We start from the raw sequence: 140,620 nt of genomic DNA on the forward strand, positions 1-140,620 counted from the left end.
CATACCACGTTCTAGCACCATCTGCTGGTGGAAATTATCTTTGTTAATGTATTAATTTAATTCTTTGTTGAGGATTTTTTATTTGTCAACAGATGTAGCGCAAATTGCTGCCTGCTCATATCTGTGTTCTTATTTAAGATCCACAACAAAATCGTTAGCGATCCATGGCAGAATTGCAATTCACTTTTGGCCACCGCTGCAACATGGCAATGGATTCTTGATTCTGCACGTGGAACACTGTCACCCTCCTTGTAGGCGTTGGTGTTCTCCGGATCCTCTAGTTTTTCTCCAACACAAGCCAAACAACCATTTAAGGAATTAGCCAAACTTCCCGTTTATAGGACCTTTTAGAAAAATAAGTCAGATTTGAATCTTTATCCTGGAGAAATCCGATTCGCGATAAAAGCTCTTTTTGACAGATGTCCAGTAGGTAGATGATAGGAGTGCTAAGAATAGGAAAGGTAAACAAATCACTAAAAGTAAATAATAGAAAAAAGATATACAAGTTGTATGTTGAACTTCATTTGCACCGTACGTAGCCAATCGTGCTAATCGGAGGTGTGCCATAATGACATGTTAACATTGCATAAGTACATCAATTAATAAATAAATTCCTAAACTTGGGAAAGGCAGCACAGTCCCAGACCACACCAAGACAACAACATAGTCCCCTCAATAATCGCGAAGGTCGATTTCACGCGTGTGCCTGACGCCAGAGCACGTCACCATCGAATGGGCGACGTGAAGTGGGTGTAGATGGCGGTGGCGAGACCGTAGTGGTGGGTGTCGGGCTCCATGCCGGAGCAGAAGTAGATGGCCTGCATCATGCAGCGCGTGGCCAGGATGCGCAGCAGAGTGTTGAGGTATGGTGGCGCTCCCGGCACCGCCGCCCGGTCCAGGGACTCGGCCAACGCCTTAGCCGAGTCCACCTGGATCTCGATGTTCTGCGCAAAAAAATCGGGCACACCGGTGTTTGTGAGGTGACTATCCCGCACGTGGCTTGTAGTTCAGTGCTGGGGAAGCAGCAAGGGTTGTGGTGTATTGGAAAGAAAACGTTATTCAGCGCACTTCCTGTAGGCATTCAGGTTTCCATAACCTGGCTTGCCAGGAGAAGGCAGTACAGCAAGTGGATTAATCTACATCTGGCACAGTGCCTGGCTGCCTTCCAGCGTTGTCTGTGGTTCGTCACACCTTTTGAGTTGTTCTGCCTCTAAGGGCGAGTGGAAACTATACGGCTACATCTCAAGATAAAGGTAAAAGGTGCAGCCCTGCAATTGCTCGCTCAGGCCAATACTGACATCGTTTCAAGACACCTCTGCTTCACAGTAGGGGGTAGCACATTCCCACCCATTTTGAGCATAATGTTCATCACAATAAGTCGACCTGATATTTCAACATTTCAGTGCTGGAATTTATCTAAAATTAAATACAGTACTACATTTATCGTGATGGTTTTTTGTTGCTTATTTCTGTGGAGTAGCTGGGAAACGAGCCGAGTCCTTCAACTCCCTACACTTGATAACACAGTGTGTTCAATGCAGCTGCTGGATTTTGAAGCCAGGGTCCAGCTGTAATCTCTGGGTCATAGGGTGACCCAGGTGACCCTTGCAAATGAGACTATTATGGTCTCTTGAGTTCTCACCCGGTTAAACCAAAAGACCTCAAACTAAAATTTGAGCCACCCGGCGACCTCTGAATTCCTTGTGAGGAGGATGATATTGAAGGAAGGTTAACAGCAATCTAGAGACAGTAGAACCCCTCTTAAAGACGGTAATTGGTTCCATGAACACGAGCATTAAAGGATTTGGTCATTAAGCGAGTATAGGAAATACGTGTTAAAAGCTTAATTCGTTCCGATAGCATCGAAAGTTTCCCTTGTTCACCCAAAAAACGTACTTTATAATATTTAAACAATGGATATTAATACATAAAGATACTAACATTATAAACACATCATATTAAAATAAACACTGTTAATAAATGCATTAATTCATTTTGATTTAAAGCTTTCGTGACTGCAGGGATTCATATTCTTGGTTCTTTCGGTAGATTCACGTAGAAGGGAAACAACAAAATAATAAAAATATAAAACAATAAAATTCTCACGACGTTTCGACTGCAACATAAGCAATCATCATCAGGTGTGAAAACCACAACAAGAAAATGTGAAAAAAGTGGCGGTTATTTTAACGTTAGCACCACGGAGAGAGATTTGACAAACCATTTCGGGTCTTAATTGATTGATCATGCTTAAGGTGGCTTTCAGAACGCATCCATTATGTTTCGTCTCCCCCCTCCTCTTTTCCGAACATAGATGGACTCGAACATCTGAACAAACTGTCAAATCTCTCTCCGTGGTGCTAACGTTAAAAATAACTGCTACTTACTTTCAAATTTTCTTGTTGTGGTTTTCACACCTGATGATGATTGCTTGTGTTGCAGTCGAAACGTCGTGAGAATTTTCTCGTTTTATATTTTTATTATTTCATTGTTTCCCTTCTACGTGGCATTAATTCATATTTACTGTACCTACAACAGCCCGTCGTTAACAGAGAAATGGTCGGTTAAGCCTACACATTGAGCTCTATGGAGGCCCGTTGTTAAGCGATTAGTTAACAAGGGTGGTCGTTAAAAGATGTTCTAACTCTACCTTTGATTTCGCCGCCTTCACCAAGATGTCGTAGTTGGAAGGCGGAGGCGCCGGGTGGCGTCGGAGCAGCGCACACTCGGGGAATTCGTCTACGATGCGCTCCGCCACGGAGATGTTGGCGAGCAACATGAACTCCTCCACCATCGAGTTGGTCTCCCTGTGTACACACACCAGTTTCTGCCACCACAACACATCAATCACAAGGATCAAGAATCTTTATCTGAGATTATTTTGCTGATAATACATTTCCCACGTGATAAGCCACTTTGTTCAGCTATCATTTGTGGTCAGGGTTTTACTTGGTAAGATAAAAAATAGTTTAGTTTTATTTGTATATTTGTTTAAGTTATTTGTTTACCTTTCCAATACTTTGCAATCCTAACGTGTGCTTGTATTGTTTGTTGTTGTAACGTTGTGACCTGCCCCAACTGGACATCTGTGAAAAAAAGAGCTTTATAGCTCATTGGATTCTTCCAGTAGAAATATATATTTTGATTCTGATAGAGAGATCTGCACAACAGTCGTATTGCAGTCATGGGAGGTGTCTTGTTGACGAGACTCACTTGAGTTCCTTGGTCTGCAGGTCGATCGGGTCGTAGGTTTCGCTGTCCATGTGGAATCGGACCTCAGGGGATGCCAGAGTCAATGCGCTACGGGTGGAGAAGGGACATGAGCGATTATCATGTCCAGCCAAAACAACACAGAATCTTAATATAAGACACTTCACAAACTCAGATATTTGAGTTGAACATGCACAGCTCGTTAAGTCAATCCACTGCTGGATGAGGGCCGCCCCATGTCATGCGGGTCGTGGGGTGGTTTTACCGTACTTAACCGTGGTGGTCAGTACGCGTTGGCAAAGGTGGGGGAGCACAGACATGGGAGCATTAAGTAGAGTAAAACATTTTATGTCACTGCATTGTCCTCTATTGCCCACAATGTAGCCCCGCAGCAGCCTGTAACACTCCAATCTAGAAGGATGTTATTAACCAGGTAAAACCTTAACTTCTTTATTGTTGCCTTCATTTCCCTATCTCCAGCTTCTTCAGCCTCCCACTCCCAGCCCCACTCACTTCCCCCCCCCCCCGGCATTTTGCCGTGCTCGCTCCTTTAATCCCTCTAGAAGCACCCCACTTCCCCTACCCCACACCCCCCCCCTCTCTATCTCTCCCCCCTTGCTCCCCCCCACTCTCTTACCTATATAGCCTCTTGTTACAACAGCCCTTTTTTGCCCACTTCAGCAATTGTTTCTGGCTGTGGTTGTCCCACCTGAAGGACGCTTTTGTTGCACCCGAAACGTCGTGATTTAATTTAGTTGTGATTGTATAGTTTTACCTACGTGACTTTACCGAAAAAAAACCAGAGTATGAATCCTGTGACACTTGTTTGTGCATGATATTCACCCAAGCCTCATGCATCATGGGGTCAAAAAAGCAACAGGTGCAGCCTTGCAATTGCTTGCTCAAGCCACTGCTGGAAGAAGGGGGCTCCCATAAGAGGGGGCCCCTCTAGAGATACACCTTTTTACAGTCCCTCTCAATGTATTTTAGCCTACTCTTCCACGCTGGCCGGATGTTTTAGAAGACACGGGAGTAACCACACTTTACCGCGCCACAGGCGACCTGCCGATCGACTAAATGTGGTGCACCCATTAATACTGCTCAGCGCTCCAGAGGCGGTGGAGGGGATGATGATCTTGACAATGAGTTACCCAACACACCTGAAGACGACCGTTTGAGTTATGGTCGAAACGTCGTGAGAATATTTTATTGTTTTATATATATTTTGTTATTTTGTTGTTTCTCTTCAACGTGACTTTACCGAAAAAACTAAGAATATCAATTACTGCAGTCACGAAAGCTTTAAATCAAAATGAGTTACCCGTTTTGAATGCGCCTCTGCTTGAGGATCTTGGCCAGGGAGTTGAGGCCACGCAAGCTGCTGGTGACCGGGTCCTTCCGCCCGGCGTCGTCCATCATTAGCTGAGCCTCTGCGTATGTCAGAGACGCCTGCGGGGATACGATGAACACACCACGGGTGAACCATGGGGTCCTCGCAATTACACAATGCCCACGCCTGATCCAAGCCCAAGCCAGAACTCAACAGATGTCTACGTGGCTCCCGATGACCACTGAGGGTTACGCTCACCCAAAGACAGTAAAATTTATATTTTTTGAATTCTAAAAGCTGGAATTTAACCAAATTTAGTGCAATGTAATTTGGTGGTCTTTCGTGCAGTGAGTTTAACACGTAGGCTTTCGTGACCAATATCATCCATAATACAGGTTTTTTGGGTTAGATTGTGTAAATACATAAATGTGTCGTTAAACCCGCCACCACCCGACACAGCCGACTAGTAAGGGTTGTCACATAAACAGAACGTGGCCAATTCGTCACTGGTACAACACACCGGTGTGCTGTACTCGTGACGAATTGGCATGTTCTGTTTACGTGACAACCCTTATTAGTTGGTTGTGTCGGGTGGGGGTGGGTTTAATGACACATTTACATATTTACACGATCTAACCTAAAAAAAAACCTGTGTTTTGTGCAGTGATTGTTGACTGGACAGAGACCATCAACTCACTACTTTCATGTCCTACCTCGCACCTCCGTTTAGCACAGTTGGCTACGTACGGTGCAAAAGAAGTTCAATATACATACTACCACTTGTGAACCCGGTTCATCTCGCTACACTTGTGAACCCAGAGGTGCAAGCTCAACGCTCTGACCTCTCAGCCATCCGGAAACCTCAACTGCACTAACATAGCAAGGCACCGATACAATACACGTGAAAGCAAACGAGAGTTTTACAAAAACTGAACGTCTGTGGGGGGGGGGGGGAATCACCTTGGAATTGATGATGCTCTTGGTAAAACGTGTGCTCACGATCTCAGCCTTTGGAGTCATCTCCCATATGCACGAGAACGCCAGCCTGCACGCGCACAGCACATGCACCGTCGCCATTCACCGTCGAGTGGCGGAGTCGTCGTCATTGGAGTGGTGCAGGGTGTTCACTCAGGAAAGCCTCGCAAAGTCTCGAGACTCTTTTTCAGGAGGGTCTTGCCAAGTTTTTGGTAGTCGAGTCATTCTTTCAGCAGCGGGATGTTTGGCCAAATACCGGTTTGGGTTGTTACAAATTACTCAACTGGAATATATATGTAGCAACCATTGTTCGACTGCAAAAGCTTTGCAGTACCCTCCCGAAGTTATGAGATTCAGTGAGGCTTTTCTTGGTTAAGGATCATAGTAGTAATAACACGTTTATGTTAGCGATGAGAGGAAACCTGATAACCTGGAGTCAACCCATGCTAAATAGGGGGAGAACATACAAAATCTACATGGAAAGGCAACCAAGTCGGGCATCAATCCTAGGCCATTCTTGCTGTGAGACACGTGTTACCATTGTGCCATCCTGGTTTGGCTGCTTATGTATGTACACATGCTTGTGTGGATCTGTACAATGACACTTTAACAGTTCCACGCATCATGGGATTACATGTGCACCTGGCAACAACGCACGTTAGCTGCTGAGTATGGGTTGCAATGTGCGCACTCGCGAGTTAACAGTTGTTGGTGCATCTCACCGGTCGACGTTGGATCTCAAGGAACACAGCTTTGAGCTCAATAACTCTGGCACCATATCAATCCTCTGCAGGCGCACAAACACATACACGCAACCACTTCTCTGTCAATAAACACAATCTGGCAAATACATATGCACCAACTCAACGAGTGTTTTGCAAGCAAACCCACACATGATTAAGTCACCTGCAGCTAACTGTTCAGCAAGGGGATGTTTTCACGAATGCCAGTTAAGATTGTATGGGTTTTATTTAGAGGAAATCTGATGAATCCAGGGGAAACCCATTCACTAACAGGGGGGAGAACAAACAAAACTTCAAGCAAAAAGGCACAAGAGTTGAGTAATCAAACCCAGCGTCTCTTTGCTGCAAGGCACGAGTGTTACCACTGCGCCGATAGCCTGCCGCTCATGATGTCACGGTACATCATATGATAAGAAATCCGCAAAAATCACCTCGTTTAAAACATCATGAGAGATATTTAGCATTGTTGTTGCACATTTTTTTATTCTAATTCATTTTTAAGTTATCGTTATTCATACGGGAAGTACTGAAAAGCACACAAAAAATGTGGTGAAAATGTCAAATACAATTACAAAGTTGTGGGGAAACTGGTACCGCGATGATCGTTACATCATAATATTTTACATCATGTCGTAAAGTTAAGAATGAAAGGATGAAATTGGCGGGTCGTAAAACACTTGATATTGTGGCAAGAAGAAATCCACATCGCACCTTCTCACACAGGTAAACTGTGGTACCACGCAGAGATGCCTCCTCATCCAAGGCATTCCCCGGCCGGATAAAGTAGCTCACATCGGCGATGTGTACCCCAACCTAGAACACACATTAATACACCGTCACCACCCTCACATGCATGGATGTGTAATGACAGGGTGATACCTGCCGGCCTGTAAGGGTAATTAAGGTTATAGCTGCATTACATAATGCCTTATTATGAAGGGGCGTATCTGGGGTAAAGGTCACGGGGGAGTCAGTCGAGAAGCTCCGGGAACCATCCCGAAGGGCCTAGAAGGTTCTAGAAAGGGGGCGTGGCCAGAGGTGGAGCTTGGCCACTCCAGGCAGATATAAAGAGCACCGAATCAGAACTTCGGGGCTGTTAGCGTGGGGTCTGGGTCCTGGTTGCGTCGCTACGGTCGTCATCTCTTCGTCTCCGACCACGTGGCTGGTTCTTCTGCAAGAGCAGCTCTGTCTCCGCCGCTACGCTCGTCAACCAGCCAGCGTAGCTACGCAGGACGCAGATGGGCTGCGTGTTTGTACAGCCTAGGTGTAGCCGCGTTACGAAGTGTATCGCCCTGTGTGCTTTTAATAAATAAGACGCTTGAAGATGGATTCTGGCTTAGTAACCATTGGAAAGATGTTTTAAACCATTACCGTTCTTAATTAATTGTATTTTACGATGACCTTCAGACCGCAGCTCTTTCGCTGGCATTGACTCTTAATACCTCTCACACCACGGTTAATGGTATGGTTTACAACATGGAGTATAACAGCGCCTCGCAGCTGTCTCTCTCCCCCTCCTCTGTTCCGACCATGGATGAACTCGTCCGTCTGAACGGGACCCGTAGATATCCGTGTTGCTAAAGTTGAAGGTAAGAATCCACCCATTTTTCGCCATATAGCATTGTGATATATAACGACTTATTGTTGGTAGCTTAGCTGATTGGAGAATATAGAGTTTATTGATAACATTGAGGTAATTTATATTTTAGTATTTTTTATTGGTTCACTATATAGTATTCATTATATATTGTATTGTATACCCAGTTACTGTGAATAGCTCAAATGTGTAGGCCTTAACTTCAACATAGCCATTTCTGTGACCAGTCACAAGCTAATCACTCAGTTACTTCAATGCTAAATTCGCCTAGTTATTTCAATGCTAAATTCTCCTGTTTGATTTGTACTAGGTGCCTCGGTGAATGTATATGCTCTGACTTTAACATAGCTATTTCTGTGACCAGTTACAAGCTAATCACTCAGCTATTTCAATGCTAAATTCTATGCTAATTCCTTTGTGAAGGGGTGCCTTTGCGGATGTGTATGCTTTAACTTTAACATAGCCTTTTCTGTGACTAGTCACAAGCTAATCACTCAGCCATTTCAATGCTAAATTATATGCTAATTCCTTTGTCAAGGCGCTTTGTTTCTTCTCACACAGCTTAAAGGTCGTGATCTCAGCGTGGCTTTCTCACTCCAGCGCTGTCCTCCAGACAGTCTCGTCCCCTTCACCTGATGAAGGCCGCTTGTGTTGTGGCCGAAACGTCGTGAGAATATTATTGTGTTATTTTATTTTATCAATTTATTATTTTATTCTCATTCTACGTGACTTTACCGAAAGAACCAAAGAAGATGAATCCTTGCAGTCACGAAAGCTTTAAATCGAAATAAGTCTTCTACTAGACGTCTGTCGGAAGTCGCTCACTCCACATGCATGCATAACCTCCACCATAGCCACTCCAACCAAAGCACAATAATGTGAAATGAAATGCACACCCATTACTACCTGGTGCATTCATTGTGAACCAGGCATTCGGCCAGTGACGTGGACACTTAGGCAAGTGGGGTCTTAGCCATGGCTTGGCTCAGGCTTGGCTCTCGCGCAACATGCATTGAGAGTATTTCTATTATTTTGGCTGCTATAAATGTCCAAATGATGGGCCACTTTGTTGAGCTATTCAGTTGTGGCCAGGTCACTAATCAAAAATAAATCAATACCTCAGTGGGCTTTGCCTGGTAAGATGGGGATGGTTTAGTTGTATTTGTTTGTGTTTGGGTTATTTATTTATCTTTCTTGTACTTTGCACTACTATTATGTTTTGTACTGTTTGTTGTTGTAAGGTTCTTACCCACCTCTACTGGACATGTGAAAACTAGCTTTATAGCTCATTGGATTCCTCCAGCATAAATATTCTGATTCTAATTCTCAATAAGCCACATCAAAGCAATGCTTAAAACCCGAGCTGCCTCTAAGCATGTTTCCAGCCCTGAGCCTCTGTGTCCCTTGTGCCTCCTCGTATATCTCTGCATGCTCCCATCCACGTTCAGAATATCCGTGAGCTGAGCCTGAGCCAAGGCACAGCTAAGCCACTCATACGTCTTTGGAGGCAACGGAGCAGATCAAGCCAGAACTGAGCCGTGTTGAAGTCAGTCCTGAGCCGAGCAGAGACCAAGAATACGGGCACTAAGGCAACAATGTTTGGAAACTTAATAACAGGAATATTGTCCACCCCTTTGTCAATCCACTGCAGGATGAGGGCTTCTCCATGCCGTAATGGGTCGCGATTGTCATTTGACCTTGCTTTATTACGATGGTCAATGCAGGTGGTGAAGGGGAGAACTTGGGCAGTTTTTTTAGATATCACTCTGTACCGGTGTTAGCCATGACTGGGAATCTAAACCAGCTTGACAGGATGAATGTGCAGTGCACTTATCATTGTGCCACTAAACTCCCCTTGTCACCTCCGCTAGCATTGACAAAACCATGAAAGGAATAGGCACGAATTACCGCGACCGTGACCACGATTACCACCACCAAATGAATACCTCGGTGTTCCCATTGTCGAGCGGTTTGCAGTGTAGGGCATCGTCGATGTCTGTGCAGCCTGGAGGATCCACACTGCAGATGGACAACGCACGGAGGTCCTCCCTGCCAGCCTGGTCCTTGTACGGGACACACACAGCACCAGGTTCAACAAAACGCTGCCTTACAACAAACAAAACACAGGGTGAGCCATACATGGGTAAACCAACTTCATTCTAATGGCGTTCCATCTTCTCAATAGGCGACTGAATATTTTCAAAGTACAGTCCGTTCTCCTATAACTCTGCGTGTTTTCATATCGTGAATTAGATATAATGCGATGAATGCATTAGGGAACACATTTTTTTCATAACATGGATGTGAATTGGATAAAAGGCGATCGAGTGAACAGAATTGCGTTGTGCGAGGCAGAATAAGCGGTTGTACGGTTGTCTCGGTGTAGCATCACACAAGGCGGGATGCTGCTGGATGCTTCTAGATGTTACTCACGTACCCGAAGTCTTTGTTAAGCCTGCATACGCATCTCACGTGTTATCGCGGACTGTGCTTTACCCTATATTATTAATTATGCGATTTTTCCACAATTCGGTGTTCTTCAGGAACGCAAGTACAGCGTTATAGGAAAAAAGTCTGTAGTCCCCTTGCTCCATTCATTTCTGTACTGGAACATCTCCACGGCCACTGCAGAGTCCTCCACATCCTGGCTCACCACTTTGATCCGCATCTCTCGAGGCCTGCCTCTTGGGTCTCCGCCCTGGTGCTTCCATAAGTCAGTCGCCTTCCTTCCTCCGATGTGAATTTCCTCTCTTCTTACGATGATGTGTCCGAGCCATCGACTTTCTTTCAGGTCGACGGCTTTTCTATATACGGTCTGCGGTAAAGGTGTAGAGCCCCGTGGCTTCTCGTTCATGACAGTGCAGCGGAAGGACCTCGACTGGAGGGAGAGCTCCAGAGAGGACCTCTAGAAGGTATTCTATGCAGGCCAAACATCTTGAAACTATTGAGGTTTGACAGCACGATGATGATGATGATGGGGGATGTTTTCGCATTTGTCTATTGTCAGGGGCCTATACATCGGGGGCCACACGTCATGGGCCACACCAAAGGCCACCCAGGAGCCACCAGTGGCCCGTGGGCCTTGCAATAAAGAACATTGAAGTAAAGAATTCTCACATGCACGACCAAACACACCAACACACCGCAGGCGTAAGAATTGAACTCAATCGATGAATTGACATATCGTCACACGTCTCATGCGTACCTCTGCTGTGATGCTGAACGTGGGAGGGGACAGGCATGCAAGTACGGCCTGGCTGAAGGGCTGGTGTGGCACGTCGTGCTCCAGCAGCAGCACCTCTGTCTCCGTCTCCTTATCCCCACATTCGCCCAGAGAGCGCGCAAAATGGCCCTGCACAAGCACACCGACGATTAGCACGGTTGTCTACGTATGGTACGGAAGAAGTTCAACATGCATATGCACATACGTGGCCAATCGTCACCGGTATCCCTTTTCCAATGATACATTGGAACCCAGACGGCGCAGATCTCTCGAGGTGTCTGTGGTCACCCACTGGCTTTTTGCCGTGTCGAACCGGAACCAAACCGTGATATGCTGGCCCCACAAGGCATCCAAATCTATCCGGGGGCCGAGCAGGGCCAGGGGCGGGGCTAGCGACACGTTAATTGTGTGACGGCAGTCAGTACACCACGGGGACGTGGCACCACAGCGTCATCTGCACGTGCCTAGACTTGTTCAAAGCATTGACCGTTCATGGCATGGATCCGCTTTTGCAGTGAATAAACAACCTGCAGCCTACTAAACCGTGCCAGCCATGGTGCCGCTCGGTTGTGCAGTGGCAAATAGGTATGAAAAGCACAACCACAATGCCAACCTTGTACCTAACGTTCATGATGTAGAATATTAACCGGCATCTGTTTAAACAAAGATACAACCCAAATAATCCATCTTAACAATATATTTAGCTTTTCCCCAATTTTTTTTCTCATTGTGTTAATGGTATCACACAAGACAAGCAATCTATACCACCCTTCGTGGTCAAGGACGACCCACAGGAGCACACATAACAGAGCTACTTCTAAGATCCAATGAAGTGAAATGCGGTCCAAATTGTAGGGGGGCAGTGCTTTTCCAACCACTCTGCCAATCAAAGTAATGTTCATCACATGGCAGTCAAAAGCAGTAGTTTTCTCAGAGATGGAAATTAAACAATCGAAGTGCACGACCAAATTTAATATCGTTTTTGGTGCAGTTATTGGTGACTGGGCTGAGACTATCAACTTACAACACCTTAATAACCTAGGTTGAATCACAGGTGAGTTTGCCATGCTTTCAAAAAAAAAATATCACAGTGGTGCCACTTCATCCACCCTGACTTCCAATTCACCGTGTCACCGTTCGTGTTTTGGGTTCGACGGCTGTATTGCATACAGAGCCGCGTGGCCGCGCGTCAAGTGACAGAAGGATGAGCCCGACGATGCCGACCACGGGACAGACGGGTGAGGTGTCACGGCGTCCGGGGCGTCACGGTGCAGTCGTACGTTCGGGTAGCGGGAGTGTCGCAGCCAGCCACCGATGGCCACCACGATGCGGTGGGCCTGCAGGGACGCTGCTTGTCTTGTCTCCACCCGCACTCGTGGCATGCGGCGGTCCGTGGGCGTGAACAGGTGGCGGGTGGCCTGCAACACGCCCAAAGAGCCCCCAGTAAGGCATTCAACAAACTGTTTGGGCAAGTGCCGTCAGCACACACCTATTCAAGCTGGTACGGCAAACGACGGGGTGGGTACGGCCAGCACCATGTCCGACCGCCTTTGTCTCCACAGCGCTGATGTTTACATGCCACATCAGAGACTCATTTATGGCCGAGTCGACCTAGGGAAGGGCCCAAGACAGGTTCAGACATTTGGCGCTGTTTATTGGTTATGAGCGATAAATATAATCCAACTCGGGTCCCAGGATTCGTAGCGCAGCGCGCTAACCGCTACATTACCGCTCCCCACACGTACACACACACATGCAGATCAGCCCACCTCCTTGATTGGGCTGGGCATGAGCATGCCGCACAGCGGCCTCGAGTTCCGCTTGATGATGCCGACCACTTTGCCAGTGGGCCGACGCATCTTCCCACTTTCGGCTTTCAGCTGGAGACCAAAACAAAGGACAAACATCGTGTTGCGTAATCTAAGCAAGAGCGACGACAGCAGCAGCAGCTGGGATAGCACCGGGAGATGACAACGCAAACTCAAATGAGCACTCACCATAGTAGCATCTCTCTCACACACTGAAATAATGAAATAACTATTTTTTTAACCAACTCACTGCATAACACAATACAATTTGGCTTGAAGGGGAAGGAGCAATCCAAAACAATAGCGCTTAACCTGCGGATGTGGTTTCATGCTGTGTCTCATCAATGTCAATAATGAGACTGACGCTTTGTTAAAATGACAAAAGATCACAGTGAGGAGTCCTCCGTAAATATTTATAAGTTAAAACAGTTCTGGCGATTGATAGAATCAACCGGAACACGCCCATCAGATACCACACGTTTAAAAAAAAACGCGTAAGCTTTTGTGACCAATATTATCTACAACAAAGGTTACCCTCCCATCTAATTCACAATTTGATGCTTAATCTCTCGATTCTTTATGATTTCACTGATTGACATTTTCTCTTACCTGCTTAGCACATCAGTCACCCTATATGTGTTTAATGTTTACGTAACGTTTTAATAAGTATAACTGTGCAATGATCAGCCTATAAATAATCTGCCCAAGACAACTTGCACTACATGCGATTTAATATCTAACACTTGTTTATGTTTGTGCAATATTGTCGACTTTTCATAAACCACAGTTGTTTTCGTGCCAATTTCAATTAACTTCATTGCTGTACTTTATTATGTTTTGCATTTTGTCACTGTGGTATGTATGCATGTAGAACTTATTTCGCACCGTACACAGCCAACCATGCTAATCGGAGGTGCGCGGAAAGGACAACAATCTAAATACAAAAAGCAGTTCTAAAGAAATTAGTTTTCAATATAGAGGCCACCCTGTGACCCAGGTCACTCTCGCAAATGATACGTGTCCTGATCTCTTGAGTTCTAATTAAGTTAATTAAAATAAACATTAAAAAGGAGCTCAGACCGTGGAAGCGCCACCGTGTTGAGCCTGGATATGCATAACAGGTGGTATAGGCTCTGCGCCAAAATGGCAGGCAGCAGAGCGCAGTACAGCAAAATGAACTGTTGTCCTGTCCTTCTATGCTCCTGATCTATGCCCCCCCCCGTTCACCAACCCGCATCGAAGTATGGTCAAATAACCCCTACGTACATACAAAAATAGTATGAAATGATTAGCACTCCTGACTTGATTTTGAAGTAATGTAATGTAAAGTCATTTAATAAATGCAAAATCAAGCTAACAGCATCTCTAATGTGGATTGTTGTCTGGTCACACGGTGTTCATTATGTTTAAGGTCTCTCTTGAAGTGGTTGAGTTTTTGTTGTTATTCTTTGTTTAAACTATATTAAAACTATAATCTTAGTTTTTTTTTTCGGTAAAGTCACGTTGAAGGGAAACAACAAAATTGTAAAATATATATAAAACAATAAAAAATTCTCACGACGTTTCGAACATAACTCAAACGGTCGTCTTCAGGTGTGTTGGTTTGCATAAATTTATTTTTAAACGGTGCATTTATAGTTAGACGTTAACAAAGTCGTAATTAATCGCAGTAACAGTTCTATTTCCGATAGTCTGAAATCCGTTTTAGCTAAAGGTCTAAACTTTGCAGTCACACCTAAACACATACCAGTTAATTATATAATTGCCCAAGTAGAAGTTGCTCTCAGGGGCCTGGGTCACATCGCTGCAGACGTAGCAAGATCTGAAATCGCTGCAACCCTCAAAAACGCTAAGATGCCAGCTAGCAACCTCAGCAAAGATGAGCGTTTTGAATTATATAAATTAAAAAAGAGGAATGATATTGTAGTCCTCTCAGCTGACAAAGGCAATGCTACTGTCATCATGGATAAAATAGAATACAACAACAAAATTAAAGAATTACTCGACGATGGTAGTTATACAAAAATAAAAAGAGATCCCACCAACAGCCTCGTCACACAAACCAACAAAATAATTTCTGATTCAACCGCATTAATTGATCAATCTAAACAGTTTTCGTTGAAACCTTCTGCTGCCAGGCCACCAAGATTATACGGCTTACCAAAAATACATAAAGTAGATACACCCCTTCGTCCCATAGTCTCTACTATCGGCTCCCCCACCTACAAAACTAGCTCGTTTTTTGTCTGAAATCCTGCGTCCTTTCACTGGAAAGACCACCTCTGTGGTACAAAATTCGACTCACCTGGTATCGACAATCAAGGGTATTTCCCTGTCCCCAGACGACCTGCTTATCAGTTTTGATGTAGTTTCCTTATTCACCAAGGTTCCTGTACCTGACACCATTGCAATCATTGAAGACTTGGTTCATCAAGGACTAAACACTGAGGTACCCCCCCTGGTGAGACACTGTTTAACCAATACATACTTCACTTGGAATGGAACTTTCTACAAACAAACTGAGGGCACCCCAATGGGCTCCCCCCTTTCTCCAGTTATAGCTAACATTTTCATGGAGAAATTTGAGACTGACGCCATCCAGACCGCCACTCTGCGCCCAACCTTATGGAAGAGGTACGTGGATGACACTTTTGTCATCTGGCCACATGGCCGGCTTGCTCTAGACCAATTCTTCGACCACATCAATTCCATACACCCAGCCATCAGATTTACCATGGAAGTCGAAATAGATGGCAAGATACCTTTTTTGGATGTCCTAATTAAAAAGAGACCTGATGGTTCAATGAGCCACTCTGTCTACAGGAAAGCTACCCATACGGATGCTTATCTGAAACCGGATTCCCACCACCATCCATCACAGAAGAATTCTCTCATCAAGACTCTGTATCATAGAGCCCAATGCATATCCGACCAGGAACACATAAGCAGTGAACTCAAGCACGTACACCAAGCTCTTAGGGCTAATGGTTACTCCGACTATACAATCCGCAAAGCTATCACTCAAACCATGAAGAAGAACCCTCTTGAGGAGCCTTTCAAAACCATCACTTTACCCTACATTGCGGGGGTCACAAAAAAGATCTCCAAAATCCTGAATAAACGCAAGATCCAGGTCCGTTTCAACACATTACATAAAATCCGTGATCTGGTTCCGTCTGTAAAAGATGTGATTCCGGACATACAATACCCTGGTGTCTACAAACTAAGTTGCCTCTGTGGTAGTAGTTACATTGGAGAAACCAAACGCCATGTCTCGGACCGCATTCGTGAACACAAAGCAGACCTTAAACACGGTAGGACCAACACCTCGGCCGTGGCAGATCATTGTTCTAATTCAGTAGGCTCACATGCCATTGACTTTTCCAAGACAGAGGTTCTTTGTAAGCCATCTGGCTTCCATGAGAGATTCGTTCATGAGGCTATCCACATATACAAGCACAGAGACAATTTCAACGGAGAAGATGGATTCTATCTTAGCAATCATTGGAAAGATTTGATAAACCATTTCAGGTCTTAATTGATTGTTCACGCTTACAGTGGCTTTCAGACAGCATACATTATAAAAAAATTCGTCTCCCCCCTCCTCTTTTCAGAATATAGATGGGCTAGTCCTAAATAAACTGCCAAATCGTTGCGCGTGGCGCTAACGTTTTTATAAATAAATAAATGCGCCGTTTAAAAATAAATTTATGCAAACCAACACACCTGAAGACGACCGTTTGAGTTATGGTCGAAACGTCGTGAGAATGTTTTTATTGTTTTATATATTTTATTATTTTGTTGTTTCCCTTCAACGTGACTTTACCGAAAAAAAACTAAGAATATGAATTACTGCAGTCACGAAAGCTTTAAATCAAAATTTATATTAAAACTATTTAAAAACTATAAACTAAATAACTTTACCAGGTAAGGACCCTGAGAGCTCTATAGCTCTTTTTAAGTGACCTGGCCACAAATGATCGTTCAGTGAAGTATCTTATCACATTTGAAATTGATAGCAGCCACATACTCTAAGTGCATGTCAGATTGTAACTGTGGAGGGAAAAGCCGGAGGACCTGGAGAAAAATCCATGCGACCACGGGGAGAGAGACACGCACACTGCAGGTGTCTGGGTTTGATTTTGGTTCAGCAGTGTTGACGCTCCACTCACCACATCCTCTTCATTCTCTTCTGCAACGTCCCCTGCGACGCCCTCATCGTGCAGGACCAGCGAGGAGGGGGCAACCCAGCGCTCCTCGGGGAACATCTCCACGCACACGATGTCGTCGTGCATCGCGCGGTTTAAATGCTGCAGCCCCTGGATCAACACCTGCACGCAGACAAAAAAGATCCCCCGTATAGTCTTAACAGACCGCTGGGCCAAGTGCTGTTAGAGAGCAGCATATACAGTAAAACCTTGGATTGCGAGTAACTTGGTCTGCGAGTGTTTTACAAGACAAGCAAAATTTTTAATAAATATTAATTTGATAAACGAGCGAGGGTCTTGCAATACGAGCAGCTTTGTACTGCCGAGCGTCACGTGATCACAACTGATATACGAGTGCTTTGATATACGAGTGCTTTGGATTACAAATACGTTTCCGGAACGAATTATGCTCGCAATCCAAGGTTTTACTGTACAAGAGTTTTAATACCACGAATAAACAATTTAAAATGTAGGACTATGAGCCCATGAATCTTCTGAAACCAATGTTTTTCAGTAACATATGTTCAAGTAGGGCAATTTCTAGACTGGGTTTTTTTTTCCAACAAAGGGCCAATGTACCTAATTGTTATTTAACGTTACATTTTGGAGGTGGAAATAGACCATTCATTTTGTTAACAAAGTAGTCACAACCATCATTAGACCTCCTTTGCCAGTACCAAAATATAATAGGGTTTTTCCCCTTTTTTCTGGCAACAAAACTGAAACCTCTTACAAGGAATCAGGTGTGCATTAACCACAATACTTGTGGTCAAAATGCAAACAAAAACACACTGATAATATTTGCAATATATGCGTACGCCTTTTGGCGTCCTCTGGTCTCGCACCAATTGGGTCGAGGCTCAAAAGAAAGCCGTCCCTGGTGTGAACCAATCAGTCTCAAGGACAATGCATATATTATCATAGTGTGTTTTTTGTTTGCATTTTGACCACAAGTATTGTGGTGCGCACACCTTGCTGCAGCTGGGACAGCGGGAGATGTTCGGGGAAGATTACCCGGGACTCCACCACATCCTGCACACGTACACAGCACACGCACGGCACATGCACGCGTCAACAACAATTTTGCAACCGCCATCACGTAACGAGACGAAGGATCCAGTCTGATTTATCTCAGTACGGCCATCCGTGTTAGAGAACGTTCCACAAAAGCGGATATCATAGAGCTACCTCTAGAGTTTCACCCTTCCGTCTCTGCTTTTTGGTAAATATACCACGTTATAAATCTAGGATTTATTTGATTGATTGACCATTGATGGTGAGGATGAGACGTTCTAAACGGGAGCTGTTTAACACGTGTTCTTTTGCGACCAATATTATCCATAATAAAGGTTTTTTGGGTAAGAGCGCGTAAATGTGCGTAGTTAACCCGGCACAGACAATTAGTAAGGTTTGTTACGTAAAACAAAACGTGTCAATTAGTTACTACTGCAGCACGCCAGTGTATTGGAGAGTAAACCCACAACACTTACAAATCGAGTATATCGTTTCCCTGGCGATTACAACCAGCGAAACGTCGTACTCAGCGCAAGGCAAGTGTCCCTTTCTTCAGTGAGGCAGCTGGATGCAACGCGGAAGTGAGGGGTCGGACAAGGGTACAGGCCCACACCATAAATATGAGGGGGGGGCAGAGCTGATGCACGCATACGGAGTCTCACCTGCTCCGAGGCCAGTGCCAGACGGTCAATCAACTCAGGGTTGTCCAGCAAGCTGCGCACGTATTCCTCCACTGGGGGTACACAGACACGCGCAGATAAACGCAGAAATTATAATTGGCGACACGATTTACCGGACGATTTAGAGTGCCACCCAAAATGTAAATGTGTTACTTTTCAAGTCATGCCTGCTGGATTTATTAATTTTCCTGTTTAACTGAAGCACTGTTTAACAAGAGGCACTACAGACTTGATTCAAAGCTTTCGTGACTGCAGGAATTACTCTTTGTTTTTTTTCGGTAAAGTCACGTATAAATAAGAAATAATAAAATAACATAATAGCGTACGACGTTTCGGTTGCAACACAAGCAGCCATCATCAGGTACAGAAGAGCTAAATTTACGAGAGAGAGGAAACACATAACCCCATATGTATATACAGACACACAAGTAGGGAGAAACTAACACAGATACAACAGGGGACACAGAGAGAGAAGCATACCAAACAAACAGTATTTAGCAAAATTTGGAAACCATATAAAGCAACACAGACGGTCGGTCAAAACACAATTAACGCATAGTCTGGTTGATTACGCTATTACAAAGATTGATGAACTGCAAGTTAAGTATGAAATTTTGTGGTGGGTCCACACACTAATCATAATAATAGGTAACAGTAGAAATGAGTAACACTGGTCAGGTATAGTGGCTGCTGTTATAGATGTGACCTTGGTAAATAAATAAAAAATACATTTTGATTTAAAGCTTTCGTGACTGCAGGCATTTATATTCTTGGTTCTTTCGGTAAAGTCACGTAGAAGGAATGATGATTGCTTGTGTTGCAGTCGAAACGTCGTGAGAATTGTATTGTTTTATATTTTTATTATTTATCTTCTACGAGACTTTACCGAAAGAACCAAGAAAATAAAAAATAGTTTAGTATTTTTTTATCATTGGTGTGGTCCCCTTATGCACCACGGGTCACACCTGATTGGGCTCTCACCTAGTTCAGGAGCAATGATTTTCCTACCTTACCAGTTGAGGTGAGGAAGGTGAAGTGAGAAGTAAAATTGCCTGACCTCACCTGGTAGAGGAGGACAAATCTGTCTCTCACCTGATTCAGGAACCCCTCATCCATATGATGAAGTGGTGCTGGACACCTGTGAAAAAGAGCTTTATAGCTCATCGGATTGATCCAGGAAAAATATTCAGATTATGATGCTGCCATAATGTGACGGTTATCACACTGGGCTTGGCAACCCAAATGCCGCCGGTTCATCCTCCAAGCGCGGCAGGTGATTGAACCGTTTCTTAAATCCCCCCTCACTGGCCCTGCCGTTGTCCACTCAGCACTGTCAATGGGTAGTCCATCGGCAGGTCGTGTGTGGTGGGGTAAAATGTGGGTTACTCCCACCTCTTCCAAACGTCTGGCTCAACAACATATCCTCCAGAAGGGAGCTTGCAGTGGCACGAGCCAATATATTTTCAGGGCTGCCTGCACCTTAACCTTCAACCTTTTAGAGTGAGATGGTGGTTTGAGTGAGATGGTGGTTTGAGTGAGATGGTGGTTTGAGTGAGTTGGTGGTTTGTGTGAGATGGTGGTGGTTTGAGTGAGATGGTGGTTTGAGTGAGATGGTGGTGGTTTGAGTGAGTTGGTGGTTTGAGTGAGTTGGTGGTTTCAGTGAGATGGTGGTTTGAGTGAGATGGTGGTTTGAGTGAGTTTGGTGGTTTGAGTGAGTTGGTGGTTTGAGTGAGTTTGGTGGTTTGAGTGAGTTGGTGGTTTGAGTGAGTTTGGTGGTTTGAGTGAGTTGGTGGTTTGAGTGAGATGGTGGTTTGAATGAGATGGTGGTTTGAGTGAGATGGTGGTGGTTTGAGTGAGTTGGTGGTTTGAGTGAGTTGGTGGTTTGAGTGAGTTTGTGGTTTGAGTGAAATGGTGGTTTGAGTGAGTTGGTGGTTTGAGTGAGATGGTGGTTTGAGTGAGTTAATGGTTCGAGTGAGATGGTGGTTTGAGTGAGATGGTGGTTTGAGTGAGATGGTGGTTGAGTGAGTTGGTGGTTTGAGTGAGTTGGTGGTTTGAGTGAGATGGTGGTTTGAGTGAGATGGTGGTTTGAGTGAGTTGGTGGTTGAGTGAGATGGTGGTTTGAGTGAGATGCTGGTTTGAGTGAGATGGTGGTTTGAGTGAGTTGGTGGTTGAGTGAGTTAGTGGTTTGAGTGAGATGGTGGTTTGAGTGAGTTGGTGGTTTGAGTGAGTTGATGGTTTGAGTGAGTTGGTGGTTTGAGTGAGATGGTGGTTTGAGTGAGATGGTGGTTTGAGTGAGTTGGTGGTTTGAGTGAGATAGTGGTTGAGTGAGTTGATGGTTTGAGTGAGTTGGTGGTTTGAGTGAGATGGTGGTTTGAGTGAGTTGGTGGTTTGAGTGAGATGGTGGTTTGAGTGAGATGGTGGTTTGAGTGAGATGGTGGTTTGAGTGAGTTGGTGGTTTGAGATGGTGGTTTGAGATAGTGGTTTGAGTGAGTTGGTGGTTTGAGTGAGATGCTGGTGGTTTGAGTGAGTTGGTGGTTTGAGTGAGATGGTGGGTTGAGTGAGTTGATGGTTGAGTGAGTTGGTGGTTTGAGTGAGATGGTGGGTTGAGTGAGTTGATGGTTGAGTGAGTTGGTGGTTTGAGTGAGAGTGAGTTGGTGATTTGAGTGAGATTGAGTTGGTGGTTGAGTGCGTGAACGGGTGAGTTTGTGAGCATAAGATGTCCTAAACTATTCATATATAGTGACGCTTATACACCTCACCTGGCTGTTTGTACTGGTTGGCAAGGTAAAAATTGTAAATTTAAGAAAATTGCGCCACTGTTTCAAACGCTGCGATGGGAAAACGAACCAGTAACTTCTGGATTGCAAGTTCAGAGTGCAAACCGCCCGTTACTTCAGGGTAGCGTTTCTCATAACCGCCACTGATTTTTTTTTTATTGTTCACCTCTGCTTGCGAGCACACTGTACACTTAACTAACTCTGCAGATGTAAAACCCAGAGTGTGTGCCCACTCATGCACCTCTTACCTCTTGCTGACACCGCATGCATGATGCACGAGTACTGTCTGGGTTTTTTGGGCCGGGGAGAAGGGGAGCCCCATGGGGTGGACTCCGGAGGGTTGTAGCCTGGAATCTGTGACAGCGGACACACAAGATGGCACAAGCGTACAACAAAGATGAAGATCACCCAAATAAGCCTTAACAGACTGTGCTGCTGTTAGGCGGCGTGGCCCACGAGGAGGTGGGTGGCCAGCACTACGCGCATGCAGCCACCTCTGTCTCCCCAGTGCTCATGTCTACACACTGCACCAGGTACTCATTTAAGACAGAGTTTACCTAGGATAGGGACAACACCGGTTGAGATAAGGCAGACTGTCTGCCTCAGCAGCTGTCCCCCTCTCTTTTTTTCTTCCTGATGACAAAAGCTTGTGTTGTGATCGAAACGTCGTAGTTTTTTGTTATTTTTGGTTATTTCATTTGAACCTATTTACGTGACGTTGCCGAAAGACCCAAAGAATGTCTTCCTGCAGTTACAAAAGCTTTAAGTCAAGATTTATTATTACATTTGTTTACTGTGCAAAAACTCAAGACTTCTTCATGAGGGTCCTGCGAAGTTTTTGCTGTCACTGTGTAGTCCCAATTGAGTAATTTGCAGGTGATTTTTCAGTATTGGGATGTTTTGCCCAATGCCAGACTCGTTGTATTGGGTATTTTTTTTACTATGGGAGGAAACTCGAGAACACGGAGGAGACCCAGAAGAGGGGGAGAACATACAATCTTCACACACTCACACATTCACGCTAACTCACTCGCTCACACACTCACTCAAACACTTCATTGCACTTACACACTCTGACGAACAGGGGGAAAGAAGATGACAACTCCACGCCAAAACGCGCCCGAGTCGGGAATCAAACCCAGCTTTCTTGCTGCAAGGCGCAAGGGTTACTTACCAATGTGCCACCATGCCGCCCATGGCGATTCGTAAACTACATCAGTACCAGTTTCCATGGACTGGGGGCAGCTGCCCCTGTGCAGCCACAGCCTTGCAAGCGGGCTTTACCCTGCCAAGTGGGTTTGTGATGTTATTAGGCAGCTTCCCCGATGGTATAATTTGCGAGTAAATTTCTCAAATTTGGGTAATTACACCACACAACACTTGGCCGACTCTCTTTTTCTAATCATGTACGTGTTCGCTCTAACTGTGTCTACTGCGAAGTAGACCGCGTTATTAACCAGAGCGGCCACCGACTTCATTTCAGTGTTAAATATTACGGACGGTACATTATACACTAAATACAACTTAAAAAAATGACAATACTGCACGTATATACATCACTCCATTCAGAGTCTTCGAGATTGGATTGGTAAGTACGGTACAGTAAATAGGTTACATTTTACAGTAGGATATTTATTTCTGTGTATTTGTATGTTTATTCACACCAATTTCATATAGTAAACTAATTTAAAAGACAACAAAACATTCACAACATTTAAAAACAATGCTATGCAAGAATGTGCAAAAAATTAGCTTTTTAAAATTATTATGTAGTGAATATCCGGCGTTGTTAAAAAATTTGGCGTCCCCTTCCCCCCCGTAGCCGCCGAATAATCGATGATCTACTATAGATACTCTATAGTTAGGGCATTTCTGAATCGTCCGGGCTTCCTTGTGCGCCGCAGGCTGGGACGCGTCGTCGTCGGAGAGAGAAGCGATCGTGAGCGACTCTACTCCATCCGGGGTGGACAACCTCCCGAGCTTCTCGGAGCAGGTCGCGAGCGATATGGCCTTCCTCGCTCACAAGAACGTGAGTCGCGAGATGAGTGAATCAGCAGTGAGCCTCTCTCCTCGGTTGAAAGAGTGGTGGAACATAATGATGAAAATACGTGATGATTTTAACCTGTCTCTGTGTCTCTCTGTATGTGTCTCCGTGCCTGTTTGTCTCTATCCCTACAGGGCCATGACCATCTGTGTGACTGCGCGTGTTTAACTGTCTTGATTTGAAGCCCTCGTCGAGGAGGCTGCTCTCCGATCTTACATTTACATGCTAATTTCTCACATTAACATCACTAGCCCCGCCCACTTCTTTATGACCCTTGGGCTACACCTATTTCAAACCTTTTAAAACAGTCTGCCTCAGCAGCAGATCATGCTTTCCCACCTGATGAGGGACACTTGTGTTGCGCTCGAAACGTCGTGATTTGTTTTATTTTATACCTATGTTACTTTACCGAAAGAACCAAAGAGTATGTTTAACTGTATCTCTGTGACTGTGCGTGTTTAACTGTGTCTTTGTATGTGACTGTGTCTGTGGTGCACGTCTTTGTTGCCCTTAATATGTCTGTCTGGGTGGCGAGTGGTCGCTCAGTGGTTAGTTCACTGTGCTACGAACCCAATGGCCAGAGTTCGATTCACGCTCACGGCCAACACCAGTGACAATTATCTGAACCGGTCTTGGGCCTCCCCAGATGGACTCAGTCTCAAATGAGTACCTGGTGCGGTGTGTAAACATCTACACTGGGGAGACAAAGGCGGCCGGGCGTGGTGCTGGGCACCCACCCCGTCGTGTACCGTGGCCGACCTTCACAGAAGTTGCCCCAAGTTTGTTGAAGGCCACACAGGGATTTTTTTTCTTTTTTTTAGTGCATCCACCGCGACCTGGCTGCGAGGAATTTGCTGGTACCGCATGGACACATCGCCAAGATTTGCGACTTTGGGCTGGCACGGAACGTCCAGACTGACCCCAACTACGTGGTGAAGGGCAAAGTGAGTCCTTCACCTTACTTAGCATCATCAGCATCATTATCAGTATCGCCAATGTCATCACCATCATCGGAATGGAAGGCCCATCACTTTAATTGTACTCAATGTTTTTATTTTATTTTGCACAGCCCCTAAGAAAAAGCGAGTGGGGGGTGCTGCCACACACGGTGGTGCAATGGCTCTCCCACCCTGGACTTGCAATCCAGAGGTCGGCAATTGGATTCAATCTCCCTGCTCTGCCGACAGTTCAAAATATGGGGCAATTTCACAAATCCCCTTCCTCCTCCCCCCCCCCCCATGTGGTACACGGGGTAACTGGCCCAGAATAACAACCTGTGGTGGTGACCACCAGGCTAACTACACTAATTACAACATGACTAGCTACGACAGAACGGGACCACAGCTCGGGTCCCAGTCCATGTGTTGGAGACTCGGTAGAACGTAGACGTAGACAAAGGTTCTTCAGGATGAACAACGCCGGTCCCTGTGGGGGACCCGGCTTATATTCTCTGTGGCGTGGCTGGCTCCGCCCTTGGCCACGACCACCTTCTAGAATCATCGAGCAGCAGGATCTGGACCCTGACCACGTGACCACCCCTAGCCCCCACTTGGGGCCCCTTTGTAGACTTAACCGGTCACGTGTCCTCTCGGGTCAACCAGAGTGCCATGGCATTTAGTAACCCGTTTCCTACGGCCGGCACTCCCACACCCTATCCTGTCGGGCTGGCACTGCACGCCAAGCGTGATGCCATCCAGCGGGATCAATCAGCGCTGACCGAGCCCCTCTAGGGCCGGTACTACACCCACACCAGAGTGGTATCCGCGATGTCAATACACCGCACGCCGTGCCTCTCTAGGCCCGGCACTACACAGTGCCATCCCGTGATGTCACTACACATTTAACCCTTCAGGGTAGTGGAGGGCTAGATGACGCTAATTTGGCCAGATGAATATGGCCTGACGCAAAAAACGTATGACGAATCGCGATGCATCGGCCTGAACTGAATTTACTGAACGTATTGTTGTTGTGCTTGTGGCCATGCGGTCATGTCCATTAGGTGCCTCTGCCTGTAAAGTGGATGTCTTCAGAAAGCATGTTCCATGGGCTCTACAAGGTGCAGAGCGACGTGTGGTCATACGGTATGCTACTGTGAGAAATCTTATATTTTGCTGAGACAAACTTTCACTTGCCACAAACATTCGGGGCCCTGAGTACAGAAGATCTTCACAGCAGACAACGATTGTAGTCTTATCTTACACTATGATTTTTAATTGCGTAAAGTTCAGATTTAAAGCTTTCGTGACTGCAGGGATTCATCTTCTTGGTTCTTTCGGTAAAGTAACGTAGAATGGAAAAAAAAAAACGTAATAAAAAATAAAATTTTCACGACGTTTCGGCCACAACATAAGTAGCCTTCTTCAGGTGAAGGAACAGAACTGTCGGGACGACAGCACTTCAATGACTGCTGCTAAGATTCGCAGTGTCGTTTAAACTAGGTGGGAGAGGTAAAGTGCCTTGACAAAGGAGTTTACATATCAAACAGGATAATTTAGCATTTAAATAGCTGCGTTAAAGTGTTGGATCAGCAGGGTGTTAAAGTCAGAAATTAGCATGTAACTGGGAGATTAGCATGATGTTAATGTGAGGGATTAGCATGTGACTGGTCACGGAAATAGCTATGTTAAAGTCAAAGTTTCCATCTCAACAGAGGCATTTAGTATATGGACGCTAAAGGACTGCAACTACCCAACTATCATACAATAAACCGATGTGAAAAAAAACTAAGTAGAAACTTCATCAATATAATAAATGTACTCAATATATTCTTCAATAAATTGAGCTATAAACATAAAGTAACTGGGAATACACTACACTATCTAATGAATACCATATAGTAAACTACTAAAAACTAAAATACAAACTACATCAATGTTATCAATAAACTCTATATACTCTCCATCAGCTGAGCTATTAACAATAAGTCGTTATACATTACAATGCCATATGGCGAAAAAAATGGGTGGCGGTTTTTTCCTTCTTTCCAACGTTAGCACCACGGAGAGCGACGAGCCTCGTTCAGACGGACGAGTCCATCCATGCTCGGAACGGAGGAGGGGGGAGAAACAGCCACGATGTGCTGCTCTGTCCTGTGTTGCATTACAACCATGCCATAAACTAGACTACTATACATTGTAATGTTATACCTTCCAATCTAAACTACATTGTATAATACCGTATACACAGCCCAATGTAAGCTCTAACATTATGCATTATATTGATATGTCTCCAAATAAACTTTTTCCTACATTACACAACTATACACCGTAATATACACTACCATAGACAAACCCACCCTTGAATTACACAATGCGTTACTTTAGACTACCCTATACTTTAGACTGTAAAATATTAGACTTGTAATATTACACTATGTATTATTCTACCAACCCTACTGTATACCACACAGCTGTATATTCACTATAAAATTACAATACTATATATTGCCTTATGAATTATGTTAAACATTACAATGTTATACTATTTATTATTATATAACATGCTATAAACCAGGGGTGTCCAAACTACGGCCCGCGGGCCAACTGCGGCCCGCCATCCATTTTTAATGGGCCCGTATCAAAGTTTAAAAATATAATGGACTATGGCCCACTGTATTGCATTTCTTAATTTAAACACTAGATGGCGCTATTGTCTTGAACAAGGCAGCGTCTCCACAAAGCAAGCAATCGAAGAAAACATTTGCTCAGGGTCACCAGAAATGCCGGAACCGAAGAGACGCAAGATTGCAAGCGAGTGCAGAAAATTTCAGACTCGGTGGAAAAATGAATGTTTTTTCATAGAAACCAAGGGGAAGTGTGTTTGTTTGATTTGTAATGAGAGTGTTGCCGTGATGAAAGAGTACAATGTACGACGGCATTATGAAACGAAACATCAGACCTTCACGTCCTACACTGGCGCCGAGCGGAGAGAGAAGGTAAAGCAAATGGCAAGCTAGCCTGCTAACGCAGCAGCAGGGTTTTTTTTTTCCGTGCTAACAAAGCTCAAGAAAATGCAACAATAGCCAGCAATGAAGTAGCTCAACTCATTGCCCTACACGGGAAACCTTTCTCAGACGGTGACTTCATCAAACAGTGCCTCACTAAAGTCGTGGGAATGTGCCTGGAGAAAATGCAGGATTTTAACGATGTTAGTATGTCCAGAAATAAGGTTGTGCGGCGAATTGAAGACTTGTCGGCTAACTTAAAACAGCAAGTGTCAGATAAAGCTTGTGCTTTCGATTTTTACTCGATTGCATGTGATGAGAGCACAGATGCCACGGACACTGCACGGCTGTTAATTTTTTTGCGGGGAGTTGATGAGAATTTTTGCATTACGGAGGAACTGCTTGATCTTCGGAGTCTAAAGGGGACAACAACTGGGAAGGATATGTTTTGAAGCTGTGTCAGATTCAATTAACCAGGCTGGACTTAAATGGGACAAGCTGTGTGGAATTACAATGGATGGGGCTCCAGCAATGACAGGCGAGCGCAAAGGAATGGCTTCTATGGTGAGTGCCAAGGTGCAGGAGAGCGAAGGTGAGACTGTTAAAATGCACTGTATCATCTACCAAGAAGCCCTCTGTGCCAAGATAATCCAGCTTGGCGATGTGATGAACACAGTTGTGAAAAATGTCAAAAAATTATGGCCCGAGGGCTTTACCACAGAGAATTGCAAGCGTTCCTCTCTGATGTCGATGCTGAATACGGGGACCTACTCTACCATTCCCAAGTGCGCTGGCTCAGTCGCGGCTCCGTGCTGCAGTGGTTTTATTCCCTGAGATCAAATATCGACAAGTTTTTGAAAGAAAAGGGCAGACCTCTCCATGAGATCAGTGACCCTTTATGGTTGGCAGGCCTGGCTTTTTTAGTTGATCTCACGAGACTACAAGGCAAAGAGCAGCTGGTACCACAGCTGTATGTGCACATGAAAGCATTCCGTGCGAAGCTCCGTCTCTTCGAGTCACAACTGCGCAACTTCAATGTAGCGCACTTCCCCACGCTGACCGAAATCAATGCGCATTTCCAAATGCCAAGCTCTCTGCAAAAATGGGAGAATATGTGTCTGTGATCACATCTCTCATGACAGAATTCAGTCAGCGCTTCCAAGATTTTTCTGTCATTGAGAAGGAAATCACACTGTTTGCGGCTCCGTTTTCAATGGATGCAAAAGAAGTGGAGGAGAGTCTGCAATTAGAACTGATCGAAATTCAGTGTGATGATTCTCTGAAGAATCAGCATCAGCTTCTCTCCCTACCTGACTTCTACCGGAGTTTGGAAAAGGCCAAGTTTCCTCCGACGAGACGCCATGCAAAACGAATGATGAGTCTGTTCGGCTCAACATACATAAGTGAGCAGACATTCTCTCTGTTAACGCTGAACAAAAGCAGGCTGAGAACCAGAACGACCGACAGCCATCTCCGTGACGTCCTTCGCATCTCAACCACCAAACTTACTCCTGACCTGCCAGCTATCTTTCAGACCAAAGTGCAGCATCACTGCTCCCACTGAGCGTAACATTATTCCCATTACAGGTGAGTTAAAAATATACACACCGTTTTCATTTGTTAATAAGCCCAATTACTTAATAAATTCAGTCAATTAAAGTTGATGACAATTGTTTTAACAAACGTTAGTTGATGTGTTAACAAGCCCAATAATTTATTTGTGTAATAAGGTTGAAATATCCACATCCCCTATTTGTCTTCTTGTCTCTCCCTTCATATGGACAATGAAGGGGGATCAGCACCCTAAGAACCAATCTGAGGCTGTCACTGAGAGAATTACCTGCCAACCTTTTTGTAAAAAATAAAATTAATATCTACTAATGAAGAGCTATGATGGAGGCTTTTTTTCTTCAAACATGTTCAATAATTAAACGTAATTTACCTGCATTTGATTGATTTTGACAATATTAGTGCATGAGAAGTGAGGCAGTATACCTCACGTCTAGTGAGTGGCCCAATCCTTCGTATATTTTTCTGTATGTGGCCCTCGGGAAAAAAAGTTTGGACACCCCTGCTATAAACCATACCATTGACCGTCGTGTGAAAGGTATTAAGAGGCAGTGGCAGCGAATGGACTGCGATCTGAAAGTCACCATAAAATACAATCAATTAAGTACCAAAATGGTTTATAACGTCTTTCCAATGGTTACTAAGCCAGAATCCATCTTCTCGGTTGAAATTGTTTCTGTGTTTGTATATGTGGATGGCCTCATGAACGAATCTCTCATGGTAGCCGGATGGCTTGCAGAGAACGTCCGTCTTGGAGAAGTCAATGTCATGTGAGCCCACTGAATTATAAGTGATCTGCCACGGCTGAGGTGCTCGTCCTACCGTGTTTCAAGTCTGCTTTATGTTCACGGATGCGGTCCCAGATATGTCGTTTGGTTTCTCCAATGTAACTGCTACCACAGAGGCAACTTAGTTTGTAGACGCCCGGGTACTGTATGTCTGGAACCACATCTTTTACAGACGGAACCAGATCACGGATTTTATGTACTGTGTTGAATCGGACCTGGATCTTGTGTTTATTCAGAATTTTGGAGATCTTTTTTGTGACCCCCGCAATGTAGGGTAAGGTGATGGTTTTGAATGGCTCCTCAAGAGGATCCTTCTTCATGGCTGGAGTGATGCCTTTGCGGATTGTGTAGTCGGAGTAACCATTAGCCTTGAGAGCTTGGTGTACGTGCTTAAGTTCACTGGCAATGTGTTCCTGGTCGGAAATGCATTGGGCTCTATGGTATAGAGTCTTGATGAGGGAGTTCTTCTGGCATGAATGGTGGTGGGAATCCGGTTTTAAGTAAGCATTCGTATGCGTAGCTTTCCTGTCAACAGAGTGGCTCATTGAACCATCAGGTCTCCTTTTAATTAGGACATCCAAAAAGGGTAGCTTGCCATCTTTTTCGACCTCCATGGTGAATCTGATGGCTGGGTGTATGGAATTGATGTGGTCGAGGAATTGGTTTGTGTTATGGTCGAAACGTCGTGAGAATTTTTATTGTTTTATATATTTTATTATTTTGTTGTTTCCCTTCAACGTGACTTTACCGAAAGAACTAAGCATATGAATTACTGCAGTCACGAAAGCTTTAAATCAAAATTTCATTGGAAAGACGTTATAAACAATTTCAGTTTTTAATTGATTGTATTTTATGGTGACATTCAGACTGCAGTCCATTCGCTGGCACTGCCTCTTCACACGACGGTCAATGGTATGGTTTATAGCATGTTATATAATAAATAGTATAACATTGTAATGTTTAACATAATTCATAAGGCAATATATAGTATCGTAATTGTATTGTGAATATACAGCAGTGTGGTATACAGTAGGGTTGGTAGAATAATACATAGTGTAATATTACAAGTCTAACATTTTACAGTCTAAAGTATAGGGTAGTGTAAAGTAACGCATTGTGTAATTCAAGGGTGGGTTTGTCTATGGTAGTGTATATTACGGTGTATAGTAATGTAATGTAGGAAAAAGTTTAGTTGAAGACATATCAATATAATGCATAATGTTAGAGCTTACATTGGGCTGCGTATACGATATTATACAATGTAGTTTATATTGGAAGGTATAACGGTACAATGTATAGTAGTCTAGTTTATGGCATGGTTGTAACGCAACACAGGACAGAGCAGCACATCGTGGCTGTTTCTCCCCCCTCCTCCGTTCCGAGCATGGATGGACTCGTCCGTCTGAACGAGGCTCGTCGCTCTCCGTGGTGCTAACGTTGGAAAGGAAAAAACCGCCACCCATTTTTTCGCCATAGGGCATTGTAATGTATAATGACTTATTGTTAGTAGCTCAGCTGATTGGAGAGTATATAGAGTTTATTGATAACATTGATGTAGTTTATATTTTAGTTTTATTAATTCGTTTACTATATGGTATTCATTATATAGTGTAGTGTATACTCAGTTACTTTATGTTTATAGCTCAACGTATTGAAGAACATATTGAGTACATTTATTATATTGATGTTGTTTATACTTAGTTTTTTTCACATCGGTTAATTGTATAATAGTTGGGTAGTTGCAGTCCTTTAGCATCCATATACTAAATGCCTCTGTTGAGATGGCTATTTCCGTGACCAGTCGCATGCTAATCGCTCACATTAACATCATGCTAATCTCCCAGTTACATGCTAATTTCTGACTTTAACACCCTGCTGATCCAACACTTTAACACAGCTATTTCAATGCTAAATTATCCTGTTTGATATGTAAACTCCTTTGTCAAGGCGCTTTACCTCTCCCACCTAGCTTAAAAGACGCTGCGAATCTTAGCAGCAGTTATTGAAGCGCTGTCATCCTAGAGTTCTGTTCCTTCACCTGAAGAAGGCTACTTGTGTTGTGGCCGAAACGTCGTGAGAATTTAATTTTTTATTATGTTTTATTTTTATTATTTTATTTCCATTCTACGTGACTTTACCAAAAGAACCAAGAAGTTGCATAGAGTTGTTGCATGCTTGGGCTCCAGATGCCGAAATTACCTTTTACAAAACGGCTACCAGTCTCATCAGATCTCAGAAGCTAAGCTTGCAGCGCCCAGCCCTGATGGTAACCCGGGGATACAAATTAATGTGGAGAAACAAATGTTCGCTTGTGACGACCAAGACTACGCCTGTCCTCCCAAGGACAGGCCTCACTGATTCCGAAGACTTTTATTTTCAGGAGGGTCCTGCCGAGTATTTTTGCAGTAGGGAGGCGATGTTGTGCTGTGCAGTGCCGGAGAGTAAGCTCATGCAGCCGGTCCACCCTGTCCTCTCTCCTCCCGTCGGGACAGGACGGTCGCAATAGCGATCAGAAACACCTTGTACGTCACAACACCGCCAGTCAATTTCTCAATCCGGAGGTCAGCTCAAATCTGTATTGTGGGCGTTCCCTTGTACTCTACTGTGTACGTGGGGCTCTGGATCCAATCCCCTGATCACCATTGCATTCACTTAAATAATAATAAATTATCCTGGCCACCCATAGAAAATAAGAGTGCACAATTATACGTGTGATTCATCACAGGCGAGCTCACACCGGCTACACTTACAGCTTAGGGCCTCGCATTAAGAGAGGGGGGGGTCTCTAAATACGAAACAAGAAATGGACACGATGTTTCGAGTTTTAACATAATTGTTTAAAAAAATTAAGATCGGTGAGAAAAAAAGACTCTCCAAAGCAGTTATTTTCATTCTGCTGACAAAAATATACAGGCATTCATAGAAGGGGCCTCTTAAGCTTAACAATGGCATAGGGCCCCAGCAATGCCATCATCCGGCTCTGCTGCCGAGTGTCATCCCAATGAAGTAATTTCCAGGTAACTTTAGCATTGGGATGCTTGGCCAATACCCAGTTACATTGTGATTGTGTGTTTTCTAGCTATGTGAGCAAACTGGATAACCCATAGAGAACAAAGGGGAGAACATAGAAAACTCCGCAAAGTGCCAGTCGGATAATTAACCAAGGCCCTTCTTGTTGCCAGGGTCAAAGATCACCGCTGCACCACCCTGCCACCTGAAACGATAATAGTTCGCTTAGAATTTTTTCGTTATTTTAGTGTGCACATTTACACGCGATAATCACATCTCAAGCATTTGAAAAGGGCACCCTCAGTGGCAACTGTTCTCTGTGTGACACACGGTTATTCAGCACCTAACCTGTAAGCAGGTCAAGTGCTGTTTGCTGCGAGCAATCCCAATTGAGTGAGTCGCAGTGAAGTTTATTTTTACATGCCAATTTTCGCCTGTGATGCTGACACACGATGGCCATACTTTATTTTAAATGTCTTGGGATCGTTTTTATTTTTTTACGTTGAATTTTAGTGAGTAAATCACGAGCCCGTTACAGTGCGCCACGGGACTGCACGTCATTCGAGTGGTGCATTCACAATGCAACCGGACCATTTATTAGTAGGGGCTGACGCGAAGGGGGGAGTGAGGCCCGCGCCCCCCCATAAACTGGGGGGGGGGGGGGGGAGAGGGGGGCATTGTGACAGGCGTAGAGTTGTAGTTGTAATCTGCTCCACGTTTGTCTTGATAAAGGAGCCCTGTGCAACCTGCTCGGTGTGTGATGTGCGTGCTCCTTGGTGTGACGTGTGTGCCGCTCGGTGTGTGATGTGTGTGGGTGTAGGAGAGGCCCCTTACCCTGGCGCATGGCAGTCGATGACAAGTTCTACCGCTTGATCTGCGATGGCTACTGCATGCAGCCACCCCCCTGCTGTCCACCGCAAGTGTAAGCCGCCCCCCCCATACCTCCCACACCAGGTTTTATCCACTGCTGGACTGATGCGTTTCTATTGTGGATGCAGGTGGCTGACGGAGGAGAGTGCGAAGTGTTTGTTCTGGGATATTCTTTGATTTTAATTGTAGTGATTCAATTAATTGATTGAACAATTGCTTAAGGGTGAATTACGTGATGTGTTATTGGCAGTGAGTTGTGCTGGCTGGTTCAGTCTCGTTGACAAGGCCATTATGAACCCTCTTAGTCTGGAATGTCCTACTTCCAGCCGTACGTGCTGTTGCGACCCACAGACTCCTCACATACAATGAGGGAAAAAAGAATTCGATCCCCTGCTGATTTTGTACGTTTGCCCACTGACAAAGAAATGATCAGTCTATAATTTTAATGGTAGGTTTATTTAAACAGTGAGAGACAGAATAACAACAAAAAAATCCAGAAAAACGCATGTCAAAAATGTTATTAAATTGATTTGCATTTTAATGAGGGAAATAAGTATTTGACCCCCTCTCAATCAGAAAGATTTCTGGCTCCCAGATGTCTTTGATACAGGTAACGAGCTGAGATTACAACAGGGGAAGAACATGCAAAGTCCACAAACTCTCACATACACGCCAAGACTAAGATCCCCCCATGTAACAGACTGTTGGGTAAGTGCCGTTATGAGCACTTATGCAGGCCAGCACAGCATATGGGGTTTGTCTCTGCCAGTGCTGATGTTTTCACAATGCACCAAGTACTCATTTGAGGCCGAGGGTAGGTCCAGGAATGGTTCAGATAATTGCCACTGGTGTTGGCCATGAGCAGGAATTATGCCAGGATTTATGGCTTCATAGTACACCTCGCTAACCCGCTGCACTAACGCTCCCCGTAAACATCGGTAACATAAACAAACAACAGCTCGTACAAATACAAGAACAAATACAAGAACCCCCCCCCCCCCATAAGGTACATCGTGTTGTTTTGATTTCACGACTCGGCGCAACTCGCGAATACTCAAAGCGAGATGCTCGTGTTTAGTAAACAGGTGTCCAGTAGTCAATCCGTGTTTACTAAAATCTCGTGGTTGGTAAATTCGCGGTTGGAAATGGATTCCTGTACATGTATGCCTCTATTTACGAAAGGGATGCGTTCTTCTGAAAACGCACGCAAAACAAAATATCGTAAATCGGAATGGCCTTTCCCATTAATTGAATACGAAAAACTTGCGATGTGTTTCAGACAGTCATTTCTGCTATGCTCCTACACCCAAAATATACACCAATATTTCACAATACAAAAAATAATTAAGAACAAATATTATAACGGTTGAATAACAATCAATTTAAGACAAAAATAATTAACATCTTCAAGGAACTCACCAAAAGATCTGCATGTTGGAGTGACTGGAGAGGTGACGAGGCATTACTTTTGCACTATGGGGATACCGTGACACTGTCGTGGATGGATGACAGCTTCTTGCTTGATGATCTCATGGCACGTGCCATGTGATATATTGTTTCCGCTGAAATTCTATTTCGTAAGTCGAAAAGTATCCTTAATTTGTCAATTTCGTTTTCACTAAATTTCGTGAATGGAACATTCGCAAATCAAAACACAAAGATTTGCTGTACAACCAATATAGAATGTTGGGCCAAGTGCTGTCGTCAAGCACCTAATACAGAAAATAAAAATACACGTGCATTCATGCACAACCACGTACAAATACATGTGACCATTATAAGCACATGCTTTCAACAGAAATTACAAATGTTATATATTGTGCTTTAATGATTACATTTTAGATTAGTGTGTCTTAATATTACACAGTAAATATCTTCAAGGACCACTCTTACAGTCCCATCATCACCACCATCATCACCAAATGTATCATTATCATCATCCCAACCATCTGTATAATCAATCACCATCTGTATCATCACCACCAAAGCAAAGACCCCCTTATAGCCCGAACAGACTGTTGGGGCAAGTGCTGTTAGCGAGTACCTGTGAAGGCCAGCATGGCACAAGAGGGGTGGGTGGCCAACGCCACGCCCGGCCGCCTTTGTCTCCCCAGTAGTGATGTTTACACCACACCAGGTACTCATTTGAGGCTGAGTCGACCTAGGGGAGGCCCATGACCGGTTCAGAGAGTCGTTACCTGCATTGGGCATGAGCGAGAATTTAACTCGGGTCGCCGGGTTCATAGCGCAGCGTGCTAAACGCTACACTACCGCTACCCACCACCTGTATCACCATCATCTTCCAGAGTTAATACATTTCATGTCAATAGCTGGAAATGCTTGTATTTGTAATAAAAAAAAATGCATAAGTAGTTGTCACTCACTCACCCACACTCAAACGGTCAGAAAGGACTGAAAGATGAAATATCTTCAGAACCCTACATCCTGAAACTAAATTAATTATTTCAATTTTACCAAGTAAGGCCCACTAAGCTATATCGCACACTCAGGAGTCCTGATTCCACTTCTGGGAGTCTCAAGTCCAACGCCATGGAATTGTATATGTTTAAACATGTGCGTGCATGTGTGTTTGTGTGCACGTATGTGTGCATGCATGCCTTCATATGCGCATGCGTGTATGCACGTGCGCGTGTATGCACGTGCGTATGTAAAATAACTTTAGCCATGACATTTGGGATATATTAGTTTTAGGGTTAAGAGCTTTGCGCACGCAAACAGGTGGGTGTGTTAACTCACCAGTGTGTAGCTCACCTCACTGGTGAGCTGGTGTGTAAGCTATCTAATCTGTAAGCTTACGACTGTGTGTGTGCACACTAGTGTGTAAGCTCACTGATGTGTAAACCTGCTGGTGTGTGCTCTTTGGTGTGTGGCCTCACTAATGTGCAGAACATTTTGTGGAAGCTCACTAGTGTGCTTGCACACGAGTGTGCCGGTGAGTGTGACGGTGTGCGGTGTGTGTAAGTGAGTGTGTGTGAGTGTGCGGTGAGTGTGTGTAAATGTGTGTGAGTGTGTGTGAGTGAGTGTGTGTGAGTGAATGAGTGCGGTGTGTGTGTGAGTGTGTGTGAATGCGGTGTGAGTGCGGTGTGTGTGAAAGTGCAGTCAGTGTGCCGGTAAGTGAGTGCGTGGTGAGTGTGCAGTGAGGGTGTGTGAATGTGCAGTCAGAGTGCCGGTAAGTGAGTGCGTGGTGAGTGTGCGGTGAGTGTGCGGTGAGTGTGGGTGGAGGTACAGTCAGAGTGCCGGTAAGTGAGTGCGTGGTGAGTGTTCGGTGTGTGTGAAAGTGCAGTCAGTGTGCCGGTAAGTGAGTGCGTGGTGAGTGTGCGGTGAATGTGCGGTGAGTGTGTGTCAATGTGCAGTCAGTGTGCCGGTAAGTGAGTGCGTGGTGAGAGCAGTGTGTGAGTGTGCAGCCAGTGTGCCGGTAAGTGAGTGCGTGGTGAGTGTGCGGTGTGTGAGTGTGCAGTGAGTGCCAGTGTGCGAGTGTGCCGGTAAGTGAGTGTGCGGTGAATGTGGTGTGTGTGAGTGTGCCGGTGAGTGTGTGGTGAGTGTGTGGCTTGACGTGTCTCCGTATCAGTCTTACTCAGCCACCCCCTTACTTGCCCACGCGTAGATCCGTCCTGCCCACCAGACAGCTACATGCGATTCAAATGTCCACGTACACATGACATCACATTGCGATGTGCATGTGTGACATACATGTGCCACGTGTTGCACACACTACGCACGTCCCATGCACAAAGGGCATGCCTTACAAGTGATGACCACGCGATGCAGGTGCTTGCCTTGTAGATGTCACGTACCCGTGACGCACGTGGCCCGTGCGCGTGACGCGCGTGCTCCGCGCTGCCGTGTGCTTTGACCAGGGCCGTCCATAGGGGGTGCGTGGGTCCCCCCCCGATGCCTTCAAACTAAACCGGAAGCATTACATGTGACACTGATGTCTACACGTGGGGCCTCCCCCGAAGCGCGGGACCCGGGATAGTCGGTCCAATTTGTCGGACACTCGGGGACAACTCTTGATTTGGCATACGCGACGCGCACGTTGTGTGCGCTGTGCGTGGGGTGACTGGCCCGATGTGCGTGCCAGGCAGGGCAAGGGGGACTGCCATTGATTGTGTCGAGACCTTTTGTATGGGTGACGAGATGAACGCCCAATTCAATGCAGGCCGCCACACAAGGGCTGCACATTTCAATGTTGAGCAGGCCCCTGTGTGTCCGTGCGTGTGGGTCCCTGTGTGTTGTTTCTGTGTGCGTTATGTGAGGGTAGCAGTGACGCAGTGATAGTACGCTACGCTCCGAACCCCGCAAACATGCGAGTTGGAGTCCCGCTCATGGCCAACACCAATAACGATTATTTATCTGAACTGGTCCTGGGTCGATTCAATCTCAAATGAATACCTGGAGCGGTGTGTGTATACGTCACCACTTGGGAGACAAAGGCGGCCGGGTGTGGTGTTGGCCACCTACCCCCTGGTATACCATGCCGACCTTCATTGGTGCTTGCGAACAGCACTTGCCACAACAGTCTGTTAAGGCTATATGGGGGATCTTCGTCTCTGTAGTGGGAAACTCGTAGGTGTGTGCATGTGTGGAGGGAAACCTGTACTGCTGTCGTACGTTGTGACCGGGCGAGGCCAATTTCCGTCCTCATGGTCGGCCACGGCGTCCTGGTCTTCGTACTGCTGCTTGTTTTTGCCTGTAATGACACCCAACATGGACAACCCCATCACCTGCGTTCAAACAAGTGTTACACACTATGAACAACATGCGCAATAAAGCAACCACAAAGCACATACACTTTTAAATATAAAAGCACTGGGGGTCTAGTACTGTAGTCACCAATCCGTGTGTATTATTTATTTATTTGTTGGTCATTCTGATGGCAGGACAAACAGAAGCTGCATCCATAACTTCTCAATCCGCACAGTCCCAGGCCAAGGTCCATTCGTGGAATTAATACAAATATTTACTTATTAGAGGGTGTTTTTGTTTGTTTGGGTTAGATCGCGTAAATCTTAGTCAAGTTTGTCACGTAAACAAAACATGCCAATTAGTGACTGTTTCAGCACATCGGTGTGTTGGAGAGTAAACCCACAACATTTACAATTCAAGTACCGTGACGTTTCGCCTGTAACTACAACAACAACCCGCCTCGTCAGGTGACAGCCAGAGTTGTGGTGAAATCCTTCCCCTGTTTCGGTCTTTAATAGACGTAGACGGGGGATAAATGTGACGTCGTCGCTTGTAAGCAGATCCGATACGAAGACGGGGGGGGGGGGGTAATGTATTGATGTAAATTACAATGGATATCTGTTATTGATTGGGTTATTCGCAGTTAATCAACATACATAATTGTTACTCCTGCTATTATGGATTGACTCAAGCAGCTAGCGAAGGATGCTAGGTTTAGTAATATATGTTATATATGTCGCTATTGTTAACTTTCAATCACATGTCTTATGATCACTGTTGCATTGTTTTTATAGCATTATTTTAGTAACTTCTAGAAAGGTTTAGTTTAGCCTGATTTTTACATAGTGGACACTGTGTGTGTGTGTGCTGCGAGCTGAGTGGTGGAGGTACCTGGCAACAGTTGAACCGAGCCCGCTCGGCCTCTTCATCCGTGGCGACCAGGGTACAATCCTTACTATATTCTTGGTTCTTTCAGGTAAAGTCACGTAGATAGAAAATAACAACAATAAAATAAAAATAAATTAAAATAAAAGCAAAAAACCCACGACGTTTCGATCGCAACACGTGATGAAGACCGCTTGTGTTGCCACCGAAACCTCGTGGGTTTTTTGCCTTAACTTAAAATGTTATTTTCTATCTACGTGACTTTACCGAAAGAACCAAAAATTATGAATTCCTGCAAGTTACGAAAGTTTAAAGTAAAAATTTGACAGTCGTGTAACGAATCAGGCCTGGAGGATACAGTGGACCACGTGGTTTCCGGGGTTCGTTACCTTAACAAGTGACGTCACTTCCTTAGCAACGGTCGATCGTTACAGACGGAGGTGGACGCGCGCTCTGTGTGCTTAAAGATCGCATTCGGGAGCACACTTCAACAACGTTGTCAGTGAACATCGATAACGCGGTTAAATTACTTGGTAAACCTCATTGACAAACATCCGTGAGGTTGAACACTTCATTAACACAGTTAACGAAATCTATTGACAAAACGTGACCATCCGTGACTTCTCGTTCTGCCTTCAAGGCGATGTCTTCCGTGAGTACATCCACACGCGCGCTGTATCAGGATAACATTAATCTGAGAGAACATCTATATGTGAATGTGTGTCTGTTCGAAATGTTTAATGATGAGGACGGTAATGATGATGGTGGTGGTGGTTGTAAGCTGTGATATGATTAGAGTCTCACGTGCGCTGCTGTGATTTTGTTGCAGGGTGGAGAGATGAGTAAGCCGACGGGAAGTGAGTACTGTAATTCCACACACAGACATACACACAGACACATGCACCTGTATACAAAGACAGATCCCCGTATAGCCTTAACAGACTATTGAGTCAAGTGCTGTTAGCGAGTTAGCACCTATGATGGGGTGGGTGGTCAGCACCGCATCCGGATGCCTTTGTCTCCCCAGTGTTGATGTTTATACGTTGCACGAGGTACTATTTTAAGTTTGAGTAGATGTAGGGGAGGCACACGACCGGTTTTATTTATTAGTCACTGATGGTTGTGAATGGGAATCGAACTCAGGTCGATCCCCACAGACACAACTGCTCCCAACCACTCATACAGACACTGCACATAGACACAAACAAAGACAGAAATCTTGTGTATAGCCTTGAAACACTGTAGGAGCAAGTGCTGTTAGTGAGCACCTATGACGGCCGGCACCGCACACGAGGGGTGGGTTGCCAGCACCACACTTGTCCGTATTTGTCTCCCAAGTGGCGATGTTTACACACCGTATCAGATACTTATTTGAGGCTGAGTGGACCTAGGGGAGGCCCCTAACCGACTCAGATAACAACAACAGCCCTCATTCGCCACTAAGTGACGGAGACGTCACCATGGCGCTTGTGCCAGGCCTGGTGCACTCCGAGGCCACTTGAAGTGTCGAAGGCTTGCCGACAGGAGATCAGGGGACAGACCCCAGTGCGATGGGTTGACTGACTGAGATGACTGGCAGACGCACCTGCCTTTGCATCCTACTGTGCCAACTTGCTGCGTTTTAGTCATCCAGTGCACCGTCTGTTGTTGTGAGCGTCACTCCTCTCACCCTCCTTTTTTGCTTGAGGGCAACTGCCACCAACTTCCCATAAGCATCCTTCACGAGCTTCCTCCATAGAGGCAGATATTGACACCAGTGGTACCAGTCTTTGGCAAGTCCACTTAGTTCCGTATCCTCCTGTACTGCATCAGTCCATCTCTTCTCCAGGCCATGCCACGCCCATTTAGCCCCCTCTATCTGGAAAAACAGAGGCTGCTTGGGCATGCGGTGGCTGAGCAAGCAGGCTACATGACCCAGGCAATGCAGCCCTGCCCACCAGTGGAGCTCACTGTGAGCTCTTCACACATTCCAGCCTAGTTAAACCCAGGATGGATCGTAGGCAGGCCAGTCTGAAAGTGTAAAGCTGGTTCAGATTTTTTATTTATTCTATCATTGGCCAAGAAGACCCAGCGTTTTGTGTCGAGTGACAGACCAGGTAGATACCCCAAAGTGTTACGAAGCTGATGAAAATATGCCACTTGACCGATTCGGAGTGAGACCTCTGCTGCCAAACCAGAATTTTTGCATAAGCACACTATCCAGGTATGTAAACTTCTCTCTACAATTACCCCATCACTCAAGAGTAGTTGAGGGGGCGGAGTATAAATTACACAAAATACTCAGGCGGGTGCTTAGTTTTGGTGGGGCTGATGGTAAGGCACCACCTCTTTGTCACACGCTCCAGGCTTAGCAGCAGAACCTCCAACTATTTTTCAGTGTGAGCATCAACTTCCAAATGATCAGTGTACATAACATGGTTGACCAGTAGGGAGCCATCCCTTGACCTCACCCAGGCATCAATCAGCCTCCCATTGTATCTGTAGCAAATATTAAAAAATCCACCGGTACAGCCATAAAAAAACTTCTCGAACTATGTGGTCGAAGATGATGCTAAATAATGTGTCAGCCAGAGTAGATCCCTGTCGCACCCCACTGTAAACAGGAAATTGCTCTGACTCCCGGGCACGCAACTTTATCCGGGCCTGCCCACCATCGTGAAGGTCCTTAATGATTGTGAGCAGAGGGTTAGGGACTCCGGAAATACGAGTAACAATCCAGAGCCCTGGCTTACTGATTGTATCATAGGCCTTGACCAGGTCGGCGCTGCAACACTACACATGTAACGCATGGATTTGTTACACCGTTCAACCACACACACAGACACATTTTAATTAAAACAAGTCCCTGATTTGTAAAAAAAAGAATCAGAGTACCAGTCATCAAATAGGCAATTGACACTTGGTCCAAAGAATATGTGATACTGTAATAGAAATACATGAATAGCTAAATTCAGAATTTAGGTTAATAAGGCATAACCCAGTGCACAATATGACATTCATGAAAAGACAAACAGTGCAACAAAGGAAATAAGCTTTCAGTCTGTATCAGACGGTCTCAGACGCTAGTGTTGAGAAGGTGACATGGCAGGCGTTTAGAAACCCGCAGTGCCGGCGGATGTAAAGTCGTTACACACAGTGTCTTTCGAACAATACAACAGTCAGGTGCTTGATGCAGCTGGTGACTCTCCAGATGTGGTGGGGTATTGACGATGTGTAGAACGATGCAATTGTACTTCTTTCTCGAATGTCAGGTGTTGTCGGGCTTTGACGATGTGTAGCACGATGGATTTCCTTCAGTATCCAACGTATAGAGGTGTCTTCACCATGATAATTATTCACAGGCTTGTTGGTTTACAGTCACGTTTTTTCTAAACTCATGTGATTCATGGCACGTGACCTTGCAGCACAGTTTTGAGCAATGCCTTTCCTTCTCCAAGAGACACACATGTATCCTCTCTTTCTGCAAAACTCACTTTAAGTCTTCTTAATTTCACTTGCCATATGTATCGGCTCAATATAAATTGACAAATGCAAATCTTAAACTTTGCTTTTAAAATCTCCACTGTTTTACCACTATACCGTCTCCACTGCTTAACCACTATACCTCTGAGTGGTTACTCAGCGTTTCAGCCATTCTCGTGCAAGGAATGACTTCTGTTGAGAGCAACCTCACATGCACGGGAGCACATGCTATCCAGCCAACAGAAACATCAGGGTTGCCCCTGGCTCTCTGGCCCCTCTGGGCACTCTCTGGGCTCCGGGCACCCCGGCCCTCCTCTTCTCCTCTCCTCCCTTTATCTTCTCTAACGTAGCCCACTAATATACTAATTGTATGAATGGACCAGTGTATAAGAATTAATAGTGTATTTCTTATCCAATTCATGTTCTCTCTTGTGAAACAATGGACATCTTATAAATTTAGCCAGACCTCCACAGCTTGCCCATGAATCCATCTTACTTTTTCTGAGATAACGGAAGTTTATCTATGTTTGCCGTGGAGTTTCCAGACCTCGCAAACTTAATATGGCCTCCCCAACCAGCCCATAATCCTAATGAAGTTATTTGGAGGAGGAGGTGTCTCCGGCACATGAGTCAACCTCCAGACCTCCCTACAGTGTTATCATTGTTACATCGGTCTCAAGTTAAGTTAGATTCCTGTCAATGGTGCCAAGTTTCTTTACCAAAATAACATACAGGAAATACGCCTTTTGGCGTCCTCTGGTCTAACACCGTTTGAGACGAGGCTCAAAAGAAAGCTGTCCCTGGTGTGGACCAATCAGTTTCAAGGACAATGCATATATTATCAGAGTATGTTTTTTGTTTGCATTCTGACCACAAGCATCATGGTTAATGCAGACATGATTCCTTGTAAAAGGTTTCAGTTTGGTGTTTTAACATCTTAACACCTGTTTTGTTGCCAGTAAAAACGGGAAAAACCTATTATCATACAGGAAATACTCAAATACCCATTAACGAATCAATTGTGGTGCTGCTCTCTCCTCCCCATGTGACTCTCCAGACCGTCGCTCGAAGGGGCAGCGAAAGAGGTTCCTCGTTGACACAAGACTAGAAGCTAAGCGCCAGATTCTGGAGCTTGAGATGATCCTGCTGGATCATTGTGCACAGCAGCAGGCCAAATATCAGCGGGAGCTGCTGCAATTCCAGAACAGCACCGAGCTGAAGAGCTTCATCATCCACCACCACCAGCAGCAGCAGCAGCAGCAAAAGGCAGAAGAGCAGCAGCAGGCAGGAGTCAGCACCAATAATGAGGATGTGAAGCAGACATGTCAGAATAGCAACAAGGTTGAGAACGAGATTGAAGAGATGGAGAAAGTGGGGGAGAGAAATGGTATGAAGAGAAAACGTGGGAATAGGAAGAAACATAAGAACAAGAAGAAAGTTCTGGAGGAGACAGTGAAAGAAGAGGTGGCTGAGAGAGAGGGGAGTGAGGGAAAGCCCATGCAGGAAGTGGTGGAGGTTGGGACGATTGAGGTAGAGATGATTGAGGCAGTGGCTTTGGAGGATGTGATGAATGAGGTAGAGTTGAATAAGGTAGAGGTGTTAGAAGGAGATGGCAAGCGGGAATTAGCGAATGAGGCAGAAGTAGCGGTGATTGAGGTAGAAGCAGTGGACAAGCAGGAAGTGGTGAAAGATATAGTGGCCAATGTCATAGAGGGGATTGAGAGAGATGCAAAACAGGTATTAGCAGAAGAGGTAGAGCCAAATGAGGTCGATGGGAATGAGGGAATGGTCAAACAGGAAGTGGCGGAGAAAGTTGAGAATGTTGTGGAGACAAAGAAAGAGGGACAGGATTGTGTTAAGAGGAAACATAGGAATGGGAAGCTACGAAGGACTGAGATGAAAGTTCGGGACGTAGAAGAGATGAAGGTAAACGAGATTGAGGGAGAGGGGAATGATGGAGAGCCCAAGAAGGAAGTGGCGAGTGAGGTAGAGGTAGCGGTGATTGAGGTAGATGCAGTGGCCACACAGGAATTTGTGAAAGAGGTAGTGGCCAATGTCGTAGAAGGGATTGAGAGAGATGCCAAGGAGAACTTAGGGAAAGAGGTAGAGGCAAGTGAGGTAAATGGGAATGAGGGAATAGCCAAACAGGAAGTGGCTAAGAAAGTTGATACTGTTGTGGAGACAAATAAAGAGGGAGAGGATGGTGTTCAGAGGAAACGTAGGAATAGGAAGAAACACAAGAACAAGAAGAAAGTTCTGGAGACAGTGAAAGAAGAGGTGGCTGAGAGAGAGGGGAGTGAGGGAGAGCCCATGCAGGAAGTGGTGGAGGTTGAGACGATTGAGGTAGAGATGATTGAGGCAGTGGCTTTGGAGGATGTGATGAATGAGGTAGAGTTGAATAAGGTAGAGGTATTAGAAGGAGATGGCAAGCGGGAATTAGCGAATGAGGCAGAGGTAGCGGGGATTGAGGTAGAAGCAGTGGCCAAGCAGGAAGTGGTAAAAGATATAGCAGACAATGTCATAGAGGGAATTGAGAGAGATGCAAAACAGGTATTAGCAGAAGAGGTAGAGCCAAATGAGGTCGATCGGAATGAGGGAATGGCCAAACAGGAAGTGGCGGAGAAAGTTGAGAATATTGTGGAGACAAAGAAAGAGGGAGAGGATTGTGTTCAGAGGAAACGTAGGAATAGGAAGCTACGAAGGATTGAGATGAAAGTTCGGGAAGTAGAAGAGATGAAGGAAAACGAGATTGAGAGAGAGGGGAATGATGGAGAACCCAAGAAGGAAGTGGCGAGTGAGGTAGAGGCAAATGAGGTAGAGGTAGCGGTGATTGAGGTAGATGCAGTGGCCACACAGGAATTTGTGAAAGAGGTAGTGGCCAATGTCATAGAAGGGATTGAGAGAGATGCCAAGGAGGACTTAGGGAAAGAGGTAGAGGCAAGTGAGGTAGATGGGAATGAGGGAATAGCCAAACAGGAAGTGGCTAAGAAAGTTGATAATGTTGTGGAGACAAAGAAAGAGGGAGAGGATGGTGTTCAGAGGAAACGTAGGAATAGGAATAAACACAAGAACAAGGAGAAAGTTCTGGAGACAGTGAAAGAAGAGGTGGCTGAGAGAGAGGGGATTGAGGGAGAGCCCATGCAGGAAGTGGTGGAGGTTGGGACGATTGAGGTAGAGATGATTGAGGCAGTGGCTTTGGAGGATGTGATGAATGAGGTAGAGTTGAATAAGGTAGAGGTATTAGAAGGAGATGACAAGCGGGAATTAGCGAATGAGGCAGAGGTAGTGATGATTGAGGTAGAAGCAGTGGCCAAGCAGGAAGTGGTGAAAGATATAGCAGCCAATGTCATAGAGGGGATTGAGAGAGATGCAAAACAGGTATTAGCAGAAGAGGGAGAGCCAAATGAGGTCGATCAGAATGAGGGAATGGCCAAACAGGAAGTGGCGGAGAAAGTTGAGAATATTGTGGAGACAAAGAAAGAGGGAGAGGATTGTGTTCAGAGGAAACGTAGGAATAGGAAGCTACGAAGGATTGAGATGAAAGTTCGGGAAGTAGAAGAGATGAAGGAAAACGAGATTGAGAGAGAGGGGAATGATGGAGAACCCAAGAAGGAAGTGGCGAGTGAGGTAGAGGAAAATGAGGTAGAGGTAGCGGTGATTGAGGTAGATGCAGTGGCCACACAGGAATTTGTGAAAGAGGTAGTGGCCAATGTCATAGAAGGGATTGAGAGAGATGCCAAGGAGGACTTAGGGAAAGAGGTAGAGGCAAGTGAGGTAGATGGGAATGAGGGAATAGCCAAACAGGAAGTGGCTAAGAAAGTTGATAATGTTGTGGAGACAAAGAAAGAGGGAGAGGATGGTGTTCAGAGGAAACGTAGGAATAGGAATAAACACAAGAACAAGGAGAAAGTTCTGGAGACAGTGAAAGAAGAGGTGGCTGAGAGAGAGGGGATTGAGGGAGAGCCCATGCAGGAAGTGGTGGAGGTTGAGACGATTGAGGTAGAGATGATTGAGGCAGTGGCTTTGGAGGATGTGATGAATGAGGTAGAGTTGAATAAGGTAGAGGTATTAGAAGGAGATGACAAGCGGGAATTAGCGAATGAGGCAGAGGTAGCGGTGATTGAGGTAGAAGCAGTGGCCAAGCAGGAAGTGGTGAAAGATATAGTGGCCAATGTCATAGAGGGGATTGAGAGAGATGCAAAACAGGTATTAGCAGAAGAGGTAGAGCCAAATGAGGTCGATCGGAATGAGGGAATGGCCAAACAGGAAGTGGCGGAGAAAGTTGAGAATATTGTGGAGACAAAGAAAGAGGGAGAGGATTGTGTTCAGAGGAAACATAGGAATAGGAAGCTACGAAGGATTGAGATGAAAGTTCGGGAAGTAGAAGAGATGAAGGAAAACGAGATTGAGAGAGAGGGGAATGATGGAGAACCCAAGAGGGAAGTGGCGAGTGAGGTAGAGGCAAATGAGGTAGAGGTAGCGGTGATTGAGGTAGATGCAGTGGCCACACAGGAATTTGTGAAAGAGGTAGTGGCCATTGTCGTAGAAGGGATTGAGAGAGATGCCAAGGAGGACTTAGGGAAAGAGGTAGAGGCAAGTGAGGTAGATGGGAATGAGGGAATAGCCAAACAGGAAGTGGCTAAGAAAGTTGATAATGTTGTGGAGACAAAGAAAGAAGGAGAGGATGGTGTTCAGAGGAAACGTAGGAATAGGAAGCTACGAAGGACTGAGATGAAATTTCGGGAAGTAGAAGAGATGAAGGAAAACGAGATTGAGGGAGAGGGGAATGATGTAGAGCCCCAGAAGGAAGTGGCGAGTGAGGTAGAGGTAGCGGTGATTGAGGTAGATGCAGTGACCAAGCAGGAAGTGGTGAAAGAGGTTGTTGCCAATGTCGTAGAAGGGATTGAGAGAGATACAAAGCGGGAATTGGTGAAACAGGTCGAGGCAATTCAGGTCGACACGATCGAAGAAAAGGCCATGCAGGTCTTGATCAATGAGGTAGACACGAATGAGCTAAAGGCCAAACAGGAAATGGCAAAAAAAGTTGAGAACGTGGTGGAGGAAATAAAGCAGGAAGGGGCAAATGAGGTCGAGGCATATGAAGTAGATGCCATCCTGGAAGTGGCAAAAGAGGTAGAGGAGATTGAGGGAGAGGCCAAGCAGGAGGTGGTTATGGAGGTAGAGCCGAATGAGTTAGAGGCGAATGACATAGAGGTGATTGAGGTAGAAGTGGAGGTAGGGGATTTTGAGGTGGAGGAGAGTGAGGCGATTTTGGTAGAGGCGAATGATGTAGAGGCAATAGAGGTAGACGCAAAAGAAGTAGGAGCTATTGAGTTAGAGGCAAATGAGGTAGAGCTGAAGGAGGTCGACACGATTGAAGACGATACAAAGCAGGAAGTGGTGAATGAGGAAGGAAGATGTGAGCAATCTTGGAGGGCAGAGAGTGTTCAGGAAGAGAAGAAAGAGATTAAGCACATCCCATCTACTAAGGGAGAGAGAAAGAACAGTTTCTGGCGTTGGGCAATTTGGAGCTTCATGTGCTGCACACGGCAGCTGGAGAAAGATGAAGAGGAGAATGAACGAGGAGGAGACAGAGGGAAGGAGCACCAAGACGAGGAGCTGGGAAACAAGAAGAAAGAGAAGTGGTGGAGACTCCACAGAGGGAGAAACTAGCATGTTCTCCCAGACATAGACATTGAGACGTGGTTGTATGGACATGTATATTTATATATGTATATATACATTTCAGTTGAAATAAAAACGTACTTATGTTTCTTGAACTCGACTTCTGGTATAAAATATGTATTACCTAAGCTATCAACAGAAGGTTTGTACAGGATTAACTGCACTTGTGGCAAATGTTATGTTGGGCAAACAGGACGAATGATCAGCACGAGACTAAAAGAACATCAGAGAAATATTAAATACACACGTTTCAACAAGAACACTCAATCCACTGCTGGATGAAGCCCTCTCCATGCTGTGATTCCTCACATCCCTGTGATGTGGCAATCCATTCAACTCCTGTAAGCAACCTATTTTTATTTGACCAGGTAAGGCCCACTGAGATATATAGCTCTTTTCCAGAAGCAGCCTGGCCACATATGATTGCTCAACGAGGTGGCTTATGTGAAAATTCATAGTCATTATCTCAACGTGACCATGGGGAGAACATGCAAATTCCAAATACGGGAGACCCTTGAATATCACGAGTTCATAGTTCGTGGTTTAGACCTATCGCCGGCAAGCTCTATGTATATCAATTTACCTATCATGGGGATTAGATTTGGTCTTTATTGGGTATACTGTACAAGGAAGTACTATATCATTGTGTGATATCGTGGTGGGGAGTGGGCGAGGGGATTATTTGTTTACTAGCCTTTTGCCCGTCCAAGCATAGGTGTATTGCAGTAAATCTGAAACTTGCAAGCGCAAAGCAGACCGCAAAGTGATATTAATTGCATCCATTTGTGTGCAATTTGTAAGGCCGCGGTGACAGACCTATTTCCTTTAAAGGTTATAATCCCTTGTTCATCATGACGTTCTTTTTACTTAGATGTCTCAATAGCGTTATGGAGATCGCGTTACGTGAGGGTTCTGCCTTTGTAGTGAGTTGATAAGTTGACGCTTAGGAGGGGAGAGGAGGCACCTCGCCCCCCCCCCCCCCCCCCCATGTGGAGTGATGTCACCCGCTAATTATTATCAATGGAGGGGGGTGTCCATTTGGAGGACGTCACCTGCTCATGATTAATAATGAGGGGGGGGGGGTCCATGTAGAGGACGTAACCTGTTTATGATTATATTCTATGGGTCCTTTGGTAAAGCCACGTAGATAAAAAATAATAAAAATATCACGACGTTTCGATCGCAACACAAGCAATCGTCTTCAGGTCAGGTGAGAGAGAAAGTTGCTGAGACAAGGTCTTATATAGGCCTGAGATAGGTGCATCAAGGTAGGTGGGTGGAACTAGAGATGGTCCAACCACAGAGGCTGGGACAGTGGCCTTTGTATTGTGAGTTTAGCAAACTCCTCCGCCATCTCAGTTGAGTACTCTCTATTAACTTATTAAATATTTAAACTTGTTATATACAATAGAACCCCTCTTAACGACCACCCCATGTTCACGGGTAATCCCTTAACGATAGGCCTCCATAGAGCCCAATGTTTACTGTATAGTAGTGGTGTATAATAGTGGAGTGCCTCTGTAGAGACCAATGTGTTCCCTTACCGATCATTCCCATTGCTAACGACGGGCTGCTGGTTTATTCTCCTTGACACGAGATCAGCAAGGTATCATGGTTCATGTGTGGCAGTTTCACCACCTGTACGCGATCACGACAGTCGACGCGGCTGACCGGGCCCCACGTTTGTGGTGAGGCACCACGGGGGCCAACGTTTTCATGGAGAAATTTGAAACTGATGCCATCCAGACTGCCACTCTACGCCCGACGTTATGGAAGAGGTACGTGGATGACACTTTTATCATCTGGCCACATGGCCGGCCTGCTCTAGACCAATTCCTCGACCACATCAATTCCATACACCCAGCCATCAGATTTACCATGGAAGTCGAAAAAGATGGCAAGCTACCCTTTGTGTATGTCCTTATTAAAAGGAGACCTGATGGTTCAATGAGCCACTCTGTCTACAGGAAAGCTACCCATACGGATGCTTACTTAAAACCGGATTCCCACCACCATACATCCCAGAAGAACTCCCTCATCAAGACTCTATACCATTGTGCCCAATGCATTTCCGACCAGGAACACATTGCCAGTGAACTCAAGCACGTACACCAAGCTCTCAAGGCTAATGGTTACTCCGACTACACAATCCGCAAAGCCATCACTCCAGCCATGAAGAAGAATCCTCTTGAGGAGCCATTCAAAACCATCACCTTACCCTACATTGCGGGGGTCACAAAAAAGATCTCCAAAATCCTGAATAAACACTAGATCCAGGTCCGATTCAACACAGTACATAAAATCCGTGATCTGGTTCCGTCTGTAAAAGATGTGGTTCCAGCCATACAGTACCCGGGCGTCTACAAACTAAGTTGCCTCTGTGGTAGCAGTTACATTGGAGAAAACAAACGACATATCTCGGACCGCATCCGTGAACATAAAGCAGACTTGAAACATGGTAGGACGAACACCTCAGCCGTGGCAGATCACTGTTATAATTCAGTGGGCTCACATGACATTGACTTCTCTAAGACGGACGTTCTCTGCAAGCCATCCGGCTACCATGAGAGATTCGTTCATGAGGCCATCCACATATACAAACACAGAGACAATTTCAACCGAGAAGATGGATTCTGGCTTAGTAACCATTGGAAAGATGTTATAAACCATTTCGGTTCTTAATTGATTGTATTTTATGGTGACTTTCAGACCGCAGTCCATTCACTGGCACTGCCTCTTAATACCTTTCACACGACGGTCAATGGTATGGTTTATAGCATGTTATATAATAATAAATAGTATAACATTGTAATGTTTAACATAATTCATAAGGCAATATATAGTATCGTAATTGTATAGTGAATATACAGCAGTGTGGTATACAGTAGGGTTGGTAGAATAATACATAGTGTAATATTACAAGTCTAACATTTTACAGTCTAAAGTATAGGTTAGTGTAAAGTAACGCATTTTATAATTCAAGGGTGGGTTTGTCTATGGTAGTGTATATTATGGTGAATAGTCGTGTAATGTTGGAAAATTTTAGTTGGAGACATATCAATATACTGCATAATGTTAGAGCTTACATTGGGCTGTGTATACGATATAATACAATGTAGTTTAGATTGAAAGGTATAACATTACAATGTATAGTAGTCTAGTTTATGGCATGGTTGTAACGCAACACAGGACAGAGCAGCGCATCGTGGCTGTTTCTCCCCCCTCCTCCGTTCCGAGCATGGATGGACTCGTCCGTCTGAACGAGGCTCGTCGCTCTCCGTGGTGCTAACGTTGGAAAGAAGGAAAAAAACGCCACCCATTTTTTCGCCATAGGGCATTGTAATGTATAATGACTTATTGTTAGTAGCTCAGCTGATTGGAGAGTATATGGAGTTTATTGATAACATTGATGTAAATTTTGTTTTGAAGCTTTCGTGACTGCAGTAATTCATATTCTTAGTTTTTTCGGTAAAGTCACGTTGAAGAGAAACAACAAAATAACAAAATATATATAAAACAATAAAAATTCTCACGACGTTTCGACCATAACTCAAACGGTCATCATCAGGTGTGTCGGTTTGCATAAATTTATTTTGAAAACGGCATATTTATTTATTTATATAAAAATAACGTTTGCGTCACGCGCAACGGTTGGCTGTTTGCCAGGACTAGTCCATCTATTTTTTAAAAAAAATAGATGGACTAGTCCTGGCAAACAGGACTAGTCCATCTATTTTTTGAAAATCCATCTATTTTTTTCAATTTTTTGAAAAAAATAGATGGATTAGTCCTGGCAAACAGGACTAGTCCATCTATTTTTTGAAAAAAATAGATGGACTAGTCCTGGCAAACAGCCAACCGTTGCGCGTGACGCAAACGTTATTTATTTTTATATAAATAAATAAATATGCCGTTTTCAAAATAAATTTATGCAAACCGACACACCTGATGATGACCGTTTGAGTTATGGTCGAAACGTCGTGAGAATTTTTATTGTTTTATATATATTTTGTTATTTTGTTGTTTCTCTTCAACGTGACTTTACCGAAAAAAACTAAGAATATAATAACATTGATGTAGTTTATATTTTAGTTTTGTTATTTTATATTTTAGTTTTGTTAATTCGTTTACTATATGGTATTCATTATATAGTGTAGTGTATACCCAGTTACTTTATGTTTATAGCTCAACTTATTGAAGAATATATTGAGTACATTTATTATATTGATGTAGTTTATACTTAGTTTTTTTTCACATCGGTTTCATTGTATAATAGTTGGGTTGTTGCAGTCCTTTAGCGTCCATATACTAAATGCCTCTGTTGATATGTAAACTTTGACTTTAACATAGCTATTTCCGTGACCAGTCGCATGCTAATCCCTCACATTAACATCATGCTAATCTCCCAGTTACATGCTAATTTCTGACTTTAACACCCTGCTGATCCAACACTTTAACACAGCTATTTCAATGCTAAATTATCCTGTTTGATATGTAAACTCCTTTGTCAAGGCGCTTTACCTCTCCCACCTAACTTAAAAGACCCTGCGAATTTTAGCAGCAGTTATTGAAGCGCTGTCGTCCCGACAGTTCTGTTCCTTCACCTGAAGAAGGCTACTTGTGTTGTGGCCGAAACGTCGTGAGAATTTTATTTTTTATTATGTTTTATTTTTATTATTTTATTTCCATTCTACGTGACTTTACCGAAAGAACCAAGAAGTTGCATAAAGTTGTTGCATGCTTGGGCTCCAGATGCCGAAATTACCTTTTACAAAACGGCTACCAGTCTCATCAGATCTCAGAAGCTAAGCTTGCAGCGCCCAGCCCTGATGGTAACCCGGGGATACAAATTAATGTGGAGAAACAAATGTTCGCTTGTGACGACCAAGACTACGCCTGTCCTCCGAAGGACAGGCCTCACTGATTCCGAAGACTTTTATTTTCAGGAAGGTCCTGCCGAGTTTTTTGCAGTAGGCAGGCGATGTTGTGCTGTGCAGTGCCAAAGAGTAAGCTCATGCAGCCGGTCCACCCTGTCCCCTCTCCTCCCTTCGGGACGGGTCGGTAACAATCGCGTTCAGAAACACCCTCCAAGTCATAACACAGTTCAATTTCTCAATCTGGAGGTCAGCTCAAATCTGTACTGTGGGCGTTCCCTTGTACTCTACTGTGTACGTGGGGCTCTGGGTCCAATCCCCTGATCACCATTGCATTCACTTGAATAATAATAAATTCTCCTGGCCACCCATAGAAAATAAGAGTGCACAATTATACGTGTGATTCATCACAGGCGAGCTCACACCGGCTACACTTACAGCTTAGGGCCTCGCATTAAGAGAGGGGGGGGCTCTAAATACGAAACAAGAAATGGACTCAAGGTTTCGAGTTTTAACATAATTGTTTAAAAAAATTAAGATCGGTGAGAAAAAAAGACTCTCCAAAGCAGTGATTTTCATTCTGCTTACAAAATATACAGGCATTCATAGAAGGGGCCTCTTAAGCTTGACAATGGCATAGGGCCCCAGCAAGCCATCATCCGGCTCTGCTGCCGAGTGTCATCCCAGTGAAGTAATTTGCAGGTAACTTTAGCATTGGGATGCTTGGCCAATACCCAGTTACATTGTGATAGTGTGTTTTCTAGCTACGTGAGCAAACTGGATAACCCATACAGAACAAAGGGGAGAACGTAGAAAACTCCGCAAAGTGCCAGTCGGATAATTAACCAAGGCCCTTCTTGTTGCGAGGGTCAAAGATCACCGCTGCACCACCCTGCCACCAGAAACGATAATAGTTCGCTTATAATTTTTTAAGTGTGCACAGTTACACCCGATAATCACATATCATCTCAAGCATTTGAAAATGGCACCCTCAGTGGCAACTGTTCTCTGTGTGACACACGGTTATTCAGCACCTAACCTGCAAGCAGGTCAAGTGCTGTTTGCTGCGAGCAATCCCAATTGAGTGATTCCCATTGAAGTTTTTTTACATGCCAATTTTCGCCTGTGATGCTGACACACGATGGCCATCCTTTATTTTAAATAATGTCTTGGGATCGTTTTTATTTTTTTACATTGAATTTTAGTGAGTAAATCACGAGCCCGTTACAGTGCGCCACGGGACTGCACGTCATTCGAGTGGTGCATTCACAATGCAACCGGACCATTTATTAGTAGGGGCTGACGCGAAGGGGGGAGTGAGGCCCGCGCCACCCCATAAACTGGGGAGGGGGGGAAAGGGGGGCATTGTGACAGGCGTAGAAGAGTTGTAGTTGTAATCTGCTCCACGTTTGTCTTGATAAAGGAGACCTGTGCAACCTGCTCGGTGTGTGACGTGCGTGCTCCTCGGTGTGACGTGCGTGCCGCTGGATGTGTGATGTGTGTGGGTGTAGGAGAGGCCCCTTACCCTGGCGCATGGCAGTCGATGACAAGTACTACCGCTTGATCTGCGATGGCTACTGCATCCAGACACCCCCCTGCTGTCCACCGCAAGTGTAAGCCGCCCCCCCCATACCTCCCACGCCAGGTTTTATCCACTGCTGGACTGATGCGTTTTTATTGTCGATGCAGGTGGCTGACGGAGGAGAGTGCGAAGTGTTTGTTCTGGGAGATTCTTTGGTTTTAATTGTAGTGATTAAATTAATTGATTGAACAATTGCTTAAGAGTGAATTATGTGATATGTGTTATTGGCAGTGAGTTGTGCTGGCTGGTTCAGTGTCGTTGACATTGCCATCATGAACCCTCTTAGTCTGGAATGTCCTACTTCCAGCCGTACGTGATGTTGCGACCCACAGACTCCTCACATACAGTGAGGGAAAAAAGTATTTGATCCCCTGCTGTTTTTGTACGTTTGCCCACTGACGAAGAAATGATCAGTCTATAATTTGAATGGTAGGTTTATTTGAACAGTGAGAGACAGAATAACAAAAAAATCCAGAAAAACGCATGTTAAAAATGTTATAAATTGAGTTGCATTTTAATCAGGGAAATAAGTATTTGACCCCTCTGCAAAACATGACTTAGTACTTGGTGGCAAAAGCCTTGTTGGCAATCACAGAGGTCAGACGTTTTTTGTAGTTGGACCACCAGGTTTGCACACATCTCAGGAGGGATTTTGTCCCACTCTTCTTTGCAGATCTTCTCCAAGTCATTAAGGTTTCGAGGCTGACGTTTGGCAACTCGAACCTTCAGCTCCCTCCACAGATTTTCTATGGGATTAAGGTCTGGAGACTGGCTAGGCCACTCCAGGACCTTAATGTGCTTCTTCTTGAGCCACTCCCTTGTTGCCTTGGCCGTGTGTTTTGGGTCATTGTCATGCTGGAATAACCATCCACGACCCATTTTCAATGCCCTGGCTGAGGGAAGGAGGTTCTCACCCAAGATTTGACGGTACATGGCCCCGTCCATCGTCCTTTTGATGCGGTGAAGTTGTCCTGTCCCCTTGGCAGAAAAACACCCCCAAAGCATAATGTTTCCACCTCCATGTTTGACGGTGGGGATGCTGTTCTTGGGGTCATAGGCAGCATTCCTCCTCCTCCAAACACGGTGAGTTGAGTTGATGTCAAAGAGCTTCATTTTGGTCTCATCTGACCACAACACTTTCACCCAGTTGTCCTCTGAATCATTCAGATGTTCATTGGCAAACTTCAGGCGGGCATGTATATGACCTTTCTTGAGCAGGGGGACCTTGCAGGCGCTGCAGGATTTCAGTCCTTCACGGCGTAGTGTGTTGCCAATTGTTTTCTTGGAGACTATGGTCCCAGCTGCCTTGAGATCATTGACAAGATCCTCCCGTGTAGTTCTGGGCTGATTCCTCACCGTTCGCATGACAATACGAAGCCGTAATTTTCACAGCCCCGATGTGTTATATGTAATTTTTGTTGTGACTGAAATTATGTACATTATATAAGCGATATAGTTTGAAGAGTTGCGATGATTAGAAGGCTCGTGTAGGGGCTAATGTTGACCAAACTGTCGATGATTTCCCTGCACTCAAGTATACAAACGGGAGAATGTGGAGCGCCATCTGCAGTTGGAAATGATGCGTCGATAGCTCAAGGAGCTGGAGAAAGCCACGGCCACGGTCTCCACCAACACCACCACTGCCTCCAACGCCATCCTGGCAGCCACATGCAGTTCCGCCGCCACCACCAGGGATGCTGTTGGGAGATGCATCGCCACCCCCACCCCGACTGCTTCTGGCATATTATTCACCCCCACCGCCATGGCGCTTGATGTTGGCAGATTCAGCGCTGCCACCCCGGCTGCTGCTGGCATCTCCAACACCGCCACCACCACCCCGGCTGCTGCCGGGAGATCCAACGCTGTCATCCCAACCCAGCTCATGCTGGCAGATGCACCACTGCCTCCCCAGCTTTTGCTGGGAGATCCACCACCACCACCGCCTGTGCCAAAGCCACCAGGTTCGGCAAATTGCGTAAATTTATTCGAGAACTTCACTGGTCGGCTACTGCTGGAAGATCCACCGCCGCTACCCCTACATCTGCAGGCCGATCCACCACCGACACCCCTGCGTCTGCAGGCCGATCTACCGCTGCCACCCCAGCGTCTGCATGCCAATCCACCACCACCCCAACGTCTGCAGGCCAATCCACCACCACCCCAACGTCTGCAAGCCAATCCACCGCTGCCACCTGTGGGTCTGCAGGCTGATGCACCTTCACCACTCCTGGGACTTCATATTCAATACCCGTTGAGAAATACAATTGAGATTCTTGCATTATGTGTAGTCATTACACTTTCGGTGTTTTGCTTTCACTGGTGTTTGTCACGCCAAAACAAAGGTCACATGTTGCTTTCGGGAGGTTATAGCTGGGAGGGAGAGGACAAGTTTGGCAGAAAAGAACCAGAGCTTTGTATGAAGTGATAGGCCATGTAACTTTTATACGGCGCTAAACAGCTGAAAAAAGGATATGCCATTGAACTAATTCAGAGTAAGACCTTCGCTCTGAAATTGGAGCTGGTCATGAACAACTGCCCAGATATGGGAATACCTCCACTCTTTCCACAACTACCTATCATGCGGAGTTGAGGGGGTGGAGTCCTTGAAGACATACAAAATATTAAGGCAGGTACTGCTTTGATTTATTTGGTAGGGCGAATGGTAAGGCCCTACCTCTTATTGGCACGATCCAGGTTCACCATCAGACTCTCCCACTCCTCGAAGTGAACAGCCATTACGAGATCATCACCAACATCATCAGCACACAGATCATCCGTTGTTCTCTCCTTCCAGATTAAGAAAAACCGTGGGGCATGTTACACGTTAACATTATTGATACATTACGATTCGTAGATCAAAGTAGATTTTAATACAATCAGTCCTCGCTTAGAATGCCCCCGTAGAACACTGATTCGTTACAGTGATAGGTGTGGGGCCAAATGTTCTGGACTGACTTCTACCACCAAGCCAGCTTCACAACATTTGCGCGTTTCTCCGGTTTCCTCCTACGTGCCGAACCCTGATGCTTGAAATTGTCCAAACATCTCAATGCAGCACGGAGCTAATAATGAGTCTCGAGACTCAATGTGGCTCTCCTGGGTACAGAAAGGATATTTCTAGATTTGATTATATTTATTCATATGATTCAGCGTAGCAGCTGCACTGCGATGTGCCAGCCTTGCCACTGTGTCATGGTGGTAGTGGTGGTAAAACCGATTCGGAATAATATGTTCAGTACGCGTCGTGATTTTTTATTTTAAAAGTGTTAATCAAACGAGTTGCAGTGACGTCATGGCCGAGTAAGCAGCAATGACCGCTCCAACCCCTACATTATTAGAACATTATCTTTTTCGACCCAACATAACCACTCGCTTCCTCGTTTGATAGTTTTCCTATTTTTCTACCTGGACTCAGGCACTTTATAGGGGGCCTTGGAAAGCTGGTTTTCTACTTTGGAGCTTCCTAGGACGATCCACAGCCCCCTTAGGTGTAGGGTCCTCAGTAAGCAACTCGAGCCTGACCTCATGGCTAGGCCAAGGGGACCTTCCGCCTGTATCTTTGTGCTCCATGGAAGACAGATCCCCTGGGAAAAAAGCCATAGCTTTGTCTCCCCTCCCCCCCCCCGTTCAAGTTGACACCAGAGATCGCGGTGGGAGGAACGAGAGCTCTTACAAGCCCTTTTGTAAAAAACAAAACAAAGAGAATACTGCCCTTCTTCGGGTCCTCAACGAGATGTCGAGTAAGGTTTGCAGGACGGTGAAGATTCAGGAGGCAGCCACATATGACCCTTCAGACTATGCTAGACGAGCAGAGCGGTGCAATGAAGACCTACGAAGCCAGGCTGCTGGAACCTGAGGAGGCCTACATCAGACTGGACTCTAAGGGACGGGAGTGCCAAGTAAACCATACGGCCTCCCGGAGGGGGTCGAGGGCAACGTTCCTCAAGATGCTCTATCCTACATTCGGCTACATCTGCTCCAAGCTCCAGCATTCCTCTCTACAACTGGGCCATCACCACCTACACGAGTCGGCGCTGCGCTGTGACCACGGCGTGCCTCCACACGTGCCTGTCGACGGTCGTCCTCAAGACTGCCCGCATCAAACGTGAGCTCATCTCATTCGTATGGCAATGCTTGCTTCCCGCAGAGCAGACTCTTGTCCACAAACTCTCTCGCATATATGTAGCGTCATAAATGCACATCCTATACCGTCGGTATACTTACCTGCATTTGCGGGCACAAGCCCATAGGGGGTGCCACCCTGAGCCAGGCCCCAGGTGAGGGGTTGGGGGGTTCTTCCAGAGCCCCCTGGAAGGTTCTAGAGAGGGGGCGGTACCGGGGGCGGAGAGCCCCCGAGAGGTGTATTAAAGGGGCACCTCTGGGACAGCTCGGGGCAGTGCTCCGAAGACGAAGAACAGAAGACCAGCCTAGCTAGGACACTGGGACCCGACATCCTTATAAGGGTCGGGGCCGAGCGGGGACCAGTGGTCAGGACCCGCACCTTGGCTGGGTCGGGTCAGAGTAGCCTCCCTAGCTAGGACCCTGGGACCTCGAGTCCGACGTCCTTGTAAGGGCTGGGCCGAGCTCGGACCAGTGGTCAGGACCCGTACCTTGGCTGGGTCGGGTCAGTTAGCCTCCCCTAGGGCACAGATAGCCAGAGGGCTGAGAGCCAGGTTTGATCAGTGCGAGGGCACGCTAGCCCGGAGGCTGTACCTCCCTAGATAGTGGGAGTTAAGGGGAGTTCTGTTCAAAGTTACAAATAAACCGTGTTGCCTCTAAAGACGTCTCCAGTGTCCGTGGAACCCACTACATATATATGCATTTTTATATTTTGACCACTGTGTAATAAACACGTTGCCTGCGTGCGGCGACACTGGATGCTTTTCCCTCTTCCTTTTCCTCATCCCTTCACCACAGAATGAACACGGTAACGCGGTCATGCACCTCGGGGGGGGGGGTTCAGACATTTGTGACGAGGGGGAGGGGGGGGTTTGAGAAATGTGACGTCACATCAAAATGCGCAACTTTAAGTATAGAATTGTTATAACACTAATTGTTATAACACTCCTACAACATCAGTGCAGCGCCACGCACTACAATGACAATAGTTGAAGCATGTTTTATTTTCAAAATGGAAATATGGTTTTGGGGGGGGGGGCAGAGCTTTGTGACGTCATATTTGAGGGGGGGGGTCTGACTTTTTGTGACGCCGAGTGACGAGAGGTCAAAAATTGCGTGACGTCATTTATGGACGGCCCCTCAAGTGAATGGCAAAATTGGTTTCGATTTACGTTGTTTCACTTACCGTCGTGTTTTTCAATGTACTAAATCGAGAACTTCAGTGCTTGGGGGATTTTGGAGCTGGCTCACCGCCTGGGCTGCTGCTGCCTTCCCACTCGGCTGTGGTTGCTCGAACCTCCGTGTCGTTCATAGCTCGTGGCTTCTAATATCGGAAGGAAGCGGTGATCGTCTTTGTTCGATGGCCAAGAGCTGCTGCTGCGAGGATGACCGGAGTTTGCGTGATGATCGTTTATGCTCCTGGACACGAGATCAGCAAGGTGTGATGTTTCATTTGTGGGAGTTGCACCGCCTGTACGCGATCAACCGTCGACGCGCCCACCCGGGCCCCACGTTTGCCGTGTGGCACCATGAGGGCCTCCCCGACGGCCAGGGCCTCCGCACGGTCGGAGTGGGCAGAGGCCGGCGTTCGACTGGTGGTTTGAAAATAACACGGACAAACATTCGAGCTCACGCTTTTGCTTTGGCAACAATTTTCGTTAATTGGGCTCCGAGCGGCTCAACAAGCCTGGAAGCCGGCGCATTTAATCACCTCCGAGATCGAAATGTGGCAAATCGCATGCTAATCAGGAGCAAGTTGGCCCAGGGATTGAGAATCAAATTTGCATGTGAAACGGCGGTGCAGGACTCGATTCGAAGGCGAGTGAATACTGCGCGGTGGTGCATTGCAAGTGGACATTATTATCATCCAACAGTGACCAGCATGGTGAAGTATGGTCAAACTAAACCTGACATCCAACATCACGTGGCGAGATGTTCATCCAGCAGTGGAAAACGTAACTTAAAGTAACCAAAATAACAGAAGATGCATGGAAAAGAAATCGGTTTAATTTTGTATATAAACGCGTATAACTCATGTGTACATGCTTGTGAATATACGATTCAGCTAAAAAATGTAAAACACATTTACACAAAGTCGCAAAGACATCAACTCCCTTAAATCTTTACCACTACTCCAGGAGCTCAGAATTATTGCCCAAGTACTGTATATACGTGAGCAAAGTTATAACCATTTACGAAACAATTTGAAAACGTGTCAATATTTTGTCAGAAATTATCTTTGCACGTCTAAAGGACAAGAGAAGCTGTAACGAAATGCGCATTTGTAAACGATTAAACCTTAAAATTTTCTGACACCGACATTTTTTCCAAAAACATTCCTTGTGTGATTGCACAGAGTCCGATGAGGGGTGGGGTAGCTGTGTAAAAAAGACCTGATGTGAAATTCTTCATTAAACCGACGATTTAAACAGCAACAGCTCGGGGAATTTTATACTCTGTTCTATGCAGCTGACCGCTGCCCCTTCATACAGTAAATGGCATCCTCACAAGAATAAGTAACCTAACATCCCTTGCAGGGAATCCTCTCGCGATAAAAAATATCTTCCATTTGCCATCCATCACGAGACCCCTGCGGGTGTCACCGTGCACAATCATACTTCGAAGCTCTTGCTCGGATTCCCCAGAGCTTTGCCCTCCGAGTGGCCACCCTAATGGCCCACTCCGACAGGCCAAACTTGGCACAATTGTAGGTTTTCAACTATAATACACGTTTTATGGGTTAGATCGTTTAAATATATAAATGTGTTGTTGAACCCACCACCACCCGACAGCCAATTAGTAAGGTTTGTCACATAAACAGAACATGTCAATTCGTTACTAGTACAGTCCACCAGTGTGTTGGAGAGCAAAGCCACACCATTTACAATCTAAGTACAACATTTCCCCAGCACTAACTAGCTTCATCAGGCGACAGCCATCACTTGTGAGCACTTCTTTCGCGAATTGGGAGGGGAATCAATGAATGCATATGACTATGGGTATCCATTGCCGATTGGGTTATTTATATGTTAATCAACACACATTATGCATGCGCATTAAGGAACGAGGATTCGCCACGAATCTGGCTGTCGCCTGATGAAGCTGGTTGTAATTACTGGTGAAACATTGTACTCAGATTATAAATGTTGGGGCTTTGCTCTCCAAGACACCAGTGTGATGTTACTAGTAACGAATTGGCACGTTCTGTTAATGTGACAAACCTTTCGAATTGGCTGTGTCGGGTGGTGGTGGGTTTACCGACACATTTAAATATTTATTACGCGATCTAACCCAAAAAACCTGTGTTATGGATATTGGTCGCGAAAGCCTACGTGTTAAACTGGTTTTCAACTGTTAGATCAGTGGTAGCCGATATGTGAATCGCGATCCATGGGTGGATGATCGCAAAAGATTTGATTGTGGATCTCTGGACAAATAGGAATTAACACCTCTAATATAAAGCAATTCTTGTTATAGCAGATGGCAAAACAAAATCCCCGACTAAGAATTAATGGATTAATAATATATATCTTAAACCAATAGATCGCACTAGCACTTGGCATGTCTACAGTGTTCTATTAGTCGGTTAAATCCATCCGGGTAACTGTTGGTCATATATTGCTGGTAGATCACGGAACATGTTGAGATATACCAGAATGGATCACAGTGCTTTGTGGGTTGGACACTGCTGCGTTAGTCAATAAACACCACCGATTCAGTAACCAATATTTTTGTGAAATCACCTTCATCACAAGGGGGTCAGTGTCTTGGCTGGCAAAGAAGTGGGGCATAAGATATCCTAAACCTTTCATACATCTTGACGCGTATACACCTTCATTGGCTGATTGTACTACCATTTGAACCGCTGCGACAGGAGAACGAAGAACCGGTGACCTCTGGATTGCAAGTTCAGAGTGCAAACCGTCTGTTACTTCAGGGTAACATTTCTCATAACCGCCACTGCTTTTTTTCAATTGTTCACCTCTGCTTGCGAGCACAATGTACACTTAATTAACTCTGCAGATGTAAAACCCAGAGTGTGTGCCCACTCATGCACCTCCTCCGACATCTTGTTGACACCGCATCCACGATACACTAGTGCTGTCTGGGTTTCTTAGGCCGGGGAGAAGGCGAGCCCCATGGGGTGGACTCCGCAGGGTTGTAGCCTGGAATCTGTGACAGCGGACACACAAATGGCACAAACGTACAACGAAGATAGTCACCCAAATAAGCCTTTAACAGACTGTGCTGCTGTTAGGCGGCATGGCCCACGAGGGGGTAAGTGGCCAACACCTCTCCCCAATGCTGATGTTTACACACTGCACCAGGTACTCATTTAAGAAAGAGTTGACCTTGGGTAGGCAAAACAGCAGTTCAGATAATCCTCACTGGTGTTGGCGGTGAGTGGGAATTGGGTTGCCGGGTTCATAGCGCAGCGTGCTAACCACTACACCAATGCTCTCACACACACACATGCGAGTATTTCCAACACAAGTGATACGTTATTATTACACTTATTAACACTGAAAAACTTCGCCAAGTCTGAAGACTTTTGAGGAACAGGGGGAGAGAAGATGACAACTCCACACAGTAACACTCTAGTTGGGAATCAAACCCAGTTTTCTTGCTGCAAGACGCAAGGGTTTACCAATGTGCCACCCTGCCGCCCATGGCGATACGTAAACTACCTTAATACCAGTTTCAACACATGATTCTTTTTAGATATGGGAGGAAACCAGAGAACCCGGAGGAAACCCATGCAGAACAGACTCATGGAGTTTTGTTAAGACATCTGATATCTATCAAGGCTCCCACACCCTGACTTAGCTTGGTATTTTGAGAACTCGCATTCATCAACAACAGCCCCAAACGATCATTTAAATAGGTCACGTTTCAGATAATGGCCCTTCTTGTGTAATGAACTAGGGCCATAATAAAAATCTAATTTATACAGCACCTTGGATATCGAAATATCTCAAAAAAGCAGTGGACATTAAAAAACTACTCAAGTATAGATACAAGCCAATAGAAATAAAGTAAAAGCCGATAATAACAATAATGACAGTGATACTGACACTTTACACAGCATGCAAAATGTAATAAAAGCTAATCATAATGATTCCCCTCACAGTAATAACCAATCAGAATCCAGGAAAAGCCAATTAATAACGACGTTTTCAAGCTGGATTTAAACACACGGACAGTCACAACTGATATAGGTAGGGATAGTGTCCCATAGTCTTTGGATATACAGTCTGTTCTATAATACGGTAGTTGCGTACCTCAAGAACACCGCGTTTTGGAAAAATCGTGTTATAATAAATAATATATATTATATGGGGTAAAGCGCATTCCGCAATAACGCGTGAGATGCGTAACACAGGCTGAACAAAGACTAAGGAACGTGGGTAGCATCTAGAAGCATCCAGCAGCATCCCGCCTTGTGTGATGCTACGCCGAGGCAGCCGTTACACAACCGCTTATTCCTAATCGCGCGACGTAGTTCCATTCATTCAACCGAGTTAAATCCAGTTCAGATCCGCGTTATACAAAAAAATGCGTTCCCTCATACATTCATCATCGCGTTATATCCAATTTGCCAGTTACAGGAGGTATAGGACAACAGACTGCAGCTCAAAATGCTAGCTATACATATATTTTTTCCATCCAAGACCGGAGTTTATATTTTATTCCTGTGTTATAAGGGTATTAAGTTCAGGGGCTAAATGCCAATGGATGGGTCTGATAGCCACGGGAGAGCCTCAGCAGAGAGTTTGTGTCATCTTGCCACCCCCTCCATTGAAGGAGCGCAGACTACAGTGGTGTAAAATGTGGTCCATAGTTTGGGTTGCATGGCCACAATCGTACAGGAGCTTGTTTTTAATGCACTGCTATGTATCTGTATGAGTCTCTATGAATCTCTAGGAATCATAATGGGTCTCTCTGTATCTCCTATGTATCTCTGTGTCTCTATGGGTTTACTATACGGTCCCACAGTTTGGGTTGCATGGCAACAAGCGCTATGCTGTGGCTTGTGTCATTAATTTTCGGCCCGCTGACGTTCCGATGCGGCGAGCGTTTGTTTTTTGTGCACTACTGCTGGCGCAGCAAGCAGCAACAGCAGCATGGTCACAATACAAATCGGTGGTATTCCGAGGTTGCGCGTCGCGCCGCACGGTGAGTACCTCCGGGCGGACGAGGTGCATGCGGATCCGCTGGTGCTGCAGGTTGGACGAATCCAGCGACACGCGCACGCGGTCGAACATGTTCAGCGCGATGCCCTCCACGCACAGTGTGAGGCCCTACACAAAACACAAAGACATCTCTAATGTAGCCTTAACAGACTGTTGGGGCAAGTGCTGTTGGCGAGGAGCACAGATGAAGGCCGGCACAGCACACAAGGGGGTGGTTTGCCAGCGCCATGCCCGGCCGCCTTTGTCTCCCCAGTGGCGATGTTTACACACCGCACCAGGCATTCAATTGAGTTCCGAGTCAACCTAGGGGAGGCCCAGGACCGGTTCAGATAATCATCACTGGTGTTGACCGTGCGAAGGAATCGAACCCAAGTCGCCAGGATTGTAGCACAGAACGCTAACCGCTACACTACCGCTGACTGCTCTCTGCCAAGTGCCCTGCATACAAGTACGGATTGACGTGAACCCAACGTTATTATTCATACAATTACAAGGGTCACTCAGAAAAGCCTCACTGATTCTCAAAACGTTTGCATTCAAGGTCACTGCTACGTTTTTGTAAAAGGAGGCGAACGATTAATATGTGCTCCCCAAATAAGTAATTTGCATGTAATTTGCCAACCTTGGACCATGATGCTGGCACACGAATAACGTTACAGGATCTTTTAACGTCCACTGTTAAAGCGGATAGCCTGTAAATATTTTACGCTTAATACACACCACAGTATTAACCGGAGTGGCCACCGAGTTTGAAACGCAAACCTCCACAACACACAGCGAATGCAATACCGCTTGGGCCACCTCACCGCGAGCTGAAAACCAGGCATGAGAAGCCGATGGCTGCAATGACCAAACCAACCGAGGGATCGTGATGTGCGGGCCAGCCAAGAAATTTTAAAGCCTTATTTGGCCATCATTAAGGAGTAGATGCAACCCCCCTTAGGTTATATGGAGTGTACAATTGCAGTTAAGAACATACCTAAAATATGGCTGCAAATGTTGACCCTTTTGAGCTTCTGGTCCAAATTAGGCTGTGTGCATTATCCACACAGAGTGACAATGTAATGCGGCATACAAGGCATGCTGGAAAGGACCGGATCCACTGATCACAAATGTGCTTTTTGCCATCTAGAGATCACTTTTTGCATCAACTACTATTTCCCTCATTTGTTTTTATTCTACAAGTACTTTTCTGCCCTTCGAGTTTCTCATTGTTTACAGAAAGCATTAGATTTTCTCTATAATTCTTCCGGATCTGAGGGATTTTACTGTATTTTTAATGTGATGTCCTCTCCGAGACAATACGGGCTCAGTCATGGCAGTTATTTCCAAAGCAAATTTAATTGTGACCGTTTTATATTTGAAACGCATTTACATCATTTAATTCAGTTTCAGTTTATTTTGGTATAGCCCTGTGAGCCATCCGGCTCTAATGTATCCACCGGTGTAACTTCCTCTGTAATAGTCCACACTGCCAAATGGCAAAAAAACGGAGCTTCGTATCTCACTGCGTTCTTCCACCTTAAACCAAGTGTCTGTGTGTCTGATAGAAACCTAATCGTAGAGAGATGGTCAGTGGGCTTGGGTCCCAGTGCATTAAGCCAGTCCTGGGTTTAAATGCAGAATTCAGCCGTTCGGGAAATGCCAATGCCTCCCGGTTAAGTGAACACATGCCCTACCTCCTCGTCGAAGGTAACGTTGAGCTTGAGATCTTTGGAGTCAAAGAAAACCATCCCCTCCAAGCCGTACTTGGGAATGAGCACCACCACGGCGTTCTTGCGCACAAACAGCACGAAGCCCTCTTCGCTCACAACTCCCTTGCTCTTGAAGAACAACTGAGACCACAACAACAACAGCCGTTAATCACCGCTACGTGGCCAAGAGCAGACACACGCGCATCACTTACCAAGCCCATAATTACTTAACAAAATTTAAGGTAATTTTCCGCATCCCCCCGCTAATTTATTCCAGTTGTGCTATTGGCATCATGTCATGGGGATTATTTTGAGTTCAATCGTGAAGGTACAATGTCAATTGTATTGACTATAATCCTCCATCACCTGACAGAGCCAATCAAATAAAGTTGTCACATCATGGGCAAATGTGCCAAGTGACGAGGTTTTTCAGCAAACACAGAAGAATGCTGAAAAGCAATGTCAAGTGTAGCCAACCAGTACAGCCACGGCACCACCACACGTAAGCGTGTGAATAGAAAACAATTGATTCTTACTACACGCACAATACGATGCCTGCTTTCGTGACCTTAAAAATGGTTTTCAAGAGACGAATGGACTCATTATCAGGTGCCTAAGCACACGCCGTGCAAGCTCCACGTGGCCCACACTTCCGCCTCCCACCTGCGTGTGGAAAGCTACAGACGAGCGTTGGGCGTACTGCGCCATCTTGTGGCGGTAGTTGAGGTTGTTGCAGAGCTGCTGCTGCTTCTGCTTGTCGGTGAGCGCCGGGTACGTGGGGTCGGCGCCCACGCACACGGCCAGCAGCCGGTGCACAATCACATCCGAGTATCTGTAACGGTACAGGGAGACAACAACAACAATATTCACATTTGTTGTAGCCTCTATTTAATATGAAGATTAAATTTACAGTAGATACAGGCTGCGGTATGGCCACGAGATGCCAACGGAGCAGCGGTATTAATCCACCAAGCACCGCGATTCATTCTGTTGGATCTCAGCGGGTTTCACGATCCACCAGAAAGCTACGCAAACAATGACTCAGATGGATTTAACCCTGATAGAATACTGTACTCTGGCCATACCACGTTCTAGCACCATCTGCTGGTGGAAATTATCTTTGTTAATGTATGAATTTAATTCTTTGTTGAGGACTTTTTATTTGTCATCAGATGTAACGCAAATTGCTGCCTGCTCATATCTGTGTTCTTATTTAAGATCCACAACAAAATCGTTAGCGATCCATGGCAGAATTGCAATTCACTTTTGGCCGCCGCTGCAACACGGCAATGGATTCTTGATTCTGCACGTGGAACACTGTCACCCTCCTTGTAGGCGTCGGTGTTCTCCGAATCCTCTAGTTTTTCTCCAACACAAGCCAAACAACCATTTAAGGAATTGGCCAAACTTCCCGTTTAAAGGACCTTTTAGAAAAATAAGTCAAAATCTGAATCTTTATCCTGGAGAAATCCGATTCGCGATAAAAGCTCTTTTTGACAGATGTCCAGTAGGTAGATGATAGGAGTGCTAAGAATAGGAAAGGTAAACAAATCACTAAAAGTAAATAATAGAAAAAAGATATACAAGTACGTAGCCAATCGTGCTAATCGGAGGTGTGCCATAATGACAAATTAACATTGCATAAGTACATCAATTAATTAATAAATTCCTAAACTTGGGAAAGGCAACACAGTCCCAGACCACACCAAGACAACAACATAGTCCCCTCAATAATCGCGAAGGTCGATTTCACGCGTGTGCCTGACGCCAGAGCACGTCACCGTCGAATGGGCGACGTGAAGTGGGTGTAGATGGCGGTGGCGAGCCCGTAGTGGTGGGTGTCGGGCTCCATGCCGGAGCAGAAGTAGATGGCCTGCATCACGCAGCGCGTGGCCAGGATGCGCGCACTTCCTGTGGGCATTCAGGTTTCCATAACCTGGCTTGCCAGGAGAAGGCAGTACAGCAAGTGGATTAATCTACATCTGGCACAGTGCCTGGCTGCCTTCCAGCGTTGTCTGTGGTTCGTCACACCTTTTGAGTTGTTCTGCCTCTAAGGGCGAGTGGAACCTATACGGCTACATCTCAAGATAAAGGTAAAAGGTGCAGCCCTGCAATTGCTCGCTCAGGCCAATACTGACATCGTTTCAAGGCACCTCTGCTTCACAGTAGGGGGTAGCACATTCCCACCCATTTTGAGCACAATGTTCATCACAATAAGTCGACCTGATATTTCAACATTTCAGTGCTGGAATTTATCTAAAATTAAATACAGTACTACATTTATCGTGATGGTTTTTTGTTGCTTATTTCTGTGGAGTAGCTGGGAAACGAGCCGAGTCCTTCAACTCCCTACACTTGATAACACAGTGTGTTCAATGCGGCTGCTGGATTTTGAAGCCAGGGTCCCAGCTGTAATCTCTGGGTCATAGGGTGACCCAGGTGACCCTTGCAAATGAGACTATTATGGTCTCTTGAGTTCTCACCCGGTTAAACCAAAAGACCTCAAACAAAAATTTGAGCCACCCGGCGACCTCTGAATTCCTTGCGAGGAGGATGATATTGAAGGAAGGTTAACAGCAATCTAGAGACGATAGAACCCTCTTAAAGACGGTAATTGGTTCCACGAACACGAGCATCGAAAGTTTCCCTTGTTCACCCAAAACACGTATTTTATAATATTTAAACAATGGATATGAATACATAAAGATACTAACATTATAAACACATCATATTAAAATAAACACTGTTAATAAATGCATGAATTCATTTTGATTTAAAGCTTTCGTGACTGCAGGAATTCATATTCTTGGTTCTTTCAGTAAATTCACGTAGAAGGGAAACAATAAAATAATAAAAATATAAAACAATAAAATTCTCACGACGTTTCGACTGCAACACAAGCAATCATCATCAGGTGTGAAAACCACAACAAGAAAATTTGAAAAAAGTGGCGGTTATTTTAACGTTAGCACCACGGAGAGAGATTTGATAAACCATTTCGGGTCTTAATTGATTGATCACGCTCAAGGTGGCTTTCAGACCGCATCCATTATTTTTCGTCTCCCCCCTCCTCTTTTCCGAACATAGATGGACTCGTCCATCTGAACAAACTGTCAAATCTCTCTCCGTGGTGCTAACATTAAAAATAACTGCCACTTTTTTCAAATTTTCTTGTTGTGGTTTTCACACCTGATGATGATTGCTTGTGTTGCAGTCGAAACATCGTGAGAATTTAATTTTTTATATTATTATTTTATTGTTTCCCTTCTACGTGGCATTAATTCATATTTACTGTACCTACAACAGCCCGTCGTTAACAGGGAAATGGTCGGTTAAGCCTACACATTGAGCTCTATGGAGGTCCGTTGTTAAGGGATTAGTTAACAAGGGTGGTCGTTAAAAGGGGTTCTAACTCTACCTTTGATTTCGCCGCCTTCACCAAGATGTCGTAGTTGGAAGGCGGAGGCGCCGGGTGGCGTCGAAGCAGCGCACACTCGGGGAATTCGTCTACGATGCGCTCTGCCACGGAGATGTTGGCGAGCAACATGAACTCCTCCACCATCGAGTTGGTCTCCCTGTGTACACGCACCAGTTTCCGCCACCACAACACATCAATCACAAGGGTCAAGAATCTTTATCTTAGATTATTTTGCTGATAATAAATTTCCCACGTGATAAGCCACTTTGTTCAGCTATCATTTGTGGTCAGGTAAGATTTTTTAAAAAGATAAAAATAGTTTAGTTTTATTTGTATATTTGTTTAAGTTATTTGTTTACCTTTCCAATACTTTGCAATCCTAACGTGTGCTTATATTGTTTGTTGTTGTAACGTTGTGACCTGCCCCAACTGGACATCTGTGAAAAAAGAGCTTTATAGCTCATCGGATTCTTCCAGTAGAAATATATATTTTGATTCTGATAGAGAGGTCTGCACAACAGTCGGATTGCAGTCATGGGAGGTGTCTTCTTGACGAGACTCACTTGAGTTCCTTGGTCTGCAGGTCGATCGGGTCATGGGTTTCGCTGTCCATGTGGAATCGGACCTCAGGGGATGCCAGAGTCAATGCCCTACGGGTGGAGAAGGGACATGAGCGATTATCATGTCCAGCCAAAACAACACAGAATCTTAATATAAGACACTTCACAAACTCAGATATTTGAGTTGAACATGCAGAGCTCGTTAAGTCAATCCACTGCTGGATGAGGGCCACCCCCATGTCATGCGAGTCGTGGGGTGGTTTTACCGTACTAAACCGTGGTGGTCAGTACGCGCTGGCAAAGGTGGGGGAGCACAGACATGGGAGCATTAAGTAGAGTAAAACAATTTATGTCACTGCATTGTCCTCTATTGCCCACAATGTAGCCCCGCAGCAGCCTGTAACACTCCAATCTAGAAGGATGTTATTAACCAGGTAAAACCTTAACTTCTTTATTGTTGCCTTCATTTCCGCATCTCCAGCTTCTTCAGCCTCCCACTCCCAGCCCCGCTCACTTCCCCCCCCCCCCCCCGGCATTTTGCCGTGCTCGCCCCTTTAATCCCTCTAGCAGCACCCCACTTCCCCTATCCCACACCCCCCTCTCTATCTCTCCCCCCTTGCTCCCCCCCACTCTCTTACCTATATAGCCTGTTACAACAGCCCTTTTTTGCCCACTTCAGCAATTGTTTCTGGCTGTGGTTGTCCCACCAGAAGAAGGACGCTTGTGTTGCGCCCGAAATGTCGTGATTTAATTTAGTTGTTATTTTATTTTATAGTTTTACCTACGTGACTTTACTGAAAAAAAACAAAGAGTATGAATCCTGTAACACTTGTTTGTGCATGGTATTCACCCAAGCCTCATGCATCATGGGGTCAAAAAAACCTACAGGTGCAGCTTTGCAATTGCTTGCTCAAGCCACTGCTGGAAGGGGGCTCCCATAAGAGGGGGCCCCTCTAGAGATACACCCTTTTACAGTCCCTCTCAATGTATTTTAGCCTACTCTTCCACGCTGGCCGGATGTCTTAGAAGACACGGGAGTAACCACACTTTACCGCGCCACAGGCGACCTGCCGATCGACTAAATGTGGTGCACCCATTAATACTGCTCAGCGCTCCAGAGGCGGTGGAGGGGATGAGGATCTTGAAAATGAGTTACCCGTTTTGAATGCGCCTCTGCTTGAGGATCTTGGCCAGGGAGTTGAGGCCACGCAAGCTGCTGGTGACCGGGTCCTTCCGCCCGGCGTCGTCCATCATTAGCTGAGCCTCTGTGTACGTTAGAGACGCCTGCGGGGATACGATGAACACACCACGGGTGAACCATGGGGTCCTCGCAATTACACAATGCCCACGCCTGATCCAAGCCCAAGCCAGAACTCAACAGATGTCTATGTGGCGCCCGATGACCACTGAGGGTTACGCTCACCCAAAGACAGTAAAATTTATATTTTTTGAATTCTCAAAGCTGGAATTTAACCAAATTTAGTGCAATGTAATTTGGTGGTCTTTTGTGCAGTGAGTTTAACACGTAGGCTTTCGTGACCAATATCATCCATAATACAGGTTTTTTGGGTTAGATTGTGTAAATACATAAATGTGTCGTTAAACCCGCCACCACCCGACACAGCCGACTAGTAAGGGTTGTCACATAAACAGAACGTGGCCAATTCGTCACTGGTACAACACACCGGTGTGCTGTACTCGTGACGAATTGGCATGTTCTGTGTTTTGTGCAGTGATTGTTGACTGGACAGAGACCATCAACTCACTACTTTCATGTCCTACCTCGCACCTCCGATTAGCACAGTTGGCTACATACGGTGCAAAAGAAGTTCAACATACATACTACCACTTGTGAACCCGGTTCATCTCGCTCCACTTGTGAACCCAGAGGTGCAAGCTCAACGCTCTGACCTCTCAGCCATCCGGAAACCTCAACTGCACTAACATAGCAAGGCACTGATACAATAAACGTGAAAGCAAACGAGAGTTTTACAAAAACTGAACGTCTGTGGGGGGGGGAGGGAATCACCTTGGAATTGATGATGCTCTTGGTAAAACGTGTGCTCACGATCTCAGCCTTTGGAGTCATCTCCCATATGCACGAGAACGCCAGCCTGCACGCGCACAGCACATGCACCGTCGCCATTCACCGTCGAGTGGCGGAGTCGTCGACATTGGAGTGGTGCAGGGTGTTCACTCAGGAAAGCCTCGCAAAGTCTCGAGACTCTTTTTCAGGAGGGTCTTTCCAAGTTTTTGGTAGTCGAGTCATTCTTTCAGCAGCGGGATGTTTGGCCAAATACCGGTTTGGGTTGTTACAAATTACTCAACTGGAATATATACGTAGCAACCATTGTTCGACTGCAAAAGCTTTGCAGTACCATGCATCATGGGATTACATGTGCACCTGGCAACAACGCACGTTAGCTGCTGAGTATGGGTTGCAATGTGCGCACTCGCGAGTTCACAGTTGTTGGTGCATCTCACCGGTCGACGTTGGATCTCAAGGAACACAGGTTTGAGCTCAATAACTCTGGCACCATATCAATCCTCTGCAGGTGCAAAAACACATAAACGCAACCACTTCTCTATCAATAAACACAATCTGGCAAATACATATGCACCAACTCAACGAGTGTTTTGCAAGCAAACCCACACATGATTAAATCACCTGCATGTAACTGTTCAGCAAGGGGATGTTTTCGCGAATGCCAGTTAAGATTGTATGGGTTTTATTTAGAGGAAATCTGATTAATCCAGAGGAAACCCATTCACTAACAGGGGGGAGAACAAACAAAACAGCAAGCAAAAAGGCACAAGAGTTGAGTAATCAAACCCAGCGTCTCCTTGCTGCAAGGCACGAGTGTTACACTGCGCCGATAGCCTGTCGCTCATGATGTGACGGTACATCATATGATAAGAAATCCACAAAAATCACCTCGTTTAATACATCATGAGAGATATTTAGCATTGTTGTTATTCATACGGTAAGTACTGAAAAGCACACAAAAAAATGTGGTGAAAATGTCAACTACAATTACAGTTGTGGGGAAACTGGTACCGCGATGATCATTACATCATAATATTTTACATCATGTCGTAAAGTTAAGAATGAAAGGATGAAATCGGCGGGTTGTAAAACACTTGATATTGTGGCAAGAAGAAATCCACATCTCACCTTCTCACACAGGTAAACTGTGGTACCACGCAGAGATGCCTCCTCATCCAAGGCATTCCCCGGCCGGATAAAGTAGCTCACATCGGCGATGTGTACCCCAACCTAGAACACACATTAATACACCGTCACCACCCTCACATGCATGGATGTGTAATGACAGGGTGATACCTGCCGGCCTGTAAGGGTAATTAAGGTTATAGCTGCATTACATAATGCCTTATTATGAAGGGGCGTATCTGGGGTAAAGGTCAACGGCGGAGTCAGTCGAGAAGCTCCGGGAACCATCCCGAAGGGCCTAGAAGGTTCTAGAATGGGGGCGTGGCCAGAGGTGGAGCTTGGCCACTCCAGGCAGATATAAAGAGCACCGAATCAGAACTTCGGGGCTGTTAGCGTGGGGTCTGGGTCCTGGTTGCGTCGCTACCGTCGTCATCTCTTCGTCTTCGACCACGTGGCTGGTTCTTCTGCAAGAGCAGCTCTGTCTCCGCCGCTACGCTCGTCAACCAACCAGCGTAGCTACGCAGGACGGAGATGGGCTGCGTGTTTGTACAGCCTAGGTGTAGCCGCGTTACGAAGTGTATCGCCCTGTGTGCTTTTAATAAATAAGACGCCTTCTACTAGACGTCTGTCGGAAGTTGCTCACTACACATGCATGCATAACCTCCACCATAGCCACTCCAACCAAAGCACAATAATGTGAAATGAAATGCACACCCATTACCACCTGGTGCATTCATTGTGAACCAGGCATTCGGCCAGTGACGTGGACACTTAGGCCAGTGGAGTCTTAGCTATGGCTTGGCTCAGGCTTGGCTCTCGCGCAACATGCATTGAGATTATTTCTATTATTTTGGCTGCTATAAATGTCCAAATGATGGGCCACTTTGTTCAGCTATTCATTTGTGGCCAGGTCACTAATCAAAAATAAATCAATACCTCAGTGGGCTTTGCCTGGTAGGATGGGGATGGTTTCGTTGTATTTGTTTGTGTTTGGGTTATTTGTTTGTCTTTCTTGTACTTTGCACTACTATTATGTTTTGTACTGTTTGTTGTTGTAACGTTCTTACCCGCCTCTACTGGACATGTGAAAAATAGCTTTATAGCTCATCGGATTCCTCCAGTATAAATATTCTGATTCTAATTCTCAATAAGCCACATCAAAGCAATGCTTAAAACCCGAGCTGCCTCTAAGCATGGTTCCAGCCCTGAGCCTCTGTGTCCCTTGTGCCTCCTCGTATATCCCTGCATGCTCCCAGCCACGCTCAGAATTTCTGTGAGCTGAGCGTGAGCCAAGGCACAGCTGAGCCACTCATGCTTCTTTGGAGGCAACGGAGCAGATCAAGCCAGAACCAAGCCATGTTGAAGTCAGTCCTGAGCCGAGCAGAGACCAAGAATACGGGCACTAAGGCAACGATGTTTGGAAACTTAAAAACAGGAATATTGTCCACCCCTTTGTCAATCCACTGCAGGATGAGGGCTTCTCCATGCCGTAATGGGTCGCGATTGTCATTTGACCTTGCTTTGTTACGATGGTCAATGCAGGTGGTGAAGGGGAGAACTTGGGCAGTTTTTTTAGATATCACTCTGTACCGGTGTTAGCCATGACTGGAACTAAACCAGCTTGACAGGATGAATGTGCAGTGCACTTATCATTGTGTCATTAAACTCCCCTTGTCACCTCCGCTAGCATTGACAAAACCATGAAAGGAATAGGCACGAATTACCCCGACCGTGACCACGATTACCACCACCAAATGAATACCTCGGCGTTCCCATTGTCGAGCGGTTTGCAGTGTTGGGCATCGTCGATGTCTGTGCAGCCTGGAGGATCCACACTGCAGATGGACAACACACGGAGGTCCTCCCTGCCAGCCTGGTCCTTGTACGGGACACACACAGCACCAGGTTCAACAAAACGCTGCCTTACAACAAACAAAACACAGGGTGAGCCATACATGGGTAAACCAACTTCATTCTAATGGCGTTCTAGCTTCTCAATAGGCGACTGAATATTTTGAAAGTACAGTCCATTCTCCTATAACTCCGCGTGTTTTCATATCGTGAATTAGATATAATGCGATGAATGCATTAGGGAACACATTTTTTTCATAACATGGATGCGAATTGGATAAAAGGCGATCGAGTGAACAGAACTGCGTTGTGCGAGGCAGAATAAGCGGTTGTACGGTTGCCTCGGTGTAGCATCACACAAGGTGGGATGCTTCTGGATGCTTCTAGATGCTACTCACGTACCCGAAGTCTTTGTTAAGCCTGCGTACGCATCTCACGTGTTATCGCGGACTGTGCTTTACCCTATCTTATTTATTATGCGATTTTTCCACAATTCGGTGTTCTTCAGGAACGCAAGTACAGCGTTATAGGAAAAAAGTCTGTAGTCCCCTTGCTCCATTCATTTCTGTACTGGACCATCTCCACGGCTACTGCAGAGTCCTCCACATCCTGGCTCACCACTTTGATCCGCATCTCTCGAGGCCTGCCTCTCGGGTCTCCGCCCTGGTGCTTCCATAAGTCCGTCGCCTTCCTTCCTCCGATGTGAATTTCCTCTCTTCTTACGATGATGTGTCCGAGCCATCGACTTTCTTTCAGGTCGACGGCTTTTCTATATACGGTCTGCGGTAAAGGTGTAGAGCCCCGTGGCTTCTCGTTCATGCCAGTGCAGCGGAAGGACCTCGACTGGAGGGAGAGCTCCAGAGAGGTCCTCTAGAAGGTATTCTACGCAGGCCAAACATCTTGAAACTATTGAGGTTTGACAGCACGATGATGATGATGGGGGCTGTTTTCGCATTTGTCTATTGTCGGGGGCCTATACGTCGGGGGCCACACGTCATGGGCCACACCAAAGGCCACCCAGGGGCCACCAGTGGCCCGTGGGCCTTGTAATAAAGAACATTGAAGTAAAGGATTCTCACATGCACGACCAAGCACACCAACACACCGCAGGCGTAAGAATTGAACTCAATCGATGAATTGACATATCGTCACACGTCTCATGCGTACCTCTGCTGTGATGCTGAACGTGGGAGGGGGCAGGCATGCAAGTACGGCCTGGCTGAAGGGCTGGTGTGGCACGTCGTGCTCCAGCAGCAGCACCTCCGTCTCCGTCTCCTTATCCCCACATTCGCCCAGAGAGCGCACAAAATGGCCCTGCACAAGCACACCGACGATTAGCACGGTTGTCTACGTATGGTACGGAAGAAGTTCAACATGCATATGCACATACGTGGCCAATCGTCACCGGTATCCCTTTTCCACTGGTACAATGGAACCCAGACAGTGCAGATCTCTCGAAGTGTCTGTGGTCACCCACTGGCTTTTTGCCGTGTCGAACCAGAACCAAACCGTAGTATGCTGGCCCCACAAGGCATCCAAATATATCCGGGGGCCGAGCAGGGCCAGGGGCGGGGCTAGCGACACATTGTGTGACGGCAGTCAGTACACCGCGGGGACGTGGCACCACAGCGTCATCTGCACGTGCCTAGCCTTGTTCAAAGCATTGACCGTCCATGGCATGGATCCGCTTTTGCAGTGGATAAACAACCTGCAGCCTACTAAACCGTGCCAGCCATGGTGTCGCTCGGTTGTGCAGTGGCAAATAGGTATGAAAAGCACAACCACAATGCCAACCTTGTACCTAACGTACATTATGTAGAATATTAACCGACATCTGTTTAAACAAAGATACAACCCAAAGAATACATCTTAACAATATATTTAACTTTTCACCAATTTAGTTTCTCATTGTGTTAATGGTATCGCACAAGACAAGCAATCTATACAAACCCTTCGTGGTCAAGGACGACCCACAGGAGCAGACATAACAGAGCTACTTCTAAGATCCATTGAAGTGAAATGCAGTCCAAATTGTAGGGGGGCAGTGCTTTTCCAACCACTCTGCCAATCAAAGTAATGTTCATCACATGGCAGTCAAACGCAGTAGTTTTCTCAGAGATGGAAATCAAACAATCGAAGTGCACGACCAAATTTAATATCGTTTTTGGTGCAGTTATTGGTGACTGGGCTGAGACTATCAACTTACAACACCTTAATAACCTAGGTTGAATCACAGGTGAGTTTGCCATGCTTTCAAAAAAAAAATATCACAGTGGTGCCACTTCATCCACCCTGACTTCCAATTCACCGTGTCACCGTTCGTGTTTTGGGTTCGACGGCTTGCATACAGAGCCGCGTGGCCGCGCATCAAGTGACAGAAGGATGAGCCCGACGTTGCCGACCACGGGACAGACGGGTGAGGTGTCACGGCGTCCGGGGCGTCACGGTGCAGTCGTACGTTCGGGTAGCGGGAGTGTCGCAGCCAGCCACCGATGGCTGGCTGCGACATTGCTCTCAGGGGCCTGGGTCACATCGCTGCAGACGTAGCAAGATCTGAAATCGCTGCAACCCTCAAAAACGCTAAGATGCCAGCTAGCAACCTCAGCAAAGATGAGCGTTTTGAATTATATAAATTAAAAAAGAGGAATGATATTGTAGTCCTCTCAGCTGACAAAGGCAATGCTACTGTCATCATGGATAAAATAGAATACAACAACAAAATTTAAGAATTACTCGACGATGGTAGTTATACAAAAATAAAAAGAGATCCCACCAACAGCCTCGTCACACAAACCAACAAAAGAATTTCTGATTCAACCGCATTAATTGATCAATCTAAACAGTTTTCGTTGAAACCTTCTGCTGCCAGGCCACCAAGATTATACGGCTTACCAAAAATACATAAAGTAGATACACCCCTTCGTCCCATAGTCTCTACTATCGGCTCCCCCACCTACAAACTAGCTCGTTTTTTGTCTGAAATCCTGCGTCCTTTCACTGGAAAGACCACCTCTGTGGTACAAAATTCGACTCACCTGGTATCGACAATCAAGGGTATTTCCCTGTCCCCAGACGACCTGCTTATCAGTTTTGATGTAGTTTCCTTATTCACCAAGGTTCCTGTACCTGACACCATTGCAATCATTGAAGACTTGGTTCATCAAGGACTAAACACTGAGGTACCCCCCCTGGTGAGACACTGTTTAACCAATACATACTTCACTTGGAATGGAACTTTCTACAAACAAACTGAGGGCACCCCAATGGGCTCCCCCCTTTCTCCAGTTATAGCTAACATTTTCATGGAGAAATTTGAGACTGACGCCATCCAGACTGCCACTCTGCGCCCAACCTTATGGAAGAGGTACGTGATGACACTTTTGTCATCTGGCCACATGGCCGGCTTGCTCTAGACCAATTCTTCGACCACATCAATTTCATACACCCAGCCATCAGATTTACCATGGAAGTCGAAATAGATGGCAAGATACCTTTTTTGGATGTCCTAATTAAAAAGAGACCTGATGGTTCAATGAGCCACTCTGTCTACAGGAAAGCTACCCATACGGATGCTTATCTGAAACCGGATTCCCACCACCATCCATCACAGAAGAATTCTCTCATCAAGACTCTGTATCATAGAGCCCAATGCATATCCGACCAGGAACACATAAGCAGTGAACTCAAGCACGTACACCAAGCTCTTAGGGCTAATGGTTACTCCGACTATACAATCCGCAAAGCTATCACTCAAACCATGAAGAAGAACCCTCTTGAGGAGCCTTTCAAAACCATCACTTTACCCTACATTGCGGGGGTCACAAAAAAGATCTCCAAAATCCTAAATAAACACAAGATCCAGGTCCGTTTCAACACATTACATAAAATCCGTGATCTGGTTCCGTCTGTAAAAGATGTGATTCCGGACATACAATACCCTGGTGTCTACAAACTAAGTTGCCTCTGTGGTAGTAGTTACATTGGAGAAACCAAACGCCATGTCTCAGACCGCATTCGTGAACACAAAGCAGACCTTAAACACGGTAGGACCAACACCTCGGCCGTGGCAGATCATTGTTCTAATTCAGTAGGCTCACATGCCATTGACTTTTCCAAGACAGAGGTTCTTTGTAAGCCATCTGGCTTCCATGAGAGATTCGTTCATGAGGCTATCCACATATACAAGCACAGAGACAATTTCAACCGAGAAGATGGATTCTATCTTAGCAATCATTGGAAAGATTTGATAAACCATTTCAGGTCTTAATTGATTGTTCACGCTTACAGTGGCTTTCAGACAGCATACATTATAAAAAATTGTCTCCCCCCTCCTCTTTTCAGAATATAGATGGGCTAGTCCTAAATAAACTGCCAAATCGTTGCGCGTGGCGCTAACGTTTTTATAAATAAATAAATGCGCCGTTTAAAAATAAATTTATGCAAACCAACACACCTGAAGACGACCGTTTGAGTTATGGTCGAAACGTCGTGAGAATTTTTTTATTGTTTTATATATTTTATTATTTTGTTGTTTCCCTTCAACGTGACTTTACCGAAAAAAAACTAAGAATATGAATTACTGCAGTCACGAAAGCTTTAAATCAAAATTTATATTCAAACTATTTAAAAACTATAAACTAAATAACTTTACCAGGTAAGGACCCTGAGAGCTCTATAGCTCTTTTTAAGTGACCTGGCCACAAATGATCGTTCAGTGAAGTATCTTATCACATTTGAAATTGATAGCAGCAACATACTCTAAGTGCATGTCAGATTGTAACTGTGGAGGGAAAAGCCGGAGGACCTGGAGAAAAATCCATGCGACCACGGGGAGAGAGACACGCACACTGCAGGTGTCTGGGTTTGATTTTGGTTCGGCAGTGTTGACGCTCCACTCACCACATCCTCCTCATTCTCTTCTGCAACGTCCCCTGCGACGCCCTCATCGTGCAGGACCAGCGAGGAGGGGGCAACCCAGCGCTCCTCGGGGAACATCTCCACGCACACGATGTCGTCGTGCATCGCGCGGTTTAAATGCTGCAGCCCCTGGATCAACACCTGCACGCAGACAAAAAAGATCCCCCGTATAGTCTTAACAGACCGCTGGGCCAAGTGCTGTTAGAGAGCAGCATATACAGTAAAACCTTGGATTGCGAGTAACTTGGTCTGCGAGTGTTTTACAAGACAAGCAAAATTTTTAATAAATATTAATTTGATAAACGAGCGAGGGTCTTGCAATACGAGCAGCTTTGTACTGCCGAGCGTCACGTGATCACAACTGATATACGAGTGCTTTGATATACGAGTGCTTTGGATTACAAACACGTTTCCGGAACGAATTATGCTCGCAATCCAAGGTTTTACTGTACAAGAGTTTTAATACCACGAATAAACAATTTAAAATGTAGGACTATGAGCCCATGAATCTTCTGAAACCAATGTTTTTCAGTAACATATGTTCAAGTAGGGCAATTTCTAGACTGGGTTTTTTTTTTCCAACAAAGGGCCAATGTACCTAATTGTTATTTAACGTTACATTTTGGAGGTGGAAATAGACCATTCATTTTGTTAACAAAGTAGTCACAACCATCATTAGACCTCCTTTGCCAGTACCAAAATATAATAGGGTTTTTCCCCTTTTTTCTGGCAACAAAACTGAAACCTCTTACAAGGAATCAGGTGTGCATTAACCACAATACTTGTGGTCAAAATGCAAACAAAAACACACTGATAATATTTGCAATATATGCGTACGCCTTTTGGCGTCCTCTGGTCTCGCACCAATTGGGTCGAGGCTCAAAAGAAAGCCGTCCCTGGTGTGAACCAATCAGTCTCAAGGACAATGCATATATTATCATAGTGTGTTTTTTGTTTGCATTTTGACCACAAGTATTGTGGTTAATGCACACATGATTCCTTGTAAAAGGTTTCAGTTTTGTTGCCAGAAAAAAAAGGGAAAAACCCTATTATTAAAGTAGTCACAATTAACGTATATACTGTAGTTGTGGTGGCGTAGCTATCGAGTGTGCAGGCAGTGCAACTGCACCAAGACTCACAGGCCGGGGGGGGCAGGAGCCAGGCTATGACACCTACGTAGGGTGCAAAAGACGTTCAAAATACAAATATTTTAGCCCAGTAGCTCTTAACCTTTACTGCAGCCTTGCAGTAAAGGTTAAGAGCTACTGCTCATGCCAAGAACGCTATGCCACTGCTTAATTATAAATTTGTTTTTAAAACTCACACAGATACGATCGGACAGCATTGTTCCTTCCAGACGCAGGCTTGTGAAACGTGTACCTCTTTATCACTGTCACCGTCCCCTCGCACCCTCAGAGTCCCCTCCAGGTAATTCTCACGACTCGCAAGGAAGGTTCCCTGGACAAACCAGCCGGAGCGCACACCTTGCTGCAGCTGGGACAGCGGGAGATGTTCGGGGAAGATTACCCGGGACTCCACCACATCCTGCACACGTACACAGCACACGCACGGCACATGCACGCGTCAACAACAATTTTGCAACCGCCATCACGTAACGAGACGAAGGATCCAGTCTGATTTATCTCAGAGCAGTACGGCCATCCGTGTTAGAGAACGTTCCACAAAAGCGGATATCAAAGAGCTACCTCTAGAGTTTCACCCTTCCGTCTCTGCTTTTTGGTAAATATGCCACGTTATAAATCTAGGATTTATTTGATTGATTGACCATTGATGGTGAGGATGAGACGTTCTTAACGGGAGCTGTTTAACACGTGTTCTTTTGCGACCAATATTATCCATAATAAAGGTTTTTTGGGTAAGAGCGCGTAAATGTGCGTAGTTAACCCGGCACAGACAATTAGTAAGGTTTGTTACGTAAAACAAAACGTGTCAATTAGTTACTACTGCAGCACGCCTGTGTATTGGAGAGTAAACCCACAACACTTACAAATCGAGTATATCGTTTCCCTGGTGATTACAACCAGCGAAACGTCGTACTCAGCGCAAGGCAAGTGTCCCTTTCTTCAGTGAGGCAGCTGGATGCAACGCGGAAGTGAGGGGTCGGACAAGGGTACAGGCCCGCACCATAAATATGAGGGGGGGGCAGAGCTGATGCACGCATACGGAGTCTCACCTGCTCCGAGGCCAGTGCCAGACGGTCAATCAACTCAGGGTTGTCCAGCAAGCTGCGCACGTATTCCTCCACTGGGGGTACACAGACACGCGCAGATAAACGCAGAAATTATAATTGGCGACACGATTTACCGGACGATTTAGAGTGCCACCCAAAATGTAATTTTGTTACTTTTCAAGTCATGCCTGCTGGATTGATTAATTTTCCTGTTTAACTGAAGCACTGTTTAACAAGAGGCACTACAGACTTGATTCAAAGCTTTCGTGACTGCAGGAATTACTCTTTGTTTTTTTTTCGGTAAAGTCACGTATAAATAAGAAATAATAAAATAACATAATAGCGTACAACGTTTCGGTTGCAACACAAGCAGCCATCATCAGGTACAGAAGAGCTAAATTTACGAGAGAGAGGAAACACATAAACCCAGATGTATATACATACACACAAGTAGGGGGGAACTAACACAGATACAACAGGGGACACAGAGAGAGAAGCATACCAAACAAACAGGGTTTAGCAAAATTTGGAAACCATATAAAGCAACACAGACGGTCGGTCAAAACACAATTAACGCATAGTCTGGTTGATTACGCTATTTCAAAGATTGCTAAATTGCAAGTTAAGTATGAAATTTAAAATACAGACCGCGCACACACACATAGACATCCAAGTAGAGTGAACCAGCACAGACACGCACACAGTGAAGTCGCCTTAAATAGGCAGAGAAGGTAAGGCTGAGAGACAATGGGACAATTTAGCATGAGGTATGCATGGAGCAAAGGGGGTGCAGCAGCACACACTCGGAAACACCAAGGCCCACACACAGGCAGAGACAGCACAGAGACACAAATCCAAGCCAAGACACAAAGGCAGATACACAAGCAGAGACAACACAAAGACACAAACCTCATACCTCCCCGTAGAGGTGGTTCAGACTTGATTCGAAGCTTTTGTGACTGCAGGAATTACTCTTTGTTTTTTTCGGTAAAGTCACGTATAAATAAGAAATAATAAAATAACATAATAGCGTACGACGTTTCGGTTGCAACACAAGCAGCCATCATTAGGTACAGAAGAGCTAAATTTACGAGAGGAAACACATAACCCCAGATGTATATACAGACACACAAGTAGGGGGGAACTAACACAGATACAACAGGGGACACAGAGAGAGAAGCATACCAAACAAACAGGGTTTAGCGCCCGAAACGTCGTGATTTGTTTTATTTTATACCTATGTTACTTTACCGAAAGAACCAAAGAGTATGTTTAACTGTGTCTCTGTGACTGTGCGTGTTTAACTGTGTCTTTGTATTTGACTGTGTCTGTGGTGCACGTCTTTGTTGCCCTTAATATGGCTGTCTGGGTAGCGAGTGGTCGCTCAGTGGTTAGTTCACTGTGCTACGAACCCAACGGCCAGAGTTCGATTCCCGCTCACAGCCAACATCAGTGACAATTATCTGAACCGGTCTTGGGCCTCCCCAGGTGGACTCAGTCTCAAATGAGTACCTGGTGCGGTGTGTAAACATCTACACTGGGGAGACAAAGGCGGCCGGGCGTGTTGCTGGGCACCCACCCCGTCGTGTACCGTGGCCGACCTTCACAGAAGTTGCCCCAAGTTTGTTGAAGGCCACACAGGGAATTTTTTTCTTTTTTTTAGTGCATCCACCGCGACCTGGCTGCGAGGAAATTGCTGGTAACGCATGGACACATCGCAAAGATTTGCGACTTTGGGCTGGCACGGGACGTCCAGACTGACCCCAACTACATGGTGAAGGGCAATGTGAGTCCTTCACCTTACTTAGCATCATCAGCATCATTATCAGTATCGCCAATGTCATCACCATCATCGGGATAGAAGGCCCATCACTTTAATTGTACTCAATGTTTTTATTTTATTTTGCACAGCCCCTAAGAAAAAAAGAGTGGGGGTGCTGCCACACACGGTGGTTCAATGGCTCTCCCACCCTGGACTTGCAATCCAGAGGTCGGCAATTGGATTCAATCTCCCTGCTCTGCCGACAGTTCAAAATATGGGGCAATTTCACAAATCTCCTTCCTCCTCCCCCCCCATGTGGTACACGGGGTAACTGGCCCAGAATAACAACCTGTGGTGGTGACCACCAGGCTAACTACACTAATTACAACATGACTAGCTACGACAGAACGGGACCACAGCTCGGGTCCCAGTCCATGTGTTGGAGACTCGGTAGAACGTAGACGTAGACAAAGGTTTCTTCAGGATGAACAACAACGCCGGTCCCTCTGGGGGACCCAGCTTATATTCTCTGTGGCGTGGCTGGCTCCGCCCTTGGCCACGACCACCTTCTAGAATCATCGAGCAGCAGGATCTGGACCCCGACCACGTGACCACCCCTAGCCCCCACTTGGGGCCCCTTTGTAGACTTAACCGGTCACGTGTCCTCTCGGGTCAACCAGAGTGCCATGGCATTTAGTAACCCGTTTCCTACGGCCGGCACTCCCACACCCTATCCTGTCGGGCTGGCACTGCACGCCAAGCGTGATGCCATCCAGCGGGATCAATCAGCGCTGACCGAGCCCCTCTAGGGCCGGTACTACACCCACACCAGAGTGGTATCCGCGATGTCAATACACCGCACGCCGTGCCTCTCTAGGGCCGGCACTACACAGTGACATCCCGTGATGTCACTACACATTTAACCCTTCAGGGTAGTGGAGGGCTAGATGACGCTAATTTGGCCAGATGAATGTGGCCTGACGCAAAAAACGTATGATGAATCGCGATGCATCGGCCTGAACTGAATTTACTGAACGTATTGTTGTTGTGCTTGTGGCCATGCGGTCATGTCCATTAGGTGCCTCTGCCTGTAAAGTGGATGTCTTCAGAAAGCATGTTCCATGGGCTCTACAAGGTGCAGAGCGACGTGTGGTCATACGGTATGCTACTGTGAGAAATCTTATATTTTGCTGAGACAAACTTTCACTTGCCACAAACATTCGGGGCCCTGAGTACAGAAGATCCTCACAGCAGACAACGATTGTAGTCTTATCTTACACTATGATTTTTAATTGCGTAAAGTTCAGATTTAAAGCTTTCGTGACTGCAGGGATTCATCTTCTTGGTTCTTTCGGTAAAGTAACGTAGAATGGATATAAAATAATAAAAAAAACGTAATAAAAAATAAAATTTTCACGACGTTTCGGCCACAACACAAGTAGCCTTCTTCAGGTGAAGGAACAGAACTGTCGGGACGACAGCACTTCAATGACTGCTGCTAAGATTCGCAGTGTCGTTTAAACTAGGTGGGAGAGGTAAAGCGCCTTGACAAAGGAGTTTACATATCAAACAGGATAATTTAGCATTGAAATAGCTGCGTTAAAGTGTTGGATCAGCAGGGTGTTAAAGTCAGAAATTAGCATGTAACTGGGAGATTAGCATGATGTTAATGTGAGGGATTAGCATGTGACTGGTCACGGAAATAGCTATGTTAAAGTCAAAGTTTCCATCTCAACAGAGGCATTTAGTATATGGACGCTAAAGGACTGCAACTACCCAACTATCATACAATAAACCGATGTGAAAAAAAACTAAGTAGAAACTTCATCAATATAATAAATGTACTCAATATATTCTTCAATAAATTGAGCTATAAACATAAAGTAACTGGGTATACACTACACTATCTAATGAATACCATATAGTAAACTAATAAAAAAAACTAAAATACAAACTACATCAATGTCATCAATAAACTCTATATACTCTCCATCAGCTGAGCTACTAACAATAAGTCGTTATACATTACAATGCCATATGGCGAAAAAAATGGGTGGCGGTTTTTTCCTTCTTTCCAACGTTAGCACCACGGAGAGCGACGAGCCTCGTTCAGACGGACGAGTCCATCCATGCTCGGAACGGAGGAGGGGGGAGAAACTGCCACGATGCGCTGCTCTGTCCTGTGTTGCGTTACAACCATGCCATAAACTAGACTACTATACATTGTAATGTTATACCTTCCAATCTAAACTACATTGTATAATATCGTATACACAGCCCAATGTAAGCTCGAACATTATGCAGTATATTGATATGTCTCCAACTAAACTTTTTCCTACATTACACAACTATACACCGTATTATACACTACCATAGACAAACCCACCCTTGAATTATACAATGCGTTACTTTAGACTACCCTATACTTTAGACTGTAAAATATTAGACTTGTAATATTACACTATGTATTATTCTACCAACCCTACTGTATACCACACAGCTGTATATTCACTATAAAATTACAATACTATATATTGCCTTATGAATTATGTTAAACATTACAATGTTATACTATTTATTATTATATAACATGCTATAAACCAGGGGTGTCCAAACTACGGCCCGCGGGCCAACTGCGGCCCGCCATCCATTTTTAATTGGCCCGTATCAAAGTTTAAAAATATAATGGACTATGGCCCACTGTATTGAATTTCTTAATTTAAGCACTAGATGGCGCTATTGTCTTGAACAAGGCAGCGTCTCCACAAAGCAAGCAATCGAAGAAAACATTTGCTCAGGGTCACCAGAAATGCCGGAACCGAAGAGACGCAAGATTGCAAGCGAGTGCAGAAAATTTCAGACTCGGTGGAAAAATGATTTTTTTTTCATAGAAACCAAGGGGAAGTGTGTTTGTTTGATTTGTAATGAGAGTGTTGCCGTGATGAAAGAGTACAATGCACGACGGCATTATGAAACGAAACATCAGACCTTCACGTCCTACACGGGCGCCGAGCGGAGAGAGAAGGTAAAGCAAATAGCAAGCTAGCCTGCTAACGCAGCAGCAGGGTTTTTTTTCCGTGCTAACAAAGCTCAAGAAAATGCAACAATAGCCAGCAATGAAGTAGCTCAACTCATTGCCCAACATGGGAAACCTTTCTCAGACGGTGACTTCATCAAACAGTGCCTCACTAAAGTCGTGGGAATGTGCCTGGAGGAAATGCAGGATTTTAACGATGTTAGTATGTCCAGAAATAAGGTTGTGCGGCGAATTGAAGACTTGTCGGCTAACTTAAAACAGCAAGTGTCAGATAAAGCTTGTGCTTTCGATTTTTACTCGATTGGATGTGATGAGAGGACAGATGCCACGGACACTGCACGGCTGTTAATTTTTTTGCGGGGAGTTGATGAGAATTTTTGCATTACGGAGGAACTGCTTGATCTTCGGAGTCTAAAGGGGGCAACAACTGGAAAGGATATGTTTTGAAGCTGTGTCAGATTCAATTAACCAGGCTGTTCTTAAATGGGACAAGCTGTGTGGAATTACAACGGATGGGGCTCCAGCAATGACAGGCGAGCGCAAAGGAATGGCTTCTATGGTGAGTGCCAAGGTGCAGGAGAGCGGAGGTGAGACTGTTAAAATGCACTGTATCATCTACCAAGAAGCCCTCTGTACCAAGATAATCCAGCTTGACGATGTGATGAACACAGTTGTGAAAACTGTCAACATAATTCGGGCACGAGGGCTTTACCAGAGAATTGCAAGCGTTCCTCTCTGATGTCGATGCTGAATACGGGGACCTACTTTACCATTCTCAAGTGCGCTGGCTCAATCGCGGCTCCGTGCTGCAGTGGTTTTATTCCCTGAGATCAAATATCGACAAGTTTTTGAAAGATAAGGGCAGACCTCTCCATGAGATCAGTGACCCTTTATGGTTGGCAGGCCTGGATTTTTTAGTTGATCTCACTGATCATCTCAACACCCCGAACAAGAGACTACAAGGCAAAGAGCAGCTGGTACCACAGCTGTATGTGAACATGAAAGCATTCCGTGCGAAGCTCCGTCTCTTCGAGTCACAACTGCGCAACTTCAATGTAGCGCACTTCCCCACGCTGACCGAAATCAATGCGCATTTCCAAATGCCAAGCTCTCTGCAAAAATGGGAGAATATGTGTCTGTGATCACATCTCTCATGACAGAATTCAGTCAGCGCTTCCAAGATTTTTCTGTCATTGAGAAGGAAATCACACTGTTTGCGGCTCCGTTTTCAATGGATGCAAAAGAAGTGGAGGAGAGTCTGCAATTAGAACTGATCGAAATTCAGTGTGATGATTCTCTGAAGAATCAGCATCAGCTTCTCTCCCTACCTGACTTCTACCGGAGTTTGGAAAAGGCCAAGTTTCCTCTGACGAGACGCCATGCAAAACGAATGATGAGTCTGTTCGGCTCAACATACATATGTGAGCAGACATTCTCTCTGTTAACGCTGAACAAAAGCAGGCTGAGAACCAGAACGACCGACAGCCATCTACGTGACGTCCTTCGCATCTCAACCACCAAACTTACTCCTGACCTGCCAGCTATCCTTCAGACCAAAGCGCAGCATCACTGCTCCCACTGAGCGTAACATTATTCCCATTACAGGTGAGTTAAAAATATACACACCGTTTTCATTTGTTAATAAGCCCAATTACTTCATAAATTCAGTCAATTAAAGTTGATGACAATTTTTTTAACAAACGTTAGTTGATGTGTTAACAAGCCCAATAATTTATTTGTGTAATAAGCTTGAAATATCCACATCCCCTATTTGTCTTCTTGTCTCTCCCTTCATATGGACAATGAAGGGGGATCAGCACCCTAAGAACCAATCTGAGGCTGTCACTGAGAGAATTACCTGCCAACCTTTTTGTAAAAAATAAAATTAAAATCTACTAATGAAGAGCTATGATGGAGACTTTTTTTTTCAAACATGTTCAATAATCAAACGTAATTTACCTGCATTTGATTGATTTTGACAATATTAGTGCATGAGAAGTGAGGCAGTATACCTCACGTCTAGTGAGTGGCCCAATCCTTCGTGTATTTTTCTGTATGTGGCCCTCGGGAAAAAAAGTTTGGACACCCCTGCTATAAATCATACCATTGACCGTCGTGTGAAAGGTATTAAGAGGCAGTGGCAGCGAATGGACTGCGATCTGAAAGTCACCATAAAATACAATCAATTAAGTACCAAAATGGTTTATAACGTCTTTCCAATGGTTACTAAGCCAGAATCCATCTTCTCGGTTGAAACTGTTTCTGTGTTTGTATATGTGGATGGCCTCATGAACGAATCTCTCATGGTAGCCGGATGGCTTGCAGAGAACGTCCGTCTTGGAGAAGTCAATGTCATGTGAGCCCACTGAATTATAACAGTGATCTGCCACAGCTGAGGTGCTCGTCCTACCGTGTTTCAAGTCTGCTTTATGTTCACGGATGCGGTCCCATAGAAAATCTGTGGAGGGAGCTGAAGGTTCGAGTTGCCAAACGTCAGCCTCGAAACCTTAATGACTTGGAGAAGATCTGCAAAGAGGAGTGGGACAAAATCCCCCCTGAGATGTGTGTAAACCTGGTGGTCCAACTACAAGAAACGTCTGACCTCTGTGATTTCCAACAAGGCTTTTGCCACCAAGTACTAAGTCATGTTTTGCAGAGGGGTCCAATACTTATTTCCCTGATTAAAATGCAAATCAATTCATAACATTTTTGACATGCGTTTTTCTGGATTTTGTTGTTGTTATTCTGTCTCTCACTGTTCAAATAAACGTACCATTAAAATTATAGACTGATGATTTATTTGTCAGTGGGCAAACGTACAAATCAGCAGGGGGTCAAATACTTTTTTCCCTCACTGTAGATCCCTGTCACACCCCACTGTAAACAGGAAATTGCTCTGACTCCCGGGCACGCAACTTTACCCGGGCCTGCCCACCATCGTGAAGGTCCTTAATCATTGTGAGCAGAGGGTAAGGAACTCTGAAAACACGAATAACAATCCAGAGCCCTGGCCTACTGATTGTATCATAGGCCTTGCCCAGGTCGGCGCTGCAACACTACACATGTAACGCATGGATTTGTTACACTGTTCAACTACACACACAGACACATTTTAAATAAAACAAGTCCTTTATTTGCAAAAAATAATCAGAGTACCAGTCATCAAATAGGCAATTGACACTTGGTCCAAAGAATATGTGATACTGTAATAGAAATACATGAATAGCTAAATTCAGAATTTATGTTAATAAGGCATAACCCAGTGCACAATATGACATTCATGAAAAGACAAAGTGCAGCATCCAACGTATAGAGGTGTCTTCACCATGAATATTATTCACAAGCTTGTGGTTTACAGTCACGTTTTTTTAAACTCATGTGATTCATGGCACGTGACCTTGCAGCACAGTTTTGAGCAATGCCTTTCCTTCTCCAAGAGGCACACATGTATCCTCTCTTTCCTCCAAGATTGTTTTAGCAACACACTTCAAGTCTTCTTTCTTTCACTTGCCATATGGATCGGCTCAATATAATTTGACAACTGCAAATCTTAAACTTTGCTTCAGAAATCTCCACTGTTTTTCCACTATACCGTCTCCACTGCTTAACCACTATACCTCTGAGTGGTTACTCAGCGTTTCAGCCAATCTCGTGCAAGGAACGACTTCTGTTGAGAGCAACCTCACATGCATGGGAGCACATGCTATCCAGCCAACATAAACATCAGGGTTGCCCCTGGCTCTCTGGCTCCTCTGGGCACTCTCTGGGCTCCGGGCACCCCGGCCCTCCTCTTCTCCTCTCCTCCCTTTATCTTCTCTAATGTAGCCCACTAATATACTAATTGTATGAATGGACCAGTGTATAAGAATTAATAGTGTATTTCTTATCCGATTCATGCTATCTCTTGTGAAACAATGGACATCTTATAAATTTATGCAGACCTCCACAGCTTGGTCATCAATCCATCTTACTTTTTCGGAGATAACGGAAGTTTATTTATGTTTGGCCTGGAGTTTCAGACCTCGCAAACTTAATATGGCCTCCCCAACCAGCCAATAAATTGAATGAAGTTCCGAAATGGTTTAAAACATCTTTCCAATGGTTCTTAATTTATTGTATTTTACGGTTACCGTCAGACCGCAGCTTTTTCGCTGATATTGCCTCTTAATACCTCTCACACCACGGTTAATGGTATGGTTTATAACATGGAGTATAACAACGCATTATGGCTGTCTCTCTCCCTCTTCCGTTCCCGAGCATGGATTGAGTCGTCCGTCTGAACGAAGCTCGTTCGTTGTCCGTGGTGCTGGTCGTTGATGGGAAGAAAAACCGCCATTTTTCGCAATATGGCATTGTGATATATAACGACTTATTGTTGGTGGCTCAGCTGATTGGAGAGTATATAGAGTTTATTGATAACATTGAGGTAGTTTATATTTGGGTTTTCAATGGTTTTACTATATGGTATTAATACTGGAAGGAACGAAGTTGTAAACTGAGTGTACCAGCCTGCAATAGACAAAATTCCAATGTTCCTACCAGCCCACCCTGCAGGGACCTGTTTATATAGTGTAGTGTATACCCAGTTGCTTTGTGATTAATAGCTCAGCTTATTGAAGCACATATCAAGTACAATTATTATACTGAGGTAATATAGACTTAGTTTTTTTCTCACATTGGTTTACTGTATGATAGTTGGGTAGTTGGAGGCCCTTTAGCGTCCATATACTAAATGCCTCTGTTGATATGTAAACTTTGACTTTAACACAGCTATTTTTTGTCACAAGCTAATCCCTAGCTATTTCAATGCTAAATTCTCCTGCTTTCTAGGTCATTCACACCTATCACCGAGCTTAAAAGACGCCACGAATCTCAGCAGCACTCATTGAAGCACTGTCGTCCCGACAGTTCTGTTCTTTCACCTGAAGAAGGCCGCTTGTGTTGTGGCCGAAACGTCGTGAGAATTTTATTGTCTTATTTTTATTTTATTATTTTATTCTCATTCTACGTGACTTTACCGAAAGAACCAAATAAGATAAACAGACACTTTAAACACCTTCATTTGGAAGTGCACGCTGAAGTTTACTATTTGCAAAACATAAACCAGGATCAATCCACTGCTGGATGAAGCCCTCTCCATGCTGCGATTCCTTGCGTCCCTGTGATGTGGCAATCCATTCAGCTCCTGTAAGCGACCTATTTTTATTTGACCAGGTAAGGCCCACTGAGATATATAGCTCTTTTCCAGAAGCAGCCTGGCCACATATGGTTGCTCAACGTAGTGGCTTTTGTGAATATTTATAGCAGTAATTATCTTAACGCATGTTTTTAGATGTGGAGAAAAAAACCGGAGGACCTGGAGAAAAGGATACGTGACCATGGGGAGAACATGCACACTCCAAATACGGGAGACCCTTGAATATCACGAGTTCATAGTTCGTGGTTTAGACCTATCGCCGGCAAGCTCTATGTATATCAATTTACCTATCATGGGGATTAATTTTGGTCTTTAGCGGGTATACTGTACAAGGAAGTACTATATCATTGTGTGATATTGTGGTGGGGAGCGGGCGAGGGGATTATTTGTTTACTAGCCTTTTGCCCGTCCAAGGATGGGTGTATTGCAGTAAATCTATTGCAGTAAATCAGACCGCGAAGTGATATTCATTGCATCCATTTGTGTGCAATTTGTAAGGCCGCGGTGACAGACCTATTTCATTTAAAGGTTATAATCCCTTGTTCATCATGACGTCCTTTCTACTTCGATGTCTCAATAGCGTTAGGGAGATCGCGTGACGTGAGGGTTCTGCCTTTGTAGTGAGTTTCTAAGTTGACGCTGAGGAGGGGGTAGGAGGCACCTCGCCCCCCCATGTGGAGTGACGTCACCCGAAAGTTGCTGAGACAAGGTCTTATATAGGCCTGAGATGAGTGCATCAAGGTAGGTGGGTGGAGCTAGAGATGGTCCAACCACAGAGGCTGGGGCAGTGGCCTTTGTATTGTGAGATTAGCATGTCAATGGCTGTGGCAGTGGCCTTTGTATTGTGAGAGATTAGTCTATTCATGAGTATTAATGAGGGGGCCTGCTCGACGTGGAGTGACGTCACGCGCGGGACACAGACATTCTTGGCTCATTATAGTAGTAAATTTGGTAATCTGTACAGCACATTTCTATTGTGATGTGTCTATTTTTGGTTGCCGTGTATGTAAGCTCATTATTTAGGTCAAGCTTAAGTATTGAATATCACGCTTTTGGCTTTTTCTGCACCTTCCAAAAATGTAACCACCTCGATATCCAAGGTACTCCTTATAAAGGCATCAGGGTCGGGATCAAACCCTCGGCCTCCTCCATACCAGGTGAGGTAGTTAACATCTCCTAGCCACCGAGCTGATTCTGTCTCTGTGGCAATGATTGTCCATGCTTTGCACAAGCAAATACTGTAGAAGCATAACTCGCTTTTTGTGTCTCCACATAAATCAGAATACGATGTTTAAATACATCAGCCTAATGGCTTTTCCCACCAACATTCCCCAGCAGCATTTGTTTTAAGCAATATAATTATACCGGCTTCCATTTGGGTTTTATCAGTTAGGCTTGTTAAACTAATGGTGGTTGTTATTCAAAAAAGAGCCGGCCATTTGCGTCAGTGCCACAGTCCAAATTTACCAGACTTTAAATAATACTTTCCAATTATCCAATTGGTTAAAACCACAGAGCAGCATTGCCCTTAATGTGAAACCATGGCACACTCTACCCATCTGTAAAACATATCACCTTCGTGAGAGCCTTGCATTGTAGGAATGGTGCAAATACATCTGGTAATGATTTCATCTAATTAGATCTGAGGAAGAGTCATTACTATAAATCTTGACTTAAAGCTTTCGTGACTGTAGGAATTCATATTATTTGGGTCTTTCGGTAAAGTCACGTAGATAGGTTCAAATTAATAAAAATAAAATAAACAAAAAACTCTGACGTTTTAATCACAACACAAGTGATCGTCATCAAGAAGAAGAAAGAGGGGGAAAGCTGCTGAGGCAGACTGTTTTAAAGGTTGAAAATGGGTGTAGCCCAAGGGTCATAAACGACGTGGTTAGTGATGTTAATGTGAGAAATTAGCACATTAATGTAAGATCGGAGAGCGGCCTCCATGACGAGGGCGCGGAGGTGGCTATGTTAATGTGAGAGATTGCCATGTTAATGTAAGATCGCAGAGCTGCCGCCACGTCGAGGTCAGCACGCGGAAGGGGCTATGTTGGTGTGAAATTTGTTTCACCTGTTAATGTAAGATCGGAGAGCCGAACCTACGGGGATAATAAAAACTAACATTGGAAGGTGGCAGGATGAGAACAACACCAGTTATGACTTAAACTGGTTGATGACGTTCTTCCAATGATTGCTGAGTTTGTACCCATCCTTTCGGTTGAAATTGTGACTGTGTCTATATATGTGGATGGCTTCATGAACGAATTTTTTTGATAGCCAGTGGGCTTACAAAGTACCTTCGTCTTAGAGAAATCAATTGGCGTGTGAGCCAACCGCATTAAAACAATGATCAGCCAAGGCTACCGTGTTGGTCCTACCGTGTTTCAAATCTTCCTTATGCTCATGAACACAGTCAGAGACATGTCGGTTAGTTTCCCCAATGTAACTACTGCCACAGACACGGCTTAGTTTGTAGACGCCAGGGTATTGTATATCAGGGACCCTGCGCGTCCACAGGTGGTGGATAGTGGAACGACCTTCTGTGAACGTTAGCTGCAAAATAAGTAGCGGCAACCCTGGCGGATAAGCAGTTGTGGACCAAGCAGTGACAGCACCACCAGGGTGTGGTTAGGACTGAAAATGCCAATGGTTTTCCTCTTGAAAAACGACATATACCCTGTAACGATGCTGCCGCATGGCGAGTATAGGCCGCCATTATAATAAGCATGTCTGCCACCAGCCATGGGTTAACAAGTCCTCAACGGCAGAGCAGGAGGAGGAAGATGTTAACATCTCAACAGCTGTGAAGGCGGACCAAGACTGCAGCAGAACGATATCGCCAATCGTACTGGTCTCCTTGCCATTGGATTCATGGTCCCATTCTCTCAAGAACTGTGGAAGCTACTGTACAACAGCTTTTTGGCGTCATCTGGTCCAACACCATGTGAGACTAGGCTCTAAGGAAAGCTGTCTCGGGTGTGGACCAATCAATTTCAAGGACAGTGCATACATTATCAGAGTTATGTTTTTTGTTTGCATTCCGACCGCAGGTATTGTGGTCAATGCAAACATGACTCCTTGTAAAAAAAAGGTGTCAGTTTTGTTGCCAGATAACGGGGTAAAAAAAACAATTATTAGCTTCTCCACAATAAAATAAATCATGCACAGGCGTGTTTCATTAAAGGAACAACATCTTCTGGCCCATTCAATACAATGTTTTTGGTGACCAGCTAGTGACGACGGGAGCATGATTGTGAAATCTGGAAGCTTCTAGTGGCAGCTACAAGAAGGTCGTCTAACACTCAGCAGAAGCAAGAGTGTGTTTCTGCAGCTGTACCTGCGACTAAGAAGTCCTTTCAAATGATCCACTCTGCTCACCCCACGTGGGGAAGGAGCTAGGAAAGTGGCCCTAAACATAGTCTGTCTCACTCCTTCCCGACTGGATAACCACGTTCAGAAGGATCCCCATTACTGTGGTGGAAACAAAACTAAAAGTCAGATAATTACCTTTGGGAACTGGAATGTCAGGACCCTTATGGACAACACTAAAAGTGAACGCCCAGAATGCTGCACCTTAATCGTGGTCCAGAAACTCAGACGACACAACACTGACGTAGCTGCCCTCAATGATGCTCGACGAGAAGAGGAGGGGCAGCTCAAGGAACAAGGAGCTGGCTGTACCCTCTTCTGTAAAGGCAGACAGGAAGAACAGCGGCGGCTGCACAGAGTTGGTTTCTCCATCAAGAATGAACTTGATGAGTGAGCGCCTCATGACTCTATGTCTCACACTGGTGGGGAGCCAATATTCTACTGTCATCAGCGTATATGCCCTGATTCTTCACTCCGATTATGAATGTTACATCAACCTTGATCAGGTCCTTTCTACTGTTCCTGTGGGAGGCAAACTTATTCTGCTCGGTGATATGCATGCCAGAGTTGGAAGAAACATAAATCTCTGTAATGGAACCATCGGGAAAGATGGAGTGGGTAAAGTCAATTCCAACGGCATCCTTCCCTTGACTAAATGCACGGAAAATGGAGTAATCATCAACACCCTGTTACGCCAGAAAAACAAATACAAAACATCATAGCATCATCTGTGATATAAGCACCGCCACTTGATCGATTACGTCATTGTCCATGCCCAGGATCCCAAAGATGTCTGCATCATCCAGGCTATTCTAGTAGCTGCTGGTGGCTGGACTGATCATCGACTCATCTGCTCAACCATGCTCATAAAAGTGGCTCCCAAGTGACGGCTTCATCGGAAGAGATGTCTACAGAAGATTAACATTGAAGCTTTATAGGACTCCATTAAGCAAGACCTCTTCCGCCAATGCCTCAATGAAAAACTGTCAAACTTGATTAACCAAAAGTGGGAGAATGTAGTTCGTCAGAGAAAGTGCTTCAAGGATGTCCTCAAGTCCAACATGAAGAAGTGCTCCATCGACACTAACTCAAGGGAGTATCTTTCTCAGGATCACCTCAGATGGAGGCAGAGTCTATTTCAAGAAGCCAAACATTTTAAAACTTAACAGCAGAAACAGAAAAAGTGGGAATGGCGGAAACAACAGCCTGCAGCCCGACTTACTAATGCAGTTCCACCCACCACTATTTCTGGACACATGTGCCAGAGTTGCGGCAGAATCTGTCGATCCCAGATTGGTCTCTTCAGCCATCTTTGGACCCACAGAAAATCCAAATTTTCTCTGGAAGGCAATCCTCGATTGCGAGGGAAAGCCTATGATGACACTTGGGTCCCTGGTTCCATTGAAAAGGACGCAGTTGGGTTCATATTTTCACTACCACCACACCGTTCCGGGCCCTATCCACTGCTATTTGTGACTCAGTCTATGGGCCTCTGAGTCTATGAGTTTGTATGTACAATGTTAGTTCATGGGCTTCTCTGGACAGGCAAGATATTGGTAATACGAAGCCGTAATTTTCACAGCCCCGATGTGTTATATGTAATTTTTGCTGTGACTGAAATGATGTACATTATATAAGCGATATAGTTTGAAGAGTTGCGATGATTAGAAGGCTCGTGTAGGGGCTAATGTTGATCAAACTGTCGAATGTTTCCCTGCACTCAAGTATACAAATGGGAGAATGTGGAGCGCCATCTGCAGTTGGAAATGATGCGTCGATAGCTCAAGGAGCTGGAGAAAGCCACGGCCACGGTCTCCACCAACACCACTACTGCCTCCAACGCCATCCTGGCAGCCACATGCAGTTCCGCCACCACCACCAGGGATGCTGTTGGGAGATGCATCGACACCCCCACCCCGACTGCTTCTAGCATATTATTCACCCCCACCGCTATGGCGCTTGATGTTGGCAGATTCAGCGCTGCCACCCCGGCTGCTGCTGGCATCTCCAACACCGCCACCACCACCCCGGCTGCTGCCGGGAGATCCAACGCTGTCATCCCAACCCAGCTCATGCTGGCAGATGCACCACTGCCTCCCCAGCTTTTGCTGGGAGATCCACCACCACCACCGCCTGTGCCAAAGCCACCAGGTTTGGCAAATTGCGTAAATGTATTCGAGAACTTCACTGGTCGGCTACTGCTGGAAGATCCACCGCCGCTACCCCTACATCTGCAGGCCGATCCACCACCGACACCCCTGCGTCTACAGGCCGATCTACCGCCACCACCCCAGCGTCTGCATGCCAATCCACCACCACCCCAACGTCTGCAGGCCAATCCACCGCTGCCACCTGTGCGTCTGCAGGCTGATGCACCTTCACCACTCCTGGGACTTCATATTCAATACCCGTTGAGAAATACAACTGAGATTCTTGCATTATGTGTAGTCATTACACTTTCGGTGTTTTGCTTTCAATGGTGTTTGTCACGCCAAAACAAAGGTCACATGTTGCTTTCGGGAGGTTATAGCTGGGAGGGAGAGGAAAAGTTTGGCAGAAAAGAACCAGAGCTTTGTATGAAGTGATAGGCCATGTAACTTTTATACAGCGCTAAGCAGCTGAAAAAAAGGATCTGCCACTGAACTAATTCAGAGTAAGACCTCCGCTCTGAAATCGGAGCTGGTCATAAACAACTGCCCAGATATGGGAATACCTCCACTCTTTCCACAACTACCTATCATGCGGAGTTGAGGGGGTGGAATACTTGAAGACATACAAAATATCAAGGTAGGTACTGCTTTGATTTATTTGGTAGGGCAAATGGTAAGGCCCTACCTCTTATTGGCACGATCCAGGTTCACCATCAGACTCTCCCACTCCTCGAAGTGAACAGCCATTACGAGATCATCACCAACATCATCAGCACAGATCATCCGTTGTTCTCTCCTTCCAGATTAAGAAAAAACGTGGGGCATGTTACACGTTAACATTATTGATACATTACGATTAGTAGATCAAAGTAGATTTTAATACAATCAGTCCTCGCTTAGAATGCCCCCGTAGAACACTGATTCGTTACAGTGATAGGTGTGGGGCCAAATGTTCTGGACTGACTTCTACCACCAAGCCAGCTTCACAACATCTGCGCGTTTCTCCGGTTTCCTCCTACGTGCCGAACCCTGATGCTTGAAATTGTCCAAACATCTTAATGCAGCACGGAGCTAATAATGAGTCTCGAGACTCAATGTGGCTCACCTGGGTACATAAAGGATATTTCTAGATTTGATTATATTTATTCATATGATTCAGCCGAGCAGCTGCACTGCGATGTGCCAGCCTTGCCACTGTGTCATGGTAGTAGTGGTGGTAAAACCGATTCGGAATAATATGTTCAGTACGCGTCGTCATTTTTTATTTTAAAAGTGTTAATCAAACGAGTTGCAGTGACGTCATGGCCGAGTAAGCAGCAATGACCGCTCCCACCCCTACATTAGAACATTACCTTTTTCGACCCAACATAACCACTCGCTTTCCTGTTTGATAGTTTTCTTATTTTTCTACCTGGCCTCAGGCACTTTATAGGGGGCCTTGGAAAGCTGGTTTTCTACTTTGGAGCTTCCTAGGGCGATCCACAGCCTCCTTAGGTGCTAGAGTCCTCAGTAAGCAACTTGAGCCTGACCTCATGGCTAGGCCAAGGGGACCTTCCGCCTGTATCTTTGTGCTCCATGGAAGACAGATCCCCTGGGAAAAAAGCCATAGCTTTGTCTCCCCCCCCCCCCCCACGTTCAAGTTGACACCAGAGATCCCGGTGGGAGGAACGAGAGCTCTTACAAGCCCTTTTGTAAAAAAACCAAAGAGAATACTGCCCTTCTTCGGGTCCTCAACGAGATGTCGAGTAAGGTTTGCAGGAGGGTGAAGATTCAGGAGGCAGCCACATATGACCCTTCAGACTATGCTAGACGAGCAGAGCGGTGCAATGAAGACCTACGAAGCCAGGCTGCTGGAACCTGAGGAGGCTTACATCAGACTGGACTCTAAGGGACGGGAGTGCCAAGTAAACCATACGGCCTCCCGGAGGGGGTCGAGGGCAACGCTCCTCAAGATGCTCTCTCCTACATTCGGCTACATCTGCTCGAAGCTCCGGCATTCCTCTCTACAACTGGGCCATCACCACCTACACGAGTCGGCGCTGCGCTGTGACCACGGCGTGCCTCCACGCGTGCCTGTCGACAGTCGTCCTCAAGACTGCCCGCATCGAACGCGAGCTCATCTCATTCGTATGGCAATGCTTGCTTCCCGCAGAGCAGACTCCTGTCCACAACCTCTCTCACATAGATGTAGCGTAATAAATGCACATCCTATACCGCGGTATACTTACCTGCAGTTGCGGGCACAAGCCCATAGAGGGTGCCACCCAGAGCTGGGGAAGGACAGAGAGAGCCAGGCCCCAGGTGAGGAGTTGGGGGTTTCTTCCAGAGCCCCCTGGAAGGTTCTAGAGAGGGGGCGGTACCGGGGGCGGAGAGCCCCCGAGAGGTGTATTAAAGGGGCACCTCCGGGACAGCTCGGGGCAGTGCTCCGAAGACGAAGAACACAAGACCAGCCTAGCTAGGACCCTGGGACCCGACATCCTTATAAGGGTCGGGGCCGAGCGTGGACCAGTGGTCAGGACCCGCACCTTGGCTGGGTCGGGTCAGTTAGCCTCCCCTAGGGCACAGATAGCCAGAGGGCTGAGAGCCAGGTTTGATCAGTGCGAGGGCACGCTAGCCTGGAGTCTGTACCTCTCTAGATAGTGGGAGTTAAGGGGAGTTCTGTTCATAGTTACAAATAAACCGTGTAGCCTCTAAAGACGTCTTCAGTCTATGTGGAACCCACTACATATATATGTATTTTTATATTTTGACCAGTGTGATAAACACGTTGCCTGCGTGCGGCGACACTGGATGCTTTTCCCTCTTCCTTTTCCTCATCCCTTCACCACAGAATGAACACGGTAACGCGGTCATGCACCTCGGGGGGGGGGGGGGGGGTCAGACATTTGTGACGATGTGTGACGAGGGGGAGGGGGGGGTTTGAGAAATGTGACGTCACATCAAAATGCGCAACTTTAAGTATAGAATTGTTATAACACTAATTGTTATAACACTCCTACAACATCAGTGCAGCGCCACGCACTACAATGACAATAGTTGAAGCATGTTTTATTTTCAAGATGGAAATATGGTTTTGGGGGGGGGGGGCAGAGCTTTGTGACGTCATGTTTGAGGGGGGGGTCTGACTTTTTGTGACGCCGAGTTACGAGAGGTCAAAAATTGCGTGACGTCATTTATGGACGGCCCGTCAAGTGAATGGCAAAATTGGTTTCGATTTACGTTGTTTCACTTACCGTCGTGTTTTTCAATGTACTAAATCGAGAACTTCAGTGCTTGGGGGATTTTGGAGCTGGCTCACCGCCTGGGCTGCTGCCTTCCCACTCGGCTGTGGTTGCTCGAACCTCCGAGTCGTTCATAGCTCGTGGCTTCTAATATCGGAAGGAAGCGGTGATCGTCTTTGTTCGATGGCCAAGAGCTGCTGCTGCGAGGATGACCGGAGTTTGCGTGATGATCGTTTATGCTCCTGGACACGAGATCAGCAAGGTGTGATGTTTCATTTGTGGGAGTTGCACCGCCTGTACGCGATCAACCGTCGACGCGCCCACCCGGGCCCCACGTTTGCCGCGAGGCACCATGAGGGCCTCCCCGACGGCCAGGGCCTCCGCATGGTCGGAGTGGGCAGAGGCCGGCGTTCGACTGGTGGTTTGAAAAGAACACGGACAAACATTCGAGCTCACGCTTTTGCTTTGGCAACAATTTTCGTTAATTGGGCTCCGAGCGGCTCAACAAGCCTGGAAGCCGGCGCATTTAATCACCTCCGAGATCGAAATGTGGCAAATCGCATGCTAATCAGGAGCAAGTTGGCCCAGGGATTGAGAATCAAATTCGCATGTGAAACGGCGGTGCAGGACTCGATTCGAAGGCGAGTGAATACTGCGCGGTGGTGCATTGCAAGTGGACCTTATTATCATCCAACAGTGACCAGCATGGTCAAGTATGGTCAAACTAAACCTGACATCCAACATCACGTGGCGAGATGTTCATCCAGCAGTGGAAAACGTAACTTAAAGTAACCAAAATAACAGATGCATGGAAAATAAATCGATCTAATTTTGTATATAAACGCATATAACTCATGTGTACATGCTTGTAAATATACGATTCAGCTAAAAAATGTTAAACACATTTACACAAAGTCGCAAAGACATCAACTCGCTTAAATCTTTACCACTACTCCAGGAGCTTTGAATTATTGCCCAAGTACTGTATATACGTGAGCAAAGTTATAACCATTTACGAAACAATTTGAAAACGTGTCAATATTTTGTCAGAAATTATCTTTGCACGTCTAAAGGACAAGAGAAGCTGTAACGAAATGCGCATTTGTAAACGATTAAACCTTAAAATTTTCTGACACCGACATTTTTTCCAAAAACATTCCTTGTGTGATTGCACAGAGTCCGATGAGGGGTGGGGCAGCTGTGTAAAAAAAACCTGAGGTGAAATTCTCCGTTAAACCGACGATTTAAATAGCAACAGCTCGGGTAATTTTATACTCTGTTCCATGCAGCTGACCGCTGCCCCTTCATACAGTAAATGGCATCCTCACAAGAATAAGTAACCTAACATCCCTTGCAGGGAATCCTCTCGCGATAAAAAATCTTCCATTTGCCATCCATCACGAGACCCCTGCGGGTGTCACCGTGCACAATCATACTTCGAAGCTCTTGCTCGGATTCCCCAGAGCTTTGCCCTCTGAGTGGCCACCCTAATGGCCCACTCCGACAGGCCAAACCTGGCACAATTGTAGGTTTTCAACTATAATACACGTTTTATGTGTTAGATCGTTTAAATATATAAATGTGTTGTTAAACCCACCACCACCCGACAGCCAATTAGTAAGGTTTGTCACGTAAACAGAACATGTCAATTCGTTACTAGTACAGTCCACCAGTGTGTTGGAGAGCAAAGCCACACCATTTACAATCTAAGTACAACATTTCGCCAGCACTAACTAGCTTCATCAGGCGACAGCCATCACTTGTGAGCACTTCTTTCGCGAATTGGGAGGGGAATCAATGAATGCATATGACTATGGGTATCCATTGCCAATTGGGTTATTTATATGTTAATCAACACACATTATGCATGCGCATTAAGGAACGAGGATTCTCCACGAATCTGGCTGTCGCCTGATGAAGCTGGTTGTAATTACTGGTGAAACATTGTACTCAGATTGTAAATGTTGGGGCTTTGCTCTCCAAGACACCGGTGTGATGTTACTAGTAACGAATTGGCATGTTCTGTTAATGTGACAAACCTTTCGAATTGGCTGTGTCGGGTGGTGGCGGGTTTACTGACACATTTAAATCTTTATTACGCGATCTAACCCAAAAAAACAGTGTTATGGATATTGGTCGCGAAAGCCTACGTGTTAAACTGGTTTTCAACTGTTAGATCAGTGGTAGCCGATATGTGAATCGCGATCCATGGGTGGATGATCGCAAAAGATTTTGATTGTGGATCTCAGGACAAATAGGAATAAACACCTCTAATATAAAGCAATTCTTGTTATAGCAGATGGCAAAACAAAATCCCCGACTAAGAATTAATGGATTAATAATATATATTTTAAACCAATAGATCGCACTAGCACTTGGCATGTCTACAGTGTTCTATTAGTCGGTTAAATCCATCCGGGTAACTGTTGGTCATATATTGCTGGTAGATCACGGAACATGTTGAGATATACCAGAATGGATCACAGTGCTTTGTGGGTTGGACACTGCTGCGTTAGTCAATACACACCACCGATTCAGTAACCAATATTTTTGTGAAATCACCTTCATCACAAGGGGGTCAGTGTCTTGGCTGGCAAAGAAGTGGGGCATAAGATATCCTAAACCTTTCATACATCTTGACGCGTATACACCTTAATTGGCTGATTGTACTGGTTGGCAAGGTAAAAATTCTAAAAAAAAAAAAAATGCGCTACCATTTGAACCGCTGCGCCAGGAGAACGAAGAACCGGTGAACTCTGGATTGCAAGTTCAGAGTGCAAACCGTCTGTTACTTCAGGGAAACATTTCTCAATTGTTCACCTCTGCTTGCGAGCACAATGTACACTTAATTAACTCTGCAGATGTAAAACCCAGAGTGTGTGCCCACTCATGCACCTCCTCCGACATCTTGTTGACACCGCATCCACGATACACTAGTGCTGTCTGGGTTTCTTAGGCCGGGGAGAAGGCGAGCCCCATGGGGTGGACTCCGCAGGGTTGTAGCCTGGAATCTGTGACAGCGGACACACAAATGGCACAAACGTACAACAAAGATAGTCACCCAAATAAGCCTTTAACAGACTGTGCTGCTGTTAGGCGGCATGGCCCACGAGGGGGTAAGTGGCCAACACCTCTCCCCAGTGCTGATGTTTACACACTGCACCAGGTACTCATTTAAGAAAGAGTTGACCTTGGGTAGGCAAAACAGCAGTTCAGATAATCCTCATTGGTGTTGGCGGTGAGTGGGAATTGGGTTGCCGGGTTCATAGCGCAGCGTGCTAACCACTACACCAATGCTCTCACACACACATATGCGAGTATTTCCAACAAATGTGATACGTTATCATTACACTTATTAACACTGAAAAACTTCGCCAAGTCTGAAGACTTTTGAGGAACACGGGGAGAGAAGATGACAACTCCACACAGTAACACACTCTAGTTGGGAATCAAACCCAGTTTTCTTGCTGCAAGACACAAGGGTTTACCAATGTGCCACCCTGCCGCCCATGGCGATACGTAAACTACCTTAATACCAGTTTCAACGCATGCTTATTTTTAGATATGGGAGGAAACCAGAGAACCCGGAGGAAACCCATGCAGAACAGACTCATGGAGTTTTGTTAAGAAATCTGATATCTACCAAGGCTCCCACACCCTGACTTAGCTTGGTATCTTGAGAACTCGCATTCATCATTTAAATAGGTCACGTCTCAGATAATGGCCCTTCTTGTGCAATGAACTAGGGCCATAATAAAAATCTATTTTATACAGCACCTTGCATATCGAAATATCTCAAAAAAGCACTGGACATTAAAAAACTACTCAAGTATAGATACAAGCCAATAGAAATAAAGTAAAAGCCGATAATAACAATAATGACAGTGATACTGACACTTTACACAGCATGCAAAATGCAATAAAAGCTAATCATAATGATTCCTCTCACAGTAATAACCAATCAGAATAGACCCCGTGAATAACGATGTTTTCAAGCTGGATTTAAACACACGGACAGTCACAACTGATATAGGTAGGGATAGTGTCCCATAGTCTTTGGATATACAGTCTGTTCTATAATACGGTAGTTGCGTACCTCAAGAACACCGCGTTTTGGAAAAATCGTGTTATAATAAATAATATATTATATGGGGTAAAGCGCAGTCCGCAATAACGCGTGAGATGCGTAAGACAGGCTGAACAAAGACTAAGGAACGTGGGTAGCATCTAGAAGCATCCAGCAGCATCCCGCCTTGTGTGATGCTACGCCGAGGCAGCCGTTACGACCGCTTATTCCTACTCGCGCGACGTAGTTCCATTCATTCAACCGAGTTATATCCAGTTTGGATCCGCGTTATACAAAAAATGCGTTCCTTCATACATTCATCATCGCGTTATATCCAATTTGCCAGTTACAGGAGGTATAGGACAACAGACTGCAGCTCAAAATGCTAGCTATACATATATTTTTTCCATCCAAGACCGGAGTTTATATTTTATTCCCGTGTTATAAGGGTATTACGTTCAGGGGCTAAATGCCAATGTATGGGTCTGATAGCTACGGGAGAGCCTCAGGAGAGAGTTTGTGTCATCTTGCCACCCCCTCCATTCAAGGAGCGCAGACTACAGTGGTGTAAAATGTAGTCCATAGTTTGGGTTGCATGGCCACAATCGTACAGGAGCTTGTTTTTAATGCACTGCTATGTATCTGTATGAGTCTCTATGAATCTCTAGGAATCATAATGGGTCTCTCTGTATCTCCTATGTATCTCTGTGTCTCTATGGGTTTACTATACGGTCCCACAGTTTGGGTTGCATGGCAACAAGCGCTATGCTGTGGCTTGTGCCATTAATTTTCGGCCCGCTGACGTTCCGATGCGGCGAGCGTTTGTTTTTTGTGCACTACTGCTGGCGCAGCAAGCAGCAACAGCAGCATGGTCACAATACAAATCGGTGGTATTCCGAGGTTGCGCGTCGCGCCGCACGGTGAGTACCTCCGGGCGGACGAGGTGCATGCGGATCCGCTGGTGCTGCAGGTTGGACGAATCCAGCGACACGCGCACGCGCACGCACACGCGGTCGAACATGTTCAGCGCGATGCCCTCCACGCACAGCGTGGGGCCCTACACAAAACACAAAGACATATCTCCAATGTAGCCTTAACAGACTGTTGGGGCAAGTGCTGTTGGCGAGGAGCACAGATGAAGGCCGGCACGGCACACAAAGGGGTGGGTTGCCAGCGCCATGCCCGGCCGCCTTTGTCTCCCCAGTGGCGATGTTTACACACCGCAGCAGGCATTCAATTGAGTTCCGAGTCAACCTAGGCGAGGCCCAGGACCGGTTCAGATAATCATCACTGGTGTTGACCGTGCGAAGGAATCGAACCCAAGTCGCCGGGATCGTAGCGCAGAGCGCTAACCGCTACACTACCGCTGACTGCTCTCTGCCAAGTGCCCTGCACACAAGCACGGATTGACGTAAACCCAACGTTATTATTCATACTATTACATGGGTCACTCAGAAAAGCCTCACTGATTCTCAAAACGTTTGCATTCAAGGTCACTGCTACGTCTTTGTAAAAGGAGGCGAACGATTGATATGTGCTCCCCAAATAAGTAATTTGCATGTAATTTGCCAACCTTGGACCATGATGCTGGCACACGAATAACGTTACAGGATCTTTTAACGTCCACTGTTAAAGCGGATAGCCTGTAAATATTTTACGCTTAATACACACCACAGTTTCGATTTAAAGATTTCGTGACTGCAAGGATTCATCTTCTTTGGTTCTTTCGGTAAAGTCACGTAGAATGAGAATAAAATAATAAATTGATAAAATAAAATAACACAATAATATTCTCACGACGTTTCGGCCACAACACAGTCTCGTCCATTCACCTGATGAAGGCCGCTTGTGTTGTGGCCGAAACGTCGTGAGAATATTATTGTGCTATTTTATTTTATCAATTTATTATTTTATTCTCATTCTACGTGACTTTACCGAAAGAACCAAAGAAGACACACCACAGTATTAACCGGAGTGGCCACCGAGTTTGAAACACAAATCTCCACAACACACAGCGAATGCAATACCGCTTGGGCCACCTCACCGCGAGCTGAAAATCAGGCATGAGAAGCCGATGGCTGCAATGACCAAACCAACCGAGGGATCGTGATGTGCGGGCCAGCCAAGGAATTTTAAAGCCTTATTTGGCCATCATTAAGGAGTAGATGCAACCCCCCTTAGGTTATATGGAGTGCACAATTGCAGTTAAGAACATACCTAAAATATGGCTGCAAATGTTGACCCTTTTGAGCTTCTGGTCCAAATTAGGCTGTGTGCATTATCCACGCAGAGTGACAATGTAATGCGGCATGCAAGGCATGCTGGAAAGGACCGGATCCACTGATGACAAATGTGCTTTTTGCCATCTAGAGATCACTTTTTGCATCAACTACTATTTCCCTCATTTGTTTTTATTCTACAAGTACTTTTCTGCCCTTCGAGTTTCTCATTGCTTACAGAAAGCATTAGATTTTCTCTATAATTCTTCCGGATCTGAAGGATTTTACTGTATTTTTAATGTGATGTCCTCTCCGTGACAATACGGGCTCCGTCATGGCAGTTATTTCCAAAGCAAATTTAATTGTGACAGTTTTATATTTGAAACGCATTTACATCATTTAATTCAGTTTCAGTTTATTTTGGTATAGCCCTGTGAGCCATCCGGCTCTAATGTATCCACCGGTGTAACTTCCTCTGTAATAGTCCACACTGCCAAATGGCAAAAAAAACGGAGCTTCGTATCTCACTGCGTTCTTCCACCTTAAACCAAGTGTCTGTGTGTCTGATAGAAACCTAATCGTAGAGAGATGGTCAGGGGGCTTGGGTCCCAGTGCATTAAGCCAGTCCTGGGTTTAAATGCAGAATTCAGCCGTTCAGGAAATGCCAATGTCTCCCGGTTAAGTGAACACATGCCCTACCTCCTCGTCGAAGGTAACGTTGAGCTTGAGACCTTTGGAGTCAAAGAAAACCGTCCCCTCCAAGCCGTACTTGGGAATGAGCACCACCACGGCGTTTTTGCGCGCAAACAGCACGAAGCCCTCTTCGCTCACCACTCTCTTAGTCTTGAAGAACAACTGAGACCACAACAACAACAGCCGTTAATCACCGCTACGTGGCAAAGAGCAGACACACGCGCATCACTTACCAAGCCCATAATTATTTAACAAAATTTAAGGTAATTTTCCTGCATCCCCCCGCTAATTTATTCCAGTTGTGCTATTGGCATCATGTCATGGGGATTATTTTGAGTTCAATCGTGAAGGTACAATGTCAATTGTATTGACTATAATCCTCCATCACCTGACAGAGCCAATCAAATAAAGTTGTCACATCATGGGCAAATGTGCCAAGTGACTAGGTTTTTCAGCAAACACAGAAGAATGCTGAAAAGCAATGTCAAGTGTAGCCAACCAGTACAGCCACGGCACCACCACACGTAAGCGTGCGAATAGAAAACAATTGATTCTTACTACACGCACAATACGATGCCTGCTTTCGTGACCTTAAAAATGGTTTTCAAGAGACGAATGGACGCATTATCAGGTGCCTAAGCACACGCCGTGCAAGCTCCACGTGGCCCACACTTCCGCCTCCCACCTGCGTGTGGAAAGCTACAGACGAGCGTTGGGCGTACTGCGCCATGTTGTGGCGGTAGTTGAGGTTGTTGCAGAGCTGCTGCTGCTTCTGCTTGTCGGTGAGCGCCGGGTACGTGGGGTCGGCGCCCACGCACACGGCCAGCAGCCGGTGCACAATCACATCCGAGTATCTGTAACGGTACAGGGAGACAACAACAACAACAATATTCACATTTGTTGTAGCCTCTATTTAATATGAAGATTAAATTTACAGTAGATACAGGCTGCGGTATGGCCACGAGATGCCAACGGAGCAGCGGTATTAATCCACCAAGCACCGCGATTCATTCTGGTGGATCTCAGCGGGTTTCACGATCCACCAGAAAGCTACGCAAACAATGACTCAGATAGATTTAACGCTGTGATGAGATGGAAAATTTGACTTTAACATAGCTATTTCCGTGACCAGTCACATGCTAATCCCTCACATTAACATCATGCTAATCTCCCAGTTACATGTTTATTTCTGACTTTAACACCCTGATGATCCAACACTTTAACACAGCTATTTCAATGCTAAATTCTCCTGTTTGATATGTAAACTCCTTTGTCAAGGCGCTTTACCTCTCCCACCTAGCTTAAAAGACGCTGGGAATCTTAGCAGCAGGTATTGAAGCGCTGTTGTCCCGACAGTTCTGTTCCTTCACCTGAAGAAGGCTACTTGTGTTTTGGCAGAAACGTCGTGAGAATTTTATTTTTTATTATGTTTTATTTTTATTATTTTATTTCCATTCTACGTGACTTTATCAAAATAACCAAGAAGTTGCATAAAGTTGTTGCATGCTTGGGCTCCAGATGCCGAAATTACCTTTTAAAAAACGGCCAGTCTCATCAGATCTCAGAAGCTAAGCTTGCAGCGCCCAGCCCTGATGGTAACCCGGGGATACAAATTCATGTGGAGAAACAAATGTTCGCTTGTGACGACCAAGACTACGCCTGTCCTCCCAAGGACAGGCCTCACTGATTCTGAAGACTTTCATTTTCAGGAGGGTCCTGCCGAGTATTTTTGCAGTAGGGAGGCGATGTTGTGCTGTGCAGTGCCGGAGAGTAAGCTCATGCAGCCGGTCCACCCTGTCCTCTCTCCTCCCGTCGGGACGGGTCGGTCATAATAGCGGTCAGAAACACCCTCCACGTCACAAAACAGTTCAATTTCTCAATCCGCAGGTCAGCTCAAATCTGTATTGTGGGCGTTCCCTTGTACTCTACTGTGTACGTGGGGCTCTGGATCCAATCCCCTGATCACCATTGCATTCACTTAAATAATAATAAATTCTCCTGGCCACCCATAGAAAATTAGAGTGCACAATTATACGTGTGATTCATCACAGGCGAGCTCAGACCGGCCACACTTGCAGCTTAGGGCCTCGCATTAAGAGAGGGGGGGGATCTCTAAATACGAAACAAGAAATGGACACGAGGTTTCGAGTTTTAACATAATTGCTTAATAAATAAAGATCGGTGAGAAAAAAAGACTCTCCAAAGCAGTTATTTTCATTCTGCTGACAAAAATATACAGGCATTCATAGAAGGGGCCTCTTAAACTTGACAATGGCATAGGGCCCCAGCAATGCCATCATCCGGCTCTGCTGCCGAGTGTCATCCCAATGAAGTAATTTGCAGGTAACTTTAGCATTGGGATGCTTGGCCAATACCCAGTTACATTGTGATTGTGTGTTTTCTAGCTATGTGAGCAAACTGGATAACCCATACAGAACAAAGGTGAGAACGTAGAAAACTCCGCAAAGTGCCAGTCGGATCATTAACCAAGGCCCTTCTTGTTGCGAGGGTCAAAGATCACCGCTGCACCACCCTGCCACCTGAAACGATAATAGTTCGCTTATAATTTTTTCGTTATTTTAGTGTGTACATTTACACGCGATAATCACATCTCATCTCAAGCATTTGAAAAGGGCAGCCTCAGTGGCAACTGTTCTCTGTGTGACACACGGTTATTCAGCACCTAACCTGTAAGCAGGTCAAGTGCTGTTTGCTGCGAGCAATCCCAATTGAGTGAGTCGCAGTGAAGTTTTTTTTTACATGCCAATTTTCGCCTGTGATGCTGACACACGATGGCCATACATTATTTTAAATAATGTCTTGGGATCGTTTTTATTTTTTTACGTTGAATTTTATTGAGTAAATCAGGAGCCCGTTACAGTGCGCCACGGGACTGCACGTCATTCGAGTGGTGCATTCACAATGCAACCGGACCATTTATTTGGGGGGGCTGACGCGAAGGGGGGAGTGAGGCCCGCGCCCCCCCATAAACTGGGGGGGGGGGGGGAGAGGGGGGCATTGTGACAGGCGTAGAAGAGTTGTAGTTGTAATCTGCTCCACGTTTGTCTTGATAAAGGAGACCTGTGCAACCTGCTCGGTGTGTGACGTGCGTGCTCCTCGGTGTGACGTGTGTACCGCTCGGTGTGTGATATGTGTGGGTGTAGGAGAGGCCCCTTACCCTGGTGCATGGCAGTCAATGACAAGTTCTACCGCTTGATCTGCGATGGCTACTGCATGCAGCCACCCCCCTGCTGTCCACCACAAGTGTAAGCCGCCCCCCCATACCTCCCACACCAGGTTTTATCCACTGCTGGACTGATGCGTTTCTATTGTCGATGCAGGTGGCTGACGGAGGAGAGTGCGAAGTGTTTGTTCTGGGATATTCTTTGATTTTAATTGTAGTGATTTAATTAATTGATTGAACAATTGCTTAAGGGTGAATTATGTGATGTGTTATTAGCAGTGAGTTGTGCTGGCTGGTTCAGTCTCGTTGACACGGCCATTATGAACCCTCTTAGTCTGGAATGTCCTACTTCCAGACGTACGTGGTGTTGCGACCCACAGACTCCTCACATACAATGAGGGAAAAAAGTATTCGATCCCCTGCTGATTTTGTACGTTTGCCCACTGACAAAGAAATTATCAGTCTATAATTTTAATGGTAGGTTTATTTGAACAGTGAGAGACAGAAAAACAACAAAAAAATCCGGAAAAACGCATGTCAAAAATGTTATAAATTGATTTGCATTTTAATGAGGGAAATAAGTATTTGACCCCCTCTCAATCAGAAAGCGGCTCCCAGGTGTCTTTTATACAGGTAACGAGCTGAGATTATGAGCACACTCTTAAAGGGAGTGCTCCTAATCTCAGCTTGCTACCTGTATAAAAGACACCTGTCCACAGGCGCAATCAATCAATCAGATTCCAAACTCTCCACCATGGCCAAGACCAAAGAGCTCTCCAAGGATGTCAGGGACAAGATTATAGACCTACACAAGGCTGGAATGGGCTACAAGACCATTGCCAAGCAGCTTGGTGAGAAGGTGACAACAGTTGGTGCGCATCATGGAAGAAACACAAAAGAACTGTCAATCTCCCTCGGCCTGGGGCTCCATGCAAGATCTCACCTCGTGGAATTGCAATGATCATGAGAACGGTGAGGAATCAGCCCAGAACTACACGGGAGGATCTTGTCAATGATCTCAAGGCAGCTGGGACCATAGTCACCAAGAAAACAATTGGTAACACACTACGCCGTTAAGGACTGAAATCCTGCAGCGCACGCAAGGTCCCCCTGCTCAAGAAAGCACATATACATTGAGGGAAAAAAGTATTTGATCCCCTGCTGATTTTGTACGTTTGCCCACTGACAAAGAAATGATCAGTCTATATTTTTAATGGTAGGTTTATTTGAACAGTGAGAGACAGAATAACAACAAAATCCAGAAAAATGCATGTCAAAAATGTTATGAATTGATTTGCATTATAATGAGGGAAATAAGTATTTGACCCCTCTGCACTTGATGGCAAAACCCTTGTTGGCAATCACAGAGGTCAGACGTTTCTTGTAGTTGGCCACCAGGTTTGCACACATCTCAGGAGGGATTTTGTCCCACTCCTCTTTGCAGATCTTCTCCAAGTCATTAAGGTTTCGAGGCTGACGTTTGGCAACTCGAACCTTCCGCTCCCTCCACAGATTTTCCATGGGATTAAGGTCTGGAGACTGGCTAGGCTACTCCAGGACCTTAATGTGCTTCTTCTTGAGCCCCTCCTTTGTTGCCTTGGCCGTGTGTTTTGGGTCATTGTCATGCTGGAATACCCATCCACGACCTCACCGTTCTCATGATCATTGCAACTCCACGAGGTGAGATCTTGCATGGAGCCCCAGACCAAGGGAGATTGACCGTTCTTTTGTGTTTCTTCCATTTGCGAATAATCGCTTTAACTCTTCTCACCTCTCACCAAGCTGCTTGGCAATGGTCTTGTAGCCCATTCCAGCCTTGTGTAGGTCTACAATCTTGTCCGACATCCTTGAAGAGCTCTTTGGTCTTGGCCATGGTGGAGAGTTTGGAATCTGATTGATTGATTGCTTCTGTGGACAGGTGTCTTTTATACAGGTAACAAGCTGAGATTAGGAGCACTCCCTTTAAGAGTGTGCTCCTAACCTCGGCTCGTTACCTGTATAAAAGACACCTGGGAGCCAGAAATCTTTCTGATTGAGAGGGGGTCAAATACTTATTTCCCTCATTAAAATGCAAATTAATTTATAACATTTTTGACATGCATTTTTCTGGATTTTTTTGTTGTTATTCTGTCTCTCACTGTTCAAATAAACCTACCATTAAAAATATAGACTCATCAATTATAGACTGATAATTTCTTTGTCAGTGGGCAAACGTACAAAATCAGCAGGGGATCAAATACTTTTTTCCCTGCCAATGAACATCTGAATGATTCAGAGGACAACTGGGTGAAAGTGTTGTGGTCAGATGAGACCAAAATGGAGCTCTTTGGCATCAACTCAACTCGCCGTGTTTGGAGGAGGAGGAATGCTGCCTATGACCCCAAGAACACAATCCCCACCGTCAAGCATGGAGGTGGAAACATTATGCTTTGGGGGTGTTTTTCTGCTAAGGGGACAGGACAACTTCACCGCATCAAAGGGACGATGGACGGGGCCATGTACCATCAAATCTTGGGTGAGAACCTCCTTCCCTCAGCCAGGGCATTGAAAATGGGTCGTGGATGGGTATTCCAGCATGACAATAACCAAAAACACACGGCCAAGGCAACAAAGGAGTGGCTCAAGAAGAAACACATTAAGGTCCTGGAGTGGCCTAGCCAGTCTCCAGACCTTAATCCCATAGAAAATCTGTGGAGGGAGCTGAAGGTTCGCGTTGCCAAACGTCAGCCTCGAAACCTTAATGACTTGGAGAAGATCTGCAAAGAGGAGTGGGACAAAATCCCTCCTGAGATGTGTGCAAACCTGGTGGCCAACTACAAGAAACGTCTGACCTCTGTGATTTCCAACAAGGGTTTAGCCACCAAGTACTAAGTCATGTTTTGCAGAGGGGTCAAATACTTATTTCCCTCATTAAAATGCAAATAAATTCATAACATTTTTGACATGCGTTTTTCTGGATTTTTTGTTGTTATTCTGTCTCTCACTGTTCAAATAAACCTACAATTAAAATGATAGACTGATCATTTCTTTGTCAGTGGGCAAACGTACAAAATCAGCAGGGGATGAAATACTTTTTTCCCTCACTGTAGAGACCCACAGACTGCTTCTCTCTCTACAAGATAAACATGATCAGTGTTTCTGCACTACGTATGGAGATGCAGTGGCATTTAGACGCCGCTGTGTGAATCCATTCTGTAGATATTTTATGCCTTCATGACCCTCTACCTACTCACCCCCCCCTCACCCCCCTCGCCACCTGACCCCCTTCATCCCCCTCTGTGACGTCATTAACATCATCGGCACTCATTCAACCATTCTGAGAACGAACGCACACTGGAAGAGGTGAAAGCGCAGTCCGAGCTTGTGCGCGATTCGCCTTCCTCGCACCCTCACTGCACCCTCCCCTCGCCCCACAGCCGCAAGGTGATGCACCGCTGCTGGAGCCACGCGCCGTTAGAGCGCCCCAAGTTTGAGGCGATCCTCGCATAGCTGAGACCGGCCTCCAACGATGACAAGATCGACAAAGGCGAAGAGGTCGGCTGGGAGCCGTCGTCCGTTCCGTCTGAGTACAGCTCCCTCGCTTGCTAGGATCGCCCTCGCTACCTTGTCCACTCTAGGGGTGAATAGTTTTTTTTTATTATCTCAAAGATTGCCGTGCTACATTTGTTTATTCAGAGAAGTCTCACTCTTTTGCAGGAGGGTCCTGTCCAGCTTTCACAGAAGGGGGCGATGTTGCCATGGTGTGTAATCCTTGTTTAAGTAATTTGCAGGTAATATCTTACAGTTCGAATTGGTTGTTCTTTTTTGAAAGCTGAGAACCCTGAGAAAACGCGTGCACAACAGGGGAAGAACATGCAAAGTCCACAAACTCTCACTTACACGCCAAGACTAAGATCCCCCCATGTAACAGACCGTTGGGTAAGTGCCGTTATGAGCACTTATGCAGGCCAGCACAGCATATGGGGTTTGTCTCTGCCAGTGCTGATGTTTTCACAATGCACCAAGTACTCATTTGAGGCCGAGGGTAGGTCCAGGAATGGTTCAGATAATTGCCACTGGTGTTGGCCATGAGCAGAAATTATACCAGGATTAATGGATTCATAGTACAGCTCGCTAACCCGCTGCACTAACGCTCCCCGTAAACATCGGTAACATAAACAAACAACAGCTCGTACAAATACGAGAACAAATACAAGAACCCCCCCCCCCCCCATAAGGTACATCGTGTTGTTTTGATTTCACTACTCGGCGCGACTCGCGAATACTCAAAGCGAGATGCTCGTGGTTAGTAAACAGGTGTCCAGTAGTCAATCCGTGTTTACTAAAATTTCGTGGTTGGTAAATTAGCGGTTGGCAATGGATTCCTGTACATGTATGCCTCTACTTACGAAAGGGATGCGTTCTTCTAAAAACGCCCGTAAAACAAAATATCGCAAATCGGAATGGCTTTTCCCATTAATTGAATACGAAAAATTTGTGATGTGTTTCAGACAGTCATTTCTACTATAAACCCAAAATAAACACCAATATTTCACAATGCAAAAAATAATAGAGAACAAATATTACAACGGTTGAATAATAATCAATTTAAAACAAAAATAATTAACATCTTCAAGGAACTCACCAAAAGATCTGCATGTTGGAATGACTGGAGAGGTGACGAGGCGTTACTTTTGCACTATGGGGATACCGTGACACTGTCGTGAATGGATGACAGCTTCTTGCTTGATGATCTCATGGCGCGTGCCATGTGATATATTGTTTCCGCTGAAATTCTATTTTGTAAGTCGAAAAGTATCCTTAATTTGTCAATTTCGTTTTCACTACATTTCGTGAATGGAACATTCGTAAATCAAAACACAAAGATTTCCTGTACAACCAATATAGACTGTTGGGCCAAGGGCTGTCGTCAAGCACCTAATACAGAAAATAAAAACACGTGCATTCATGCACAACCACGTACAAATACACGTGACCATTAAAAGCACATGCTTTCAACAGAAATTACAAGTGTTATATATTGTGCTTTAATGATTACATTTATATTAGTGTGTCTTAATATTACACAGTAAATATCTTCAAGGACCACTCTTACAGTCCCATCATCACCACCATCATCACCAAATGTATCATTATCATCATCCTAACCATCTGTATAATCAATCACCATCTGTATTATCACCACCAAAGCAAAGACTCCCCGTATAGCCCGAATAGACTATTGGGGCAAGTGCTGTAAGCAAGTACCTGTGAAGGCCAGCATGGCCCACGAGGGGTGGGTGGCCAACACCACGCCCGGCCGCCTTTGTCTCCCCAGTAGTGATGTTTACACCACACCAAGTACTCATTTGAGGCTGAGTCGACCTAGGGGAGGCCCATGACCGGTTCAGAGAGTCGTTACCTGCGTTGCGCATGAGCGAGAATTTAACTCGGGTCGCCGGGTTCGTAGCGCAGCGTGCTAAACGCTACACTACCACTACCCACCACCTGTATCACCATCATCTTCCAGAGTTAATACATTTCATGTCAATAGCTGGAAATGCTTGTATTTGTAATAACAAAAAATGCATAAGTAGTTGTCACTCACTCACCCACACTCAAACGGTCAGAAAGGACTGAAAGATGAAATATCTTCAGAACCCTACATCCTGAAACTAAATTAATTATTTAAATTTTACCAAGTAAGGCCCACTGAGCTATATCGCACACTCAGGAGTCCTGATTCCACTTCTGGGAGTCTCAAGTCCAACGCCATGGAATTGTATATGTTTAAACATGTGCGTGCATGTGTGTTTGTGTGCACGTATGTGTGCATGCGTGCCTTCATATGCGCATGCGTGTATGGACGTGCGTGTGTAAAATAACTTTAGCCATGGCATTTGGGATATGTTAGGTTTAGGGTTAAGAGCTTTGCGCACGTGAACAGGTGGGTGTGTTAACTCACCAGTGTGTAGCTCACCTCACCGGTGAGCTGGTGTGTACGCTATCTAATCTGTAAGCTTACGACTGTGTGTGTGCACACTAGTGTGTAAGCTCACTGATGTGTAAACCTGCTGGTGTGTGGCCTCACTAATGTGCAGCACATCTTGTGGAAGCTCACTAGTGTGCTTGCACACGAGTGTGCCGGTGAGTGTGAGTGTGTGTGAGTGTGTGGTGAGTGTGTGTAAATTTGTGTGAGTGTGTGTGAGTGAGTGTGTGTGAGTGAATGATGGGGAGCGATAGTGTAGCGGTTAGCGCGCTGCGCTATGAACCTGGCGACCCGGGTTCGATTCCCGCTCACGGCCAACACCAGTGACGATTATCTGAACCGGTCCCGGGCCTCCCCTAGGTCGACTCAGCCTCAAATGAGTACCTGGTGCGGTGTGTAAACATTGCCACTAGGGAGACAAAGGCGGTCGGGCGTGGTGCTGGCCACCCACCCCCTCGTGTACCGTTCCGGCCTTCATAGGTGCTCGCTAACAGCACTTGCCCCTACAGTCAGTTAAGGCTATATGGGGGATCTTTATCTTTGTGAGTGAATGAGTGCGGTGTGAGTGTGTGTGAGTGTGTGTGAATGCGGTGTGAGTGCGGTGTGTGTGAATGTGCAGTCAGAGTGTTGGTAAGTGAGTGTGCGGTGAGTGTGTGTGAATGTGCAGTCAGTGTGCCGGTAAGTGAGTGCGTGGTGAGAGCGCTGAGTGTGTGTGAATGTGCAGTCAGTGTGCCGGTAAGCGAGTGCGTGGTGAGTGTGCGGTGTGTGAGTGTGCAGTGAGTGCCAGTGTGCGAGTGTGCCGGTAAGTGAGTGTGCGGTGAATGTGGTGTGTGTGAGTGTACCGGTGAGTGTGTGGTGAGTGTGTGGCTTGACGTGTCTCCGTATCAGTCTTACTCAGCCACCCCCTTACTTGCCCACGCGTAGATCCGTCCTGCCCACCAGACAGCTACATGCGATTCAAATGTCCACGTACACATGACATCACATTGCGATGCGCATGTGTGACATACATGTGCCACGTGTTGCACACACTACGCACGTCCCATGCACAAAGGGCATGCCTTACAAGTGATGACCACGCGATGCAGGTGCTTGCCTTGTAGATGTCACGTACCCGTGACGCACGTGGCCCGTGCGCGTGACGCGTGTGCTCCGCGCTGCCGTGTGCTTTGACCAGGGCCGTCCATAGGGGGTGCGTGGGCCCCCCCCCCCAATGCCTTCAAACTAAACCGGAAGCATTACATGTGACACTGATGTCTACACGTGGGGCCTCCCCCGAAGCGCGGGGCCCGGGATAGTCGGTCCAATTTGCCGGACACTCGGGGACGACTCTTGATTTGGCATACGCGACGCGCACGTTGTGTGTGCTGTGCGTGGGGTGACTGGCCCGATGTGCGTGCCAGGCAGGGCAAGGGGGACTGCCATTGATTGTCGAGACCTTTTGTATGGGTGACGAGATGAACGCCCAAATTCAACGCAGGCCGCCACACAAGGGCTGCACATTTCAATGTTGAGCAGGTCCCTGTGTGTCCGTGCGTGTGGGTCCCTGTGTGTTGTTTCTGTGTGCGTTATGTGAGGGTAGCAGTGACGCAGTGGATAGTACGCTACGCTCCGAACCCCGCAAACATGCGAGTTGGAGTCCCGCTCATGGCCAACGCCAGTGACGATTATTTATCTGAACCGGTCCTGGGTCGACTCAACCTCAAATAAATACCTGGAGCGGTGTGTGTATACGTCACCACTTGGGAGACAAAGGCGGCCGGGTGTGGTGTTGGCCACCTACCCCCTGATATACCATGCCGACCTTCATTGGTGCTTGCGAACAGCACTTGCCACAACAGTCTGTTAAGGCTATATGGGGGACCTTCGTCTCTGTAGTGGGAAACTCGTAGGTGTGTGCATGTGTGGAGGGAAACCTGTACTGCTGTCGTACGTTGTGACCGGGCGAGGCCAATTTCCGTCCTCATGGTCGGCCACGGCGTCCTGGTCTTCGTACTGCTGCTTGTTTGTGGCTGTAATGACACCCAACATGGACAACCCCATCACCTGCGTTCAAACAAGTGTTACACAGTACGTACACACGCGCAATAAAGCAACCACAAAGCACATACACTTTTAAATATAAAAGCACTGGGGGTCTAGTACTGTAGTCACCAATCCGTGTGTATTATTTATTTATTTGTTGGTCATTCTGATGGCAGCACAAACAGAAGCTGCATCCATAACTTCTCAATCCCCACAGTCCCAGGCCAAGGTCCATTCATGGAATTAATACAAATATTTACTTATTAGAGGGTGTTTTTGTTTGTTTGGGTTAGCTCGCGTAAATCTTAGTCAAGTTTGTCACGTAAACAAAACATGCCAATTAGTGACTAATTCAGCACATCGGTGTGTTGGAGAGTAAACCCACAACATTTACAATTCAAGTACCGTGACGTTTCGCCTGTAACTACAACAACAACCCGCCTCGTCAGGTGACGCCAGAGTTGTGGTGAAATCCTTCCCCTGTTTCGGTCTTTAATAGACGCAGACGGGGGATAAATGTGACGTCGTCGCTTGTAAGCAGATCCGATACGAAGACGGGGGGGGGGGGGAGGGGGGGTAATGTATTGATGTAAATTACAATGGATATCTGTTATTGATTGGGTTATTCGCAGTTAATCAACATACATAATTGTTACTCCTGCTATTATGGATTGACTCAAACAGCTAGCGAAGGATGCTAGGTTTAGTAATATATGTTATATATGTCGCTATTGTTAACTTTCAATCACATTTCTTATGATCACTGTTGCATTGTTTTTATAGCATTATTTTAGTAACTTCTAGAAAGGTTTAGTTTAGCCTGATTTTTACATAGTGGACACTGTGTGTGTGTGCTGCGAGCTGAGTGGTGGAGGTACCTGGCAACAGTCGAACCGAGCCCGCTCGGCCTCTTCATCCGTGGCGACCAGGGTACAATCCTTACTATATTCTTGGTTCTTTCAGGTAAAGTCACGTAGATAGAAAATAATAACAATAAAAATAAATTAAAATAAAAGAAAAAAACCCACGACGTTTCGATCGCAACACGTGATGAAGACCGCTTGTGTTGCCACCGAAACCTCGTGGGTTTTTTGCCTTCACTTAAAATGTTATTTTCTATCTACGTGACTTTACCGAAAGAACAAAAAATATGAATTCCTGCAAGTTACGAAAGTTTAAAGTAAAAATTTGACAGTCGTGTAACTAATCAGGCCTGGAGGATACAGTGGACCACGTGGTTTCCGGGGTTCGTTACCTTAACAAGTGACGTCACTTCCCTAGCAACGGTCGATCATTACAGACGGAGGTGGACGCGCGCTCTGTGTGCTTAAAGATCGCATTCGGGAGCACACTTCGACAACGTCGTCAGTGAACATCGATAACGCGGTTAAATTACTTGGTAAACCTCATTGACAAACATCCGTGAGGTTGAACACTTCATTAACACAGTTAACGAAATCTATTGACAAAACGTGACCATCCGTGACTTCTCGTTCTGCCTTCAAGACGATGTCTTCCGTGAGTACATCCACACGCGCGCTGTATCAGGATAACATTAATCTGAGAGAACATCTATATGTGAATGTGTGTCTGTTCGAAATGTTTAATGATGAGGACGGTAATGATGATGGTGGTGGTGGTTGTAAGCTGTGATATGATTAGAGTCTCACGTGCGCTGCTGTGATTTTGTTGCAGGGTGGAGAGATGAGTAAGCCGACGGGAAGTGAGTACTGTAATTCCACACACAGACATACACACAGACACATGCACCTGTATACAAAGACAGATCCCCGTATAGCCTTAACAGACCATTGAGTCAAGTGCTGTTAGCGAGTTAGCACCTATGATGGGGTGGGTGGTCAGCACCGCATCCGGATGCCTTTGTCTCCCCAGTGTTGATGTTTATACGTTGCACGAGGTACTATTTTAAGTTTGAGTAGATGTAGGGGAGGCACACGACCGGTTTTATTTATTAGTCACTGATGGTTGTGAATGGGAATCGAACTCAGGTCGATCCCCACAGACACAACTGCTCCCAACCACTCATACAGACACTGCACATAGACACAAACAAAGACAGAAATCTTGTGTATAGCCTTGAAACACTGTAGGAGCAAGTGCTGTTAGTGAGCACCTATGACGGCCGGCACCGCACACGAGGGGTGGGTTGCCAGCACCACACTTGTCCGTATTTGTCTCCCAAGTGGCGATGTTTACACACCGTATCAGATACTTATTTGAGGCTGAGTGGACCTAGGGGAGGCCCCTAACCGACTCAGATAACAACAACAGCCCTCATTCGCCACTAAGTGACGGAGACGTCACCATGGCGCTTGTGCCAGGCCTGGTGCACTCCGAGGCCACTTGAAGTGTCGAAGGCTTGCCGACAGGAGATCAGGGGACAGACCCCAGTGCGATGGGTTGACTGACTGAGATGACTGGCAGACGCACCACCTTTGCATCCTACTGTGCCAACTTGCTGCGTTTTAGTCATCCAGTGCACCGTCTGTTGTTGTGAGCGTCGCTCCTCTCACCCTCCTTTTTTGCTTGAGGGCAACTGCCACCAACTTCCCATAAGCATCCTTCACGAGCTTCCTCCATAGAGGCAGATCTTGACACCAGTGGTACCAGTCTTTGGCAAGTCCACTTAGTTCCGTATCCTCCTGTACTGCATCAGTCCATCTCTTCTCCAGGCCATGCCACGCCCATTTAGCCCCCTCTATCTGGAAAAACAGAGGCTGCTTGGGCATGCGTGGCTGAGCAAGCAGGCTACATGACCCAGGCAATGCAGCCCTGCCCACCAGTGGAGCTCACTGTGAGCTCTTCACACATTCCAGCCTAGTTAAACCCAGGGTGGATCGTAGGCAGGCCAGTCTGAAAGTGTAAAGCTGGTTCAGATTTTTTATTTATTCTATCATTGGCCAAGAAGACCCAGCGTTTTGTGTCGAGTGACAGACCAGGTAGATACCCCAAAGTGTTACGAAGCTGATGAAAATATGCTACTTGACCGATTCGGAGTGAGACCTCTGCTGCCAAACCAGAATTTTTGCATAAGCACACTATCCAGGTACGTAAACTTCTCTCTACAATTACCCCATCACTCAAGAGTAGTTGAGGGGGCGGAGTATTAAATTACACAAAATACTCAGGCGGGTGCTTAGTTTTGGTGGGGCTGATGGTAAGGCACCACCTCTTTGTCACACGCTCCAGGCTTAGCAGCAGAACCTCCAACTATTTTTCAGTGTGAGCATCAACTTCCAAATGATCAGTGTACATAACATGGTTGACCAGTAGGGAGCCATCCCTTGACCTCACCCAGGCATCAATCAGCCTCCCATTGTATCTGTAGCAAATATTAAAAAATCCACCGGTACAGCCATAAAAAAACTTCTCGAACTATGTGGTCGAAGATGATGCTAAATAATGTGTCAGCCAGAGTAGATCCCTGTCGCACCCCACTGTAAACAGGAAATTGCTCTGACTCCCAGGCACGCAACTTTATCCGGGCCTGCCCACCATCGTGAAGGTCCTTAATGATTGTGAGCAGAGGGTTAGGGACTCCGGAAATACGAGTAACAATCCAGAGCCCTGGCCTACTGATTGTATCATAGGCCTTGACCAGGTCGGCGCTGTAACACTACACATGTAACGCATGGATTTGTTACACCGTTCAACCACACACACAGACACATTTTAATTAAAACAAGTCCCTGATTTGTAAAAAAAAGAATCAGAGTACCAGTCATCAAATAGGCAATTGACACTTGGTCCAAAGAATATGTGATACTGTAATAGAAATACATGAATAGCTAAATTCAGAATTTAGGTTAATAAGGCATAACCCAGTGCACAATATGACATTCATGAAAAGACAAACAGTGCAACAAAGGAAATAAGCTTTCAGTCTGTATCAGACGGTCTCAGACGCTAGTGTTGAGAAGGTGACATGGCAGGCGTTTAGAAACCCGCAGTGCCGGCGGATGTAAAGTCGTTACACACAGTGTCTTTCGAACAATACAACAGTCAGGTGCTTGATGCAGCTGGTGACTCTCCAGATGTGGTGGGGTATTGACGATGTGTAGAACGATGCAATTGTACTTCTTTCTCGAATGTCAGGTGTTGTCGGGCTTTGACGATGTGTAGCACGATGGATTTCCTTCAGTATCCAACGTATAGAGGTGTCTTCACCATGATAATTATTCACAGGCTTGTTGGTTTACAGTCACGTTTTTTCTAAACTCATGTGATTCATGGCACGTGACCTTGCAGCACAGTTTTGAGCAATGCCTTTCCTTCTCCAAGAGACACACATGTATCCTCTCTTTCTGCAAAACTCACTTTAAGTCTTCTTAATTTCACTTGCCATATGTATCGGCTCAATATAAATTGACAAATGCAAATCTTAAACTTTGCTTTTAAAATCTCCACTGTTTTACCACTATACCGTCTCCACTGCTTAACCACTATACCTCTGAGTGGTTACTCAGCGTTTCAGCCATTCTCGTGCAAGGAATGACTTCTGTTGAGAGCAACCTCACATGCACGGGAGCACATGCTATCCAGCCAACAGAAACATCAGGGTTGCCCCTGGCTCTCTGGCCCCTCTGGGCACTCTCTGGGCTCCGGGCACCCCGGCCCTCCTCTTCTCCTCTCCTCCCTTTATCTTCTCTAACGTAGCCCACTAATATACTAATTGTATGAATGGACCAGTGCATAAGAATTAATAGTGTATTTCTTATCCAATTCATGTTCTCTCTTGTGAAACAATGGACATCTTATAAATTTAGCCAGACCTCCACAGCTTGCCCATCAATCCATCTTACTTTTTCTGAGATAACGGAAGTTTATCTATGTTTGCCGTGGAGTTTCCAGACCTCGTAAACTTAATATGGCCTCCCCAACCAGCCCATAATCCTAATGAAGTTATTTGGAGGAGGAGGTGTCTCCGGCACATGAGTCAACCTCCAGACCTCCCTACAGTGTTATCATTGTTACATCGGTCTCAAGTTAAGTTAGATTCCTGTCAATGGTGCCAAGTTTCTTTACCAAAATAACATACAGGAAATACGCCTTTTGGCGTCCTCTGGTCTAACACCGTTTGAGACGAGGCTCAAAAGAAACCTGTCCCTGGTGTGGACCAATCAGTTTCAAGGACAATGCATATATTATCAGAGTATGTTTTTTGTTTGCATTCTGACCACAAGCATCATGGTTAATGCAGACATGATTCCTTGTAAAAGGTTTCAGTTTGGTGTTTTAACATCTTAACACCTGTTTTGTTGCCAGTAAAAACGGGAAAAACCTATTATCATACAGGAAATACTCAAATACCCATTAACGAATCAATTGTGGTGCTGCTCTCTCCTCCCCATGTGACTCCCCAGACCGTCGCTCGAAGGGGCAGCGAAAGAGGTTCCTCGTTGACACAAGACTAGAAGCTAAGCGCCAGATTCTGGAGCTTGAGATGATCCTGCTGGATCATTGTGCACAGCAGCAGGCCAAATATCAGCGGGAGCTGCTGCAATTCCAGAACAGCACCGAGCTGAAGAGCTTCATCATCCACCACCAGCAGCAGCAGCAGCAGCAAAAGGCAGAAGAGCAGCAGCAGGCAGGAGTCAGCACCAATAATGAGGATGTGAAGCAGACATGTCAGAATAGCAACAAGGTTGAGAACGAGATTGAAGAGATGGAGAAAGTGGGGGAGCGAAATGGTATGAAGAGAAAACGTGGGAATAGGAAGAAACATAAGAACAAGAAGAAAGTTCTGGAGGAGACAGTGAAAGAAGAGGTGGCTGAGAGAGAGGGGAGTGAGGGAGAGCCCATGCAGGAAGTGGTGGAGGTTGAGACGATTGAGGTAGAGATGATTGAGGCAGTGGCTTTGGAGGATGTGATGAATGAGGTAGAGTTGAATAAGGTAGAGGTATTAGAAGGAGATGGCAAGCGGGAATTAGCGAATGAGGCAGAGGTAGTGGGGATTGAGGTAGAAGCAGTGGCCAAGCAGGAAGTGGTAAAAGATATAGCAGACAATGTCATAGAGGGGATTGAGAGAGATGCAAAACAGGTATTAGCAGAAGAGGTAGAGCCAAATGAGATCGATCGGAATGAGGGAATGGCCAAACAGGAAGTGGCGGAGAAAGTTGAGAATATTGTGGAGACAAAGAAAGAGGGAGAGGATTGTGTTCAGAGGAAACATAGGAATAGGAAGCTACGAAGGATTGAGATGAAAGTTCGGGAAGTAGAAGAGATGAAGGAAAACGAGATTGAGAGAGAGGGGAATGATGGAGAACCCAAGAAGGAAGTGGCGAGTGAGGTAGAGGCAAATGAGGTAGAGGTAGCGGTGATTGAGGTAGATGCAGTGGCCACACAGGAATTTGTGAAAGAGGTAGTGGCCAATGTCATAGAAGGGATTGAGAGAGATGCCAAGGAGGACTTAGGGAAAGAGGTAGAGGCAAGTGAGGTAGATGGGAATGAGGGAATAGCCAAACAGGAAGTGGCTAAGAAAGTTGATAATGTTGTGGAGACAAAGAAAGAGGGAGAGGATGGTGTTCAGAGGAAACGTAGGAATAGGAAGCTACGAAGGACTGAGATGAAAGTGCGGGAAGTAGAAGAGATGAAGGAAAACGAGATTGAGGGAGAGGGGAATGATGGAGAGCCCAAGAAGGAAGTGGCGAGTGAGGTAGAGGTAGCGGTGATTGAGGTAGATGCAGTGGCCACACAGGAATTTGTGAAAGAGGTAGTGTCCAATGTCGTAGAAGTGATTGAGAGAGATGCCAAGGAGAACTTAGGGAAAGAGGTAGAGGCAAGTGAGGTAAATGGGAATGAGGGAATAGCCAAACAGGAAGTGGCTAAGAAAGTTGATAATGTTGTGGAGACAAAGAAAGAGGGAGAGGATGGTGTTCAGAGGAAACGTAGGAATAGGAATGAACACAAGAACAAGAAGAAAGTTCTGGAGACAGTGAAAGAAGAGGTGGCTGAGAGAGAGGGGAGTGAGGGAGAGCCCATGCAGGAAGTGGTGGAGGTTGGGACGATTGAGGTAGAGATGATTGAGGCAGTGGCTTTGGAGGATGTGATGAATGAGGTAGAGTTGAATAAGGTAGAGGTATTAGAAGGAGATGACAAGCGGGAATTAGCGAATGAGGCAGAGGTAGTGATGATTGAGGTAGAAGCAGTGGCCAAGCAGGAAGTGGTGAAAGATATAGCAGCCAATGTCATAGAGGGGATTGAGAGAGATGCAAAACAGGTATTAGCAGAAGAGGGAGAGCCAAATGAGGTCGATCAGAATGAGGGAATGGCCAAACAGGAAGTGGCGGAGAAAGTTGAGAATATTGTGGAGACAAAGAAAGAGGGAGAGGATTGTGTTCAGAGGAAACGTAGGAATAGGAAGCTACGAAGGATTGAGATGAAAGTTCGGGAAGTAGAAGAGATGAAGGAAAACGAGATTGAGAGAGAGGGGAATGATGGAGAACCCAAGAAGGAAGTGGCGAGTGAGGTAGAGGCAATTGAGGTAGAGGTAGCGGTGATTGAGGTAGATGCAGTGGCCACACAGGAATTTGTGAAAGAGGTAGTGGCCAATGTCATAGAAGGGATTGAGAGAGATGCCAAGGAGGACTTAGGGAAAGAGGTAGAGGCAAGTGAGGTAGATGGGAATGAGGGAATAGCCAAACAGGAAGTGGCTAAGAAAGTTGATAATGTTGTGGAGACAAAGAAAGAGGGAGAGGATGGTGTTCAGAGGAAACGTAGGAATAGGAAGAAACACAAGAACAAGAAGAAAGTCCTGGAGACAGTGAAAGAAGAGGTGGCTGAGAGAGAGGGGAGTGACGGAGAGCCCATGCAGGAAGTGGTGGAGGTTGGGACGATTGAGGTAGAGATGATTGAGGCAGTGGCTTTGGAGGATGTGATGAATGAGGTAGAGTTGAATAAGGTAGAGGTATTAGAAGGAGATGACAAGCGGGAATTAGCGAATGAGGCAGAGGTAGCGGTGATTGAGGTAGAAGCAGTGGCCAAGCTGGAAGTGGTGAAAGATATAGCAGCCAATGTCATAGAGGGGATTGAGAGAGATGCAAAACAGGTATTAGCAGAAGAGGGAGAGCCAAATGAGGTCGATCAGAATGAGGGAATGGCCAAACAGGAAGTGGCGGAGAAAGTTGAGAATATTGTGGAGACAAAGAAAGAGGGAGAGGATTGTGTTCAGAGGAAACGTAGGAATAGGAAGCTACGAAGGATTGAGATGAAAGTTCGGGAAGTAGAAGAGATGAAGGAAAACGAGATTGAGAGAGAGGGGAATGATGGAGAACCCAAGAAGGAAGTGGCGAGTGAGGTAGAGGCAAATGAGGTAGAGGTAGCGGTGATTGAGGTAGATGCAGTGGCCACACAGGAATTTGTGAAAGAGGTAGTGGCCAATGTCATAGGAGGGATTGAGAGAGATGCCAAGGAGGACTTAGGGAAAGAGGTAGAGGCAAGTGAGGTAGATGGGAATGAGGGAATAGCCAAACAGGAAGTGGCTAAGAAAGTTGATAATGTTGTGGAGACAAAGAAAGAGGGAGAGGATGGTGTTCAGAGGAAACGTAGGAATAGGAAGAAACACAAGAACAAGAAGAAAGTCCTGGAGACAGTGAAAGAAGAGGTGGCTGAGAGAGAGGGGAGTGACGGAGAGCCCATGCAGGAAGTGGTGGAGGTTGGGACGATTGAGGTAGAGATGATTGAGGCAGTGGCTTTGGAGGATGTGATGAATGAGGTAGAGTTGAATAAGGTAGAGGTATTAGAAGGAGATGACAAGTGGGAATTAGCGAATGAGGCAGAGGTAGCGGTGATTGAGGTAGAAGCAGTGGCCAAGCTGGAAGTGGTGAAAGATATAGCAGCCAATGTCATAGAGGGGATTGAGAGAGATGCAAAACAGGTATTAGCAGAAGAGGTAGAGTCAAATGAGGTCGATCAGAATGAGGGAATGGCCAAACAGGAAGTGGCGGAGAAAGTTGAGAATATTGTGGAGACAAAGAAAGAGGGAGAGGATTGTGTTCAGAGGAAACGTAGGAATAGGAAGCTACGAAGGATTGAGATGAAAGTTCATGAAGTAGAAGAGATGAAGGAAAACGAGATTGAGAGAGAGGGGAATGATGGAGAACCCAAGAAGGAAGTGGCGAGTGAGGTAGAGGCAAATGAGGTAGAGGTAGCGGTGATTGAGGTAGATGCAGTGGCCACACAGGAATTTGTGAAAGAGGTAGTGGCCAATGTCGTAGAAGTGATTGAGAGAGATGCCAAGGAGAACTTAGGGAAAGAGGTAGAGGCAAGTGAGGTAAATGGGAATAAGGGAATAGCCAAACAGGAAGTGGCTAAGAAAGTTGATAATGTTGTGGAGACAAAGAAAGAGGGAGAGGATGGTGTTCAGAGGAAACGTAGGAATAGGAATAAACACAAGAACAAGGAGAAAGTTCTGGAGACAGTGAAAGAAGAGGTGGCTGAGAGAGAGGGGAGTGAGGGAGAGCCCATGCAGGAAGTGGTGGAGGTTGGGACGATTGAGGTAGAGATGATTGAGGCAGTGGCTTTGGAGGATGTGATGAATGAGGTAGAGTTGAATAAGGTAGAGGTATTAGAAGGAGATGACAAGCGGGAATTAGCGAATGAGGCAGAGGTAGCGGTGATTGAGGTAGAAGCAGTGGCCAAGCAGGAAGTGGTGAAAGATATAGCAGCCAATGTCATAGAGGGGATTGAGAGAGATGCAAAACAGGTATTAGCAGAAGAGGTAGAACCAAATGAGGTCGATCGGAATGAGAGAATGGCCAAACAGGAAGTGGCGGAAAAAGTTGGGAATATTGTGGAGACAAAGAAAGAGGGAGAGGATTGTGTTCAGAGGAAACGTAGGAATAGGAAGCTACGAAGGATTGAGATGAAAGTTCGGGAAGTAGAAGAGATGAAGGAAAACGAGATTGAGAGAGAGGGGAATGGTGGAGAACCCAAGAAGGAAGTGGCGAGTGAGGTAGAGGCAAATGAGGTAGAGGTAGCGGTGATTGAGGTAGATGCAGTGGCCACACAGGAATTTGTGAAAGAGGTAGTGGCCATTGTCGTAGAAGGGATTGAGAGAGATGCCAAGGAGGACTTAGGGAAAGAGGTAGAGGCAAGTGAGGTAGATGGGAATGAGGGAATAGCCAAACAGGAAGTGGCTAAGAAAGTTGATAATGTTGTGGAGACAAAGAAAGAAGGAGAGGATGGTGTTCAGAGGAAACGTAGGAATAGGAAGCTACGAAGGACTGAGATGAAATTTCGGGAAGTAGAAGAGATGAAGGAAAACGAGATTGAGGGAGAGGGGAATGATGTAGAGCCCAAGAAGGAAGTGGCGAGTGAGGTAGAGGTAGCGGTGATTGAGGTAGATGCAGTGGCCAAGCAGGAAGTGGTGAAAGAGGTTGTTGCCAATGTCGTAGAAGGGATTGAGAGAGATACAAAGCGGGAATTGGTGAAACAGGTCGAGGCAATTCAGGTCGACACGATCGAAGAAAAGGCCATGCAGGTCTTGATCAATGAGGTAGACACGAATGAGCTAAAGGCCAAACAGGAAATGGCAAAAAAAGTTGAGAACATGGTGGAGGAAATAAAGCAGGAAGGGGCAAATGAGGTCGAGGCATATGAAGTAGATGCCATCCTGGAAGTGGCAAAAGAGGTAGAGGAGATTGAGGGAGAGGCCAAGCAGGAGGTGGTTATGGAGGTAGAGCCGAATGAGTTAGAGGCGAATGACATAGAGGTGATTGAGGTAGAAGTGGAGGTAGGGGATTTTGAGGTGGAGGAGAGTGAGGCGATTTTGGTAGAGGCGAATGATGTAGAGGCAATAGAGGTAGACGCAAAAGAAGTAGGAGCTATTGAGTTAGAGGCAAATGAGGTAGAGCTGAAGGAGGTCGACACGATTGAAGACGATACAAAGCAGGAAGTGGTGAATGAGGAAGGAAGATGTGAGCAATCTTGGAGGGCAGAAAGTGTTCAGGAAGAGAAGAAAGAGATTAAGCACATCCCATCTACTAAGGGAGAGAGAAAGAACAGTTTCTGGCGTTGGGCAATTTGGAGCTTCATGTGCTGCACACGGCAGCTGGAGAAAGATGAAGAGGAGAATGAACGAGGAGAAGACAGAGGGAAGGAGCACCAAGACGAGGAGCTGGGAAACAAGAAGAAAGAGAAGTGGTGGAGACTCCACAGAGGGAGAAACTAGCATGTTCTCCCAGACATAGACATTGAGACGTGGTTGTATGGACATGTATATTTATATATGTATATATACATTTCAGTTGAAATAAAAACGTACTTATGTTTCTTGAACTCGACTTCTGGTATAAAATATGTATTACCTAAGCTATCAACAGAAGGTTTGTACAGGATTAACTGCACTTGTGGCAAATGTTATGTTGGGCAAATAGGACAAATGATCAGCACGAGACTAAAAGAACATCAGAGAAATATTAAATACACACGTTTCAACAAGAACACTCAATCCACTGCTGGATAAAGCCCTCTCCATGCTGCGATTCCTCACATCCCTGTGATGTGGCAATCCATTCAACTCCTGTAAGCAACCTATTTTTATTTGACCAGGTAAGGCCCACTGAGATATATAGCTCTTTTCCAGAAGCAGCCTGGCCACATATGATTGCTCAACGAGGTGGCTTATGTGAAAATTCATAGTCATTATCTCAACGTGACCATGGGGAGAACATGCAAATTCCAAATACGGGAGACCCTTGAATATCACGAGTTCATAGTTCGTGGTTTAGACCTATCGCCGGCAAGCTCTATGTATATCAATTTACCTATCATGGGGATTAGATTTGGTCTTTATTGGGTATACTGTACAAGGAAGTACTATATCATTGTGTGATATCGTGGTGGGGAGCGGGCGAGGGGATTATTTGTTTACTAGCCTTTTGCCCGTCCAAGCATGGGTGTATTGCAGTAAATCTGAAACTTGCAAGCGCAAAGCAGACCGCAAAGTGATATTCATTGCATCCATTTGTGTGCAATTTGTAAGGCCGCGGTGACAGACCTATTTCCTTTAAAGGTTATAATCCCTTGTTCATCATGACGTTCTTTTTACTTAGATGTCTCAATAGCGTTATGGAGATCGCGTTACGTGAGGGTTCTGCCTTTGTAGTGAGTTGATAAGTTGACGCTTAGGAGGGGAGAGGAGGCACCTCGCCCCCCCCCCCCATGTGGAGTGATGTCACCCGCTAATTATTATCAATGGAGGGGGGTGTCCATTTGGAGGACGTCACCTGCTCATGATTAATAATGAGGGGGGGGGGGGTCCATGTAGAGGACGTAACCTGTTTATGATTATATTCTATGGGTCCTTTGGTAAAGCCACGTAGATAAAAAATAATAAAAATATCACGACGTTTCGATCGCAACACAAGCAATCGTCTTCAGGTCAGGTGAGAGAGAAAGTTGCTGAGACAAGGTCTTATATAGGCCTGAGATAGGTGCATCAAGGTAGGTGGGTGGAGCTAGAGATGGTCCAACCACAGAGGCTGGGACAGTGGCCTTTGTATTGTGAGTTTAGCAAACTCCTCCGCCATCTCAGTTGAGTACTCTCTATTAACTTATTAAATATTTAAACTTGTTATATACAATAGAACCCCTCTTAACGACCACCCCATGTTCACGAGTAATCCCTTAACGATAGGCCTCCATAGAGCCCAATGTTTACTGTATAGTAGTGGTGTATAATAGTGGAGTGCCTCTGTAGAGACCAATGTGTTCCCTTACCGATCATTCCCATTGCTAACGACGGGCTGCTGGTTTATTCTCCTTGACACGAGATCAGCAAGGTATCATGGTTCATGTGTGGCAGTTTCACCACCTGTACGCGATCACGACAGTCGACGCGGCTGACCGGGCCCCACGTTTGTGGTGAGGCACCACGGGGGCCAACGTTTTCATGGAGAAATTTGAAACTGATGCCATCCAGACTGCCACTCTACGCCCGACGTTATGGAAGAGGTACGTGGATGACACTTTTATCATCTGGCCACATGGCCGGCCTGCTCTAGACCAATTCCTCGACCACATCAATTCCATACACCCAGCCATCAGATTTACCATGGAAGTCGAAAAAGATGGCAAGCTACCCTTTGTGTATGTCCTTATTAAAAGGAGACCTGATGGTTCAATGAGCCACTCTGTCTACAGGAAAGCTACCCATACGGATGCTTACTTAAAACCGGATTCCCACCACCATCCATCCCAGAAGAACTCCCTCATCAAGACTCTATACCATTGTGCCCAATGCATTTCCGACCAGGAACACATTGCCAGTGAACTCAAGCACGTACACCAAGCTCTCAAGGCTAATGGTTACTCCGACTACACAATCCGCAAAGCCATCACTCCAGCCATGAAGAAGAATCCTCTTGAGGAGCCATTCAAAACCATCACCTTACCCTACATTGCAGGGGTCACAAAAAAGATCTCCAAAATCCTGAATAAACACTAGATCCAGGTCCGATTCAACACAGTACATAAAATCCGTGATCTGGTTCCGTCTGTAAAAGATGTGGTTCCAGCCATACAGTACCCGGGCGTCTACAAACTAAGTTGCCTCTGTGGTAGCAGTTACATTGGAGAAAACAAACGACATATCTCGGACCGCATCCGTGAACATAAAGCAGACTTGAAACATGGTAGGACGAACACCTCAGCCGTGGCAGATCACTGTTATAATTCAGTGGGCTCACATGACATTGACTTCTCTAAGACGGACGTTCTCTGCAAGCCATCCGGCTACCATGAGAGATTCGTTCATGAGGCCATCCACATATACAAACACAGAGACAATTCCAACCGAGAAGATGGATTCTGGCTTAGTAACCATTGGAAAGATGTTATAAACCATTTCGGTTCTTAATTGATTGTATTTTATGGTGACTTTCAGACCGCAGTCCATTCACTGGCACTGCCTCTTAATACCTTTCACACGACGGTCAATGGTATGGTTTATAGCATGTTATATAATAATAAATAGTATAACATTGTAATGTTTAACATAATTCATAAGGCAATATATAGTATCGTAATTGTATAGTGAATATACAGCAGTGTGGTATACAGTAGGGTTGGTAGAATAATACATAGTGTAATATTACAAGTCTAACATTTTACAGTCTAAAGTATAGGGTAGTGTAAAGTAACGCATTTTATAATTCAAGGGTGGGTTTGTCTATGGTAGTGTATATTATGGTGAATAGTCGTGTAATGTTGGAAAATTTTAGTTGGAGGCATATCAATATACTGCATAATGTTAGAGCTTACATTGGGCTGTGTATACGATATAATACAATGTAGTTTAGATTGGAAGGTATAACATTACAATGTATAGTAGTCTAGTTTATGGCATGGTTGTAACGCAACACAGGACAGAGCAGCGCATCGTGGCTGTTTCTCCCCCCTCCTCCGTTCCGAGCATGGATGGACTCGTCCGTCTGAACGAGGCTCGTCGCTCTCCGTGGTGCTAACGTTGGAAAGAAGGAAAAAACCGCCACCCATTTTTTTCGCCATAGGGCATTGTAATGTATAATGACTTATTGTTAGTAGCTCAGCTGATTGGAGAGTATATGGAGTTTATTGATAACATTGATGTAGTTTATATTTTAGTTTTGTTAATTCGTTTACTATATGGTATTCATTATATAGTGTAGTGTATACCCAGTTACTTTATGTTTATAGCTCAACTTATTGAAGAATATATTGAGTGCATTTATTATATTGATGTAGTTTATACTTAGTTTTTTTTCACATCGGTTTCATTGTATAATAGTTGGGTTGTTGCAGTCCTTTAGCGTCCATATACTAAATGCCTCTGTTGATATGTAAACTTTGACTTTAACATAGCTATTTCCGTGACCAGTCGCATGCTAATCCCTCACATTAACATCATGCTAATCTCCCAGTTACATGCTAATTTCTGACTTTAACATCCTGCTGATCCAACACTTTAACACAGCTATTTCAAAGCTAAATTATCCTGTTTGATATGTAAACTCCTTTGTCAAGGCGCTTTACCTCTCCCACCTAACTTAAAAGACCCTGCGAATTTTAGCAGCAGTTATTGAAGCGCTGTCGTCCCGACAGTTCTGTTCCTTCACCTGAAGAAGGCTACTTGTGTTGTGGCCGAAACGTCGTGAGAATTTTATTTTTTATTATGTTTTATTTTTATTATTTTATTTCCATTCTACGTGACTTTACCGAAAGAACCAAGAAGTTGCATAAAGTTGTTGCATGCTTGGGCTCCAGATGCCGAAATTACCTTTTAAAAAACGGCTACCAGTCTCATCAGATCTCAGAAGCTAAGCTTGCAGCGCCCAGCCCTGATGGTAACCCGGGGATACAAATTAATGTGGAAAAACAAATGTTCGCTTGTGACGACCAAGACTACGCCTGTCCTCCGAAGGACAGGCCTCACTGATTCCGAAGACTTTTATTTTCAGGAAGGTCCTGCCGAGTTTTTTGCAGTAGGCAGGCGATGTTGTGCTGTGCAGTGCCAAAGAGTAAGCTCATGCAGCCGGTCCACCCTGTCCCCTCTCCTCCCTTCGGGACGGGTCGGTAACAATCGCGTTCAGAAACACCCTCCAAGTCATAACACAGTTCAATTTCTCAATCTGGAGGTCAGCTCAAATCTGTACTGTGGGCGTTCCCTTGTACTCTACTGTGTACGTGGGGCTCTGGGTCCAATCCCCTGATCACCATTGCATTCACTTGAATAATAATAAATTCTCCTGGCCACCCATAGAAAATAAGAGTGCACAATTATACGTGTGATTCATCACAGGCGAGCTCACACCGGCTACACTTACAGCTTAGGGCCTCGCATTAAGAGAAGGGGGGGGGGGCTCTAAATACGAAACAAGAAATGGACTCAAGGTTTCGAGTCTTAACATAATTGTTTAAAAAAATTAAGATCGGTGAGAAAAAAAGACTCTCCAAAGCAGTGATTTTCATTCTGCTTACAAAAATATACAGGCATTCATAGAAGGGGCCTCTTAAGCTTGACAATGGCATAGGGCCCCAGCAAGCCATCATCCGGCTCTGCTGCCGAGTGTCATCCCAGTGAAGTAATTTGCAGGTAACTTTAGCATTGGGATGCTTGGCCAATACCCAGTTACATTGTGATAGTGTGTTTTCTAGCTACGTGAGCAAACTGGATAACCCATACAGAACAAAGGGGAGAACGTAGAAAACTCCGCAAAGTGCCAGTCGGATAATTAACCAAGGCCCTTCTTGTTGCGAGGGTCAAAGATCACCGCTGCACCACCCTGCCACCTGAAACGATAATAGTTCGCTTATAATTTTTTAAGTGTGCACAGTTACACCCGATAATCACATATCATCTCAAGCATTTGAAAAGGGCACCCTCAGTGGCAACTGTTCTCTGTGTGACACACGGTTATTCAGCACCTAACCTGCAAGCAGGTCAAGTGCTGTTTGCTGCGAGTAATCCCAATTGAGTGATTCCCATTGAAGTTTTTTTACATGCCAATTTTCGCCTGTGATGCTGACACACGATGGCCATCCTTTATTTTAAATAATGTCTTGGGATCGTTTTTATTTTTTTACATTGAATTTTAGTGAGTAAATCACGAGCCCGTTACAGTGCGCCACGGGACTGCACGTCATTCGAGTGGTGCATTCACAATGCAACCGGACCACTTATTAGTAGGGGCTGACGCGAAGGGGGGAGTGAGGCTCGCGCCACCCCATAAACTGGGGAGGGGGGGGAAAGGGGGGCATTGTGACAGGCGTAGAAGAGTTGTAGTTGTAATCTGCTCCACGTTTGTCTTGATAAAGGAGACCTGTGCAACCTGCTCGGTGTGTGACGTGCGTGCTCCTCGGTGTGACGTGCGTGCCGCTGGATGTGTGATGTGTGTGGGTGTAGGAGAGGCCCATTACCCTGGCGCATGGCAGTCGATGACAAGTACTACCGCTTGATCTGCGATGGCTACTGCATCCAGACACCCCCCTGCTGTCCACCGCAAGTGTAAGCCGCCCCCCCATACCTCCCACGCCAGGTTTTATCCACTGCTGGACTGATGCGTTTTTATTGTCGATGCAGGTGGCTGACGGAGGAGAGTGCGAAGTGTTTGTTCTGGGAGATTCTTTGGTTTTAATTGTAGTGATTAAATTAATTGATTGAACAATTGCTTAAGAGTGAATTATGTGATATGTGTTATTGGCAGTGAGTTGTGCTTGCTGGTTCAGTGTCGTTGACATTGCCATCATGAACCCTCTTAGTCTGGAATGTCCTACTTCCAGCCGTACGTGATGTTGCGACCCACAGACTCCTCACATACAGTGAGGGAAAAAAGTATTTGATCCCCTGCTGATTTTGTACGTTTGCCCACTGACGAAGAAATGATCAGTCTATAATTTGAATAGTAGGTTTATTTGAACAGTGAGAGACAGAATAACAAAAAAATCCAGAAAAACGCATGTTAAAAATGTTATAAATTGAGTTGCATTTTAATCAGGGAAATAAGTATTTGACCCCTCTGCAAAACATGACTTAGTACTTGGTGGCAAAAGCCTTGTTGGCAATCACAGAGGTCAGACGTTTTTTGTAGTTGGACCACCAGGTTTGCACACATCTCAGGAGGGATTTTGTCCCACTCTTCTTTGCAGATCTTCTCCAAGTCATTAAGGTTTCGAGGCTGACGTTTGGCAACTCGAACCTTCAGCTCCCTCCACAGATTTTCTATGGGATTAAGGTCTGGAGACTGGCTAGGCCACTCCAGGACCTTAATGTGCTTCTTCTTGAGCCACTCCCTTGTTGCCTTGGCCGTGTGTTTTGGGTCATTGTCATGCTGGAATAACCATCCACGACCCATTTTCAATGCCCTGGCTGAGGGAAGGAGGTTCTCACCCAAGATTTGATGGTACATGGCCCCGTCCATCGTCCTTTTGATGCGGTGAAGTTGTCCTATCCCCTTGGCAGAAAAACACCCCCAAAGCATAATGTTTCCACCTCCATGTTTGACGGTGGGGATGCTGTTCTTGGGGTCATAGGCAGCATTCCTCCTCCTCCAAACACGGTGAGTTGAGTTGATGTCAAAGAGCTCCATTTTGGTCTCATCTGACCACAACACTTTCACCCAGTTGTCCTCTGAATCATTCAGATGTTCATTGGCAAACTTCAGGCGGGCATGTATATGACCTTTCTTGAGCAGGGGGACCTTGCAGGCGCTGCAGGATTTCAGTCCTTCACGGCGTAGTGTGTTGCCAATTGTTTTCTTGGAGACTATGGTCCTAGCTGCCTTGAGATCATTGACAAGATCCTCCCGTGTAGTTCTGGGCTGATTCCTCACCGTTCGCATGACAATACGAAGCCGTAATTTTCACAGCCCCGATGTGTTATATGTAATTTTTGTTGTGACTGAAATTATGTACATTATATAAGCGATATAGTTTGAAGAGTTGCGATGATTAGAAGGCTCGTGTAGGGGCTAATGTTGACCAAACTGTCGATGATTTCCCTGCACTCAAGTATACAAACGGGAGAATGTGGAGCGCCATCTGCAGTTGGAAATGATGCGTCGATAGCTCAAGGAGCTGGAGAAAGCCACGGCCACGCCTCCAACGCCATCCTGGCAGCCACATGCAGTTCCGCCGCCACCACCAGGGATGCTGTTGGGAGATGCATCGCCACCCCCACCCCGACTGCTTCTGGCATATTATTCACCTCCACCGCCATGGCGCTTGATGTTGGCAGATTCAGCGCTGCCACCCCGGCTGCTGCTGGCATCTCCAACACCGCCACCACCACCCCGGCTGCTGCCGGGAGATCCAACGCTGTCATCCCAACCCAGCTCATGCTGGCAGATGCACCACTGCCTCCCCAGCTTTTGCTGGGAGATCCACCACCACCACCGCCTGTGCCAAAGCCACCAGGTTCGGCAAATTGCGTAAATTTATTCGAGAACTTCACTGGTCGGCTACTGCTGGAAGATCCACCGCCGCTACCCCTACATCTGCAGGCCGATCCACCACCGACACCCCTGCGTCTGCAGGCCGATCTACCGCCGCCACCCCAGCGTCTGCATGCCAATCCACCACCACCCCAACGTCTGCAGGCCAATCCACCACCACCCCAACGTCTGCAAGCCAATCCACCGCTACCACCTGTGGGTCTGCAGGCTGATGCACCTTCACCACTCCTGGGACTTCATATTCAATACCCGTTGAGAAATACAATTGAGATTCTTGCATTATGTGTAGTCATTACACTTTCGGTGTTTTGCTTTCACTGGTGTTTGTCACACCAAAACAAAGGTCACATGTTGCTTTCGGGAAGTTATAGCTGGGAGGGAGAGGACAAGTTTGGCAGAAAAGAACCAGAGCTTTGTATGAAGTGATAGGCCATGTAACTTTCATACGGCGCTAAACAGCTGAAAAAAAGGATATGCCACTGAACTAATTCAGAGTAAGACCTCCGCTCTGAAATCGGAGCTGGTCATAAACAACTGCCCAGATATGGGAATACCTCCACTCTTTCCACAACTACCTATCATGCGGAGTTGAGGGGGTGGAGTCCTTGAAGACATACAAAATATCAAGGCAGGTACTGCTTTGATTTATTTGGTAGGGCAAATGGTAAGGCCCTACCTCTTATTGGCACGATCCAGGTTCACCATCAGACTCTCCCACTCCTCGAAGTGAACAGCCATTACGAGATCATCACCAACATCATCAGCATACAGATCATCCGTTGTTCTCTCCTTCCAGATTAAGAAAAACCGTGGGGCATGTTACACGTTAACATTATTGATACATTACGATTCGTAGATCAAAGTAGATTTTAATACAATCAGTCCTCGCTTAGAATGCCCCCGTAGAACACTGATTCGTTACAGTGATAGGTGTGGGGCCAAATGTTCTGGATTGACTTCTACCACCAAGCCAGCTTCACAACATTTGCGCGTTTCTCCGGTTTCCTCCTACGTGCCGAACCCTGATGCTTGAAATTGTCCAAACATCTCAATGCAGCACGGAGCTAATAATGAGTCTCGAGACTCAATGTGGCTCTCCTGGGTACAGAAAGGATATTTCTAGATTTGATTATATTGATTCATATGATTCAGCGTAGCAGCTGCACTGCGATGTGCCAGCCTTGCCACTGTGTCATGGTGGTAGTGGTGGTAAAACCGATTCGGAATAATATGTTCAGTACGCGTCGTGATTTTTTATTTTAAAAGTGTTAATCAAACGAGTTGCAGTGACGTCATGGCCGAGTAAGCAGCAATGACCGCTCCAACCCCTACATTATTAGAACATTACCTTTTTCGACCCAACATAACCACTCGCTTTCCTGTTTGATAGTTTTCCTATTTTTCTACCTGGACTCAGGCACTTTATAGGGGGCCTTGGAAAGCTGGTTTTCTACTTTGGAGCTTCCTAGGACGATCCACAGCCTCCTTAGGTGTAGGGTCCTCAGTAAGCAACTCGAGCCTGACCTCATGGCTAGGCCAACGGGACCTTCCGCCTGTATCTTTGTGCTCCATGGAAGACAGATCCCCTGGGAAAAAAGCCATAGATTTGTCTCCCCTCCCCCCCCCCCCCGTTCAAGTTGACACCAGAGATCGCGGTGGGAGGAACGAGAGCTC

At 45.6% G+C, this 140,620-nt stretch overlaps 3 protein-coding genes and 1 pseudogene across 3 annotated transcripts; all 4 read right to left on the reverse strand.

Annotated features, from left to right (window-relative positions):
* LOC142923937 (exosome complex exonuclease RRP44-like) overlaps window positions 1-12,953 on the reverse strand; it is a 19,965-nt pseudogene extending 7,012 nt beyond the window's left edge.
* A 54,642-nt stretch (window positions 12,954-67,595) lies between these two features.
* On the reverse strand, window positions 67,596-68,980 carry LOC142923934 (exosome complex exonuclease RRP44-like). The gene is made up of 3 exons (XM_076064957.1): window positions 68,772-68,980; window positions 67,641-67,822; window positions 67,596-67,603 (listed from the first exon to the last, which is right to left on the reverse strand). The coding sequence occupies exons 1-3, from the start codon at window positions 68,909-68,911 to the stop codon at window positions 67,596-67,598; spliced, it is 330 nt and encodes a 109-aa protein (XP_075921072.1). The 5' UTR covers window positions 68,912-68,980.
* A 3,262-nt stretch (window positions 68,981-72,242) lies between these two features.
* LOC142923935 (exosome complex exonuclease RRP44-like) lies at window positions 72,243-95,798 on the reverse strand. The gene is made up of 6 exons (XM_076064958.1): window positions 95,786-95,798; window positions 83,103-83,173; window positions 82,289-82,453; window positions 80,891-81,049; window positions 73,952-73,959; window positions 72,243-72,252 (listed from the first exon to the last, which is right to left on the reverse strand). Exons 1-6 carry the CDS (start codon window positions 95,796-95,798, stop codon window positions 72,243-72,245), a joined length of 426 nt encoding a protein of 141 aa, XP_075921073.1.
* Window positions 95,799-104,644: 8,846 nt separating this feature from the next.
* Window positions 104,645-120,002, reverse strand: LOC142923936 (exosome complex exonuclease RRP44-like). Its single transcript, XM_076064959.1, has 5 exons — window positions 119,905-120,002; window positions 109,505-109,673; window positions 108,826-108,981; window positions 106,836-106,964; window positions 104,645-104,852 (listed from the first exon to the last, which is right to left on the reverse strand). Exons 1-5 carry the CDS (start codon window positions 120,000-120,002, stop codon window positions 104,775-104,777), a joined length of 630 nt encoding a protein of 209 aa, XP_075921074.1. The 3' UTR covers window positions 104,645-104,774.
* Between the last annotated feature and the right edge of the window lie 20,618 nt (window positions 120,003-140,620).

Source organism: Petromyzon marinus, unplaced genomic scaffold, assembly GCF_048934315.1.
Source record: "Petromyzon marinus isolate PM22_M1 ecotype Great Lakes invasive population unplaced genomic scaffold, UKy_Petmar_22M1.pri1.0 PM_Scaffold_90, whole genome shotgun sequence".
In the NCBI taxonomy this organism is placed as follows: Eukaryota; Metazoa; Chordata; class Hyperoartia; order Petromyzontiformes; family Petromyzontidae; genus Petromyzon; species Petromyzon marinus.

What these genes read in the sequence shown, in the direction of transcription:
- LOC142923934 (XM_076064957.1), bottom strand. Translation starts at nt 68,911, where the DNA reads ATGCCCACAGGAAGTGCGCGCATCCTGGCCACGCGCTGCGTGATGCAG. An exon ending in TTCACGTCGCCCATTCGACG is followed by an intron (nt 67,823 to 68,771) that starts GTGACGTGCTCT and finishes GTACCGTTACAG; the next exon opens with ATACTCGGATGTGATTGTGC.
- LOC142923935 (XM_076064958.1), bottom strand. An exon ending in TGGCACTGGCCTCGGAGCAG is followed by an intron (nt 82,454 to 83,102) that starts GTGAGACTCCGT and finishes GTACGTGTGCAG; the next exon opens with GATGTGGTGGAGTCCCGGGT. An exon ending in ACGGTGACAGTGATAAAGAG is followed by an intron (nt 81,050 to 82,288) that starts GTACACGTTTCA and finishes GTCTGCGTGCAG; the next exon opens with GTGTTGATCCAGGGGCTGCA.
- LOC142923936 (XM_076064959.1), bottom strand. Translation starts at nt 120,002, where the DNA reads ATGTTGGGTGTCATTACAGCCACAAACAAGCAGCAGTACGAAGACCAG. An exon ending in CTGTAGCTTTCCACACGCAG is followed by an intron (nt 108,982 to 109,504) that starts GTGGGAGGCGGA and finishes TTGTGGTCTCAG; the next exon opens with TTGTTCTTCAAGACTAAGAG. An exon ending in TGCACCTCGTCCGCCCGGAG is followed by an intron (nt 104,853 to 106,835) that starts GTACTCACCGTG and finishes CCGCTGTCACAG; the next exon opens with ATTCCAGGCTACAACCCTGC.